General features: G+C 39.6%; 4 protein-coding genes across 6 annotated transcripts; 1 reads left to right on the top strand and 3 right to left on the bottom strand.

Annotated features, from left to right (window-relative positions):
* Nucleotides 1–15,738: 15,738 nt before the first annotated feature.
* Nucleotides 15,739–17,660, bottom strand: LOC119899354 (ecto-ADP-ribosyltransferase 5-like). Its single transcript, XM_038713887.1, has 2 exons — nucleotides 16,826–17,660; nucleotides 15,739–16,709 (listed from the first exon to the last, which is right to left on the bottom strand). Exons 1-2 carry the CDS (start codon nucleotides 17,162–17,164, stop codon nucleotides 15,984–15,986), a joined length of 1,065 nt encoding a protein of 354 aa, XP_038569815.1. The 5' UTR covers nucleotides 17,165–17,660; the 3' UTR covers nucleotides 15,739–15,983.
* An 8,902-nt stretch (nucleotides 17,661–26,562) lies between these two features.
* On the bottom strand, nucleotides 26,563–29,730 carry LOC119899353 (ecto-ADP-ribosyltransferase 4-like). The gene is made up of 4 exons (XM_038713886.1): nucleotides 29,099–29,730; nucleotides 28,580–28,619; nucleotides 28,220–28,359; nucleotides 26,563–27,612 (listed from the first exon to the last, which is right to left on the bottom strand). The coding sequence occupies exons 1-4, from the start codon at nucleotides 29,204–29,206 to the stop codon at nucleotides 26,716–26,718; spliced, it is 1,185 nt and encodes a 394-aa protein (XP_038569814.1). The 5' UTR covers nucleotides 29,207–29,730; the 3' UTR covers nucleotides 26,563–26,715.
* A 4,091-nt stretch (nucleotides 29,731–33,821) lies between these two features.
* Nucleotides 33,822–44,139, top strand: vwa10.2 (von Willebrand factor A domain containing 10, tandem duplicate 2). The gene is made up of 17 exons (XM_038713885.1): nucleotides 33,822–34,661; nucleotides 35,094–35,301; nucleotides 35,842–35,927; nucleotides 36,055–36,148; nucleotides 36,574–36,702; nucleotides 36,797–36,983; nucleotides 37,517–37,686; nucleotides 37,928–38,040; nucleotides 38,530–38,646; nucleotides 38,780–38,974; nucleotides 39,061–39,196; nucleotides 39,327–39,479; nucleotides 39,611–39,703; nucleotides 40,002–40,111; nucleotides 40,657–40,821; nucleotides 41,672–41,989; nucleotides 42,931–44,139. The coding sequence occupies exons 1-17, from the start codon at nucleotides 34,461–34,463 to the stop codon at nucleotides 43,345–43,347; spliced, it is 2,892 nt and encodes a 963-aa protein (XP_038569813.1). The 5' UTR covers nucleotides 33,822–34,460; the 3' UTR covers nucleotides 43,348–44,139.
* Nucleotides 44,140–44,200: 61 nt separating this feature from the next.
* LOC119899351 (cytoplasmic phosphatidylinositol transfer protein 1-like) lies at nucleotides 44,201–125,583 on the bottom strand. 3 transcript variants are annotated; one of them, XM_038713883.1, is made up of 10 exons: nucleotides 125,284–125,583; nucleotides 122,813–122,932; nucleotides 61,829–61,977; nucleotides 58,346–58,434; nucleotides 57,265–57,272; nucleotides 55,845–55,916; nucleotides 51,571–51,666; nucleotides 50,833–50,988; nucleotides 50,307–50,370; nucleotides 44,201–48,261 (listed from the first exon to the last, which is right to left on the bottom strand). In XM_038713883.1, exons 2-10 carry the CDS (start codon nucleotides 122,813–122,815, stop codon nucleotides 47,903–47,905), a joined length of 996 nt encoding a protein of 331 aa, XP_038569811.1. In that variant the 5' UTR covers nucleotides 122,816–122,932; nucleotides 125,284–125,583; the 3' UTR covers nucleotides 44,201–47,902. The 3 variants fall into 3 exon arrangements, with proteins under 3 accessions (XP_038569811.1, XP_038569810.1, XP_038569812.1); XM_038713884.1 differs by lacking the exon at nucleotides 122,813–122,932 and adding an exon at nucleotides 48,676–48,815 and having other exon boundaries at nucleotides 48,123–48,261; nucleotides 125,284–125,579; XM_038713882.1 differs by lacking the exon at nucleotides 122,813–122,932 and having other exon boundaries at nucleotides 125,284–125,582.
* Between the last annotated feature and the right edge of the window lie 2,354 nt (nucleotides 125,584–127,937).

Genomic DNA, 127,937 nt, shown 5'->3' with positions numbered 1-127,937 from the left:
TCTTTATTTTGTATTAACAAGCCCAAAATGATCAAAGAAACATTACATTTCAGGTTAGAACTTGTGAAGCAGTCTTCAGATACAATATGAAAATCACCTTGCAGAGAATAGTTCATCTGTTGTTGAATCTCATGATGTGGCTATAACCATCGCTTCTCAGTCAACAGCATCCTCACACTGGTTATGTAATGTGGCTGATATTGGCAGGTCTGCAAAGTTGCTTGAAGACTATGGAGTTTACCAATACCTTAACCATTTGCACAAGCTGAGCTTTAACAACTGGGTTTATACAGTCCATCCTTTATCTCCACAGGGTGGGGAAACTCATCTGGTTCGGGGAGCTCTACTTATTACTGTCAATGTACTGCACCTATTCTGTGCCACCATGTGTATTGTGAACACTTGAAACTGTGTTCAATAAAAAGCTGGTAAAATGTGAAGCAGCTGAAACAGTGAGTAACTCCCATTACTGATAATAGCCAGAATATTCAAAGCTTGATCATTGTTTTGCCTGCAATGTTTTGATAATCTGTTGATAAATGAGTGACAGGTTGCATGTATATTAACATAATTTGCATGTTTAGTTACCAGAGAGCTTAGGTTGAGCTGGTGATGCATTGCAAACATGAGGACTTCACATCTGATGTGAGCATTCGAATATCAGCATTGCCAAAACAGGACAGAAAGAGTGGTTCGTATTAATTTCTGTTAAATTGTTTAATATGTTACATTATTAATTTTAGTAATCACATCATATTAAGCTTGTAATCACATTCGGCTCAATTGTTTTCTCTGATTTTGGCAGTAGATTTGATTAAACTACGATGCTGAGCCCTTTTTTTTCTGTCTCCTCTAAGTCTGATTCAGATTGGAGTACTTTACCCTGAAAGGCTGAACTGAAATTTCAAGGAAAATGAACTCATCTAATGCATCTTTTCTCTCTGACACTGATATTTTGACAATCACCGCCTCCACAATCAATCTCGTCCTGAGTCTGCCAACCAACAGCTATATTGTGTGGCTCATAGCGACCAGAGCAAGAGGCATGTTGGTGGCAGAGTTCTTCCCGCTCAACCTGGCTGTGTTTGAGATTCTCAACAGCTTGATTTATGTCGCCGGCTGTCTCATCTTCATCTTCCCCTCAATGAAACTTATATCATCAGTTCCATTTGGTTTTCTGTGGAGCGGCCGACCCTTGCTGCAGTGCTGTATCTGCATAGAACAGTTTCTGGCTGTGGTTCACCCTGTACGCTTCCTCAGGTATAAACCACTGAGGTACAAAGCAGCCTTCTCTGGAGTAACTTGGGCAGTTATTATTGGTTTTACTATATTTTATGCACTCTTTCCCCAGGCACATGTTGTTTTTGTGGTTGAATGGATGGTCTTGATATCAGTGATGTTGTTCTGCTACTTTTCAGTTCTTTTGGCTCTAAAAAGGCCTCGGCCAGGGGAGGGGAAAATGGAAAGAGATAACAACATGAAGAGAAGAGCGGTTCTTACTATCCTGGTGACCATATTGTCATTTGTGGGAACATACATCTTGTGGTGTGTTGCTATTCTTTCCCAACTAAGCACATGGTTTACCCATGGTAGGAGAATATTAACAAGAACATCCCTTTTCATTACTTTTGCGAGTGGGTTTTTCCAGCCACTCCTTTACCTGCAAAAGACTGGAAAATGTTCTTGCAGTAAAGCTGTGTGAGGATATGCATAGGGTAAGCTTTCGGAGGCATTCATGATGGTCTGTGCATGAATGTTCATTACTGACCACTGGGAACAATACTTGTGAATGGTAAAGTGAGTCTAAGCTCAAAGGTCTTGTTTCTTTATAGTGGTATGATTACTCTAAAGATGTCTCCTAATGATAAATAGATCAATAGGTCAAACTTTCTATCATTTTTATTTGAATTAAATTACTGAATCTTCTCTGAATTATATTTTTTTCAGTTTTTGCACTTGCTCTGTACCTCTTATAATGGTTAAATAGACCTAAATAATGTGAGAATATCCTAATTATAAACATTTATTTGTATAAATGGTTGTTATTTTGTTCAAATAAAAAAAGGAATATTGCTGTTGTTTGGGTTTTTTAAAACTATATAATGAACAACTGATGATAGCCCTGCTTTTTCCAAGATGAGTCCTGAATACTCTACGAAACATGTATAAAAGGACAAAGCTACGAACTCCATCATGTACAGTTCTTTCACCTGAATGCAATGCATGCTGGGAAGTATGTACAATAAAGCTAATATTTTTTATTTTGAAATAACTAAATGTGATGAGTTGCTTAAACAATCCATTGATCATTTAGTCTTCTGAACTCATTGTAGGAGTACTCATGATGACCAGTTCTGATAATTAAATCGTTTAAACTTGAAACTGAGACAGTAATAAGAGAAAATGTATTTAATATAATTTGTAAGATTTTACAGTGCAAAGGATAAAATAAACACAGAGTGCAATCCCCAGCTAAAGAACACAAGTGAAAAAAACTTGATAATAAAGCACAGATAAAGATTCAGTGTTATCAGGACCTTTTCACATTTTTTGAAGCAAGAGACTAATTTGATTTGTTGGCACAATTTATATTTTCACTTTAAATGCTGATCATTTAAGTTTCTAGGCCCTAAGAACTTGTAATTGCTATTTAAGCCAAAAATAAATGTATCCAAAAACATTCTTTCCACACATTTTCCACAATCTGCACAGTGCAAAAGTACAAGATAACATAACTGAGCATCTCACCTTAGTGGGTGATTTTACAAATATTAAGTTATGTCATATGATGTAAATTACTGAATCTATGATTAAATACTGAAATTGACATACCTAAGAGATAAAAGAGTGGTGTTGGTGGGCCAGTTATCTTTGGGACACAGTTTGAAGTCGAACTTAATTTCCTCCTTATTGCAAACAAATACCCATATCCAACACCACACTATAGTTATAGTGTGGTGTTAAATATAGAGTGTACGTCTTCCACTAATATGGATGGTATGTTTCTTTCCACTGTAATGCCACTTTTGTTTTCATTACCTCTTATCCTTATACTAGGTGCCTCCATTCCAATGCCATGGAATGCACCAAGGACAATTACCACTGGATGGCAGTATTTCTCTTGTTAATTGGTTTTATAGTTACATTTCTTTTTTGAATTGCTAACCTGCATTGGTGAAAACTGAAGTCATATTGTCAAAATTCATCACACAGTCAGCGAAACAGAAGCGTATGTGGACCAAAGTACATTTTGTGTTTATGTCTATGTGTGTAGAGAAATCTGTACAAGTAGATTGCAAGTAGAACAAGTAGAATTTCAATTCTGATCTAAGAAACGTGACTGAGAACAACTGTATTCTCTAATGAAATACTGATTTGCATGAAAAAATCACATTTCATAGATAAAAGTTCATCAAATTCACGTAATGCTTCCTGTTGTTAGTGGTTTGTAGGTGGGTGTGTTATGAGTGACAAAGTTTGCTCTCTGAGTCAGAATTGTTGCCAGTGTTTTGGTTGAACGAGTTACTGTAATTTTGAGGCTTGTATGAAGTGTTTTGGTGGTTTTTCACATGGTGAAACAGGTGGACAATAAAGACAATATTGAATTGAATATTGAATATTTGAGATTAACTGTTTGGCCAAGATGCATGCTCGTAAAGGAGAGTTTTGAAAAAGTAGCTTCAGGTTTGACCATTGGATCTTAGCAATTGAAAAAAATTGTAATTCATTATTGAAACAGGAGGTCTCACTGCTTCTCTTTACCTTCTACAGTAGGAGAAACATGTAATCGAGAAAAGAATTTGGTCAAATGTTTAGCTGAACAGAAATGTATCAAAATCCACAAGAATCTGGTGTATCACATTTCTGTGTTATATGGACTGTGCATGAACAAATACAGCTTTATTTTTATCGTTTTGGTACCATTATCGTAAGTATATGGTAAAAGTTTACAACTCTTAGTACAAAACTCAAAGCAGATCATCAAAAAGGCTTTTCAAACATGTAATCATATGTTCAATCGACTAAGTACAAAACACAAAATTACACAGTAACTTTTTCACCACACCTAATCAGTGTGTCATCAAAGAAATACCTTTCATATGAAGTAATTGTCTTTCACAATGCAATGCTCATAAATACATTTGACATTTGAACACTTAATCCAACTGATCTTAATGGTAAATCACTGAACCGTTTGGTAAACCTATGGATTTGAAATTGGTTTGTCAGCGATATAAAATTTGTGTGAACATCTGAATTACATGTAACCTTACCTAACACATGAATACTCATTATTGCAGATTGATTTCATCTCAATCACAGTCACCCATTAAAAGATGGTGTGAAAGCCATTTGGTTCAATAGTATGTAGCTGCAGTACCGGAGGCTGCAGTTTCAGGACCCTTGCAATCCTGGGACCACAGTTCTAGGACCATAGTTCTTTTGCGACAGCACCATCTAGTGGAGTGGTGGTGGTAATGCACAGCAACACTCTGTGATGGTTGTGGTAAGGGTAATTGGCTTCGGGGGGCTGTCAAGAGTAACATAGCTAGCTAGATAACTAGCTAGCCAGCCAGCTAGCTGGCAGTATCAAAGTAAACAAGGGTCCTAGAAATGCAATTCTGGTTCCGAGATTGCGGTCCTGAAACTGCAGCCTCTGGTACTGCAGCTACATACTACCAGAGACAGTTTGGTTTAATGCTTATTATTTGTTGTTGTTAAACCTCCCGCCACTAGGGAAAGCCATGGTGCTGACAATTTGGCTGCGTCACAGTTGATTTAATCAAGGTCTAACGGGGCACAGGGGTTGCTGACCCAAGAGATGGGAGCAAACAGTCTTTTGAACGTGCAACGTGGTACGAGGAATAAAAGTGGTATTGTATTTCCTTTGATATTTATACCTATGAATGTACTTGTGTATTGGACACGGCATGAGTTTAAAGGAGACCTATTATACTGTTTTTCCAGTCCTATATTGTAATTCTGTGACTCCTGTATGGCAGCTTTGTATGATTCAAAGTTCACAAAAAAAAAAAAAATTTCTTATACTGATTCCTCATGTAGGCCTTCATTTCAGCCTCTCTCTGAACAAGCTGTAGATGCTCCTGTCACTTTAAGACCCCCCTCTTAAAGCCCACTGTCTTCTGATTGGCCAAGACCTGAAGAATGTTACCAAGCTGATGTTGTTGTTGGGCGGAACAGGCAGAGTGACTATATAGTGAACTCGCCATTTTGTAGTGCTGTCCGAATGTATAGTGATAATTAATATTCCCTATATAGTCCACTCAGTGTATCCTAGAATGCATTTTGAAAAGTAGTGTACAACCGATGGTCACTAACCAAGCCTTATATACCATCATGCATTGCACTGATAGAAAAAAATGATTGTCCAACGGCAATGACGTAATTAACGGTGCTGAATTAATGATCGGAGTAGTGTCCGAAAGTGTTGTTTTAATAATGTGAGTGAGCTCACTATATAGTGCTCTACATTCATCTCCCTACACAGGGAGTAGGGAGTAGTGAATGAGTGGAGATTTCGGACACAGCCTGAGTGTCGCTGTGCCGTCAGTGTGGGAGCACATGATCATATATGGAACACCGGCTCCCTCTGGCTCGGTATTACCTAGAACAGAGCCTTTGGTAGAAAAAGCAGTTCAAAACAGAGCGTTCAGGGGCCTGTACCACGAAGCAGGATTTGAGCTTATCCAGGTAACTTCAGGCTTAACCCTGAGTTTTCAGTACCACGAAGGTGGTTCACTTCTTACTTAGGGGTCTGAACACTTTCCGTACCCACTGTAAGTAATGGTAAGCATATCTCCACTCTGCGGAAGTCCTTAGTCTTTGCTGCATTGATAAGGTGGTTTAGATTGCACCAATCCACAAAGTCCTGATTCAGTTCTCTGTACTCATCCTGTCAGCAACCTTAGTGGACTTTTTGATAAGCAAAGAGTCCCTATTTAAGTCAAAAAACTGCTCATAGGCGAAAACTTTGAGAACATCGTTGGAATTTGCCATTGTCTGCTGTTGCTTCGCTGAGGACAACGTTGGATTGCGCTGCTCGTAGGCCATACTTATCCTCACCTGTCTTGGACCGGAGCCAGTGGAACGTTAGCAGTGGCGAGCCAGCCAATGCTATGTGTAGGGTTACAGACAAAGAATGGCCATTGTTGGAAATGTGTGCACACATAATTTTGCACTTAAAATCCAATGCATTGGTAGTGACTGTTTATGCAATCCAAATTCGATTTTTTTTTTTTACAAGAATACAAAAATGAATAATTGACTATGGCCAAAGAGCTTAAACTAGAGCTGAACTGAATTCGTATTTGAGACACAACTCGTGTGTGGTTCGGATACTATGAACTCCACTGTTACAGGTTCAGACCCTTCTGTTAAAAAGCAGAGTATTAAAATGACAGAAAAAGCACTTCTGGAAAAAATTGGTAACCTGCAACAAGAAAGGTAAGATTAAAAACAGCACGGAATATGAAAGAGACAATTATTGGTTTGATAGATGAAAGGGGCTTTGTACAAGAGGAGAAAGGTAATTTGGCAAAGATTAATGCTCTAAAACATGAAATGTTGATAGGTTTATTACCTAAAGAAGAGGTGGAAAAACATGTCATGTGGTTTAAGGTAAAAAAGCTCAGTGCCACCGATTTCATTTGAGGTAAACAAAGGGTTGGCTTACAATGAAAGGTGCCATCAAGCTGAAAGTGTTTATATTGATGGGATTAATGTGGATCCTCAGGACAGCATTTCAAATGTCCAATCCAAAACTTCCTGCAAAAGCTCTTGTCGGAAAAGTACTGTCTCAAACAGCAGCAAATCTTCAACATCTGCAAGGCTTCAAGCTGAAGCAGAAAAGGCTGCACTCTTGGCACGTGCTGCTGTGTGGCCCTCCTGATAAAAGTTCAATTAAAAGCTTTAAGTAAAAATATATTTAAAGAGGAAACGCTGACAACGCCACCTAGGGAAGAGCTCTGAGCCCTAGGATTCACACAGGTTCTTTTAAATCGGGGTTAGAGCAGAGCAGAAACCACACAGGCTAACATTACTACAATTAAAGATACTAATTAATTATCGTCTATGTGCAGAAAAACAATTGTAAACAGTCACAAGTTTTAAAGGAATGATTAGTTTGAAAATGTTGTCGACACAGCTCACATACTTAATTGTTACTGCCAATACTGAGTGCAACATTTCGGGGGAGTTGAATTATTACTTCTACAGCTGTTTAAAACAAGGTTCAACTTTTGAGTAAACAAAGACAGGAAATGGAGGGTCATTTGACATTTTAAACACATAAGACAAGATAAAGATCCATTAGATACAAATTCCTTTTGCTTTGCTAAAGAACTTTTCGTGAACACTCTGCCCATGAGAGAGAGACAGACTAAAAGAGTGGGGAACACCAGTCACTAAGGTTATCTAAATTAATGTAAAGGTCATAGATATGCTAAATGTATGACAGAAAAGTTGACCAGTGAACTTGTGTACACAGGGAAGGCCTCAGTGGAGCCTTCCTGGGAGTAAGAAACCACTCAATAATCACATTATCACAAGGTTGTTATATTAAAAGTACATGTACTAAAAGAATATCCATGTAAAGAGAACCAAAAAAAGAAAATGTTTTACCTTTGAATTCTTGTGAACCATGTTGCCAACCAAAAGTTTAGAAAGTTCATGTGCTCTGGGAGCAGAAATTTCTTCCTGGAAACCCACTCAAGGGGGATATCAGATTAATGATTGTGTGTCTCTAGTCTATTATTGAGGGAAACCTAGCCAAGGAATACAACCCCACAACTAGCCTACAAGTTTAAGGTTTAAAGGTCTAACTAATATCAATGTGCTGACACAGGTTAAAAAGAGAGCTAAACAAAAGGGGAATAAATAGTCATTCGCTAGCTCTCGGCAGCGAGGCAATAGTGAGTTCCTCAGTCCCCCGTCAGCGGTTCCACGGGTCGCGCTGCTCTCCTATGGCTCACTCCGTCAGCCCCTCGGGCACCACCTGTTGCTAATCGTTTAATTTTGTCACGTCAGTGGAGGTGTGTGGCGTTCAGGGACATACATGCCGGTTAGTAAAATAGGTTAAAACACATAAATTAAAACACAACAAGCTAAAACACCACTCTACATGCAATAAAAACACAGTACAGAAATAAAACATTCCAAAATAAAACCAGATGCACAAAAAATCGTCAGCCATTTTCTGTTACAGCTGCACTGCTTTGGAGGAGCAAGCGGAGCAACTAAGAAGGAAAAAAACGAAACTGAAATAGAATCTTAAGCGAAAACTAGCAGTGTTGAACACGTCGTGTTAAAACAGTACACATTCAGATGGACTGGATTCCTATATTAAAAGAGGAACAACACTGAATCCTCACACTGAACAACAACCCACAATAAAAAGACTGTTCTAAGCAAAAATATGCGTTATCTGCCAACACTCATGCAACAGTGGAAAGGAAAAAACTATGGAAACAGACTAATATGAAAATAAAATTGCAACTACACAGGCAAGCTTTGAGAGGAAAAGGACTGATCAAACAAAGGAGCAGCAAGAACAGTTTTCTTTATGCCTAAGGAACCAATTATAAATGTAACCAAGAAAAGTATTAATACTCAAACACAAAGTGTGTCATCTTCAACATCAAGCATTGTTTCCTGCTTGTATTCTGCACAAGGACACGCATTGGATCATCGTCCACAGTTTAAAAAGAGAATGCATGGGGAAAAGTTGGACTTTCTAAAAGAAAAGGGAGTTTGCTTTGGCTGCCTGTGCATAGGGCACATGAGCAAGGATTGTAATAACTGCATATCTTGCAAAGTTTGTAACCAAAGTCATCCCAGGATTCTTCACATCGAGAAAAAACAAAAAAGCAAAAGTGAAGGTCAGTCAAAGGAATTGTCGTAATTACAAAAGCCATCTCTACTTGTGGTCATACAGGGGCCGGGGGCAGTAACATCCTTTCAATCTTACCTGGCAATGTTAAGGGAACAAAGGTTGTTCACACATGCATTTCTGGATCCAGGAAGTACAGATACTTTCTGTTCTGAAAGTCTAATGGAACAATTAAACATCAAAGGAAAAAGGACAAAAATTCATCTAAGTATAAATGGTCACAACACCACTGTCCCAAACAACATTATCACTGGTTTGGAAATCTCTGAATTTACTGGCAAGCAATTTTTCGAGCTTCCTATGTTCACACAAAAAGAAATGCCAGTGACGACAAATAATATCATCAACAAAGAAGAGTTGTAAAAGTGGTCTTACTTAAAGGACATTCATATTCCGCGGATCACCGGTGTTGATTTGCTGATTGGCACAAACTCCTCAAAGTTAATGGAACCCTGGGAGGTGATCAACAGTGAAGGAGAGGGACCATATGCGGTGAGAACCCTATTGGGCTGGGTTATAAATGGACCTCTACATAGAAACAGTGCAGAGCAGTGAGAGAATGACTGCCCAGCTTTCACTGTTATTCGGATTGGCATTGACAAGTTGGAAAAGCTGCTGATAAGGCAGTATAATCACGACTTCAATGAGGACTTCATTAAAAATAGTGGAAAGTTCAGTGCAACTTAAAGATGGCCATTACAAGATTGAACTGCCTTTCAAGACACCACATGTAAACATCCCAAATAACCTTTCTGTCGCTAAACAGCGTGTCAGTACATTGCAAAGGAGACTTCTGAAGGATGAAACATTTCACAAAGAATATTCAGACTTCCTTACTGATGTCATCAACAAAGGATATGCTGAGCAGGTACCAGAGGGTCAGTTGGAACGCTCTGATGGAAAGATTTGGTATCCCCATCTACCATGGCGTATACCATCCACAGAAAGGAAATCTGCGTCTCGTGTTTGATTGTGGGGCAGAATTTAAAGGTGTGTTGCTGAATAATGAGCTTCTGCAAGGACCAAACCTGCCAAGCTCTTTGTTAGGAGTCTTGACAAGATTCAGGCAGGAACCCATGTCAGTCGTGGCTGACGTACAATAAATGTTCCATCAAGTCAGGGTTGATGATGAACATCTGGACATTTTGAGGTTTTTGTGGTGGCCAGAAGGAAACTTAGGAACTCACAACACATTTATTTGGAGCTGTATCTTCTCCTAGCTGTGCATGTTATGCTCTGCGAAAATCTGCTAACGACAATCAAAACAGTTTTTCAGCAGAAGTAGTTGACAATGGTCACAAGAAATTTCTATGTGGATGACCTTTTGAAGAGTTTACCTTCTAAAGAAGATGCAATGCTCATGGTCAGAAACCTTGCAGCTATCTGCACATTAGGAGGTTCACTCTCACAAACTGGAACAGTAGAAATCGTGAAGTGTTATTGGAAATTCCAGAAGGACACAGAATCAAGCACTTCCAGGAATTGGATCTGGACTGAGACAAGTTGCTAGTTGAACGAGCTCTTGGGCTACTTTGGTGCATCGAAACTGAAACCTTCAACTCCAACTTTAACATCAGAGATCAACCACATACAAGGCGTGGAATTTTATCTATGATCAGTTCTGTGTATGATCCTTTGGGTTTCTTAGCCCCATTCACAATCCCACCTAGGATGATTTTGCAAGACCTATGTCGACTGGTTGGGATGATCCAATACCCCAATCCTTGCAACAAAAGTGGAACAAGTGGTTGAAAGATCTTGAAAATGTTGGAGGATTCAAGATCAGTAGATGTTTCAAGCCACAAGACTTTGGACAGATAACTTCTGCTCAGTTACATCTCTTCTCTGATGCCAGTGAGATTGCATATGGCACAGTTACTTACCTCAGGTTGCAAAACAACAAGAACAAGGTCCTTACTACTTTCATACTTGGCAAAGCAAGGGTGTCTCCACTAAAACAAGTAACTATTCCTCGCTTAGAACTGACAGCTGCAGTTTTTGCTGTTAAAGTGGATAAGATGCTAAGGTCAGAGCTACAGCTTCCTTTGGGGAAAGTCACAGTTCTGGATGGACAGTACATCAGTATTGAAATACATAAAAAAATGAGGATAAAAGGTTGCCAATTGAATAGCAACCATCAGAGACGTCTCAGACATTGCACAGTAGAGATATGTTCCATCAGCACAAAACCCAGCAGATGACGCCTCTAGGGCACTCAAACTTGAACATTTGGTTCAAAGGAGATGGATTGAGAGTCCAAATTTTCTGTGGAAAGAAAATGAGTGGCCAGCACATACACTGGATACAGACATTGATGATGACCCAGAAGTTCAAAGGAACTTCACGGTGAATGCAGTCGTCATTGAAGATGTCTCGAGTGCCACGCATAAACTGATCACTTACTTTTTCAGTTGGAAAAGGTTGAAACTGGCTGTAGGTTAGATTCCCAAATCAAGAATGATCCTGACAGCTTTAAGTAAGGAAAGGAAGCAGCTACTTTTGGCAAATGGCGAAGGAGTCAACCGACAATTTGGTCATGCAGAAATTTAAAGCCACAATAGGAGGACAAAGGTTGTCTGCAGATGATCTCACTGAATCAGGGACCTCGATTGTTTGTTTCAGCCAATGGGAAAGGTTTCACAACGAGACTGTTGCATTAACATCTGGTAGGTCCAAGGTAAAGAGAGAGAGCCCCATCTATAAATTTGACCCAGTTAATGAAGAAGGGTTTTTAGAGTTGGAGGACAGCTAAGCAAACCATGCATGGCTGAAGATGCAAAGCACCCACTCATTCTAGGAACAACATATCTCTACTCTTATCCAACGGAGATTAAAGTCAAATGCAACTGGACTTCCAGCATCAATGAAACAAATATACCTAATGCCTTTTGATTAGGGCTGAAGCTAACGATGATTTTAGTATTCGAAGCTTCGATAGATTATTTCAATGATCCATTGATGCATCGTTTAAGAAGTAGTTGTGTTCACAGTGTAAATGCGATGTGCAACAGTAATAAATGTCCGTGCGAAACACTGTGCTGTATAGTTAAATGCATTAAATGAAGCATTGATGCAAAGAATTTGTGTCAATGCATTTTATTAATCAATTTTATCGATTTAATCAATTAATCGTTTCAGCCCTACTTTTAAGAGAAACAATGACCAAGTGAAACAACTGAGGGCTTCATATGTTCAGGTACAGCAGTATATACTGTACTACTGTTACTATTTGATGCATCGACAACTTAAAAATTTTTTTTTTAAAAATTGGTGATTGTAGAGGATGTCTTCACCTGATCACAACTTGATATGATATGATATATAAATGTTGGGTAACGAAAGTGTATTGATTAATGTAAAAACTGTGTAATCTCCCCTTTTCTACTGAATAGTACCATTTCGACTCGGCTCGACTTGACTCGCCTTTGTTTGGTTTTCCATTGTGGAAAAGTTGTACCTGCTTCCAGGTACTTTTTTTCGGATCACCTCCGTTGAGGTTCCAAGACAGCAGACGCGATACTAAAATGTGACGTGAAAACACGGCGGATTGGTCAGAGAGAATCGTCACTGTTCACTGCGTCATCATTGCGCGTGCCAGACAGGCCAGCAACAGAGAGGGCCTCCCTACCTACTTCCACTCCGTTTTCCCGTACATGCGGAGGGTCCGCTACATTGAGTGCCATCCGAAACCAATGAGGGCGGAGTGGTAGTGGATTGTTAAACCCTCAGATGCCGAGTGAGCACCGATGCTGGCTTGCTGAAGGTGTGTAACACCCTTTGCTGCATGATGGGGGACCTTTCTTTCACATGCGAGTTCCGCGTTACTCTGCGTTAACATGTAGGATTTTTTAATTACGAAACTACACTAACTTTTCATATCACCATTCACAGGTTAACAATGTAGCCCAAATGTTATGTTGAATTAAAAAAGTCTGATAGACAATAAAACTGTTGTTTTTACTGAATCATATTCATCTCATGCGAAAATCTTCAGCCAAGACACAGTGTCTCACAGTGTGGAAATTGTGTACAAGTAGCATAAACAAGTATCAGACAAGAAAGTACCGTTCTTACAGTAAATAAAAACAATGTGCGTTGTCATGTTTTTTTTTCTTCTTTCTTTTATGCTGCAACATGCTGTGTTCTTAAAGTGGTATGTAAATAAAGTTATAATTATCTGGTGAGTGAGCAAACACAGTACACTTTTATAGTAAGCAGCTGATATGATGACCAGAAGTCACACATGGGGTGTAAGATTAGACAACATAGCAGAGACAGACAATAATGAAGACATTTTTCATGATGGTAAAAGGAAAAGTCAACACTGACTGAGCTGTCAGACACATACAGTGTAGTGCAAGTCACACATGCATACATTTTGTCTCTACAAAATAATTACACATTTTTTCAATTGCTAACCTGCATCGGTCAAAACTGAAGTCACATTATCAAAACTCTTCTTCTTCACAGTCAGCGAAACAGAAGTATATGTGGACCAAACTGTGAATCATTTTGCATTGCTTTCACACAAAATGCACTCAATGACCACTGTAGTGAAGACCCTCAATTCAATTTATCTTTATTTTGTTCACTTCCTTTACCTCACTTCCTTTAGTTCATGTTCTTATTACTGATTGGCTCCCACTTCCACCTTTCATTCCTCCTAATTGAGTTGATTGAGTTCACCTGTTCACACTATTTAAGGACTGCACTCCCTTTCACTCGCTCTTTCACTTCCACATGGGCGGCAGTTCTGGTAAGAAGTTTAATTTACTCTTTAGTTGTATCCTATGTCCATGAAAACTTAGTTTAGATGTCTGTCTCCTTATTTCCGTTTGCTTTCTTTCAGATCGAACAACTCGTGTGTCTTTCTTTTCCCTCATTGTGTTGGAAGAAATAAAATGTTTTTCAGAGGATATTCATAGTTTCCTGGCTTTCTTCTGCACATTGTGACCGATGTGCCCAATGACGATAGCGAATGTACCCTTTTGAACCCCTCCTACTTTACAACCACTTTCTCCAAAATCCATGGACTCTTTTCTCATCACTACTTCACTACCTGTAAAACTCTACATATTTGCAGCACATTTCAAATGCTAACCCACTGTGTCCAAAACTGTTAACACATTCAAAACAGAATGACTGCAAATGTCCTGCATTTTTGCAGTAATCAGACTTAAATATATAGCAGAATGTTTACGAACATTTTATGTCTGTGTGTAGAGAAATGTGTTTTGAATGAGGTTTTACTGCAAGCTGAGTGCAAAGCAGGAAATGTGCTTGTATTTTAGAATTGTGGTTTAAGTGGCTGGTACGTCAGTTACAGGCTGTGGAGAGTGTATCAGTTTTACTGTGTAAACTGAGAAACTGTGTTGCAGCACTGAAATTTCAGGAACTTTTTGCACAATAACTGAATGCAGTGATATAGGAAAAAAGGATATTAAAGCAAATTTTGGCATTTCTGATTTATTCTTGTTACATATACTATAGTAGAGTCAATGAAGTGAAAATGTTGTTGTTGCAGCTTTTCTCAGTTGCTTTGGTACATTTCTAGAATCATTCCTAACACTTGCAAAACTACTTGTAAACTAAAGCAAGGTTTGGATGACAATGATTGAAAATGCACAAGGCTGCACTTTTTCTGTATGGCATCAATTTCAACAGTACAGTGTTATACTTTGCAAGAGATTGGACAGGATTCAGTTACACTTACTGTATGCACTAATTTGTTGACAGGGCATGTCATTGTGATGCAGGAAAAGACTAATTTATATACCACTATAATACATTGTGATCAACATGACATAAGCAATTGATAATGTAAAGGAAACAGAAGACAGTTGTACATAATCATTTGCATAAGTTTCAAAGAATTTGCAATTTCTCAAGACTGAGCAATGTAAAGGCTGAACAAGTAGAAATCAGTCACATTTTGAAGTTAAGTTATATTTAAGTAATGCTTTCTGTTGTGGATTTTTTGTAGGTAAATGTGTAATGATTGACAATGTTTGCATTCTGAGTGAGAATTGTTAGCAGTGTTTTGGTTAAATGAGTTTATTTTGAGACTTGTATGAAGTGTTTTGGGGGTTTGAGTGACTTTTTGGAGGTGAGATTAACTGTTTGGCCAAGATGCATATTGGTAATGCAGACTGTGTGAAGAGTTTTGAAAAGTGGCTTCAGATTTGACCATTGCATCTTAGCAAAAACACTATTTGTATAAACGGATCTTCTGCACAACTCATTTCATTTTAAGTGAGCATGTCTGATTCTGTTAATTTCTTGATTCTTAGTAATGTAAATGGGTAGTAGAAAGGATATCGGTAGGTTATAAAGGCTACTGACTACAATCTTCACCTTGATGTATTTTATTCAGTTATTTACATTACACCTTCAGGCTTTTGAAAATCAGGTTTGGAATCTGATCAAAGAAAGACAGAAAGCTACTGTCCACACTTTACACAATACACACAGTAATACTTTGGTAACCTGTGCGATATCTGTTAAGTCATTTTGCTTAGGATATAGGTTTCAGAAGTGGGGTGGGGCACAATTACAAGCTCTTCAACCTTCAAAGTATAGAAATTTAATTTTCTCAAATTGCAGCAGAAGTGGGGGGCACATTTTTGAGCCCTGAGTATTATCTGCGGTCTTCCTCACAAGCGACTTAAAGCCAAACCAGCAACTTCCACCAAAAGCGTAAGGCAGCAGTTCACAGTAATAAGTGAAGGACCTATGATCAACTCATAGCTTCTCCCATTTACATTTTGGCTGCTCTGGGGTACTTTAGTAAATAATCTAAATTAATCTAAAAAAATGATAAACATGCACAATTTGTGAACCACAAAGTGTTTAATGATTTTCTGACAGAGTTGATATAATAACATTGTAGGAAAATATGCATCCAATTTAAATGCAGATGAAATGGGCTGTACAACTTAATGCAATGATTCTTGATGTTGTCCACATTCCAGACAGCAAGCAACATGTTTTGCAGATCCTTCATGAGGGTCTTCAAAGCTGTTTCTAATGTTATTTTACATGTTTTGTTAGCTCTATTTAAAACATTCAAGAGTGCTTACTTCGTAATAAGAGTACAATTCGTGTTGGACACTGTCCGTTGTCTTTTCACTGTATATACCACCTTACATGGAAGACTCTTCTGGTCAGATCTCCTTTCAATCTTTGTAACTTTAAAGACCTCGTAAGGAGGAATCAAGACTTCATTCTCTGACTTAACGGTAGAGTGCTCCGAGATATCTGCTCCAGAGCATGTGAAAATCTTAAAGCATGACTCGTCTCCAAATCTTTCAGCGCTGGGGTACCCACCCATAGCGCTGGAGGTAAAAGAGCCAAAGCGAATCTCCTTGTTGAGAACATCTTGGGATGTAAAGGAGCTGTTGACTCTACGGTAGCCAGTGAAACATTTCGCATTTTTATTGAGTGTTTGAAGGGCGTCAGTCAAGAAAAAGTGAAGTGCGTGATACCTGAATGTGGTGTTGTACTCAAATCTTTGGGTTCGAACTGCATTATTGAAATCAAGATAGATTTTTGGTTCAACGAGGGTATACACATAAATAGCTACTTTCCACATGGCAGGAGGATTTTTTTTATTTTTAGGCTTCAATGCATTTTCAGCTTTGTCCCAGGCCTCTTTGAATTGTTTGTCTTTGTTTTTCTCATTCTGCAGGTATTCTTTTTCCACCTTCTTCATTTTGTCTTTGCAGCCATCGTACATGTCATCAACAGAATTTGGAGCCATGTCAAGTTGAAGGATTTCATTTAACCCAGGTTCAGCTGAGTCCTTTAAAGAAATAAGAGATTATAAGAATAAACTATGCTGTTATATGGCCATCTTAATAATACATCAGTGCTCAGCAATTACATTTTAAAAAAGACATCATTCAGAATATACGGTACCATTGCAATTCCTACAGAGATTCCATAGGTGATCAGCACTGCTGCCCAAACTGCCATCACTGCCACCCTCCACCAAAGTAGAAACCTGGAGACACTGTTGCTAAATAAAATAATCCCTGATGTGGTCTTGCCGAATCTAGCACATACACCCTTCAATGAGACAGCATAGTCTATCTCTGCAGTCTTCACTGACTGAGAGGATCTAATACACTTATATAGTAAACAGTTACGGAAGTTAAACATTGGGTGTAAGATGCCCAGCTCATTAATGCCATACAATAAGGAAGAGACACTTTTGCAAGATAAACATGACCATAAAAAGGGAACATAGGGGCTCATCTTCACAACTCTGCAAGCTTAGAGCAGAACTAAGCATCCACTTCAGACCACTTGACAATTCAAAGCAAATCTGCCACTGCTGAAGTAGCAACAATTTAAGCTGACGTTATGAGAGCCAACAAGTCTCCTCCTGTTTAACAGCTTCACTAAAGTATCTGTACAGTCAGACATCTTTCTGTCTGATGTTTGCAAGTTTGACTGTACATTGCCCCCAGTTTTGCATATTAACATGCAAAGTTACTCTTTCCATAAATAAGATTCTTGTAATTTTCTGTGTAAAGCATTGGATGAATGATGAAGCAGCAGGTTACTAGAGACTCATAGCGTTTTTATTTGCTTCCTTTCTTAAATTCTGTCCCCTCCCTTCCCAAATCAGAAAGCAGGTTTACGGTCTCCCACACTTTCTTTGATCAGGTTTGGAATCTGATCAAACAGTGAAGAAATAAAGGCTACCTGTATACAACAACTTAGATTTCACACACTAATAATGGTGAGTTGTTGCAACCTCCAGGGTTGGCTCATGTATACTCTGTCACAAGCTTTAGTTATTTTACTTTACATTGAAGCAACATTGTGTGACGGCCACGCAGAATTCACACTGCTGTTGGTGTGCTTTCTGTCTCCATGTTGTGCTGTAAAAACAAAGACAAGAAACCAGACAAACAAAGGAAGCCGTGAGATGAGGAGGTCCAACCCAAGACTGACTGCTGCTCTGGCTTTTATGCATGGGGCACACCGGGCCCTGGGGCCTGTACCACGAAGCGAGTTCAACAAACCCAGGATATGTTTTCGTTATCTGGTTTAACTAACCCTAACAATCGCGACCGGGATAAGCGGTACCACGAAGCTGGTTATAAACTTGGTAAATAAACCCAGGGTTTCCCAAACCAGCCGGAAGTGCGTTCACATAAAAGAGGCGGTGTTAGCAGCAGATGACCAAGTCCACTGTCAGCAGAGTGTCATGTTTTATGAACGAGGATTAAACTCTACAGAAATATGACAGTAGCACGCCTGCAGCTGACACTTGCAGGGAGACAGAAATTCGCCGACAGTGTGAATTCCTAAATTAACAGGCCTAGCAATCAATTACACGGTTAAAAGACGTCTAATAGACGTCTAAACAGAGCCCAGACATTTAGGCTAAAACAGCTCTGCATTTGGGCTGTCTGTGAAAGTTTGGTAGACGTCTAACCATAGCCCAAAAATAGTCTAGTCATCAATTAGACCACCACTGAATGGCTACATATAGACGGGTATTAGATGGTGAAAATGGGTTTAGGCTAAAACAAGTTTGAATTTGGGCTGTCAGTGAAAAGTTAATAGACGTCTAACCATAGCCCAAGAATAGACCAAACACACAGCTTTTGAATGACTACATATCTACCTCTAATAGACAACAGAATAGTGGTTCAGAATAGTGATTGTTTTTACTTAAACATAACAGGTTGTCATGAATGGTAATCCGTCCAAACAAATTAAATATAAAGTTTTTATTAAGAAAAAGGATTACAATGTAGACAACTTAAGATAATACAACATGATGAAAATATAAAGGAATTACTGATATTTTTATAAATACAAACAATTTTAACAACATGCGGTAATAAAAATGTAAATAATGAGAAAATAAATGGGTTGGCTACATCCAAATCTAGATCTTCATCTACGCTGCTACTGGATGCAGCAAGAGCATCAGATGGGTCTCTCGGTTGGCGGCAGTCTCTCGGGTAAATGGGATCCATAACTGTTGAATATGTAAGAATATGAATATAAGTAAACATATAATTGACTATGTTCACTGTTTTCCCACAAGACATGACTACTATCAACAAATTATTTCAAATGAAAACATACAGTATATTTCTAATTATCATTCTAATTAAGTTAAAAATTGCCTCGGCCTTTCTGTGTGGAGTTTGCATGTTCTCCCCATGTCTGCGTGGGTTCTCTCCGGGTACTCCAGCTTCCTCCCACCATCCAAAGACATTCAGGCTAGGTTAATTGGTGTCTCTAAATTGTCCTTAGGTGTGAATATGAGTGTGAGTGGTTGTCTGTCTATGTGTGGCCCTGCGATGGACTGGCGACCTGTCCAGAGTTGACGATGGATGGATGATGAAGGTAAAAAAAATTTAAAAAAATAAAAAAGTAAAGAAAATTTATTTTATAACGTTTTTTTCCTTTTAATTTAAAAGCCCTTATTTTTTAACTTACTGACCGATTTACCGCTATGGAAAATATAAAGATACTTGAACAGGACACATTTTAGCCATCATGTTGCATTAGAACAACCAAATAGACAATTAGGCGGTGGGCCAACGGCAGATTTCACGTATTTAGATGATCCCCATCGAGGGAGGACCCGGTTTTTAACTGACAACTTCTACAGTTTTCAACAAATGAAACTAAATTTGTTGCCACTCGTGCTTCTGGCATTTTTTGTTTATCAGTAACTTTATCCAACTTACTTTTTCTATCTCTGCAGTCTTTACTGACTGAGAGGATCTAATACACTTATATAGTAAACAGTTACGGAAGTTAAACATTGGGTGTAAGATGCCCAGCTCATTAATGCCATACAATAAGGAAGAGACACTTTTGCAAGATAAACATGACCATAAAAAGGGAACATAGGGGCTCATCTTCACAACTCTGCAAGCTTAGAGCAGAACTAAGCATCCACTTCAGACCACTTGACAATTCAAAGCAAATCTGCCACTGCTGAAGTAGCAACAATTTAAGCTGACGTTATGAGAGCCAACAAGTCTCCTCCTGTTTAACAGCTTCACTAAAGTATCTGTACAGTCAGACATCTTTCTGTCTGATGTTTGCAAGTTTGACTGTACATTGCCCCCAGTTTTGCATATTAACATGCAAAGTTACTCTTTCCATAAATAAGATTCTTGTAATTTTCTGTGTAAAGCATTGGATGAATGATGAAGCAGCAGGTTACTAGAGACTCATAGCGTTTTTATTTGCTTCCTTTCTTAAATTCTGTCCCCTCCCTTCCCAAATCAGAAAGCAGGTTTACGGTCTCCCACACTTTCTTTGATCAGGTTTGGAATCTGATCAAACAGTGAAGAAATAAAGGCTACCTGTATACAACAACTTAGATTTCACACACTAATAAAAATAAAATAAATAAATAAAAAAGTAAAGAAGTTTTTTAACTTACTGTCCGATTTACCGCTATGGAAAATATAAAGATACTTGAACAGGACACATTTTAGCCATCATGTTGCATTAGAACAACCAAATAGACAATTAGGCGGTGGGCCAACGGCAGATTTCACGTATTTAGATGATCCCCATCGAGGGAGGACCCGGTTTTTTGCTGACAACTTCTACAGTTTTCAACAAATGAAACTAAATTTGTTGCCACTCGTGCTTCTGGCATTTTTTGTTTATCAGTAACTGTATCCAACTTACTTTTTCCGGCAATAAGAGCGGACCGCTATGTCTTGGGTCCGATTTACGTGACGTATATTTTGTTATTATCCAATGGCGTGCTTGGAAAGGTGCAGGACTGCGGAAAACCCGGAAATAACGCGCCGAAGCGACTGAGACAACAGTTAATGGCTAAATACGTTGATTTAAGTTATTAAATCAATAAGTAAACTCGCGCTAAGCTTTAAATAAAGCTAAAATAAAAATATATTTACGCTGTAATCATGGAACGTAAACATTTGGTCTTCAGCCTTTTGTGTTAGCTTCATTGCATCTTGCCTGTTGTCACATCTTCAATCTGGCGATTTTACAATCAAATGTCCATTCAAACTGCAAAAACAGAGGATTTACCACAAGTTAACTGTCACTCTGCTTTGTTATTCGCCTTAAACTGTAAATGTTTGCACTTATAAATCTAATGCTCATCTAAATAACTGCCATATAAACAGTCTTTATTACATTTATATCTTGTCATTATATAGGTTTTTTTGTTTCTTATGCACCAAAGCCCCAAGGGCAAATTCCTTGTATGTATAAGCTTTACTTACACATACAACTCTACATGGCAGTATAACGTCAGCTGATTCTGATTAATAGCTCCATTGTATTGTTAAAAAACCTCACCTGTCAATGTTAATATGATGAACTACGTCACATAATCATGCCAACCACCAGACTGCTCCTGTACTCATCCACGTTTGCTAAGGTCACATGTATAAAAGAAACAGGGTGCTGTGTGCATGTAGAGAAAACTGGACCAATCATTCCTTTTACAGACGCAGGATGGGAAAGTGTTTTCATTCAGTGTTTTTACAGAAATACCTTGGGACTAGAAGGGCTTGCAGCTGAAGAGGCAGTGTGAAGATACAATTAGAAAACCTAAAAACCTCCTGCTATATCAGCTCACACTGGCTACCCCAGACACAGCTAGAGCCATTTCACTAACATCACAAAAACAAAATGAGCCCAGGAACGAAGAGAGAAGGCAGTTTAATTCAAAAAGAGATGTAAAAGAAGTTTGGTGTCAAACATGCAATGCATGAGTGTGAAGGTGGATCTTGAACTTTGAATCTGTTAAGGAAACAAAGAATGGAAATTAGGAGCACATTACAATATGTCACACATTACATTTTGAGAACCAAAGTTCACTGTGTGTAAACAAACTGTTACGACACAAGATATTAGCAATATAAAACACCATCTGTACTCTTGCACCTTTGTGCAGTGAAAGAGAATTTAAATTGCACTGATACTGATAACAGAGTACTTCATTAGATACCTTGCATAAAATACCAACTGTTGAAGCCGTAGTAGTTCATTGGTAGCCTAAAATAATTGTATGGTTGTTATGGACAAGCAAGGAGATTATTTCTTTTTTTAAATAACTGCTTTATAAACACTTTGGGAAATTGTATCAGATCGCTTCTCATCCTACTTCGGTCATTCTCAGAGGTAGGATGACAGCTTGGAAGTTTTTTTGTATTTAAATGAGAGGAGTGACCACATACATTTATTGAAAGTAAACAGAATTATTTTGTTATCTTTTGATTATTAAACTGAATTGAAAGATCTCAAAACAAGTAAGGAGTCTGCTAAACAAGTCACTAAACTATACTAAAGAGTCTAAAGAAGCAAACAGCAAAGACAGGCTGCACATCCAGCTGATCACAGTGACTACACCTGAAGCAGCTGCAGCCGGAGGCTCCGTGAGTAAAATCAGCTGATCGCTGCTGCGCCACAAGAGCTTTAATTGATGTGATCGAAAGGTGACAAGTGATAAAACCAACGGAAAACCTAGCTTGTGGTGATAAAATTGCAACAGTGACAAACATGCCTGAGACGGCAGCTGAAGGTGAGGTGACGCCTGTGAATCACACATGAACTTATAGAGTCAACTCATGGAGTTAACGTTACACTAATGTTAGGTTACACTTGCAAGCAGCATGTTAAGCTAACCACAAAGTGCCTTACTCTACACTGTTACCCGCTGAAATGTCACGGTTCTACACGTTAACAGATAACTTACATAAATAATGAAGACACAGTCAAACAAAGACACAGATACTTACAAGACCAAAGTAAATGTCTTTTCGCTTCCAGTGTTTGCAGTAAACTCTAGCCCGTTGCTCGCTGAAAGGCCGAAATCGTAACGTAACCCTCGTTTAAAAATGGCGGATGTGTTTATCGTGAGATCTGGCAACACTGATGTCTACTAACTTTCAAGTCTCGCGTTGCCAGTAGTCATGTCTCAGTCTTTTTATATACAGTCTATGGTCTCAGTAGGGCTACAGCTGCCCTCTAGCGGTTGGAAATAGTAATTGCATCTCGTTTTAAATTAAAATGAAAGTTAATGCAGTGAACGTTAAAGCGAAAATAAAGATAATTTAAATGTTTCATACGTTTACTTGCATTTGATGATATGATATCACGCACCTCAACAGCTGCATCGGGTGAAAACTACATGTAACTAATTTGGTCTGAAACAGGGCTACAGCCAAGCCGTTGATATTATACTACTAGTTGCCTCCATTTCGCCGGTAAGCAGACTACACATAGCCTGTCCAAATAAGAGCTAAATCGTAGCTACAGATAGACCATGTCAACTTAATGACACTTAATATCTTGTAGATATTATTGACATTGCAGAAATAATGGGATATCAACCATCTCACGTGCTGCCAGGGCAAAACCCCACTTTTAATCATTTTTAACTTTTTTGACTAAAAGTGGGCTACAAATAGCCGGTCTGTCTACGAGCTAAATCGTGTCCGCACAGGCTGCGCGTAAATCATGTGAAAGAAATGAAACAAAAAACCTTGTAATCACTGTAGACCTTGCTTAAATGATGGAATATCATACACCTTGCAAGTTATTTTGGCAAAAACGCCATGTAACCACATGTAAAGTTATTGTGGCTAGAAGTGGGTTAGTCGGACTAAAGGTCTATAGTAAACCCAGACGGTGAAATGACGGCTATTGCTTGCTGGGAGTCTATAATAATGCGTTGATTTGATGTGTTCTTATGAGCTGAATGAAAATATAAACCTTATTCTTTCAGCTCGGCTGTGTGTCAGCGTTTCCACATTAAAAGACACGGGCCTTTCCACCTCACTTTTAAAAACTTGTCATCACTGAAAAAATTAGATTTATTTATTTATTTAACACACTCAAAAGTTTTCCAAACATTGTTCTAAATTAACTTCATAAAGTAATGAAAGGAAAACTCCATTCATGCCAGAAAATGTGCTCAAATAGGCCTAGTGTTTGAAAGACTGAATCTCAACATTTAGGCTACTGAAAACTCACCTTATTACCTGCACCCACATCGCAAAAGGTGGGGCAGAACATGACTACAGTCTCTGTAATAGGCCTAAGAAAGCCATACTAACCTAAAATAAATACCCTACCTTCATATTAAAATTTACAAATTTTTTTTGTAACCAAACTGCTAATAATATTCAGCCTCACATAAGAAAAATAAAACCCATTTAATTTAACGGCTGTGAAAGGGACTGGGATCAAATAAAAAATATTAAAAACATTTCAAAGCAGTAAGTAGGCTCAGCCTACTGTAAAAACCTGTAGGAAACAATAGCCTAAGGCTTTTAATCAGTCTCTGTAGGATGACATCGCTTTAACCTACAAGAGTTTCTCCATATAAACGCAGCAAACATAAAGCAGCCTATAGGCTAAAACAGGCTGTGGGATTTCCTACAGGTGGTGATGTCATTTTCCAAGAGAGCTGATTGGTCAGTTGGCGACGTTTTCATAGAGTTGATCTCTTATCTGGAACATAACCTGCTCCGGAGCAGGTTAGCCATTCAGCATAAGTTACCATGGCGATCTACCCCGGTAAGAAGTGAACCACCTTTGTGGTACTGAAAACTCAGGGTTAAGCCCGAAGTTACCTGGATAAGCTCAAATCCTGCTTCGTGATACAGGCCTCAGGTGTGTCCCATGCCGCTGATTACCCTGTCAATCAGGTCTACAGTCCTGGAGACAGAAAGCACACCAACAGCAGTATGAACCCTGCAGAGGGGCCGTCACATTCACGTTTCATTCAGCCCTGAAAGCATAGGGACATTATGTGACACAGCCCCATTCAATTGGCGGCCCGCTGGGTCACATCCAGCCCAGAAGTAACCTCCATGTGGCCTACATGTAGCATACATCTGATTTGACAACATAATTAAACTAGTGGAAAAAGCTAACTAAGAGAGAGCTATTTTGTTTCCTTCTCCTCTCTCTTGAGAGTTTCACATGAGCTGTACCGATAATCGCCAGGCCAGGGCTCAACAATAAGGACTGCCTGACCTGCAGCCTCTCTGTGTCTCTGCAGAGCACCTCCACTCCACATACACACAGATCAGCTGACGTACTGAAGTTGATAACAACTACGCTTGTTAGTGTGAGTACGTGGTGCAATAAAACCTTTGCGAGTAAAAAGACAATACTTCATCAATAAACTTGTTTTTAGTATACATGCGACAAGCAAGTTAAATTCGATATTTTAATCTGCTCATCTACTGCAGCTGTGTTTTGGTTTTACACAAGTACAGTGTTAGGTCGGCCAACAGCTAATTGTTACAATCAAGCTCAAGTGAAAGCCAGGTACATTAAAATATGGCACCAGCTCCTCTCTACCAGCAGCAGCAGAGGGAGGTGGAGGAGGACTGATAGGGGCTAAGTTCATCATTCTTTCTAAACTTCACTCAGTATTTTGATGTCAGGAATATGATTTATTTATTATATAGAAAATGTGCAGCCCATCTCCATGTCCTTTTAAAATCTGTCCCGATTAAATTTGTAATTGAATAGCCCTGATGTAAAACATTCTTGGATGGGACATAAAGTGGACTTAATACTTAAATAGACTTAATCTTTGAAGATCAAACACTGAAGACATGAAGATTTTTATTCACTTACCACTGTTAAGTTCTAACATGGTGTACTTGCAGGTCAACTGTTAAGCTGAGCTCCTGCTTGTCTTTCATTAGCTGCGGGCAGTTCCAATCAGGGTTGGGGCCTTAATGAGGAGTATACAGGCAAGTCATTCCTCTTAGATTGCGATGAATTATATGGGTCTGTGTACCTGGAAATTGCGCAGTTGTACCTAAGACCATAGTCAACACCTTAGTGTTTCAATTCTACATGTAACTGTCAAATTACTATGGCAGGAACAGGTTATTATGAAATATATGACTCACAGACATTCAAGTCTTAACTAACTTGCCTGATTAAATAAAGGTTAAAAAATGTAATAGAAATGACCAGTTTACATGCAGGGTAATGTGTTTAGACACACAGTGACCTTTGACCAAATTACTTATCAGTGTCCTTTAAATTTTTAACATTTGAAAATGTTGCACATGTATTTTATTTTAAGTAAAATCAGATTAAAATTTTATTTGTAGTACAATTTGTGGTAAGGGACAAGAGGCAATGTACATTTAAACTTCAAACAGAAAGGTATCTGACTGCACAGATCCTTTCATCAAGCTGTAAAACAGGAGGAGACTTTTTGGCTCTCAGCTTAAATTGTTGCTACTCCAATGCTGACAGATATTATTTGAATTGTCACATGTCACATGCTTAGTTCTGCTCTAAGCTTGCAGAGTTGTGAAGATAAGCCCCTATGTTCCCTTTTATGGTTATGTTTATCTTGCAAAACTGTCTCTTCCTTATTATATGGCATTAATGAGCTGTGCATCTTACACCCAATGTTTAACTTCCTTAACTGTTTACTATGTAAGTGTATTGGATCCTCTCAGTCAGTGAAGTCTGCAGAGATAGACTATGCTGTTTCACCGAAGGGTGTATCAGCTGGATTAGGCAAGACCGATAAATTACAGAGGGGTAGCTGGGGTAGTGTTTTTTATACCATATAGCATATATTCAGTATTCACTAAATGTCATTTTGATGTCAATAATCAACAAAATAACAATTTGTGAGTTGTTGCTATGTTTATTGTGCACCATATAGTCTCTGGAAACGGAGCTCAGGTAATATTTTTATTCCCTTATTATATTCAAAAACATAATTTGTGAATTCTCAGTGGCATTAACAAGATTAAGCGTCCCAGTAACACACCCTTAACCCTCTTTGATTAGTGGCGCACTCTCAATATCACCAGAATAATCATCAGCACCAGCAAAGCACTCAGCACTGCAGCCACAAAACACTTCTGCCTGCGTTTTACAAGGACTAAAGATATTATAATCAACAGCATTATGTATATTGACATCATCCCAGCACTGCTTGCTAGCCAGTGTGTTATAATGACTGTAAAATATGATTTTATTTGCCTTTGATTCAGTTTACAATTTAAATCTCCTCTTGGTATTTTGGTGCTCTGCAGCTTGTAGACCACACTGCACCATGGGTCTTTTGTCAGGACATCAGTGATTTTGAAGACCTCATAGGGAGGAATAAGCTCCTGTCCCATTTGTTTTGTAGCAGAGTAATATGTTATATCGGCACCAAAGCACGAGTGGATCTCAAAACAAGACACGTTGCCATTAAAATCAAATGACTGCTTGCTTGAAGCTGCCCAGGTGAAAGCACCAAAACGCATGTTTCTGTTGATGACGTTGCGGTTAAACTCCTTCCACGTCCTGTGATAGGTGGTTCTGCATGGTGCCTGATTGTGCCGCAGAACTTGAATGGCGTCGGTCAGGTGGAAGTAAAGATAGTGGAACTTAAATCCCTGCGTGCTGTACTTGTGTTTGCCTGTTTTCACTGCTTTGTTGAACTCTTGTTGGATTTTTTTCATTTTTGTGTACATGTACATAACTATCGCATGTTCTTCTTTCAGGTGCTCATGCACAGGTGGCTTTGCATGTCTTTCAGCTAAAGCCCAGGCAAAACTGAAGTATGTGTTGTGGTGCCACTCGAACACGCCAAACAAGTCAATCACAGAGGCTGCTTCAGTTCGGCATCCATCATACATGTCATCAATGGAGTCTGTGGCCATATCCAGAGGTAAACTACCAGTCTTAGTGTTCTGCAGTGACATAAGAAGCAGCTACAGTGAGCAAAATCAACAAATACAGAAGGTTGATAATATTCAGTAAATTGACTTGGAAAATCTTTAATTGTGATGACTGACTAAATCATTTTTCTGCTCTTCTTGACACAAATAACAAGTTAACTGTACATGTTTCTGTTGCATGTAGTAGACAGAACTTTCAGGAAGGCTGAATGCAACGGCAGGGAAACAGAGGCGTGGACCCAAAATGCAGACCTTAACAAGGCTAGATCAGTTTGCAGGTTCATTTTAATGATAACAGTCACTTACAGAAAGGTCCAAACACACCACACCACCAAGCAGGTAGGGTAATTAGTCACAGGTTAAACAAATAAGCAATCAAGGCAAACAGGAAACAAAGCCACCCAACACCAATGATTACAAAATAAAATAGCTACTGACAATACATAAGGATGTAAGTAACTAAATACAACAGAGAACAAGGGAGCAATGATCAACAAACAAAACCTAAACAAGAACACAGAGGCAATGGGTAAAACAGAAATGGGTATTTAACAAAATAACAAACAACAAACAAAACCACCACACTCAAATCCAAGGTTGTGAAGAATTGTCATCTCACCTCAGCAGGTTTCATAGGCCACCAGAGTAGTAGAAATGGGTCATGATACAATAAGAGCGCCACTGCCAAAAACAAACAAAGGGCTGTCCAGTTTTTCAGTAACTTCAGCTCACACACTGGTCGTTTGCCAAACTTCATATCTGATTGAAAAGAAAAATACATCTTATGACTAAAAATGACTCTTAAAACTCTTTCAACATCATCAATGTGCATCAGACTTTGCATTGCCAGCCTAGTGGCTGAAATGTAAGAATTAAACAATAAACCAGTAGTCACACAATATTTCCATGTGGTCGGATCTATCAATAAACATCTGCATGTCCTCCACCAACACTATGAAATTTGATGTTTTCGGCTTACCTTTCACCTGCCAAGTGCTTTCATCAGCAGCATGATAATCCTTTGAAGAAAAAATGAAATGTGGAGAGTGTGGATGCAGTGTTGTTTCACACAGCACAGAGATTCTTCACTACCTTTTACCAAAAGCATCAGCATATGTAGCCTGTCTGACATGTGATGTTTAAACAGTGTTTGATGAGAAACCACTTAACAAAAGAAACAGTTTTTCTAACCTCATTGTGTTTTTCTTTTCTGAGTTAGCAGCATATTCTCATGCTATGTGTGTGCATCTATCCATCAAGTGTAAATTGAACCTTTTCTCAACTCTGGCTTTTCATTTCCGTGTTTGCATTGGGGGTGTTCTACATGTTTTACATCAACACTAGTAAATCTGGTTTGGTAGCTTGCTCAGGTAAAACAAACAAAGGTAAGTCATCGGGTTGCAAAACACAGAGGGCGCGGACTAAAGCAAACATTTTTCACTCTGAAAAAAGGTTGTATAATTACAGCTCATCTTCTCAGATCAAATACAAAACTTACCACAGCCGCAGTGTTTACAGGGAGAGTCATGAGTCCCATTCCCTTTAAGTCGATTAAACTGTAAAAAGGCTGAAGAAAATAATTTAAGCTAACTCTCGTACAATACATGAAATGTGCTACCGCGACCGTGCTCAGTTCCAGTAGTTAAGAGGCATTGCAGGTTTTTCTTCATCTCTGATAGTTAACGAGTCACACCTCAGCCATTACCTCAAACGCCTCACTAACAGGAGCTCTGCAATCTGACCAGTCTCTGACATTACACCAAAATTTTCCATAGACGTAGGCTACATGTGGAATAGACAATGTGTGTGTGAATGACACCTGTGTAACGTGTTAATATTAATATGAGCCACCCCTTATAACTGTGTGTGTGTGTGTGTGTGTGTGCCATCTCTCACTTGTAGCATCCGCCCTTTCCTGCCTCACATAACAGATAAATTATTGCCCTCATGTAGGAAGCTGGGAAGACATTGTTGAAGAGACCCTTATAATTTAACACTCTATAGTTGACAACAGAATCAATCTACAGGAGTTAAGATAATCTATAAGAAGTTGCTCTCATAACAAATGGCTGTGGGCTGTGCAATAGAGGTTCCAACTTAATACGGTTTATTTAGTGTAAGTTTCCATCTACTGGAAAAATACTGAACAACATGTTTCTCCTCATTCCAGCTTTCCATTCAGGATCTGACTGATGACCAGGATGACGACTGCAGATCCAAACCTTCAGTTTTGACTGAAAAAGCCATAATGCAGAAATGGGATACCCATACAAACTTCAGTCAAGCCTGGAGCAATGCAGAGCAAAAAGCTAGAGAGCCTGCAAACAAGTACATGGAGAAACATCATTCGATTGCCATTTACATGTACACAAATAATATGCTGCAACCCATCAGGCATCAACTTATCAAGACTGTGGAAAGAACTGGAAAACAACTTAAGGAGACATTTGATTCCAGCTCCCTTTATTTTTTCCAAATGAAGCCATTCAGATTCTGAAGCAGAGTCAGGTGACATGTCTTGTACAAATTACAGCGACACTTTTAAATCTGAACAGCTCCAACAAACTGATTCGGTTCAGCGCCTTCATATTAGGTTCTGATGCTTCATGTTTTGAAGTATACACATGTTTCAGTGCTGACATAACACATTACTCAGCCCTGAAACAAAACAGCCAGGTGCTAATTCCTCCCTTATGAGGTTTTCAAGGTGACTAACATTGAGACAGATAAGCAGAGGTGTAAAGTCGTTTTCCGACTGAAGAGCAACCTGAACTGCATTTATGATGGAGAGAGCAATACATTGCATCCAATTTCTACATTACCAGTAAATGTAATTTAGCTAATTTTTACCATCACTTGTGTGATTATTGTATCTGTTTTGTTACCGTTTGTCACTGTGAAGCTGTTAGAAAACCATCAGAAAATATGGGATTATTTTCCTATCTTTATTCAAGAGCATGGTCTTTCAGTTTGACAGTATGATTTGTTGATTTCACTTTCAGATTTTGCAATGCTTTCCCTCAAAACCCATCCTGCCTTTGCACTCAAACAGCCCGCGCTCGCGCTTAAATGTGCTGTTCTGCTTCTGCTCACACTGTTGCTTGCACAGACTTCCTGCACTTCAGCTTCAGCCCTTCTCTTCGCCCTCAGGCTGCTTCTATGCGCTCGTGAAACATTTGTTATTTTGTCATACTTGTGGCATGAGAATCAATTCTTAATCCCCAAATGAACAGACTCACATTCTTGGACGCAACATCTATGCATGTAAAGGCGATGATGGGAGCAATGGCTTTGTCCAAGTAAATGACACTGAGATAGTTAGCCAGCATTCATAATACCAGGACCCCGAAACTGAGGCATATAAAGGGAATTCAGCCACGATTAATTTTATTGTTTACACCTGTGCCTTTCCCACTGTACACACATGAAGAAAATGAATGCCTCCAAAAACAAAACAATAACAAAAATGACCTCCAACTTCCTATTGTAGTATCCAATATTTGTGCATTTGACTCATAACAGTTCAAAATAGCACTGTAGCAGTAGGACAGAGGGTCAGTGACCTTCTACGGGGAGAGCAGTGATTGGTGGTTATGTAGTGAACTGAACCCTTCTATAGAATTTGACCTCTAACCCCTTGTTTTGTTACTTCAAAATAGTATTGTACCCTTCTATGTGTTTGACCTTTTATTTTGCAGACTCAAACCCTTCTATGGTACCTAACAGATACCTAAACACATCCTATATAAGCTATGTTTGATGTACAGAGAGACAGAGTGGCCATCCGGCTGGGTCACTCTCCAAGCTGCTGCAGAGCTTGTAATTGATGCTGAACTCCTTGATTTAATAAACTTTTATGATCAAGAACAGTGTCAAGCGGGTTTCCTCTCAACACATCATCACAGCAGTATTGTTCAGACACCACTCTATACACACAAGCCATCGTACATACAGACAAACCGTGTTTGCAGGACAGTGCTCATCACAAAAGTGTTGAGGTGATGGCTGCACAAGTGAGCATGCCATGCCATTCAAATGAAGCTGCCTATCAACCCAGTTGGACCAGCCACTGTTAAGCACAAGCAGATACAGTACATGTAGATTGAATATCTGCTTTTTGCTTGGCTGACAGTAGGATTTGGAGGCAGCTTAAAGGCACATTAGGTCAGGGCTACAGAATGGTGTCAGACCTGTAAAACAGCTCAGTAGATTTATGAAGGCACAGCCTTCAGATCATCATCAGAACATCATTTAACATGAATACTGGGCTTCTTCAAGGAATATTCACCCAACTTTTGGCACATTTTACTGTGCATTGATAACAGAGGAATGTTACTTTACAAGATAGTCTTTGTCACAGTCATGCACACACACATTCTTCTCCAAAATTTCACAATCACTTGTTGATGTATTAGGACAGAGTTGAAAAATTCACCACTTTGAAATGTCAACAACCTCACTGAGGGAGTGAAGACGTGAAAGTATGTCAGCGACTTCAGCTCCCAGTCTATAAACAGAGGAATGTTAATCTTCTCGACCATGTTGTTTTAGTTTGCGCACAATCACTCACACATTAATATGTCAAACAAAGCCAAGACACAAAGACATACTTTTACGCAGTGTTTTGGAGGTTCACACTGTGGCACCACGCAAACAAAAGATTACCTGCAATTTGTTGAAGAAATATTTTGAGCCAGGTTCAGGTGAGAAGAAGTAGTTTCGGAGACTGTTGTGACCTGGCACAAAGGCCACAACAAAAGGGAGATGCACCATGGTAAACATTTAACAAAATATGTTTATTTAAACCAAGGTTAAGCAAACTTAAAAGGGTATTTCAAACTAATATAACCAAAGTATGAGGTATGTAATCTGTTTCAGTAGTGTCTGGGCAGAATGTTGGTTGCATGAGTGTGTATGTGTGCAGGTGTTGTAGTATACAAAAACAAGGTAAATACCACAAAGTAAGAGTCCAAAAACCAAAGAAAGCCAAACTAAAGGAGAAACCGGGGAGCCGGCTGCAGAATGAGAGAACAAGTTACAAATAGCCTACACTCAAGACACAGGGCCCAGGAGCTTTCAGTTAACATAACCAGCTCTTGAGCAACAAGGGGGAGAGAGAGAGACCACACCCACTCATGACCCCACAAGGCATCACAGAGACTGATGAACAAAAAGCATGGTGTATTGAGCCGAGGAAATACAGTGCCAGCATACAACATGTGAACACGTCAAATGCCAACACCAAATCTGAAGAATAACATGTTTTGGTCCCTTTTTTGTTTCTGTCTTCCCCCTAGTTCCTGTAAGTTTCCCTAGTAGGTCATCTTAAACTGGCCTTAACCTAGAACAACAAATCTATCAGATGTTCAGACTCCAATGTTACGTCATATTTGAATCTCTTTCAATCCATGAGTTGTACTCTAATCTGTGGAGCCAGTAAATTCTTGAAAACATTCTTGGAAAGCCTTAACTTTGTCAGATTCACCGAGAACACCGATATCTATAGCCTGATGCCTGAGCTACTGTCTTTAACTAAGGGTCAGCTAATGACTCCAAACTGGACTTTCCCTGATACATAATTAAGACCCCTAAGAATATTCTTTAACAGTTAATCCACCAGAGGCACTACTGTGCAGCTATTGATGTGCAGGGGTTTTTCAGGGTTTTTCCTCTGATTTGAGATTAGTTTTGCTCAGATGAAAATAGGACTGACATTTCAATACCATCATGAGACAGAAAGAAGAAAAGAAACTGTTACTGATACAAGTTGTTGATGAACAGCTAAGCGCATTTAGTGTACACTGTATGCAGTCCTGTCGTTGCAGTGATCTTCCCAGGTGTGTTACCATTGTGCCAGCACAGAGACATATAGTAAACCAAACCTGTGCTTAACAGCCATATCTGGCAACCTGTGCTAAGTGCTGTGGACAGCAGATCAAGAAATAGTCACAGCATGTTGACTTCCCTTCAAACACAGAGTACAGAGTATCTAAACAAGATACAACTATCTCAGGAAACACATAGGTGTACACACAATGTAATCTGAGTGTGAACATGGAATGCTGACATAGTAAGAGTGAAGCAGTGCCAACATCTGAATAAGGCTGGACTGTTGAAAAGCAGAATAAACACAGGTAAGAGTGTGTAAAATGTATTTAGATCTTCTGTATATTGTTAACTAAATTAGTATTACAGTTACACCTATTTAGTAGCATTTGTAATTCATTTGATTATATCACATTGCTATTGCCATAACAAGCTTTTTAAAGTAATATAGCATTTTATCTATAGAAAATAAGAGGTTACAGTCTCTCATATTAGATCTAACATTCCGAAAGTAGCGCTTATTTTCTTGGGGATTGTGTTGGAACTTTAGAAGTAGAGATTCTCATATTTGACTAAACAATATTCACTGGGTCTATGCCAACCCTGAAATTTCACAAGCAAGTGCACATGCATTTAAAAATCCTATAATAAAAGTATGTTCTCGCCAATGTCAATTTTAATGTCATTTAATGCTTACTAATGCTCTAATGCACTAAATCTATTTGTTTAATGTTATTACTGATTTTCTCTTTCTTCCTCAGGTGTTTTCACTTACCACAGGTTGCCTCATTACACCTGGTTCACCTCCAGATACCTCTCTGTGCTTGACCACAGTGTTTACTGTTTATGGCGACCCACTGTGGAATTACTGCACACAGTGGATGGGAAATAGACTACTAAAATTCCCCAGCCTCTGGACAACTGGTGAAGGAAAGAGTGGAAAACACTCTAACACAGAGGAGTTAGGACAGTTGAGAAAAGTTTAGAGACAGTCATCATCCAGATTTCTTCTTCCAACTTCATCATCCTTCATCATGGCTGCCAGGCAGAGAGCCATGTTCCTCGTGGTGGTGGCCTTCTTTCTGCCAGGCCTCATTCACAGCTTCAAACCACTCTTCTCATTTGATGGGAATTCCACAACTCACCGTGACATCACACAAAGGGCGGTCCTCAGAAAGGCAGCTGAAGTCTGCCGAGACATTGCTGCTTCCGAGGGACGGGACTTCAGCCTGACTGTGAGCCACACTGAAACAGTGAAACTGGGATAACTGTGATGCATTAAAATATCCAGATTCAATATTATATGTTTTGAATTCATTTCTGTTGTGTGACATTTTTCCACATTATGATTTTTGCGGTATATTACTACAATGTTTCCCCAGAAGTTGGGGCAATCAAACATGCAGTCTTACTGAAGAAAGTTAGGGTCAACTCTTTGGACAGGCTGAAATAAAAAAGAAATAAATTGATTTGTTCTTTTTATTCTTTCTTTCTTATTGGGTTCTGGCTCCCGCATTGCAGTATGTGTCCAGACCTCTAACATAGTTTTTCCTCAGAAAAGACATGGAGATGGAAATATGACTCTATTAATGACGGATACAACAACAGTGTTTTAAACAGAGTTTTTCAAACATGTAGTCAGTAATTTGTCATGTCTTTGTCTCTAGGTTGATGACAGCCTGTCAGTCGACCAAGTGCAAAGAGCCTGTTCCTCTACAAGTACCCCGACTTCTCTCCGCCCAAATGTCATGTTCCGATCTTCCATTGCCAGTATGTGCTTCAACAATGCACAAGTCGATGTGATTTTTGCGCTGAGTGAGAAGCACCATTTTGATGATGAGACATTCCAGGGAGGACGGGATCTCATCACAGCAGGTACTCCTCATACATTGCTTTCCTACACAACAAAAACAATACTTCAAATTAGCACCCACGTTAAGGTACTATTATATAAAAAGCAATCTTTTGTTTACATTTGGTGTCACACTGTTCTATAGTATAGTATACCAGATGACACAGCAATGCCCTTATCAGTTCTATAACTTTGTAAGTCATATCTTTTAGGAACAGAAAATTCAGCTCAGTAGAGGTGAATAAAAAAATCTATATAAATACCAATATTTACCAAATAAACAGTAAGAACTGCACAAGGCAATTTAGCCAGCTGGTTGTACCAAATGTCAAAAAGAAAAATTGTTCTTACTGGTTTGAACTTTGAGGCTTCAACACATAGGATTCACCTAGATTAAATTAGATCTAATCATTAGATTAAAGTCAGGATAATTTACTGCAAATCAAGAAGACAAGAACAATTTATTATTAGCTGCATGCTGTGATTCAGGTTTTGTGAATGAACATATTTTGACATCTTGCACTGTACACCTAACACTCTCTTGTCTCTGTTCTACTGTCAAGGTGTGTCTGCTGTGAAGGCCAGTGTGAAGCTGAACAACTTTGTCACAGCAAGGTGGACTCTTGGACGAGTCTGCCACACCCTACAGGTGAGATTGATGATTATTGTTACAGATTTTTGTGGGGATGGCGGAGTCCTTCTGGAGGTGAGATGCATGATCAAAACAACAAGTAATGATTTTGTGGTAAATGTGGTTTCACAATCTGTATATTAAGGACTTCTACAGCCACAGTAACTGGGTGGAGCTGGGGAAAACCACTCCTTACAGCACTCTGATTAGACCAGACCAACCTCTTGAGAACCTGGCAGGTAGGATCCTGCTGTATATGGCTACAGAGTGTGGTTTCAACAGCTTCAGCAAATGTCCACCCTGCCATGGCTCAAAAAGCTTTACAGAAACCCACACACAAAACCACACATGAAAATGGGTACATTTTTATTCAAAACCTTTAGCATATTTAATTCAACACACATGCCTGTAGGTTAGTACCCTCACCGTTTTTTTAACTAAGCTACATCTAACTGTTGACAGCCCATTCACCATGATGGCTCTGCCCATTCAAGGAAATTTCTATATTTTAACCGATTAAAATCACCAACGATTTACACAATTTATTCAGCGACAGAAATCATTAAATAATACTTATTCACATCAGTTAACATAATCTAGTATGAATACAATTATCAACAGTAATAGAGATATTGTGTGAGGTTTGTGGTTGAATTTGCTGCAGGCCCAAGTACTCCAACCTGTAGAAATTGTGCAGGAAAGAATTGTGCTAACAACCTTCTGCCCGACCTGCTGCAGCAGGGGCTTCTCACTTCAGGCTACTTCAACATATTCTCCTCAGCAAAGCCTGCAGGTAACTTTAAAGAATCATCTACATTTTTGTTGTATTAAAATATTAGTATTTTTTAAACATATGTAGGTAACATAATCGATAACTCTGCTCTGAGGTAAATGCAGCCACGGTGGATCATTCGACCGGACAAGCATACAGAACCCAGTGGGGGGCATAAACAAGGACGAGGTTGGATCCAGTCATGGGTCACTTCACCACAAAGCAGCTGATTTGGCTGTGACTGCCACTATGGAACTACTGGAGGACATCAGAGTAGCTGTCGGAGACAAGAGTTTCCTGCGGTATGGGCCACCTTCAGCTAAGCTGTTTTGTGACCCTTCTACAAATGGAATAAAAACATGGCCACTACAGGATGGATGTAGTGTAGATGGAGCTGTAACACTAGATAATAGCAAAGGTTAAGCGCATGTCTCCATGCCTCATGCTTCATTATGAAACAAATTTGCTGATAGCAAACAGCAGTTATAAATATTCTAGATGTCTGAAAAGCTCAGCTTTAACCAGTACGACTGGACTTTTTCTGTCTTTCATAATACAAAAAAGCATGCTTATTGGGCTCCCTCTCCAGACTAAAACTAAATACTTCTATGCTAGGCATGATCATTTGAAATATTTTCTCATAATGTATAATACAATGTTGATTGGGAGTGCAGTTAAGCAATGTCTAATGTTGCTAAAGTTCTCCACAACCCCTGTATTTCGATGATTTAGTAATCTTAATCATCAAGGTCACATGGTAATCACAGATCACTGACAGATGAATTGCCCACGATTAACCTGATAATTGTGTTTTGTCTCTCTCTTGTTCCCGCAGATTGATGGGCCTCTCCCAGTCCTCTGTGCTGTGTTTTGTCATTGACACCAGAGGCAGTATGAGCAATGACATAGCCGAGGCTAAGAGAGTTTCTTTCCACATCATTGACAGTAAGAAGGGAACCCAGCAGGAGCCCTCCGCCTACGTACTGGTACCTTTCAATGAACCAGGTACAGACCTATTTATAGTTCATGAGCAAAGACTGTTGTTGATTATTAGAATTTACTGGCTGCCTCTGACAGCTTCCAAATAAAGTTTGCCTATTTCTACATTAAGAAAAAGTAAGCAAAAGTACTTTAAAACTGCACATTTAGATACCATTGTAAACTCTGTGTTCTTTTCTCCCAGCTGTCAAAGTAAAATGTATGAGTGACGGTAGGTGGTGGTAACAGTTATGTATTATATATCCAGGTTTTGGACCTTTGATTACAACAACAAATGCAGACGTCTTCAAAGATGGTATCAACAAGCTGTCTGCACGTGGAGGAGAAGACCTCCTAGAGTCGTGCTTGTCTGGACTGCAGGTGTTGACAAAAGTGTTTTCATTTAATTTAGACACCAAAGGTAAAGCAACAAAAGGATATAATCAGGACATGAGACAATTCTACTTAAAGTCACTAACTTTGCTTGCTAATATCATATATATTAGGGATAAAATGGAATTCTAAACCAGCCATACTTACTACTGAATAAATCAAAATGTAAATCACTTTTCATTTAAATCAAAGTTTAAACCTGACAAACTTTGATTTGAATGAAAAGTGATTTACATTTTGATTTCATTTCAGGTCATTTTTAAAATAACTATAATAAAAATAACAATAATAATAATAATACATTGTATTTGTTTTTCATGGTACTCTTAGACACTTCACAGGAGTCAAATACAGAACTACAGAGGTTAAAAAGATCATAGAAACACTCCATACACACACACACACATACTGTATATATATATAAATTCTAGACCATTTTTGATAAATAATCTTTCTTGTCCCATATACAAATGACAGCTTGCACTGACTGCTGCTCCATGCTCATCTGAGATCTTTGTCTTCACTGACGCTCCAGCTAAAGATGCTCATCTGAAAAGCACCATCACTGCCCTTATAGAGAGCACCAAGTGTGTGGTAAGAATAAGGTTTTTATTTTATTATCAATACATTCCATACAGATTTAATAAAGTTGTATTTAAACAACATGTATCCAGTTCTAATATGACCTTTACATGTATTATTTTCTTTTTCTTTCTTATACTTTTAGGTAACTTTCATATTGACAGACATCCTGGCCAGTCGGTGGCCATGGGGCCGCAGAGGTCCACGTACCATGAGCCAATCAGATGCCCAGTTGTACCATGACCTAGCTCGAGTCTCTGGTGGTCAGGCCATAGAGGTCACCAAGTCAGACCTCTCTTTGGCTACAAGTGTCATAGAGGATTCATCTGCCAGTGCTGTGGTAAGATGTCAAACAAGAAAATAATACCTGACTGAAGACGGTACTGTACAGTTTAAATGTGCAGGTTATGTTCATTCTTCTTTCAGGTGACAGTTTTTCAGGTAGTGAGGAATCCTGGAAGGCCTGATACTTTTACATTTACTGTTGATGGCTCTTTAAGGAACATGACTGCCTACATCACAGGAGCCTCATCTCTCACCTTCAATCTCACCAGCTCCACAGGTATGGTTACTGCTTTTTACTCTCAAGTTAAGACTAGTTTTGATTGATTAAATATATTTAGCAATATATTTAACTTTGTTTGTGCTTGTAGAGAACAGTGCTGTTTTAATATGTTTCTCTTTTTTTACAGGTGTGTCTCAGAGTTCTAGTCAGTCCAGCGGTCCTCTGGCATCTTTTAATACAGCAGGAAACCTACGTCGTTTGAGCATCAACATTGAGAATCAAACAGGATTGTGGGAAATCAGTGTTTATTCCAATAACGCCTACTCTGTTAAGGTCACCGGTAAGTAATATTATATAGATTGTATTATAAGATTTTATTTTGTGGGTCTTTGGCAGTTGTATTTGCCTTTGTAACTGGTAGCCCTACCAGTCTGGTTTGTGTTTGTTTGTTTGTTTGTGTGTATACATCAGGTCAAAGTTCAGTGAATTTTATTTATAACCTTGTGGAAGCTCATAAAAGAAACCACACAGACTTCAGTCTAAAGGAGGGACGTCCTCTTTCAGGTTAGACCATTTTTGTTATTATTCTTGCCTTCATATTTTCAGTTTGTCCATCTCTAGTGTGGCATATATTGTAAGACTGAAGCTTTTCTCCTTATGGTCCTCAACATCTTCTTTTCAAGAATCATAATCTGCTTCCTTTGAAAATCCACTCTTACAGTCACCAGAATGGTTATGATTGCAGTCCATCAACCCTAAGCTACTCCGTCTACTCCAGAGCTTTAGTTGTGTACATTATGTCAAAGGACCTGTCACAGTGAAACTCATCTAGTTGTCTTTTCTCTCTTGCCACATCTTTGAGGTGGAAATGCCAGCCTCTTGGTCTCTGTGACAGGAAGTGACACAGTAAAGGTCACAGAGGTCGCTCTGTTTGACAGCTCCGGGGCAACAGAGGTCATTGGATCATTGCAGGCATGTCACATGTTACTCTTAGGACCTCTCACATCTTTAATACTAGAATTAAATTAGAATTAGATTATGATTTTCATATTGTGTTATATTGATTTGGAACCACCGACTGTCTGGAACGTAGGAAATCAAAACTTTGGTAAGCTTTGAATGGTGTCAGTGATACAAATATATACAGTTCATATACATATGAGTTGAATTTAATGGGCACACAGAACCTTAAGTCTAGTTATTTAATCTATCATTGATTTCAAGAAAAAGCATGAAAGTCTACATAATTTGTGGCATAGACCAGGCAAGTGTTTTGATGAAAGATACACGTTTTGTTGGTCCAAATTACAGAGAAAGAGAGAAATGGGACTTGTCCCCACTCCCTGACCTGACACACTGACTTTTAAAATACTGTATACAAAGCGAGATTGCAGGAAGATAATAATACAAAATGGCACTAGTACTCAATAGTAATCAAACTCTTGCTAATCTGATCATTTCGTGTTACTGGCATACCATTGTGACAACATTTGCCCTTCTCTTTCTGTCCTCCACAGTCAGTGGGAAGTGGTAACTTCCTGGTCACATTCACTGGAGTCCCAGCAGGTGACTTTGTGGTTCGGCTGAGAGGGGAGGACAGCAGCTCCACCTCCAGGTCAAAACGGAGCAGCTTCCAGAGACAGGCCTCGACACACATCAAGACCTCCAGCATCTCTGTTACTGTGAGCTCAATCATCCTCAGGTTTTCTGTCTCAGTAATATTGCTTCAGTGTTTATAAAGGTAATGATATTAACAGGTTTTCATGGCTGCTGGCCTAGCTGTTGTTAAGTGTCATCCAATAAAATTATCAGTTGTATTCTCCTCATACTTAAATTAATAGTAGCAATATTATTATAGTTAAGCAAAGACTAAAAGCAAGAGTCTATTTGTGTCTCTGTGAGGCTGTGTTTAGGCACAGTGGTAACTGCTAACATCAGCATGCTAAACATGGTCACAATAATAATAATAACCAGAGTGGTGCTCAAGGAAAAGTCAGGGGATAGCCACTAGGCTTTATCCTGTGGAGACCATGAATGTCTTTACAAAACTGAATGGCAATTCAATAGTTTCTGAGGTATTTTATATTAGATATATTTGGACCAAAGTGATGGACTTACCGACATTGCCATCTCTAGATATATACATAGAATATATAATATCACATTTACAATACAAAAAGGTTGATCACTTTTGTCTTCTCCTTTCTTCTTCCCCCTTCCAAGACTTCAGCCATTGGCAATTATATGTAATAATGAGATAGTTTTATACTATTGTTGGTTGACTGGAAATATAAAGACAAATTTACATTATCCTAACCTTCTCAAACTTGTTTTAGTCTGCCACAGTGTCTCTGTGCTCACTATACTAAGACCCAACAAAGGAAAATAATTATGTTTTTTGTATTTAAGACCCTTTCCTCTGTACTTCTTTCCACTCAACAATACTATTAAACAAGCGGACACCCACTAACATAAAATGACATACAATACAAAAAAGATGTAAAACTACAATATTTTCACATCACTTTTCAGGCCCAAGCCAGCCACACCAACATAGAACCAGGCTCCACCATCTCCATCCCTTTCACAGTCGCCACAACCACCAATGGAGTTGTTAACGACTCTGCAACTAGGACATTTGCAGTGCGAGCCAACAGTGACCGCGGCTATACTTTAACTTCACCCAGCATGGTCATCATAGCAGCGGGCAGTGGTGGCAATGGCAGTGTGACCTTAACAGCACCAGTCAGCGCTGTATCAGGAACAGACGTGACCCTTACCATTGAGGCAGAAAATGCAGCTGCCACTGACAGCAACTACACTGTCCTCAGGTTTTCTGTGGCTGCCAAGGTAAGAGAAACACTCCTGTACTGTAGTTGGATGTGGAATAAAAGGAAGCAGGTGAAAATGAATGGTGGTTAGGTGAAAATCAAGAGCCAGAGAAGCCAGTAGTACTGTATGTGCAACATTTTTCGCTATCAAATCAGTTATAATGAATTATGATCAAATATAATAATAATAATAAAAAACTTAAATAATAATAAAACTTAAATTAATAGCCCGGGTTTTCATTTACATAAATCTGAACTCACCCTGCCTTTTTCTGGGACAGGTATCTGTATGGGACAGGCCTTTAATTTCTTTACCATATTGGTAAATCTGAATGAATAATACTTTGGTGTTCTGTAAAATTAACTGAATGATTGAACTGTGGAAAATCTAACCTATCTACCAATGTGTAGTGTGTCCAAACTGACAAAAAGTTTAAACATTTATATAAGTATGTATGATCTAAGCAGCTTAGAACTAGCTCAAGCATATAACCCGGTGGGCATAAGAGGTTTTATACATCCAAAGAACTTTTTAGAAAATCCAGACCAGGCCTCAAATTAAGAACAGTTGTGTTTATTTGTCAAAATGTGTAGCCAGGCCAGGCCAGTAAAAGGGACCAACATCTAACTGGGACTAGGCTTTTAGTTAAAGTTTTACGGTACATAATAAATTCTGACTGCTCACAAATAAGACGAAAGGAGATATGCTCGGTAGCCATTTCCCATTGGTGTGTTTTATTATGGCGTGTTCTTTTTTGCCCGTTTACTTTCTTTGATGGTAGCCTTTTAGTGGTGCTTTTTGGTTAAGTATGCTAATGTGTAAAAGTTTGTCATAACAAATACTGGTGTTACATTGCCATTCGTAACTGATCAAATGAATTGCCCAGTTTTGTGTACTTTTTCTTTGTGTGATGCCCCATTCCTGTCTTATTTTTTCATTTTTTTCCCCTTTGTCTCCAGGTGACAGATGTTACCCGTCCAGTGTGCCAGGTAGTCAGTATATCAACTTGCTGTCTGTCCTCTTCATCGCTCTGTGCTTCCTCCCAGTGGGCATTCATCGCTAATCTCACTGATGGCATCAATGGAACTGGCATTGAGAGCATCACCATCCATCAAGGGAACGGTACCCTGAATAGCTCAACGGCAGGAGGACATGGTGAGAACATTACAGTGGCTACTTACAGCGCCTCCTGCAGTTCACAGAATGTAGTGCTGGCAGCTGTGGACAGAGTAGGTAATGTGGGGACCTGTGTGGTACAAGCCAGAGTGTCTGCCACAGCTTCACCTGTGACTGCAGTTAGCATGACTTCCACTGGAGGTCACACTTTGAGCATATCGCACTGTCTCTGGATCAGTGTTGTGGTTTCTCTCCTTTGAATGGAAAAATCATCATGTGTATCTCTTAATGTCTAATCAAATGTAGATGGGCCTGGGGGGGGGGAGGAATCAATCATCTCTCTTACAAATCAATAGTAAAAATGTAAAAAGTAACAAGTGTACCTAGTTGTTGACAGGTTGTCTTGTCTACTAAAAATTAAAGAGTGATTTCTTTCAACATCCACCTACAAAAAGTAGTTAGAAAGCAACAGAGCTGTAGTTATTTCATGTTAGAACAAGTGGGCCAAGTCATAGTCTGCTCAATCATTTTGAACTTGTACTAGTATTTCCATTTTATGCAACTTTATACTTCCACTACATTTAAGAGAAAAATATTGTACTTTTTACTCCACTACAGTTAAGCAGTTACTTTGCAGATTCAGATTTTACATACAGAGCACACGATCAGCTTATAAAATATGATGCCTTGTTAAATATCAAGCTACCAAACAACATGTAAGTACATGTTGCTGCTAATCATTTTCAACATCTACTAAAGTAAAATTTTGAATGCAGGACTTTTACTTGGAATTGGAAAGGATCTTACTTCTTCATACTTCTTCCTTTATTGTAGGTATGACTTTACACTTCAGTTATCCACAGAAATAAGAATAAACACACCTGAAAACAAAAATAGGTCCAGAAATGCATCACTAGTGATTGTTAAATAGTGTTAGTGTTTAGGGTGGATTTTTCCTTTAAATGGTTTAAATGGACCAGATGCATGGCGAATGCACATCATCACCAGCTGGTGGTAATTTGCAAGCTGCACAGTATGGTTTTCATGGGCAAAACATACCTGAGGGGTTATGTGGAGCATGCACTGTGAACAGAATGAATAATAACACTGCTGTAATAGCTAGTAAAGTTTATTTGTCTACTTCAGAAAAAGTTAAACAATAATTACAACAAAGAACCAAATTAACCTCAAAGGGCAGTAAAAATATGACAAATACAATAATAGTTAAAGTGGAAGAACTAAGAGTGACTTCCAGCAGCCGAACACGAATGGCACTTCTGGGGCCTGTTTCACAAAGCAGGATTAATGTAGAACGGTGGATAAGTCAGAACCACACCTGATCTCCAACACAAAGTGAAGTACACTGAGCTGCTCATGGCTTTACTCAGTTCTGCAGCTAACTCAGTGATCCTGGTTGGTGAGACAGGTACCAATTATCAAGAGACAGCACAACAGCCTGATCAAATGCAAACTGCATCAGGAGGAGGGCAAGTAGGTGAAAAGCTTGGTCCTTTTAACCAAAGAAATAACGATAAACTACTACTTGATTTTGCTTTCAAACAATACAGCAACCACAAAATCAAAGTACAGCCGGTTTACTACAAAAAAAGAAAGAAACAGAAAAAGCAAATCACCTCTCAATTAACATGGCAAGAAAGCGTCAAAGCAGCCACTCGACTAAAAAGAAAAGCTTTTTTTTGTTTCACAACTTGTAAAAATATTTGTGCCCCGCAGGGTCACCAAAAGCAACTGGAGAATCAAAAGTGCACCACTACAATGAGGAATCTTGATACTCGATTGAGAAGAGTTAACTTAACTGAATTCAGTATCCTCAAGAGATAACAATGACCTCATAGATACAGACACATTACTCCTAGCAACAAACCTTTAATTCATGTCTGTTTAGCACAAATGCTAAAGAATATCCTCTGTATTTGAAATCTTTGAGAACATTCATGTCACATCAGTAATGCAACTTGGAGCAGATTCAATGTAAGAAACCTACTATATTAGTCATCAACAACAGTATTTACAATACCTAATAGTTTACTCTTTTAAACAGAGCAGAGTTTAATGTTACACAATTGGATATTTTGCATTACTTTTAATAACCCATGGTAGATCAAATATAACCCTGGATCTCTGTGTTCCTGACAAGAGAGATGGTCAATCCCAGAGTTGTATGTATGTATAATCTATACATAATAGATCAATACGGAGGGCCAATAACTGGTATATAACATTTTTATCCTCCAAAAGGCAAAGACAAAAGCTACAGTTACAGATAAATAGCTACAGTTGTTTTTTTGTTTTTTTTAACAAAAGCAAGTGAGAAACTGTACATAATATTAACAGTACTTTATGGCAAGACCACTGAGGACTCTCTCCTCGACATCACTATGCTGTATTATAGGACTTTGGTCCAGCAAACTTACCAAGACTGTAATGTAACACATTTCTTCATTGTCAGATAAGATGTAAAAGACTGGAAAGTGCAAAATGCATTTGCGCTGTAAAGTTAGAAGTAATTGGTATGAATGGGGGAACAAAAATTTAATAATTTTCAAAAATATAATAACAAGTTAGCCCTGTTACTTGAGAGTCTGATGACGTCATTTGATATGATTGATTTGATCCGATTATGTTTTAGTTCTGCTACTGTATTAAGGGCTGGAGCCCATTTTTATTATTGGTTAAATGCAACATTTGACATAGAAAACAAGCAAAGAAATGTGATGACATTTTGTTTCTATAGAAGAAATATAAGAGATTCTGGTTTACACACACATAGGAGATGATATAATTGTTGCATGCAGAGGCACTGAGTTGAAAGATCGAAGGCCTATATTCTCTGGGCATGCTTATGTTTCACTCAAAATCTGCTTTTTCTATTATACAAAATTAGTATAGAGCTTCCAAAGTTGGCATTAATTTTTCTTTCACCAAATATACTCTGCCAAACCATTCATTTACAGTATATACATATATACTTACATAATATGTATATATGTTGTGAACATTCCATGCAGCATATAAAACCCTCTTTGAATATCATTGTGTGGAAAAAGGGGGTTTAAATAGTAACTTGCTGTAATTATGTGTTTGTTTCTCCTTCAGGGTTTTAGTTGGTAACCAGCAGTACAAGCCCACCACAAATAATGGGTCACTGCAAACTATGTTCCCATTTCAAAATAATTTTTCAAGCCCACCAAAGCACTGGCTCAGTATTACAACCAGCACTGATAAAGCACTGTCAGCATTTCTGCAAATGCAATGCAGCTAACAAAGCACATACTCAAGTCAGCTTGATACACGTGCCCCTCTCCTCAAATCAAGTTTTGAGTTTCTATTACCTCCACTGTGCACAAAGGTCAGTCAATGTGTAAAAACTCCTCAAAATGGCCTTGTTCCTACATATGACATTAAAGTGATTTACTGATTTGATAAAATTGGATCATGTTTACGTCACATGAGATTTCCAGCATTAGTTTCAGGCAACATTTTACTCTTTTGTTGTACTGAATTCTCAGTCAACTTGAGTAAGATATGTGCAGTAATAAACTTTAACAGATTACATTTTTAGAATCATTAAACTGTCATGCTTAAACCGCAAGTGCAGATATAACAACAGCTTAATCTACAACGTTACCACTAATATGCAAATGCTCTAAAGCTGATGAAACACTGGGCAACTTTTTGAGCTATGTTGCTGAGCAATCTTGCTGGTGGCAAGTCTGACTATGTTTTGAGTGGAGAACAGCAGGGCGGGGTGGCGGACGGGGGAGGGGGAGGGGTGTTATTACAGTAGTAAACTGTACTCATTACCACTGACGGCAACATTGCCCAGCACCATTTCTCTAAAAGCTGCTCCGTGTATCATCAACTTAAGGTTTCTGATGTGTAAACATTCCAAGGGATAAGTAGACTGGTATAGTACATACAATAGTTGTGTACTGTTTGGCAATAAGCAGGGAGAGAAAGGTTTAGTATTATCCCTGCCTTTGGAGTATGAGCCAGGTAGAGTCCGGGAGACCTGAGGTGTAAACTCTATGATTGTACTGATCTTGCATCTTTTGTATAATTGGAGTTTGGGATGGAAAGGATGGGTGTAATCTGGTCCGCAGGCCAGTTTGGATGGCTCAGGAAACTGTTGCTAACCAGTTCGGTTATGAGGGTACTGGGATGTCTTTTTGTGTGTTACACTAACATATTAGATCTACTGTGCTACTCTAGTTTGTGTCATTGATTTCACTTCTAATTTAATACATAGTCATTTTACAGACTGAAAAAAGGACAGTATTCGTCAATTATCCATTTGCGCACATTGTCAAAACTAATAAACACCACTGACTCTGTGGTGCTAAGGCAACTACTGTACTTCATTAGTTCAAAAGCTTGAAAGCAATCAGCTCCTCTGATTGAAGAAAACATAACTAAGGAAATAATTTATTCGTATAACGTAACCGCCGCTCAACAACAAATTATTATGGATGCTCTGATGTTTTGATTAGACATCAAGGGTGGTTGTTATAATAGATGTGACATGTGGCTGGCTATGCTCACAGGAAGAGGAAGTCAGTCACATAAGGGTGGCTGAGCCTACAGCTGCCGTGATGGTATTAGTGACAGTGATGAAGTCTTCTGGAGTGATTGTTGTGTGTCCAGGATAATGGCAAATCATTGGATATGGCTAGAAAACTTGAAACTTCTGGGCACTGGTGTTTGGAGGTTAGGCTAGTCTCATTGGGCTACTAAGATAGTGGGGTTGAGGGAATAAGTAAAGCAAGCGGTGGAGGAAGACATCCCAAGGTTTCTCTACTGCTCATCCATCTCAGCAAGATCAGAGTTGGGGGAGGGCGGTGTGGATGATTGGAGGTGGTTTGAAACGGGTAGTGGACTCAGGGTAGAGCCCTGGGGGACACCACTGGGGACAGGGTCAGGAAGGGTCAAGGTTTCCGGAGCTGATTTTTTGCGGGGTCGGTCCTTGGGGACAGAGAGGGACTCAGGCGCATCAGTGCACATGGGGGTGGTGGGGGCGCTGGCAGGGCCGGTGAGGGCACAGGAGGACAGGGGCATATTGCTGATGGATATCGACGGAGGGAAAATCCCGATCTTCTGGTTGGTGGCCTCCTGGATGGTGCGCTCAAACTCTCTCACCTCATCCATTGTCATGTCTGGGTTAGGAAAAGATCAATTGAGAAAAATGAGTTGAATAATTGGGAAAGTACTTTTTAAAACTGTAATGTTCCTTAACGTCATATCATTGTTAAAGGCACAGGCATACCCCAAAAAGCACACAAAGTCAATACGAGGCTGAAAAAAAAAAAAAAGATTCAAAAACCAGAAACAAGTAATGTTATACCGTTCATTATGTTTCTAGATACCTTTTCAGACCTTCAGGGAATTTTGGCAGACTTTAATTATTATAGTCTTTACATTATTCAACAGTTCATGTATTTGACACAATCAGTGGATGTATGTGGACAGGTTTAGGTAAACTGTAACAACTTAATTTACAGTCACCAATGGTTCAAATAGGAGACAGAGGAGGAGAAACGGAGTAAAGAAACAATGAAAAAGACACATACACTTGCTTTGTCATGGATCTCTATGTCATCCAGTGAAGATGGGTTTGTTGTGGAAAGCTCTTGCTGCTCATGGCAAACTTTAATGTTGGTTTGCACATGCATTTGTCTCTCGTAATCCCGCACATCATCCAAAGTCATATCTGGAAGAAGGGGGGAGGGGTGGAACGAGGTTTGAAATGTTGATAACTCCTCTATAATGGCACTCCAGTTGACGAACAGGTGGGAAAGGAGAGGGTTGGGCAGCAAAGGCGCATTCCATGGGTGAGTATAGCAATTTTAACCAATGATTACAGCTTCAAAGCTTTAGAGGTCAAAGTGCTAGCTTCCTATGACCCAGAGAGTTTACAGGAGACAGCTAGACAGATCCGAGCCACACCAGGAAGAAGGGAGGAAAGGAAGTATGAGGTCAAGGACATTTCAAGAACATTTCAAGAACAAGGAAAAGCATGAACAATCCACACCCTAAGAAGAGGCTGGATCATGGAAGCACAAGAAAGCAACACGTCAGGGGTTCACTTATTCTCTGGGGAAAATCATTCCACATGTGAAAAGATTTAGAGAGTATTTGAAGCATCCAGGTTGAGGGAGTTGTGATATAAAGGCTAGTGGTTTTAGAGGGGAGAGGAGAGTAATATGTTTCATGACAGAGATAATGGGCTTGTTATCTATACACCCTTCAGCTATGGAAAAGTGCAACAGCTGAGAGTGAGTAAATGTGTTGCAGCCACTTATGGCTGCAAACAGGCCTGCCTCTTGTGCAACCAGACTCTCAGAGAAACAGGGCGAGCCAGCTTTCATGTTTCAGTAAGTGCATCATTCTTCACCGATGTAAATTTCTAATTATTCCTTCATGTAACTGCAGCCAATTTGTTGGCAAGGTTTATACCCATACACACAGGTTTGGTAAGCATAAATAGGCATTTTTTCTTGCTACTACTATATTAGATATTAATATGAAAAACAGTGCCAAATAGAGTTGAAATTAGTGTCACAGTTTTACAAATCTTACACTAGTTCTGTATCTAATCTTGACTTGAAATAAATTTTACATATATATATGAATTTCTCTAACATGAAACATGAAAGTGTTAGACATATTTTTGTCGTGCAGGTTTCATTTGAAACAAACACTGACCGTGCCTGGACACAACAGTACACTGTTTGTCATTAGTGGGTTAGGGGTGATACCAAGAGGAAGATCCATGCTGTAGGAGAATTAGCACGACTGACAGTGACAGGGTTAGATGCAGGTGGAGTGATTTTTCATGCATGCTGACTGGTTAATAAAAACTAATCACACAGTAGGAATTTATATAATCAGAGTAGATATGAAAACACATAACATTGTAAGAACAAGAACAATCAGCTGTCGTAACATAACACTTAAAGAAGGCTTGTAACTTTTAGTACCTTCAAACACACGGGGAATTTAAAAAAATTACAAACAACTTATCTATGGATTTATCTTTCATCTATGAATTAATACAATTAAGATTTACACATGTTCCAAACTTAATTATATGAAAAGGGAATGCTATTGTATAGTCAGTGCATTCACTTTAACTTGTGAGTAGAGATTTGAAAGGGAGTGTATAGACAGCGGGAGTGTAAAAAAGGGCTGATAGACCTACCAATCCACTCATCCACCCAGGCAAATGCCTGTCTATGTCCTAGCAGCAGCACATCCCGAACCACCTGTAACACAACACAGTGCTCAATGATGAAATAGTTAGTCAGGCAATGTATTTTTGACTTTTTATCATTCAATGTTATGGTGTTTAAAAGCAAAATATTCAAGACTTAGTCTCCATGACTGTACTCCTACAGCCTAAGGCACCTAACCCTCTAGTCTAGTAGGATTTTAAATTAGAATTCAAGCTCAGTGGCAAAAATACTTTATCCAGCTACCTCAGTGCAACATAGAGAGGCACATTGCCTAACTACATAGAATTAAATGTGACATGATGTGAACAAACCACTCATTTTCATGTTTATATTTTAACAATGACCAAATTGTTTGTGGGACTGGACCAAAATAAATTAACTTGGCCATGCAAAGAAGGATGGATGTAAAGAGTTAATACTGCAACTTAAAGCCAACAATCAACTATGACTAAAATAAAAGATCTAACATTCATCCCACGGATGACCCCTCACCTTGTGTACGAACTGCTCCACGCGCGTCTGCAGACCCCACACCTCAAACTTGACTGTGACCAGTTTGTAAGAGCACATGATAGGGTCCTGGGTGTCCCTCCAGCCCTCCTGAAGAATCCCCCGTGACGTCTTCTCGGACTTGAAATATCGCAAGTCCTGCAATAACAGGGGAGATGCACGAATTCTGGTATTAAATACTATTCACATTAACCCCTCTGGTCCTCAGAGGATCTCTATCCCTGCTCATTAGAGCTGAGGCAATCTGTTATCAAACAGCTCTGAAGACAATTACCAGCTCTCACACTTCATGGACTCTGCAGTATGAAAGGCTTTCAGACGAATGCTGTGTGTGTTGGGAGAGGCATACAAAACAGCAAGTGCAGCTGTTAGACAAGTGGGAATAAGGTCCCCACAGTTTATATTAGAGTGTTTGGGCTTAATTAGCAAATTGAACAGATTAATAATAATTTTCTTATTTTCATTGTGAAGAACCTTATAGAGATAGAATTTTTCACTGAGAAAATATTGGATTTTAAACATTTTTGACTCAAAGAAAAAATGTGAGTAAGATCAAAACATGACTGAAACTGAAGTCATTCAGTTTTTAACTAAAACACATTGTTTAACGCCTGCATTTCCACCCTCAACATTATACTTACACCCTTCCAGTGGTGTTAGCACCCAATAGCCCTGAGCATTTACACACACACACACACACACACACACGCGCGCGCTCACCTCAGACTCTTTATAGTAGCGCTCAGGAATCTCATCGTAGGCGATGTCAATGAAACACACCTCCCTCTCCTGCTCCTTCAGCTCGGTGTCAAAGATCTGAAAACAGAATAGATCAGTTTGCCAACGCTCACTGCAGCCTCTGCCTGCCAATCACAGTCCTCACAAACAAAAATACACCTCAGAAATGTTTCTTTTCCAGCTTACATCACCAGCTATGTGGCTGGCAAACCTGCTCAAAAGGTTGGAAATTATTCATTCTGTTACGAACCATTAGGTGGTGCTCTATGCCCATGGCCTTGTTACTGTGCCAAATGACACACTGTAATGTGTAATATCAATGTGACAGACAATCAGCTACAAAAAGTGAGTACAACCTTTTATTCCCTTCTTAGCTTTTCTCTTCATTAGTTCTTGCTGTTGATTATATGGAAAGTCCTACTTCATTAAATCAAATATAAATGTATTTCTAGTACCTTTACATTAATGCATATATGTATTTATAAATGCGTTATCCCAACTGAGCTTAAACTTGTTCTCTTCGGAGATACATACACCCCCTCCTCCCCCTTTCTCCCTCCCGTTCTTGCTCTCTTTCCCTTCATTTCTCCTCCTCCTCTCCAAGGGTGCATTCTGTCATCTACACTGTGGATGAGCACTGCTGGCACAATAAGGGTGATATGTCAGCATGTATGAGTGCAGCCAAGCAACAGGAATGGAGACTGGGATGTGGAGGAGAGGGAGAGAGGCAGAGGTGGATGAAAGAAGACATGGAGGAGGTAAACAACAAAAATGAGATGGGGTGGTGGAGGGGATGGCAAGAGGAAGTACTAAGAAAAGAGGGATGGTCATAGGAAGGGAGAGGAAAATAGGGTAGAGGAACAGAGGGGGAAATGATGGACATGTATGCAGAGACTGGCAAGGACTCCTTGGTAGTCTGTTTATTGAAGCATTTTCAAACTAAGCAAAATTGTTTTTTCCAATGGTTATGTAGGCACACGAATGTGATGCCATACTGTATCAAGACAGAAGGAGATGAGAGAGAAACATAAAGAAAGTGGTTGGCAGAGTGAGATGGTGAAAAATAAGAGATAAGGAGAAAAAAGAGAAGGAAAAAAAGAAGAGAAGAGAAGAAAGACAATATGACTGAATGATAACAGCGTTCCCCAGTGCTAATCAGCAACATGTCACCTTGTTTTGACCGGTACATGTAGCACCTCTTAAGGACATTAAGAGCAAATTTGAAAATGCCAGATTGACAAGACCTCGAAAAAGACACTCCTACATTTACCTTTACACTAACTATAGCTCGGTTCCCACTGTTCCCAATATGAAAAATCTCATAGCATCACTGCTTAAGTATCAGTTTGAGCAATCCCAAAGTCTATAAACCCTGAGCTGCATCCAATTTAATGCAATATGCTAATATTATGCACTTTCCCGGTGTATATGCCAGCATTTCATTTTGTCAGTTTTCCAGTGTGAATACACTACAAAGTCTACTAGGCGTCAACATGGAGAGACAGTATGGTAATTTCATTACAAAGTATTACATTTGTCTGAGCATTTCTTGTATGAAGTGTGCAATATAAATAAAGTTTATTACTTGCCCTAAAATGCTCTGCAGCTAGGGCCTCTGGAGGCTGATAGTAATCACTGACTAAACAATACATTGGATTGGACTGCAGACCAATCTAATTTGTGGCACGAAAAAGAGAATAATTTCAACAAATGGCTCTTTTGGAGGTCATGTTCTAAAGCGGCCTTGTGGAAAATCCAAGATAATGTTTTCTTTGCAGGCAATTCCAAAGATGGTCATAGTGGATCCCTGTGTACTTTTAAATTCACTGGTTCCACAGATAAGTCGCCCGTGTAGATGTAGGGCTTGGATATGACCACCTTTTGTAATAACAGTTCATAACTGTGTCTAAAGTGGGCGTGTCTTTGAATATGCATGACTTTTCAGGAGTCTGAAAGCTGAAGATATAATGTACATATAGATGCAACATACAACGTAAACTTTTTATCTGTCACCTATACATACATGTAGCGAAATTCATCCTCTGCATTTAACCTATCCCTGAAGGGAGCAATGGGCAGCCACTGTATAGTGCCCGGGGACCAACTCCAGATTGAAATGTCAGGTCAAACTGCACTGACTGGAGAACCTACCTACCGAACATGTTTTTGATGACAGGGGAAACCGGAGAACCCGGAGAAAACCCACGCAGACATGGGGAGAACATGCAAACTCCACACAAAATGCCAGGACAGTGTCCGAACCAGGGACCTTCTTGCTGTGAGGCCCCAGTTCTATCCACTAGGCCACCGTGCAATGCATCAGTTCACTAATCAATACCGTGCATCTAAAACTGACCGGCTATGTCTTATTACACGTGTCCAAAGTATGGTGGAAAGGAGAGGGAAAGATTAAAACAGATGTGTTTTCTCATTCTGCCTGCTGGGTAGTTCAGGAGTCCTTGGAGAGCTTACAAGAGCAACTTGTGCCTCAGGACACATGCTAATGCTTAATGTGAGAGTGTGTGTGTGAGCACATGTGTGTGTGTGTGTGTGTTATCTGACATTGGATGTGGAATACTGCATGTCATGTACTGTTACAGCAGCCTCCATTCAAATGGTGCATGATGTCCACTCACACACCCACTCATTTCCTGTACACACATCCACAATTTTCCGCCCTTACTTGTGCCATTCCTTCCTTCCTTCCTTCCTTTCCTGAATCCTTTCCACTCAGTAAGTCCTTCTTTTTCCAGCTGTTCTTTCTTATTGGCTCACACACAGCGTTAAGACACCCCGAGCAGACAGATGTATGTTATGCCATCAGAATCCGCACAAGGGAAACACTTGTCCAGAGAGAATGTTGTTATACAAAATGTTCAAAACAAAGCAGCACACAGCTGCATTCATATTATTTCACGGCATCTTTACAGCAAATACACTTCATATGCTCATGAACGGGTTATACAATGTCATAAAACATGCAGAGCTTCTTGTTTGTTTGCCCTGAAGATGACAAAGTGCAGCTGTATCACTGAATCATGGACTTGAATGTGTGTGTTTACCTATGAAGTACATTTGCTCCAGGCGATTTCTGTTAGATTTAACAAAAAAGTCGCCTTGTCAAACCTGACACACATCAATCTAAAGCATCACTACATGTTTAATGCACACTGACAGTCCGTCCATTTATGTCTCCCTCTTTGCTTTATGAGCACATGTATAAACTTCTCTGAGACACATCAACAAGACTACCTCCCTTACGCAATCGCTCAATCACTGACAATTTTGAAGCAAAATATGAAGACGCAGCGTAACCTGCTGGCAGCCCACCATGATATATTTCAGGCAATTTGTCTGTTGCACACTACCCTATTCTTCTTCCTCACTTTCCAGGCAATGGTAGAATTTAATTTGATGACTAATGCCCCTATAAACTGGAGAGTGGAGGAAAATATAGAGAGAAAGAAAGTGAGGAGGCCAACAGCCCAAATTAAATTAGCTGTCCAACAAGTGGAGCAGTTGTTGGCAGACTTTCAAAGCGCATAGTATACTTGGCATTGCGAGACGACAGGATTGCACAGTAGGGTCTGTGAGATGACAAATCTGCCCGGATGGTTTTACTCACGTAGCCTACGCAGAGGTCTCGTTTTCAACCATATGTCTGCTATGAGATAGTTTTAAATTGGCTTAATCTGCTGTACAGATTTCTACATAAGAAGGATGGAAGACAGGCAACAGATTTATATTAAGCTGAAAGATTTGTATGGGAGTTGGGGACTGACTGATTAAATGACTGGGCCTGTGAGGCTGATATTAGCTTATTGCAGAAATATCAGTATCTGTGTATATGTGAACTAACAAGAAAGTATAGAAAAGAAATGGCAAAAATATGTGTAATTCCATTTTTCAACTTTAAAATGTCCCACTCGGCATGTATCATGGTCACAGTTCTTTAAAAATCTAAGGGACTGTTACCATTAATAATTGCATATGTTATGTCTTTGTATAAAAAAATGATATTAGCTTGTATATTGTTATTTATTAAATCAGCCACCAAAATCCAGTATTGGTCAGGTTAGTCAAGTCAGGTCAAGTCATTTGCATAGCCCTAAATCACTAATCTGGCTCAGAGGGCTTCAACTTGTGACACCATCTATTGGATAAAGCCTCAGGAAGAGGAGCATAGCAGGGATCCATCCTTCCTCCTGGATGGACAGACATGCGATACACATTGTATGTACACACAGTATACTCACATTGTCATTGCATCCTTTGTTGTCCTCGTATTTTGTCTCTATGTGGATAGAAAACTTGGGGAGGAATGAGCACTGTGGATAAAGAAAGAATGAAAAAGAATAAGATAGTGGTTGTTTTACTTAAGTTTAAAGCATTAAAAGAGTAAATATACAGTAGAAGTGGTAAACACTTATTCTACTTCTGATAATGATAATGCAGATAGGGTTATTTGGTTTGGTCCTACGTATGTCTTAACTATAGTTTATGACAAGTAGCTGTCAAAAAGGAGCCACTTAGTAATAAGCTCTGCTGTATCGCTCAATGGTGGCATGTAAAAGTAGACTTTCAAAGTACTTTTACTGTGTGATAGTTTTTAATTTCTATCTCCCTGTCAAAACTGACAAAGTCCAAGACAATTCTTATTTCTTTTGTGAGTCTTGCCTAAAAAAGTAATCTTGGCCTGGATGTATTTACACTGACTCATCTACATAAACACAAAACGCCACCACACATAAATGCAGACAATATCAAGCATTCTATCGTCGTTGTTGTCTTTCCCTTCTTTTCCCCACATCCTAAAGCAGCGTGACTCATGCTGTCGAAATTTCTCACTCTGCACAAAAGAAGCACTATAGTTACACCTAATCATGTGCATGAGTGTCATAAAATTGTGCCACCTTATTTTGCCATTGCTTCGTGTGTTTCCAAGGGTTAATCACAGGCCACATAGGTAGTTCCGCTCGTTAGCAAAGACATGCCCACTGGTATGTGTAGGTGCTTGTGTGTGTTAGAGGGGTAAACTAAGTTTTGCAAATCACTGCAGACATGGAAGATGCAGGTGTTGCAACTAACAAAGCTAATCCCTTTGTGAAAGATTTCTTTGACAGCAAGATACTGGGGCTACACTTCAAACAACAGCAGACTGCATAATTTACTTCAGTAAAGAGACATTATAGTCTAGCTTTTAAAAAAAGTGAACCACAAATGTTTTAAATATGTAAATGTTAGCATGTTTGCATCATTTGACAGGTTACGAGCTGTCAAATCCTTCAAACTAATCCCTTATGTTGAAACACTTGTTCATGCTTCAGGCTTTAACAATGACAGCTCTCGCTCTCTCACATGAACACAAACATGGTGTATATACACTGTGCTGTACTATCAAGCAGACTTCTGTGCTGAAAAATATAGCTGCTTATCTTTTGGTAATATCATAGCTCAGTTTAATCCGGTCAACAAGCTAACTCTGATGACAATTTTGGTTCTTAAAGCTGCACATAAATGTTTTATATTAGCAATTGTTATGTGTAATAGTACAAGCCTAATACAAGCCTACAGAGAATTATCACCCAACTCTGCACTATTGTACATGAAATGTATTGTCTTAAAAAAATAAATAAATAAAAATCTTTTTTAAAAAGAAGCAAAAAGTATACTTACGGTGTATTCTACAGACCATGGGGTGACACAAACATCAGGTCAGAGCAGAGACAGAACACAAGAGAAATACAGTTACTCACATACCCTGTTAAAATTTTCAACAGCATGAAAGGAAGTGAGAAAGCCACAATGTAGAAAAAAGGTGCGAGGCAGAGTGTCACACCTGATACCTCACATCATCCCCTCCTCAGTGACTTTCTCCACTACTTTTTGCAATTTACACTCATCAAAAAGAAATTCCCTTTTATGTATACTCTCCTGCTTGTAACACTTCTCCCTTAGATCAGGATCATTAAAGCATCACAGAAATCTGTTCTGGGCACTGCGGCTCTAATCGCTGCACTCCTGTCTGCTGGTTGCTTGTAATGTCTGTGATTTACGAAGCAAAGCTTATTCCACTGCTGCGCTCATTGTTAAGTCAGCGTGGATAAAACGCATTTGCTTCATGGCAAAACTGTCAACATGTCAGCTTCAACGTGTTTATATGTCAATAACATGTACACTCTTTCTCTCACCATGTCTTCCTGGCAGACTGACGCAGTGACAGAAAGCTGCAATGGTGTAAGTGGCAGTGAGTTCAGTGTGTCATCATCCCATTTGAACAGAGTTATCTTTAAATGTTGCAAGTCAGCGATGGGTATTTTTCAACCTTACTTTCCTATGGTTTTGTGTCTATGTAACTAACTGGGACAACTTTTTTTTTTAAAACTGGTCCAGTATTGAACAAGTGCACTGCAGTTGGCAACAGCAAAACAGGCCTGTAAAGTAATCTTTGCAGGCAATTGCGCCCCGTCAAAGTATGTCCACTAAAGTGCTTTTCTTTGCCATTGACAGGCTCAGATTGTTAAGTGTCTGACAACATTGTGGAAAGGATCCCTACAGAGATAGACCATTTTTTAATGTAAGATGCTTTTTGTTTAACCAGAAACAGTCGTTTCATCACTCTTGTCAAAGACACCAGACTCCCTTGACAAAAAAGTTAAAGTAAAAAATTAAGAACTTCATTTATTGCAAGTGGTGAGCATGTTAAGAAATTAAGAAAAAAAATTAGCTGGACGGTCCAGCAAACCCATTTGCTCACCTGTTATGGTGTAAGGGTAGTAGTTCCATGCTTTCTCTGTCACGTAGAAGATTTTTGGAACCACTGCTCGAGCCCAGCTGGGTAATTTACTGCAGAGAGACATTGAGACAGACAGAGATATTTGAGGAGAGACTTGGAGCATGTAGCAGCAAAGCAGGAATGACGGTGAAATTGCTTCCATTTTCGCAGCAATCATCAAAAACTTGTTCCACTTGTGAAAGGAAAAGCATAGAACACTGAAACTGAGGGATGATGTGAAAAGAACGCTTCCAGAAGCTTTAATTCAGGCGGAGACTATGCAGGAGACCAAAACACACATTTTCAATTTGTGAATTTTAAGGGCTTTTTGAACGTACTTGGAACTAAAGACCAAAAACCAACAGGACGCAAACCTGACAATTCCATGTATTAGATGTCTCAGTATTAGATATAATTCATCCAGGAAATTCTAGCTGAAAATGCTCTCTTTTCAGAACACCCTGTTCAAAGTTACACACAGTCACGCCTGGAAACTGCTCAGTACAGGCCACAGCCTGGTCACTGAGCAGCCATACTGGAGAAGGTCAGGGTTAAGGGCGTTGCTCAAGGGTATCCTAGTGGCACTAACAAGGGAGGTGCAAGTGCTAATCTTTCACTTTCTCCACACATTAGCCGTGTTGTTTGTACTATCAGTTTAGTAGTAACAGCATATGATAGGATAATTTTATTGTGCAAAAAAGATCTCTGAGAACTTTCATTGCATATAAGTCGCTCTCTTTCCAAGAATCAGATGGTAAGATCAATGCCACAAGTTATTTATGCTTAGCACAAAAAAACGCGTATTTCCCAAAATGTCGAACTATTCCTTTAGTTAGACTGGAGAATTCTCTGAGCTCTCTCTGAGCTCCTTCTGGCACCCTGAACCTCTCTGTATTAACTACCATGTGTTCACTGCTGAGGGAGATACAATACACTGCCAATATGTGACCCAGGGGACTTTGTGTGTGAGTGTGCATGCTTGACATTCTCTGATCTTGAACCCTGAACTCTGCTAAGACTATAATTGAGGCCGCACTGAGAACTTCTTTACGAGGCCTGTCAAACGCACAAGTGCACAGGCTTTCGTGGAGCCTGCCTTCATCTCCACTTCCTTTGATTGACATGGAAAACAATTTCTTAAGGAGGACAAAAATGGCGCCCACTGCATCGTGACGGCTGTGAATAAAAACAGCCTTCGACGATCACATTGTGTGAATGTTGGCAGGCTCGTTCACCCTCGATCTCCCTCCCAACAAAAGAGGCTGACACTCCTCCTACACCCCCATCTGTTGATTTCTCCCATTCCGTCCTTCTTCTTTCATTGCCAATAGCTGCTGCGACGGGGCCCATGTTGCCAAGTGTGCGAGCGTGGTGGGCGGCTGCTTGGAGTTTTCACGCCAAAGCTAGTGTTTGTATTTAGAAAAGAAAAAAAAAACAGCCAAGGAAAGGCAACATTTTATTCACTCATAAAATCAAGCATCCCTTCTCCGCTCTTAATGAAGGTTATTGACAGAACAAGTATGGAATCAATGTTAAGGTCGGATGGGATCGGGCCAAACAGTGAGAGGGAGATTATGAGGTCCTAAATGGGGTGGTTGAAGAGTGACAGAATGAGTCCAGATTGACTTCTCTGCTGGTGAATCAGAGCTAAATGTTTAGTTGTTGCAGAACCAGATGGATGGCCAGTTGAATGGGGTAGAATAGTGGTTAGTTATGGTAAAATCATTGATGTAATATTATCTAACTTACATTATTGAGGTAATGTCAAAGATATTAATTTGCTGTATTTCATTAACCCAGAAATTACAAATTTTTCTGTTCTTTTGGATTCTTTGGATGTATAGCACATACGCACGCTCACACGCATAGTATGGGGCTGTATTAAAGCATTAAAGTCTTCTATTTGGCATTCTGTCAGGTAAGTAAAAAAAAAAAAATAAATCACCCTTTCACTTTGACAGAACTGAAACGTTAATGGAAAACAGCAGCTCTCGCACACCTTTTCAAAGTGAATGCTATTTATGCATCATCTATTGTTCATTTTGTCTATCAAAATGTCAGCTACCGTGGAAAGCTCTGCATATTGTCTTTTTCCCTCTAGCTGCAGATGTAAATAGTCTTGCAAGCTGAGAGTTTGGATTCTTTATTTTATGTTTCTGTTCTGTCTTCCTTTCCTCCTCTCTTGCTTTCTTTCCCTCTGTAGGTAAAAGTTGTAAGACGTTGAAATCTCTTTTTTTCTTCAAAGAATTCATTGTGAAATAAATGAACTGACTTAAAACACAATTGAGACTTAAACATAGAGGATTAAAACATCTAAAGCTAATTTTGAATAAGTTCACAGTCCACACAAAAACTTCCATTCCTTTGCTTTTCAAACCGTTATTTCTTTCCAAACAAAGCCTTGAGCAACTGTAAGAATATTTGTTTGTGAAATTGTGGAACTTGTTAATATAGTGTTGCAAGTTGTATGAAAATACCTGAATGGAAGCCCAACTTATCTCTGTTTGTTCCCTCTGCCTTCTTCCTCTCCTCTGAAGAGCAGAGCTATGCTGAATCAACATAATTAGTTCCCCAGCATAGCGAATGCTGACACAAGTATTTGTGCTCAAACAAATGGCCTACAGCATCTCTGTCCCCCCTCCCTATCCTCCCTCTCTTGCTCTTATTTTGTCTTTTTTCTCTCCCACTTCATTTTCTGTTCTTCTTTCCTTTCTTCATATATTTTGCATCCTATTCTCAGTCATCTCTCTTTGATTCATGTGGGTCTAACAAAAGTGTTTGTGCATGGAAAGGTCGTAAATGATTCTGCATGCGCACATCACACACATCAGTCCACAAAGAGGCTGACGGGATGCAGTGACATGCATCAGTATGGGGTGATATATAACTGTGATGGCTAAGTAAGTCAGAGAAATCTGCAAATTACAACATGCAGTTGCCAGCATGTGTGCATCTGTGTGTGCGTGTGTGCGCGTGTGTGTGCGTGTGCGTGTGCGTGTGTGTGTATATAAACCTTTACAGCCACGTCAAATGGTTGAATGTAACCTTAGTCAGCTGATATGCAGATATACACTTTACTTTGTACTTCAGGAAAACTCATGGCTAAGGATCAAGTTTGAGCTAAGCTATTCTATGAATATGGGAGCTCAGAAACAGGAGATCTAGTCCCAGGTGGTAGCAGAGCCTTTAAGACCATGAGCCAAACAGATATAAAAAAAAAAATTCTCATTTCTCAAAAAAATCTCATCATCTTCAATAAAAATCATCTAAAGTACCAACTGTTCCTAAGCTTGTTGCTTAGGATACTGCCCAAGAAAGACATAAAATATAGAAGCTTTAATGAACTGGCTACAGGCTTAACTAAAAATGTGTTAAATGAACTGCCAGTTGAGCAAAAGAGTACTTCACACACACTAAATGATCACAGGTCCGACACTAAAACAAGAAAAAACACATTCCACTCACCTGTTGAGGTAGACTCGTTTCTCTGTGAACTGCCCTTGGCCGTGCGCCGGGTCTTCATACGGTTCATTCTGGACGACCTCCACCCCTTCCCCTCGATCGCTCTGCTCGTGGCTGTGTTTACTGATCATGTACAGCTGCCCAATCCGGTACTGGAAAAATAAAGCGCACGGACAGGTTGCGTCAGAAACGCATTAAAGTACCTAATGTAACAGGCTTGGTACTTACTGCAGTTAAAAGATTAACAGAGTTGTTGACAGCAAAAATGCTCATAGATCAAGTCAAGTGTCAAGTTGAGAAAACAAACTCATTTAGCAGCTTTCCTGGAGCTTTAGATCATGTCACATAATCACATGATGGAATAGTAGATGTTCAAATTTCCAATGTGTTTTTTCAGAGCACATAGAGTACTTATCCAGATGATCACCATCTGCTGGTGAAGATCATGTGATGTGGTCAAAAGCTCCAGCACAGCCTGTGAAAAATATTTTACAAATATCTTTCATCTTGTATTTTTCACAAGTGAGATCAAGAGGACAGGACAGGAATAACAATACACTGGTAATTATAAAAGACTCGCAGTCACAGAGTGTGTAAGTCTTGCTACCGGTTACGACCTTCAAACACCAACTCACCATGGAATCAAATCCAAAGCTAATGTAATGGGAAGTGTGATGGTATTCGCATCTTAATCAAGTCTTTTTCAACGTGTGTGTTTTTTTTTTACCCCCTGTAAAAGCAGAATATAAGTATATTTCGGATTCCAAATTAATAACTAAGAACAATAAATTCTAAAAAATGCCTCAGGTTCCTTAATAATCCATGAGATACCTTCCCTATTTGAGAATATAAATACTGTCAGAGAGTCTTTAATTGTAAATTCAGGGTTCAGGCCCAACTTGAAATTAGTTCAATTGTGCTTCTTTTTTTATTCCTGCCCTGAGGCCTACAGAAAGTGGGAAACTACTCCTAGACAGGGGTAAAAAACAGATGTTTGGGTGAGTTTGACCTGTCTGCTTGGCTCTGAGTCAACACTCATTCGTTATTTATTGCCTTATTTTCCAGACTTAGTTGAGGAAAAGGTCAGAACACAAAGCAAAGTCATGTCATCTTCTGCAGCAATAATGCTTCTTCAATAAAAGGCCAGACTCACAGTTGGTTTCTGGCTAAGCTACTTCTGTTTTAATGAACACGACTCGGTGGAATTTGTACACATTGCACAGTGTTCAGTTAATTAAATACTCTGGCCATGCAGAAATAGCTTTTAGTTTCAGATGCCCTGCAGCGTGTTCTCTTTATTCAAGCAATAAACGGTGGATTGACTGAGTTGAAGGTAGCACTTCTGTCTCAGTTTGATCTTTAATCTTCATATTCTAAATCCAAAGCTTCTGTTGGTGACAAAAGACCCAGAAAGGAGAGGGTACGATATGGAAATGAATGAATGATTTCAAAGGAGGAGAAAAGGAGCTGCCTGAGAGTGAGATTGAGGAGCATCAAAGGAGGGAAACTTGAGCAGTTTTAATGAGAAAGAGGGGCCAAAATTAAATCAAAGACAGAGAAAAGGGACACAACTGGAAATTTCTGACAACATATAATAAGTAAGAGTAAGAACATGAGAAAAATTAGGTGTTAACAGCAAGGGAAAGATGGTTTGATGATGGCCATTGATGCTTACAATCCCTTTATCTGTTACAGCCTGTGAACAAGTGAAGCTGCACTCTGTTTCCTGCTCAGTCACCATATGCTGTCTTTTCCCCCCGTGTTATTATAGTTATAGTAAGAAAACTCATGTGAGAGTAGGGTACTGGTAGTGAAGAAGAGCTAAAATCAATAGATTCCACACGTCCTCTTTCCCTGACCTTTACCTGCCACGGCTGTTGGCTGAGCTGTGAAATGCTGTCAGGGGAAAATGTAAGGTGCTCACTGAAAATAGCTCAAAATGGTGTCAGCACCTTGCTGCTGTTGCAAACCGTACATTTGGACACACATATTTTACAAGTATATGCTAAAATAAATGAAACAACAATTAATAAGCCCCGCAGATCATTAGACCAGGCCTTGTGGAAGGATGCAAAACCAAGCAGCTATTACAGATACTGTCATGGGGGATTTGCATAGTTAGTGCATCTGCTGCTTCCAGAAAGCCAATTTTAACACTCGCATGCATGACAATGTTTAATCCTTCATGAAATTCAAAATAGACAAACTCAAAAAAAGCTTACTTACAGTTTAATTTAGTTGAATAATAAAAATGACACTATGTCCAGCTACAGTAACTAAGCAATGCTGAAAAAAATCAACATATTTAGTGGCTGCATGAGTGTGCGGACAGAAACAACATGTCCAGTCATCTTTCCTGAATATTTACCATACAAGTCTTAATGTTATGTTGAGGTGAGGCAATCGTCATTGGTATGCTCAACAGAGCTTTCAGTGGGCAATTCTGCCCCAGTGACAAGAGTGTAATCATCTGAAAAACAGACACTCCCACCAGAGGAAAGAGGCTTTAACATGCTGTAGAATGAGGGTGATGAATTAGAATAGCTTTGCATTCATTCTGATTAATTCAAGTATGGTGCAGGAAATGAAAATCATCCTTTCTGCATTTCTTTTCCTGGTGGTTTAAGGCATCGCCACTTAATAAAAGGCAGATTCCACAGCTTGCAGTTTTGTTGGAATCTAAAAATATCCGTTAATCGTGGGCATGTGTTTACATTCAAACCTTGGTCTTATAGTATTTCAAAATACTTTCCCTGGAGTGTCTTGATACAGTGAACCACAGCCACTCAGTAGTCCATTTTGGATAAACACCAGGAATTATTTCACCCAGATGTGACAAACCCATGCATGTATTCAAACACTTAAAATTGCAAGCCTACAGTGTGTAAACACAGTAAATTATGCACATTTATCTCTCTCACAGCATTGTAACTTATCAGTAAAATGCTCCTGGATACTTAAATAAACAGTCAATGAATGTTACATAAAATACCACCTCCAACTTGATAAAAAAAATTAAATAAAATTCTGACACACACATTTCTCAGCTATACGTGCCCCAACTTCTACCACATTATGTACACAATCTATGCATTAAAAGGTCACAAAGACAGCTGCAGCGTCTTGGCTCTGTTTCCTCTGTGGGGCTGTAGACTACTTTAACTGTGAAACTTTGAAAGGGCAGCGACACAATGACTCATTTCCTCTGTATCTCTCTAGACAACAATACACGTGTTAAGAAAAAGGACACACACTTAAGCAGAAAAAAAACACAAACACAGAGAGAATACCAGGCTTAAAGACGGTTGTCTGAGCACAATATTCCCCAACTACAGAGCGCACACAGCTGTGGGTTAACACCAGAGACGAACAGTTGTTAAGACACGTAGCATTGGGCTGACCCCTGCCACGCCAAGGAATGTGTTCTAGATAAATGCTTTGCTTTTCTTTTTTGCCATTTCTTTCCACTGTGTGACATGTCGTGAAGGTGCAAAATGTTCCACTTGGTTCATGCAGTTTATCCCGGGCACCAAACGGCAGAGGCGCCTTTTCCCTGAAAACAGTATACAAACCACACAATGAGCTGAACAATGTTATGAGACAGGGAACAGCAGAGTCGGGGGATAACTCTCTCTGGGTTCATTCATCATTACAACCCCTTACATACACAAATAGTCATGTCATCCATTGCTAATATGAAACTATTAATTATAGATGCTTTTACAGCCACTTGCGCTGATTATTTTCATGAGCAGCAGGGGAGCAGAACTAACCAGCCACTAAAAAGTTCAGTAAGTGCAGCGTAGCGGAGGGCTGTCATGTTGCAAGATTACGAAAGGCATCAAGCAAAAGGACATTTTCGGCACTCACAGGACACCCTAAAGGACACTTCAAGTTTTGGCAAGCTCAGGCCTTAAATGACCTGCACACATTGGAGGGCTCTGAACAGGGCAGCTGTTCTGAAATTAACAATCAATCTTCATGCATTTCATTTAATACCAATTCAGAGGGGAAGCAAGTAAATATATTTAATAAAAATTAGGTCTGTTTGTATTTAACAACAAGTCTGATCACTAAAACACAGTCTGCCAGCGATGGGTTTTTGAGACCGTCACAATAAAATAATTATAGGGAACGTCAAGAAGATTAGCAGTGAAAATGTACACGCTTTCAAATATGTAAGAATCCAAACATGACAGAGCTTTATTAGAAAAGCTCATGTAATTCAGTGTTTAAAAAAAGCCCTCTGCCCATTTGTCTGTTCATTTATTAATGCAGCACACATGACCTGAAGTTATGACATTACCTCTCTTATCCCTTACAGAGTGTACAGTAACAGCTAGAACCTATTGGCTAACATGTTCTTTTTGCATCACCTTCTGTTGATTTAGTCTCAGGCATTAATGAAAAGTTTTTTCCCCCTTTTTCAATGAAGTCTCGAAAGCGAAGGCAGCGTTTCTAAAAACAGCTCCAGGCTGTGATGGGTGCGAGCATTCCAGGTTAAGAGCTACTGTAAATAATGCAGACACTCTCCATTCCTCATCTTCACGGCCACATACAAAGTGAGGGAGGTGAGCGGTGTGGATTGAAGGACGCTGAGGCAGAGGACACGCTGGGGGTGGGATTAAAAGGAGAACAACCAAGCAGAGGAGAGTGAACACAAAGTTGCAGAAAATGAGAGAGAAGTACAGATATTAAGGCAGAATAAAAGCATGAGACACCGGGTCACACAGGCAATAGAGTGTGACATCAGCCTAATTTACAGTCCTTTTATACAAGAGATGTCCTTTACCATTCACTTTGTCATTGATGAGCTGTAGTGGTCATCAACTTCTAAAAATATCAAGGATGCACACACATTGCCTAGACCTCTTACGAGGGGCAGTGCAATCATCTAAAATGTCTGAGGACACAATAATAAATGTGCTCGACCATCAACAGGTCACACAGACCACTCCATATTATGGAAGGTTTGCATACCGACAAATTAAAGCTTGTACTGACTGGTTGAAAAGCCCTGTTATTTTTCCCCCGGCTGAAAGCAAAACAGGCAATCACTTCGGAGAACGCAGCAGCGCTGGAGTACTCTTCGCTCTGGCTCTCTTGTCTGGACTCTTCACAGCGTGATCGATCATTTAGCTACATGACAGAGCCAGCACAAAGAGGCCAGTACCTGCCTCGCCTTTATTCAATTTGTCTGATGACAAGGCACTGTGGTTTGTTGTTGCTCATTAATCAATGCCAATAAACTAGAGTGTGTTGTCATCATCACCCCCTATTACAGAGTTCTGGTCTAGGTCTTGAAACCCAAATTGACACACTGAGCTTGCGGTGTTCTGACGGGTGTGAATTTACAACCTCACAACTGTATCTTGCTGGAATGTCTCTACGGAAAATAAGATATAATGATGTGTGAACCAGTGATCTTCATGCATGCTTCATTTTATTTGAAGGTAACCAGAGTTTAAAATATTGTTTTGCTGCATATTTACACTGCACAAATGCAACTGCAGATTTATAAACAGATGGCACAGAGACTCACTTGTTGCTGTTTCGACAGCCTGTTAGCCTGCCAGGTGAGAGATTTTTAGATGCAGGTAGAGTCAACTCAAACTGGATTTCAGTTTCTTTAAATAAATATATTCACCTGGGATCTTTGCGAAGTTTAAACACTAGTTAAGTACACACCAAAACAAATATGATGGTTCGCCTGTTCGTCAGATGTTAAATTTTTTCCTCTTATAAAGGCACTTGCAGAAAGTAGTACAAAAATATACCTGACAGCTTGGGTCTGAGCTCAGATGGTATTTGCAAATGGCACTGGGCCCCATGAAACAAAAGAACATTGTTCCTTTCTCAAACCTCTGTTACTTTTTTCCATGGCTTGCTCATTGAGTGTTCTAAATTAAGATCCACCAACTCTCTTGAGTGCACAAACATGTCGTAAGTTTCTCGTTTCAACCTGATGATACAGTTGGATACTAAAAAACTTCTTTAAAGAACAAAGCGGTCTCTGACTTGGATGAGACGCAGACAAGGAGACATGACAGTTACGAAGATGTACAATAGAATTTTACACTGTCAGCTGTTAAAACAGAAGATGATCCTGGACAGAGACCTGCATAAAGTGCCGCAGCTCTAGCAGTGAAAGAAAGTTGCCATGTCAAAATATAAAATCTTAAAATCTAATAAACCATTGCCGAACCTCTCAGTAAATTTGCATGCTATGATGATGATTCAGTGAACAGAAAAATTTTTTTGCAGGTTTATTTATTTGTGAAGAAAGGCGGACTATCTTAACATAACTCATACTGGTCTGGACCTTTCTGTATTTAGTTTATACTGCAGAGAAGTTCCTAGAAAACTGGTGAACTGGCAACATATCATTCTTAAATCCCTCCTACATGCCAGAAAATGGGTTTGTGCAAGTGCTTCCTGCATGACGCCCAATGTTCTGAGCTCCCCAGATGAATAAAGAAATTTTACAAATTTCAAATAAGCAACCACAGAAAAATATGACTATAGTGTAATTCTTAGTGATTGACCTCCCAAATTTGCATCACCATCTTCTGATAGTTTTCTATAAAATAAATAAATAATTATCAAAAATCATTGATGCAACATTTTTAAACCATAAAAACAGTGGGAGACTGTTGTTTTCTAAAACCTTCTAACACTTATTTGCACACAGCATGTCTGGGACTCCCTCTTGGAAAATAATAATACACTCAGTTGTGTCTGATATAATTTAAATTATTCACACTTGATTCACTTTTCAGTCCAGTTGATTTTCATCTCATTTATTTCTGCCCACCTGAAGTGTCTCTGTATAATAGCATAGTCCTCTCCCCAACCAGTGAGAGAGACACACATTTAGTTCCATTCATTATCAAAACAAAGAAAGAAAAGACTATACTTTTGCTCACATTTCTAAGTGCTTAAAAAGGTCTAGAGTGGTTGTCAGACAGCCAGAATTACTGCTGGACTTAGAGAAACACAATATGAATAAACAACTTTGCAGCATTAAGCTGCATCAATCAATATGTGGTCTCTCTGGACTCCCTCAGCATTTCTGTGCAGTCGATATGCTACAGCACCATCATCAAGAAAGTGGAGGAAGAGGGCAAAGGAGGAGAAGAAAAAGTGTAGTTAGCATCATTGTGTGGTCAGTATAACTACAGTACTGTTGTTGAGGGGGGTGTGAATGAAGAAACAAGAAGGAAAGAAGAACAGAGAGCAAGAAATAAGTGGATAAAACAGTAGAAAAAGGTAAAGAAATGGAAAGTCGGCAGATAGAGAAGAGAGTATAAGTGGAAGACAGGAGGAAGGAAAGAAACAGTAGAAAAGGAGAGGGGGAGTTATGATAAGCAGGCACATTGCAGTGTATCACTACATTTCCAGGCCTCAGTGCACATAAGGAGAGAGAGGGAACTCGAATGAGAGCAATAAACCAAGACAGGCAGACAGAGAATGGAATAGAGGAAAGACTCCAATAATTTTCTGTCCATTGAGAGATGATCTCCCTCATTATTCTGAGACAACATCGCTAATCAAAAATATGGAGGCCTCAAGTACTCTGGCTTCACTGGCTCAGACAAACAACAAAACAAAAAAAGTGATGGAAGCTTTTCAGTTTTACTTTTTAAGAATGTGGAAGTGGGACCTCAGATGGGAGCCAAGCACTTTGCCCCATTTGCAGCCACTGAATCACTGCAGCAAGAAAAAAGTTCAGTATTTTGTTGCTGAGGATGAGTTGCAATACAGTAGTAGAACTAAAAACGGGTATGTGTAAGTAAATGTAAAATATTTTTTATACAACCTAAATATATATTTTACCCAGCATTGTACACATTGTAATTTCTGTTATTTCGCTTTAATTTAACATTTTGTTCAGTATAAACCAGCATTGTGTCGTTTTGTTTTTGGACATCTGCAAAGAATTATTCCACTGGATATTAAAATGATGGTACTTTCACAAATTAATGATTTTAAGAGACCAAATGTTCCATAAGGAGAGAACACCTCTGTTGCCAAGCAAACAAAGCTGAATGCCAACTTAAAGACATTTTAAAATATGGTTGTTTATTCTTCATAATAAGAGCTCCTTTTATTATGGGAAAATATTCCCAGATTTACTTAGCCTTACTATGTGATCAATTCTGGTTTACTATATTACCTATTAAGCGTAACCTTGGTAGATGAGCTAGAATAAAAAAACCCTCTGCATACAGAAGTCCTCGACATCAGGGAAAGACTCTTCTGAACAACAAAAGTACCAGGGAGGACATAATTAACCTACAGTAAAACACCTTCTCAGCAGTCAGGTCAGTACACCTCTCTATTTGAATGTCAACGTGACGTAATAGCTACACTAATAGCTCGGCTAATCACTGGGTTCCACTTGTACAGGGCCGCATTCATGCCCTCTGGAAGTACCATGAAAGCCCAACAGAGAGACCATTGTATGCTTGGCAGGTACTGAAACACTGAAATTATGGGAGCAACAAATTATTGGAGCGGAAAAAAAGACACCTTTCTTGCCCCAGAGCTCATGTGACTTTAATTGCTCTATTTCAGCCTAAAAGAGTGAAATGGCTAGGGAGATGACAGCGAAAGCATAAAAATAATCCCCACTCATGGCTTGCATAAATGAGCCCAGTGTGCTTTCCTTGGTTACCGCATGAATGAGTCTGTGTGGGAAGAATGTATGTACATAGTGCTATTATGATCACATCCTGAGGACCTGCAGAGAGGTGGGCTATTTTATTAATCGCAATTTCGCCTAAGCAGATTTTTTTGGTAACACTTTATTTTAAGGTGCTTTGAATAAGCAGTAATTAACACTTAATAAGCAGTAATTAAAAAATTAAAAAAACACTTAAGACCTTATAAGATGCTTATAAACACAAATAAGGACAATTAACAAATTTATAATTGCTTATAAGACACTAATAGGCTCTTATTAGAAACTTGTTGATGGTTTATATACCTGTCATTAACATTAATAATATATTTTTTAACATTAATTAGACTTTATAAGGGTTGGTTATTGAGAATGTAACAGTTGTTATTTCCTTGACACTTATAGTGAACTTATTGTAATCTTAATGTTAATAGGGAGCTTATAAAATACATATTTATTAACATTGATAAGACTTTGTAAGTATTTTCTCAAAATATGAATGAACACATTTCTTATTAGCATCGGTATGAGCACTTACTAGAAACATATATAGGCCTACCTTAAGAACCTTAATAAGATGCTTATTAACATTAATGACTGTTAGTAATGTCCCAAAATACGTTAAATATTGACTTGTAAGATATTTATGAGCTCCATCCAAACAGAAGAGGTAGCAGGGATCCCTCTTTATTAAAAAACTTATTTAAGACTGCACCAAATTCCAAGTAGGAGTAAATGTTGTAATGTAATTAAATCTGTGATATTAACAATAAAATGTTAAGCTTGTATCTTTACATGAATGTACCTAGTTTTGAATTAATATGCATTTGTGACATTGTGTATTTACAAAATGTATGAAGTAAGCACAGCCAATCTTCTTATACACACACACACACACACACACCAAACCTACTGTATATACTCAGTATAAAAAATTATTGTGCGGGAGGAGCCTGGAGGAGCCTCGTTGACTCCAACTTCCCTTCCTGTTCTTTTGGTCTGGAAACCTCTTGCATTTCAAACGAGGAATATGTGGATCAAATTAAAGGTAAGAAAACAGTTTGCAAAGTGGTTAGCTACGTGTAATTTGGAGATAATGTTGTTACAGTGGATTTATACTGGAAGCCCGAGTAATGTACTGTTACTTCTGTGCCATGCAAAGCTTAAGCTGGTAGGTGGCTTTAGTTGCTTCATGTGTAATTGAAACTCTGCCAGTGCCGATAGTTGGTTCTGGTGTAAAGTTAATTTGAAGCTAATGTTAGCATGCAGCTATAAAATAAGGCATGTAGTGTAAGCCAACATAGGCACTTTGATTTTTAGAGCAGCTTGAAGAATGTCTTAGAGTAATTTAACTTTGTTTTCTTTCAACCTGGACATTTGAAATTGGTCCACGAGACCGCTGCAGTGGCAAAAAGAAGGCGAAAGAAGCTACAATGTAACATTAAGAGGCAGCTACACGCCTTCAATTTACATCCACAACATGTGCTTGTTTTGCCACTGACATGCTCAGATAATTATTCTTAGTGTCTGACAACATTATGGAAAGAATCCCTGCTGAGGTCGACCTTTTGTTAAAGAGTAAGATCCTTTTTGTTTTAACATGGAACATCCCTGAAATCGCCAAACCCACCAGACTCTATTCAAATTAGCCGTAATTTTATCATTATAAAACACACCTCATTTAAAGTCAATAGAAACAAGATAAAAACTTCACAAAACATCTTAGTTGTCTTTCCGTTGTTCCAACAACCACCACTCTGGTTTAGTTGAAATAAACCCTAAATTCAGCCATTTACATGTAACAATTATGCTGGCTCTATATATGCTAAAAGTATTTATTATTAAATGGAATCTGGTGTGATTGGTGATGACGATTTTGGAGTCGTTTCTGGTTAAACAAAAATCATTTTAATCTTTCCAAAAATGTCTCTCTCTGTAAGGACCCTTTCTATATTGTTGTCAGACACTTATAATAACAATCTGAACCCGTTATTGGCAAAACCAGCACTTTTAGTGGATGGTAAATAATATACACACACACATACACACACCCCTATATAAAAAAAACAAACCAACTACTGTATAAAAATAAATAAAATGAGACATGTACAGAAGTATATAGGGTAGCTGTATAACGAATGCAAATTACAATGTGATGTGCAATCTGTGCATATTGAGTGTGTGAATGTACAATTTACAGTTATATTAACTAGCTCATGGGCCAGGCAAAAAGTTGTTTTCATTTCAGATGGCAGAGTTCTACTTGTCCTGTTTGTTTGTTTTTTGCATTTCACAGAGCAAATTGATAGATCTATCAAAAACTAAGTAAAAAATATATAATTTTTTTTTTTTATTATTATTCAGTCTTTTTTTTTTACTAAGAACAGCAAGACTTAATTTCTACTGTGTATGCACCAGATGTTGCTTGCTGTGCATTAGTTCCCATTACCTTGGTAATCTATTTTTATTGATCCCATGGTGGTCGTTTCTAGGGTTACTTTTTCTTGGTATTCTGTTTCTCTTTCCCTGTGTCTCAAATTCTTTTCTCTCAGTATCTCATGATGTTTCTCTTTCTCTCTCTCAGTCTCTTTCTCAGATCAAGGAAGAATTCTGGAGGATCAGACTGAAGCCACTACATTCCACATTCCCAGGGAAGTTGGACAGACACACGTAGATTGGAGCTGTTGGGAAGGAATTTGATGAGACCCTTGACATCATAAACGAGGCATGTACTTTTAATATTGTAGCTGTTAGTTTAATGTTGTAGCATTTTGATATCTGTACTGTAAGATAATCTCGTATTCCATATATTTGTAGGACAGCAGCACTGAGTCCTGAAGAGAAGCTGTGATCAGAGGCCTCATTCTCTACCTTTTTTTCTGACCTCTCACCCTTTTTATTAATGCGCACTGCAGGAATCGCAAATTTATTTCTTGATTTATATATACACATGACTCTCTCCACAAATATTTTTCAATTCACAGAAGATAGTTATTGTTTATAAATGTTGGCAAATCCATGTGAGAAAAACATTAAGGTTCACAAATGTATTTCTGAAGCGCACACACATATCTTGACTTAAATCCCAACAACGCTCAAAATTACCACAGCAACTACATAATCCCACCCAGATTTCTGTTCAGAGGGAGAGCAAAGAGCTATATGTGTTCTTAACATTATCAAAAAATAGTAGGATTTTGTGCTTGACAACTATAACACTAACTATTTAAATATTTTTCCACATCCTTCTTGTATTAGTTATTTTTCTAAACATTTACTCATCTTAATAAGACACTGTTCCCACTTTAGTTTAGGTAGCTGCAAAGGAGCATTGTTAATTGTTAATAAGTGCATAAATAAGCATATATTAGCCTTTATAAAGGCAGTAATACAAACTTCTTACAGTCTGATTACTATCATTAAAAATCCTATTAACATTGATAAGTGGTCTATAAACTGTTAACAAGTTTCTAATAAGTGCTCATAAATATCTTAAAGGCAATAATAAATGTGTTATAGGACATTATTAACACTAAATTTCACTAATGTTAATAAACATCTTAAGATTCATGAGGTATATATAACTTATAAGCAATAATAAATGTGTTAATTATGCTTTATTTAACACTTATATTGACTTATTTATGTTTATAAGCATCGTATAAGGTCTTATAAGTGTCTTATTAACTATTAATTACTGTCTATTACAAGCACCTTAAAATAAAGTGTTACCGATTTTTTTCATAGAAGACAGCATACCTACTGGCAGAGTGGAAGAGTGTCGGACCCTAAATAAAAACACCAGACCCCTTCTTGTGGAACAAGCCCAGTAAAAGACACTCACGGTCATTCTGTTTCTGACACTTCGTACGTCTCTTGCTTGTGGTGCCCCTCATTATAAATGTTTGTCCCACTGTCTCTTTAAAAAAAGTTGTAAATAAATAATGTAAATAATGTAAATAAATGGCCAAAGTCTAGAGCAATGTAAAAGTTATTTATCTGCAATAGCAATAGTAGCTATAGCTCATATACCTCCTATAGCAACTAGTTTAACTACCATATAGCTATACCTAGGGGTATAAGTACGGTGTCCACCCCTAGTTGGTATCTGTCACCTAAAAATAACTTTGAATGTGCACCTCCTTCCCTTTTTCTACCTAGACAAGTAAATAAAATTCTGGGGAAATCTTGAAAATCAAATAATGAAAAACCTGGCGCTTTATTATTTATTATTGCGCTTCTCTCAACTAATAAGCTCTTCACCCCCTTCGCCCTTCATACTGATGGATGGCTGCATTAACCGGGGCAATAGTGGCTTGAGAAACAGTGGCCGATATGTAGAGCTGCAACAATTAATCAATTAGTTGTCAACTACTAAATCAATCTCTCTCTCGCTCTCTGTCACTGAATATATTTGGGTTGTGGACACAACAAGATATTTGATCACAGTTGCTTACCGAATGATGGGAAAAGGCCGATTACTGCCCGAGTACTGTATTAAAATTAAAAATATATTTTATTAAAAGTTTTATTTTTTCCTGCCATCAGAATTCTGTGACCTGCAGTTTTAAACCACATTTGCTGTTACCACCAGTAACTAGGACTGAAACCTCAAGGGATGCCACTTTAATAAAACCAGGTCTGTTTTTGGCTTCATGCACTTTGCATGTTTCAGAAAATCAAATGGATGTTTAAATCGCTTATTTAGCTTAAGTAGTAAGAGAATACTGTCAACCCATAAAAAAAAAAAAACAACTAGATCCTTCAGGCTATCTGAAATATTCAAAACAATATAGAAGACAATATACACCCTGAAAAAGCACATTTGAAAAACTAAAACTCTCACCTCACCTCTGCTCTGTAAAAGTATGTAGCTAGGATTACACTGATTCACACCTTTTCCTACATCCATCTATTACACACACACTTGAACGCGCTATATTATATATATATATATGTATATATATATATATATATATATATATATATATAACCCCATACTTCTGGCACAGCTATGGGTCCATCCCTTTGCAGTTTCATTACCTATGATGGCAAATGCACACACACAATCTTCTTTCCCTGTACTGTGCACATTTAATCATCTGGGTGGCAGTGTGCAGTGCACTGGGCTGCTCTTTCCAGATAAGATTATCCTTGAGCTGTAGTCAATAGGTAGACCAGGAGTGTAATTAGTGTGAGTGAGTGAGTGAGTGAGTGAGTGAGTGAGTGAGTGAGTGTGTGTGTATAAAGGCAAGACACAGTAAACAGAAAGGGCAAATGACAAGACCACAAAAAGATGATAGTGATTGAATTAGTGAGAGAGAGAAAAAGCCAATCTGAGGAGCAGCATTACACAAGAAAGCAATGTACAGGACGGAGAAACATCTGCTGTACATCTCTGTCCTATCCTCTGCACACAGAAAGATCAATGCTACAGGGAGATCAAGCCTCACCTCCCCTGCTGCCTTTCCTGTGTGTACAACAAGAGTGGGGTATGGGGGAATTTCAAATTTGTATAACAAAAAGAGACTATTGTACGCATCTGTCAGTGAAAGAAGATGTTGGATGTGCATGTCTGTGGCTGCTTATAAAAAAAAGTGCACAAGAGGTTTAACTGAGAGGGTGATAAAAATGTCTGTAGCACTTCACATCTCTGTCTTGCCCATCAAATCAAGTTTGCTGTGCAGGATTTGATCTTTTTTCAGGTTTTTTTGTCAAAGCCCACCTGTTATTTTGGGTAGTCGACGGATGTGCTCTGTTTATGCAGAAGTCAAAACTTTGGTGCTTTTATTGTGGTGACTAATCTCATACACAGGAAGCCAACTGTGCATTTTCACACTACAATACTCAACATACGTTCAAGACACATACCCAGTTCATTATGGTGTGGACTGTTGCACAACGGAGAACTTGTTCACTACATGGCGATGACATAACAAAAGCATGCAAGGCACTTTGTTTGGCCGTACTAAATGCTGTCATTAGTTTTCTAGGTATTTTGTATAAACTAAATACTGAAGTAGTATTGAAATTGTGACGTGATGATGGTGCTAGATTAAAAGTTGAGGGATCAAGTTTCCACACATAATCTATAGTGGTGGATATAATATAACTTTAAAAATAGAAAATACCAAATCCAGTTTAATCCCACAGATTGTTGTCAGTCTCAATACAAACACACAAAACATGATTTTAAGGTCAATCAACCACTGAAAAAGCACATTGAAATGGGAAGTTTATTCCAAAAACCGATTTCAATTGTTGTACATTGATCTTGCGGATTGCTCCCTTGACCTTTAAGTGAAACAAACTGTGCTGAGGTGACCACCTGTGTGTCTCAACCTGATACCTGTCAGCATCAACTTCCTGCTAATGCGGGATAAAGTGCTAGCCAGCTGAGGCAGACACCCGTGACGCGTGCCTCCCCTTGGACATACCTATTAATCACCCAAATGATTATTATTCATCATATCATCACACATGCGGACAGCAGGCGTGTGCACACATAGATGATGATGAGTACACATTTATACATACAAATCCAACGCCAGAGACAGTTAGACAGGTACGCACACTAACTTAGATGGGTGTTTTCCTGTGGCTAAGATGTTAGTCATGACAACACAAGGAAAAGAAAGTGATGGAAAGAAAAAAGTTGAATCCTTGACTTAGATAAGTGTGTATTTCCTTAAGGATTTTACCAAGACTCAAAAATTGCGACTCAGATTATTGTACCATTACACCGTGGTCATGGAAAATACTTGATTCTGATTGGCCAGGAGTGTGGATTATTTTCAGGTAACTGCATTGCTCTGACGTAGCATCCAGATCATCACTCTAAATTGGTATGCACAGGCATGTGGATGCAGGTTGGCACGTCTACATGGAGCACAAAAGGTAATCTATTACTGGAAAGCTGCTTTCCCCAGAGCAAAAGATGAAGCAGTATAGACATGACAGACTACTTGGCTGCCATGTCCACATTAAAATTTTCCTCAACACCCAATTCAAATGCTGGCTTGTCAGGATAATGTTACACCTGTCTGGACAGAAAAATGCTCAAAACAGCAGAGGAAGTGGAGTCAAATCCCAGGCCAGTATGAAGCTGGGCTGAAACCCAGTTAGCTGTTGGCATTGAGGTGAAGGTCATGGTATTGAGCTATGAATTGCAGATCGCCACAGCCAGCTGCTGCAGCCTGTGTATGTCACAAGAGAGTGGTGTGAAGAGCACTCTGTAACATGCCACCGTGTTGTGTGTCCATCTGTCTGTGTGTCGTGTTTGGAGCAGAGTGTGTGTGTGTGGGGGGGGGGTAGTTATATGTATGATATCCTCTATTCTATTGTTCTCTCTCTCTCTCTCTCTCTCTCTCTCTCTCACTCTCTCTCTCTCTCACTCTCTCACTCTCTCTCTCTCTCACACACACACACCCACCCACACACCACCTATATCCTCACCCACCTCCATTTAAAAGCAGCAGCACTAAAACAAATCTCCCGTGCGCTTCCTCTACACCACCTTGTTGTTTTTTCTTCACCAGTGCTCAGTAACACAGAATTTGGCGTCATTTTCCCAGTGTGAGTGATTATTTAATTGACTATAATTATTAACCAATCAATGACACTGCATTCAGAACAATAAATTCATGCCAATCCACATTTGCTAAACACAGATGAATATGGAAGATCTTTGGGAGAAACATGAATTGAGGTAAGTGGGAGATCAAAGCACCCTAATTAATAAGGATTTTTACTTTGCTTCTTAACACATGATTCACACACACACACACACACACACACACACACGTCAAACCCAGACTATTATTATTGTTATTATTAATAACTTTGTTTAAACTTCAAAAATCATTGAGCAATGGCCCTCATTTACAATGATGTCGAGTAACAGTTTAAATGATTTAAAAAGATACAAAATAAGACTCTCTGACTTGTTATTGCAACAAGCCTATTCAGTGAAATTTCGGTGATTTTGGTGGAATTGGAATTGTAAAGGTGAATTATTTTTATTATGACTATGGATTGATGATGACATCTGAGTAAAAAGACTATAATTATAAAAACACATCCATAAACACAATATACTCACACGTGAGTCCCCTACTGTCTTTTAAAACTTAAAAACTGTCTTTTAAAGGTTTCGCAAAATATTCAGTCCAAAATCAATTTTATTCATAAAGGCCAATATCACAAATCACAATTTTCCTCAAGGGTCAAAATGATTGACAGGAGAAGGAAGCTAAAAAAACAAACAATGGTATGTTAATCTTTTCAAGCTTTTGTCTAATCTGTGGATTACTGGATCATTTTACATTTTATGAACTGTGCAAACACAAGGGGGCAAAAAATCTGTCTTAATTTGAACTGGTCAAACCTGGTAGACCTACACAGCTGGTGACGAGGCGTCGCAAGAAACACTGCTTTGATCTCACTGGCCACAAGCCAAAAAAAACACTGCTATAAATTTTACAGAACATAAATATTCATACAGTAATGCATTAAAGAACAGCTTTATACGAAAAAAAAAATATTGGGCAAAGACAATGAGACAACAACATTTTCTAATATTACAATATTCTCTACAAGGGCAGCAGTCACTGTGGAATAGTTTATTACTGGAAATCATTTCATGATGAGAGCACTCAAATGGACTCATTTCATGAAAACATTTTTAATTGAAATCTAACTGAGGGGCTTGGGTGTGGGTGAATTATGATTCAAGAGGAATGTGAAAATTGGGAATATGCTAAAAACTTAAGCAAGGCTCCGATATAACCAATCTGGGATGGCGCTTGATTTTTAATATCATAGGGAGAAGTGAAGCAAAAACATTTTTAAAAAGCAGAGGGGGAGCCCCGAGCACATTAAAAAGAAAAATGGATACGAGGACAGGGGGAGACAGGAGGTAATATGAAGAGCAAGGTAGGAGCCAGCCAAAAAAGAGAGAAGACAAGGAGAGAGGGAGATAATGGAAGAGAGAATACAGCCTAGACCGAGACAAATGACATGAGTGATGGAGCGAAAAGGATTTTGAAAGACAGACAGCAAGAAAGAAAGAGTGTCAAATGAATGTGGAGGATAATAAAAGGAGACAGCAAATGATGGAGAGTCAAGATAAAGAGTGGGAAAGAGTAAGAGAGAGACTGACTAAAGCATATCGAGGCTGTAACAAGAGAGAACTGAACCAAAAAAGGAGAAGGAAGATGCAGTGGAAAGGGGTTGGTTCCTGACTCAGTAACTCATCCCTCCTTGTCCTCGTTGGCCAACACAGGAACTGTAAATCCCCCACGAAACTTGAGAGGATGTAAACAAACCATTAGCACTGTTCTACCGGAGGAAAAACCATCCTCCACACGCAGCCCCTCACACACACACACACACACACACACACACACACACACACGTGCACTGTACACTGACACACTATGAGGTACTGGTGCACATGAATATTGATATGTTCCACCCCTCACACATCTCACTAGCACCTGACAAGACCTCTGCAATCTGACCAACCTCTGACATTACACCTAAAATTTCCATAGACTTACAATACACAGACACATGTGGCGTAGGCAATGTGTGTTTCATTTAAGTGTAATGTTAACACAACTCTCAGTTTTACCTACTCTTGTAAAAGTACTACACTACCAAGCAATGTCTGGCACTACACCGAACACTTAGAAGATAGAAAATCTCTAGTTACATGTAGAGGGACATGAGGCATTGTCACATCTAGTGTGGCGTTATTAATGCAGGGTTGAGTGAAACTGATGCCAGTAGTTGCAAAGCACTGTCACAACACCCAACACTTCCAAGGCTGTATTGTTTATTGAGAGACGAGAGAATACTGTTCATTCTGCAGCCTGTGTGTCATTACTGCAAGAACATGTTGCTTTAATGCGTAATATGTAGTTTTTCAGGTGATTTAATTATGGTAGACTGATTGGGGAATTAAAAAAAAAAATTCGGAAAATGATTTCAATAAAACTGCTATAATCATTTAATGTAGCCTATAAAAGCAACATATACTTACAATAATGACACACAGGTTGCAGAACAAACACTCTTTTTCTAACAAGGTTAGGTGGAGTTTAAGTTAGGCAGGCAGTTAGGGTCTTGATGCGCTTAAAAAACCCTCAAACCCTTCAAACACACCTGCAGGTGTGAACGTGCAGACATGCTCACCTTGGTGGTACACACAGTGTGCGTACCTGCAAGATAAAAGTACATACACAGAGGACAAAGTTAATACGAGGACACTGAATACATTCATATCTACATCTACTGATCGTCTCCTCCCTGCTACACTGCCCTTTTGTAAATGGAACAAAGACTGTTTTCTTGGACAGCCACACATTATAAAACCCTCTCATGTCTAGCCACTTCTGGAGTAAAAGACTCACAGTTTGTTCTGGAACACGGTGGGCCACCGGCTCAGAACACAGAGTATACCCACCAAACAACAACATCCACACACACACACACACACACACACACACACACACACACACACACACACACCCACCCCCCGTCCTTTGACTGTCCTGAAATGTTTCCAATTGAGTTCCATTTGAGTAATTTTCTACTTGTGATTTTTTCCCTCTTTTTGCATGTTGAAGACATAAGGACTGAGGTTCTGAGCAGTGTTCAAAAGCAAAAAGTTCACTTTTTACTTTGCATTCTTTTTGCTTTTAACTTGTCGTTTCTTTACTTATGTGGCATAGAAAAGGATGCACACGTGAAGTTACTATTGTGTTCGATTAAGAGGCTGACCAATACTCAACTTTTGACGCCATTACCAATACTGATATTTGAGAGGTATATATATATATATATATATATATATATATATATATATATATATATATATATATATATATATATATATATATATATATATATATATATATATATATATATATATATATATATATATGGAATAAAGTATGGAAACGTTTTCCCAACTCAGACCAGCAAGAGCTACTGTATATTCCAGCCTAACAGATGCAACGATTAACATAGCTCGTCTAGAAATCTATGTTGAAGTGTGTATCTTGTGCACATACGTGTATATAAAATTTAAATGCCATGGAACCCACTGACCAAAAGAACTCCAAAAGCTGTGCACAATGTTACAATGAGACTGGCAGTGCATTTAAGAGCCATAAAGGCTGGTAAAGAGGAGGAGGAGGCCACCACCAACTCTGTTCAATTCTATCTGTCTACATCTCAAAGTCTACGTATACGTGGGGTCACTTAAAGCACTTCCTCTCCTCTATCTCACTGCTCGGAGGTGCTCACACATGTACACAATACACACACCCACAATGTTTGTTTCCTGTCTGCTGTGGTCACTGTGCACTGAGACAATGCAACACAGTGACAGCTTGGGGACAAAGACCAGAGACTAGACAGCTGCACATTGGCTTGCAAGTACATCTCCATTCACCTATGGCACTGTCCACACCCAGCTCTACAACTTTCTATAATGTTGTCCTTTTAAAACACCACAGTTTTAAACAACTAAATGATGTGTGTGGGGGTGTGTGTGTGTATGTGTATGTGTGTGTGTAAAGTCACGACTCCTCTCTGAAGTCATGTTTGATTTCAAACGCGTACCCGGTGAGCACTGCATGCATCCAAGCCCAGAAACAACCTTCAACATCTCTGAACACAGTTGGGGCTTGATTTACAGACTGAGAGTATGCTCACACAGGTATTAGGCCTAATTAAACAAATAAGATGTTCAATTCCAGACACTGTCAACTTCAAAAGATCTAAACACAAATTATTAAAAGTTATTATTAAAGTGAGAAACTGGGAAAATTCTATGATATAATTGATATAATTGAAAGCTCCAAAAAAAATGGATCTTGAGAAGAGACTGTTTTGTCAACTGCTGTTTATAGCGTCAATGATTAACTTTAAAGAGGTGGTATTATGCTTTTTGGCTTTTTCCCTCTCCTTTATTGAGTTATACAGGTGCTGGTCATATAATTAGAATATCATCAAAAAGTTGATTTATTTCAGTAATTCCATTCAAAAAGTGCAACTTGTATAATGTATACATTCATTCCACACAGACTGATATATTTCAAGTGTTCATTCCTTTTAATGATTGCCAATTCCTTTGATGATAACTGACAACTAATGAAAACCCCAAAATCAGTATTTCAGAAAAGGAAATTGTGAAAAGGTTCAATATTGAAGACACCTGGTGCCACACTCTAATCAGCTAATTAACTCAAAACACCTGCAAAGGCCTTTAAATGGTCTCTCAGTGTAGTTCTGTAGGCTACACAATCATGGGGAAGACTGCTGACTTGACAGCTGTCAAAAAGACGACCACTGACACCTTGCACAAGGAGGGCAAGACAAAAGGTCATTGCTAAAGAGGCTGGCTGTTCACAGAGCTCTGTGTCCAAGCACATTAATAGAGAGGCGAAGAGAAGGAAAAGATGTGGTAGGAAAAAAAGTGTATAAGCAATAGGGATAACCGCACCCTGGAGAGGATTGTGAAACAAAACCCATTCAAAAATGTGGGGGAGATTCACAAAGAGTGGACTGCAGCTGGAATCAGTGCTTCAAGAACCACCACGCACAGACGTATACAAGACATGGGTTTCAGCTGTTGCATTCCTTGTGTCAAGCCATTCTTGAACAAGACACAGCGTCAGAAGCGTCTCACCTGGGCTTAAGACAAAAAGGACTGGACTGCTGCTGAGTGGTCCAAAGTTATGTTCTCTGATGAAAGTAAATTTTGCATTTCCTTTGGAAATCAAGGTCCCAGAGTCTGGAGGAAGAGAGGAGAGGCACAGAATCCACGTTGCTTGAAGTCCAGTGTAACGTTTCCACAGTCAGTGATGGTTTGGGGTGCCATGTCATCTGCTGGTGTTGGTCCACTGTGTTTTCTGAGGTCCAAGGTCAACGCAGCCGTCTACCAGGAAGTTTTAGAGCACTTCATGCTTCCTGCTGCTGACCAACTTTATGGAGATGCAGATTTCATTTTCCAACAAGCTACCAGTACCTGGTTTAAGGACCATGGTATCCCTGTTCTTAATTGGCCAGCAAAATCGCCTGACCTTAACCTTATAGAAAATCTATGGGGTATTGTGAAGAGGAAGATGCGATACGCCAGACCCAACAATGCAGAAGAGCTGAAGGCCACTATCAGAGCAACCTGGGCTCTCATAACACCTGAGCAGTGCCACAGACTGATCGACTCCATGCCACGCCGCATTGCTGCAGTAATTCAGGCAAAAGAATCTCCAACTAAGTATTGATTGCTGTACATGCTCATACTTTTCATGTTCATGCTTTTCAGTTGGCCAACATTTCTAAAAATCTTTTTTTGTATTGGTCTGAAGTAATATTCTAATTTTCGGAGATACTGAATTTGGGATTTTCATTAGTTGTCAGTTTTAATCATCACAATTAAATGAAATAAACATTTGAAATATATCAGTCTGTGTGTAATGAATGAATATCCAAGTTTCACTTTTTGAATGGAATTACTGAAATAAATTAACTTTTTGATGATATTCTAATTATATGACCAGCACCTGTATATCTTTTTTTGTGCATGTAACAGGTTTGCAAAGTGAAAAAGCCCAAAGTCCAGCCTAAAGGGAGTTCCCATCTCCCACAGAAAGCTCTGCTCTGAACCACTTGAAAACAGTTTGTTTGTAGTTCAGCCCTTCACTTCCTTTACTTGTGACGTCACAATGAAAACCCGTCATAAAGCTTGCCAAGCAGCTAGCGGGGTCAGGCACGCACTCAAACCAAGCTAGTCTGAGCAGAGGCCCATTGGCTCAACTCGCCTTTGTTTGTGTTTCCATTGTAGAAATGTTGTACCTGTACCTGCTTCCAGGTACTTTTTTTCATATCACCTCACTTCCGTTGAGGTTCCAAGCGAGCTGAGGGATACTAAAATGTAACGTGAAAACACGACAGATTGCTGATTGGTCAGAGAGAATATTCACTATTCACTGCATCATCATTGCGTGTGCCAGACAGAGGCCAGCAACAGAAAGTTTTACAGTTTTCATATGGAATTTCATCACTAAATCCACTTCTGAGAAGTTTTGAGGTGAGAAATCAGCTGTGTAGATTTCAAATATTGGCGGAACAAAAATGCTTGAATATTTGAGGATTTGAGGAGCTCCACAAGTGGCTGCAGGGAAAGCCTGTGCCAACCCGCGGGAGAAGCATGTGAGGCCGGCCAGCCGCCCGCTCACAGGGCCCTCTGCTCCTGCCGTCACACAGACCGCTGCAGCAATAATGGCAGAGGAAAACACAGCTGGAAGGTTTTCATACCGCTTATCTGTCTTTACAGTCTGAGTAATAATGAAACGTTTTAACCGTAGATATATTTTAAGAACTTGTGTGTCGCATTGAACATTACGTCGCGGCAGTTGTTTGTGGCGTCGCTATGACGACAAGCTACGTACTATCTCTGGGTACTGTCTGCAACAGAAAACAGAGCAGGGCCGAATAGAGTCGAGTCTATCGATTTGCACTATGGTAGCATTTTTCGGCAAGGCAGCATAGATCATCAGAACACCGGCAACAGTTCAATGTTTAGTCCTGATGGTAAGATGTGGAACAATGATGTTGTGTGGTTGTAGACTGGTAATAACTTATACCGTCTGCTAGGTTACGGTCGCAGTCTGAAGTTGCTTTGATTTGGATCACACTACCTTGTTTCTTACGACCCGCCCTTCTCTGCTTCTGATTGGCTAGTAGTCCTTACCTGGGAACTGCGTATGTGCAACTCCCAACAAAGATTTTATACAAGTAAGATGCATCACTCTGTAGCTCAAGAGCGGAGCTTACAACACATAGGGTGAAAAGAGGAGCTGCAGCAATGTGCAGTATGAGAAAAATATGGTGTTTTTTGAAAATTAAACCATGTAAACCTGTTCTGGTACAACCCCTAATTAAAATTTTGAACCTGAAAATGAGCATAATACCACCTCTTTAAATCTAAACCCAAAAAATTCCTATAAAACAAACAAACATAACAGCTCCTTAATTCTTACTAAAGAACATAATTTTACACTGTGGATGTTTTGCTTTTCCTTAAGCCAAACATCGAGTTCAAGATTAATAACCGGCAAACTTTAAAATGTCAATGAACCCCGTAATGCCTGCATGTTTCTCTGTTTTTCCTTGGCCGCAGATCAAACAGTTTGGTGTGTGCTCAACAAAAAACAGCGCAACACAGTAAATTATTGTCTACTGGTATATGGACTGTGTGATCTGTACTGCATGTGTGTGGGAAAGGGAGATGAATAGAAGAGTAACAAAGACGGTGCTCAGTGTAGGAGTGCAGGTGAATGGTTTACACCACACAGGGAGGTTGTGAATGGAAGAGTGATCCAACATAACTTAAATGAAAAGGTCAGGATGGGTAAAGGCTGCTTTGATCGGAAGAATCCCCACTGAGGTTGGTTGTGTGTGTGTATGTGGGTGTGTTTGAATGTGGGTGTGTGTGTGTGTGTGTGTGTGTGTGTGTGTGTGTGTGTGTGTGTGTGTTAGCAGCAGGGCCACTACTGTGCTATTTTTAGCCATGCTGGTTGAAGTTTGACTTCATCATCAGGGAGAAAGGACAGTCAGTTTCCGTGCCTCTTCCTTTTTGTCTTCCTCTGCTCTCCATGTGTCTTCATGTCCTTGTTCTCCTTAAACACTCTCTCTTGTTTCCTTCCCTCCATCGCTTACTCTTTTGGTGACTCAAATTTTTGAAAATCACCCTCATTTGACTTGTATCAGAAGACAGCAGGCTGGATAAATTGTTTGAGCATAACAAAGCAAACATGATTGATATTACGCCTGTTATAGCTATGATTTGGAAACCATAACCTATCATATTAAGATGGTTTGAGTTTGTTCTACACTGGGCCAGTTGCTATTGACAGTAAGGAGACCACATTGATGTTCCATTCATTCTAATCATTATCAACTCAACTGACAAGATTACTTGCTTGTTATTCATGAATGGCATCAGGTCAATAAATTTCTGTATTTACATGGAGCCTTTTAAATCGGCTAATTATCAGAACAGGCCTTTTGCACAGCAGATGTGATATATGTGTTCGCAGCAGCAAAGTCAAAGGTATAATCAATAACATTAATGAGATATTGCCAATGAGGCAGCATACACAATACCGCAGCCCTGAAACTTTAAATAAAAATATTGTTCCGGGATAGTAAGCATTATTTCCTAATTGCTTATGCCTTAAAAGTATATTAGTATTATTTCCCACTTTGCTTTTGTGACCAGGGCAGTGATATTTTCAATTGACTGATTTCCAATGAGAAAACGGAAGAATGTGTGTCTTTTCTTTCACCACAAGTCAGAAAAAAACAACAACATATGTATTTACTGGCTTTGATCTTTGCCTCAGACAGCTTAGTGAAGAAGTCATGATGGAACTTGAAGGCTACCAACTCCTTATCTAGAGCTCTGACAAATTGTTTCATCAGGCCCAATTTGATGTCCTGGTCACAAAAGCAAAGTTTGTGGGGAATAATAGGCATTTTCTATACTTTTGAGGCCTAAGCTATTAGAAAACAACAATTACTACTCACGAACAAATCTTGTGTTACACAGTATTATTTCACCCATAATTCATTTTATTAGCAGCAGCTGTGTGCTCCATGCTGTGCCACCTCTGTGAAAAGGTCATGGTGAAAAGCTGTACAGTTATGTTTGTACAGTTTATGCTTGTATGTTCAACCTCTCATTTTTCATTATATTTTCATGATTAGATTTTCATGCTGTGTCACAGCTTGGAATCGCATCACAGGACTCACCAGTGTCCTAATGTTCATTAACCAAAATCCAAATTAGAGTACAGCAATTAACTGTTTACTACACCAACTGAGGAGAAGGTTTTAGACACTGTGTTCAGAACCAAATTGGACTAGCTGTGCAAACACCTGCAGGACAGTTGTTTTAGGACTTAACTGGAGACCTCTGCAATGGCTGACCGCTTTCAGCACCAGTGAAGTTGAAACAGATTGTCCATCCTTCTAGAAACAAACTATTGCATATGCAGTTACGTCCTGTTGGATAGAAGGTCATGATGGGATTTATTCGTGTCCTCAAACAACTCAGAATAGGGTTTTCCACTGTTACTGATGTAGTGTGATTAGTGCAACTTCAAGATGTGAACACAGCATTAGCTATGCAAAGTGATGGATGAACAGTATTCCCTCCATCTCTCCTGACCTTTACTTCACCTCTCCTCTGTCCCCTGTGCTTTATTATGACCATACATTCTCTCCTCCCTTAATGTCTTACCATTTTTCTTCCACCCCCTCCCAATATCTTTCGCTCTTACTTTTGTCATCCATTGACGTCTATGTCACCCTCTCATGACCTGTGCATTACTGGTGCAATGTAGCCTACTTGTAAGTGGCACGCTGGGCTATTGCATAATGCCAGTTCAGATAGTGTTACGGTCCATGGTGGTGTAATTCTACACGCACTAATGATTCTCAATGTAACACGCCAGCGCCAGACCGTCAGCTGAGGATGATTTCCTACCAGCTGTGCTCACAATCGCTGAGTAAGGACAAGACTATTCTCATGTAAATTACTATTTGATTGAGTTTGTTGTGCTTACGAACACAACTAAAAACCACGTAAAAAAACCCTGGATTGAAACACTTTGTCTGCATGGCTGAATACAAAATAGCACTGACATAATGCTATATTGATCTCGAATTAAATGTTTTTTTGATTTTTTGTTTGAGATTGTGAATCCTGGTGTGGAACAGGCCTGTTTAGAACAAAAGGTTTGTCAAATTGACAAGCTGAGAGAAATCAATAGTAGATTATTGGGATGGCAGTGGCCTAATGGATACTAATCTTGGGCAATATATAATAAAATTTATAGCCACATTTTTGTAACCCCACAAGGATTGCCAATAGACAGTTCTTGTAGTGGGGAAGAAGGGGAGGAGGAACTTCTGCCTTAAAAACTGATATAAATTTAACTGTGTGGTCGAGGTTAAAAAACAAAAATCAAAGCAGAGGTTGATTACAAGCACACAGAAAAAACGCTAAAGGAGTCTCAACAACTAATCTCTATGGACATCGGCTGATTATGCATCCTTATCGCCGTAAGCAGCAGTTGCTGCTAAGTCTGAATTATTTTAGCAGCTCACTGGTGTTTTTCCATAAATATGACATAAACAGGTTGACACAGGTGTACTTAAGCTGTAACTCACAAATGGTAAGCTGTGTGGACACATGGAGGTGACTCAGATGCAACCACAGTAACTAACATCTACTGTTAGTATTCTTGAGATCGGACTCTAATCCCCAAATGCTCCAGTGAGGCTGCTGAGTGATGAATTAGGCTATGGGCTCTATTTTAGTAGCAGTGCAAAATCTAGTGCAAGAAGGAACTGATATGTTGGTATTTTCCTGACTTGAATTGCACTTTTTCTGTTGTATTTATAAGACACATGCCACCGAGACAAGAGGTGTTAATACTCTGGTGAATACTAACACTATGACATTAGAATAGATGACAAAGGGCCAGGTAGGTATAATATTAAGTCATGTGACAAAATCAGAATTTGTTTTTGGTTAGATTTCATATCGGTGGGTTGATAAGAATAATCAAGTTTATACAATCATGGATATGGCTTAAACTTACTTCACTCAGAGTTTCAGCAACAGTTGCATTACTGCTGCACACTAATATAACCAAATTCAATTAAATATAACCTTATTAATTGCCAATGTGCCACATTTCCATTCAATGTGCTTTAAACACATGAGTGTACGTTTAATACTCACCAACCACAAACGTTCATTCACAAATCATGTGCCATTGCCAGCATATCTCATATTTGCATGTTGCCAAGTTGAACCTACCAAACAATAATAATATTTTCCTACTCTGAGAGGCTGGTCTGAAGTTTCCACTCCATTTTCTGAACCATTTTTCTCATTTATTGCTGGCACAGATGTTTAACAGGTGTGCAACTAGCAGGGTCATCTGCCACTTTGGCGGACAGGGAAAAAGTACACCAGAAAGACACATGCAGTAAAGTTAGCGAACTGTGGAGACTGGCGCACACGCCTGAGGCACAGTCCGTCTGTCCTGAGTGACAGCTAGCCCCGGCCAGAACACCGGAGGTAACTCCAGAGAATCAATAAGCTTGTGTACTAGATGCAAGAGCGTCATTGGTTTTATTTTCTTAGGACAACTTTCGTACTTAAACTGAGGAGTTTTTGTTTGCTTGCCGGGATCCAGAAGAGGTGGTTTTTGCTAAGAGATGGATTCTTAAACTATTCTTTAAACTGACATAAGGACCCATTCATTGGTAGTTGAACTGTGGGCTTTGTATTGAGCAGTGACAGTGTAATAGGCCTAAACCGTGGTGAACTTCAACTATCATCATCTGTCAGTACCTGACGATGTTATATGTTATTTCATGCCACGATTGTGAATTTATTATAATGTGATATTTCTTCTCCTCCGTCACTCATCCAGCATTTTACTTTCAAAACTACTTCCTTCTTAACATGGCTGACCTATAAAGTAATAATATATTGATCGTGCCTCTTCAATTGAAATACATAGTTGTTAAGTAAGGTGGAGTGACCGTCATGTACTGAAAGACAAGGGTTCTTTTGAGCATGCAAACATGCATTAATGTTTTTGTGTAAATATATCGAACATTATTTACATTAAATGATGCCTAAATGAGCTGAATGTTATTTCTTCATTCAGTGCATACATTTCAGAAGTGGACAATAACATTTCTGAGTGGCAGTCCAAAAACAATACTTGTGATATTTTTTCACTGGCTGGCAGCGAAAAAAGATAATTTCAGACCCTGGAGACTAGCAATGTGACAGATGACTATTAATAACCACACCCTTCCAATTTCCACTTGCACTGACCTTGCACACCTGGCACTTTGCCTCTGCTCTGCAAGTATGGGCGCAATTAAGAGAAAGAGGTCTTGAAGAGCTGAAATCCTTTAATGGAAAGTGTTTAGTCAAGCTGCCCATTTCCCCAAATACATTGTATTCAATTAAAAATATTCATTGCCTTCAAGTGTGTCAAACAGTGGAACTTCTTCCCCCCCCCCCCCCCCCCCCATTCATCTTACAATCACACTGCCTAATTAATGTAAACCTGTATCATATAAATAATGTCACATAAACTCACAAGTAGCAAATTTGGCAACCTGTCGTCCTGGTTACAGACTTTGGCATCAAAAGACTGCTGGCTGCTGCTCATGCTTCACCATTGGTTTTGTAACACCCATAAAACACTGGGTTTTTGATTGGATTAGGTTTTACTCCAAATGAATGCATTGCCGTTCTCTTGGACTGGGAGTTGCATTTTTGATGTGCCGTGTTGCCATGAAACGGCACATGAGTTTAAATGGCATCCACTATTCACACTGAACTAAAGCACTAACTGCTCCAGAATTTAAATAAACTGCTACAAAGATTACTGTCAGCTTTTCTATTAAAGATTTAGCTCTTAGAAACAACTGCTGGGAACAATTCTCTTTGGAACTATTCAATCTAATTTTGTGCTTCCTCTGTTGTGCCAATGAGCGATGTGTGCTGATCTAAGAGCAGCGCTCCATGCATTTGTTGCTTGTGTAACTTTCTCTAAATGTGTCCCCAATGTCACATCTATGCAGCTATGCAGTTGGCCGATAAGGAGAAAATGCCACTGCGCACTTGTTAAGGCAAATTCACTTGCGCACACACACACATACACACAGCCACAACTACTTTGTGGCGCTACCAAGGCAACCAAAACACAAGAGCTAATTATAGCCGTATAGCTTATAGCTGTACACTCCGGGACACAAACTCATTCCCAGGCACACTCACATGGACAAACTGAGCAGGCAGGCAGTTTATCTTTAGCAAGCTGTCAATAAATCCACATACTTGCGGGTTTTGTCTCAACGGACATCAAGTTTCATTGTCACATACACAGTGCCCGGGGACAAACTCTAGATCTAAGCCGAAGCCTTGGTCAAGGGCAGTGGTTAGGTAAAAATGAATCTTTTTTTCTTTTTTTAATACCAAGAACGCCTATGAGATGAATCCAGGTAAAAATTGTTTGCCTGTCAAATAAGAGAAGTGAATCAGAATTACAATGCATTCAGGTGGACTTTAGCAAATAACGCAGCCCCCCAAGGCTAATGCAGACTGAGGACAGTTCACTTACACAGCGAGGATACCCGCACAGATGTCTCCGGCAAAAAAATGTCACAGGCTATGTGGTGGCCAGTCACATGCATGCACATTCCTGGTAGATTACACTGAAACGCGATTGTCGCATTTATACTGTTTCACAACATGATCATCTTGATGAAAGACTGTAATTAATAACTTACCATAAAGCCCCCTATATAAAGCCCCTTACAGTCTTTTGGCATCTTATAAGCCTTCAAACTCATGTATGCTTTACTCAAACTGCAACATGCAACATGCCCTCACCAACACAGCCCTTTGCATTTTTGTAACGCAGAGCTGTTTTTGGTCTTAACGCCTGTTTGGAGAACATTTTGAACCTATTGGACAACTTAAATGTGGGTTGACAAAGTAAAGCATCTTTTAAAGTCATGGAGTCAAGTGTGTAAAACACTTTTATACAATACTACTACAAAATACTAGGCTGTGCCTTTTCTATTAAGAAGGTTGTATAAGGCTCTATGAAGGGTGAATAATGTGAACATATGTCGAGGCTTTCTGCACAGTTTAGTGTGTGAGGAAGCTGATGTCAAAATATGCTGGAGGACATACAACACACATTAAACCGCCTGACTGACAGAACAAACAGTACTCTCGGTATCTTACAACAAGCCAGAAACTATTTCAATAATCAGGCTTCTGCTGCTGAATTCACAGGAATATTTTCTTGGGTGCTCCTCCAACAAATATTTATCTGTCTCATACTGCTCTGTACATTGCAGTCTGAAGTGCCCCACAGAGAAGAGAGGACGAAAAAGAAGCTGAAAGTGACAGTTAAATATATAATTAGCAACTCTGTTATAAAAAACAAAAAACAATCCTGCATCTTTTCATCAGCCACAGATTCCTACATTTTGCCTTTGTAACGTTACGTTGCCTTTTAAAAGATTAACTGTTGCTCACATGTATTTATAGAGCTGTTATTGTGAAACTAATACATATTATGCAGTGGACCAAAGTAGCTATTACACATTTTGATTTGAGACTTGGTCGCCGCCACCCCCCTTCACACTTCAGTACCTTGGACAGCTACAGTTTCCTCACAGAGGGAAAGTGGGTGCAGTCATTAATTAATAACCTGTGTTGGCACAGACTGTATTAACTTGTAACCTGTATACCACTATTCACAAAGCACTCTTCAAACCCAATCCGTTTTGTATCTATTAAATGCATTGTATCCATTACATGCCATGTGTGCTGTGCCTGATTTACAGTAGTGACAACAACGCCTGCACATTACCAGCCATTACATATGAGTTAAATCATCAAAACATTACAGCCTATCCTTTCACGTACACACACACACACACACACACACACGCACACACACACGCACACGCACACGCACACGCACACGCACACACACACACACACACACACGCTGGCACAATAAGCCACCCACCATAAGTACAACACACATCTGCATTATCTGATGACCATCACTGGAAACCAGCAAGCAATTTGCTCTAGATTTGACATGGCAGATGCATAGTGGATTACAAAAGTGGATGGATTGATAATAATTAGAATTACAGAGCTTACCACTGTGAATGTAATCCTGTTTAAATTGGACTCAGCTAAACAGCTGCTGGGGGGAAAAGTGAAAATGTGAATCCTCTGGCTGCAGAATGATTGCACATGTGCTGGGTGAAGTACAGCTATGCAGTTTGAATAACAGATGAAATGAGTAAATGGATTGTAAACTAGAATATGAGCATGCGGATATATTATATTTCCCATTAAATGGATTGATTTTCAGAATCCTCAAGAGGCCAGAATGCATTGTGGCCGTAAGACTAATGGTGTTCTCCACTTTACTTGTAAAAAGCCCTTCCTCTTGTGTTATGCTGCTGTTATTTCTCCATGTATACCCACTGCTGATTGCAACAGGTTCAGACATGAGAACAGGATGATGAAAAGCATTCTGGTAAATGTAGAAAAACTAACTAACTGAAGGTAAGATGAGAAAAAGTTTTTACAATATTTGTGCTGAAATGATTAGTTGTTAATAGGGCTGAATGATTTTAGAAAATAATGTAATTGTGCCTTCTTCTTTTTTTTTTTTTACCAATATTGCTATTTTAAGCGATATATATTATTTTTAAGCTCATTACCTTCTGTATTATTCAAAATGGACAAGCAGTAAATCAGTGTATAGTATGACCAACACAATACACGATAGATAGAACATACACTGTTCTTTATTATGGGTCAGGCCTGTGTTATGATGAATTAGGTAGAATTATTATTATAAGCAATGGTGGAGAAGATATATCAAATTATAATAATATGAGAAAGATAATTTGAGTCAAGTCATGGCATTAAATAATATGATATAATATCATCAGGTCGGCCTACCTACAGACCACAAGAAAAACTAACTCACCACAGTGTGTTATACAGTAAGCGCTCAATACAAAATCCACAGTTCAACCACCAATTACTACGTCCTTATCTCAGTTCAAATCTCAGTTCATCTTTCTGTATCCCAGTGAGCAAACAAAAAATACTCAGTTTGAGGTTCAATTCAAAAGTTGGCCAACGAAAATAAAACCAAATGATGCCTCTCGTGTTTAATAGACAAGCTTAGTAATTCTCCGACAACACCGGAGTTCCCCGCAGCCTCCGATGCTGGTAAGCGGCACACTGGCTGTAACAAGGCTGTAACTTGGGACAGACTGCGCCTCTTTCAGACTTGTGAGTTTGGTTTGAAATACTGTTTCACAGATATATTCTGAGCCTACTGGTGGGCTGTGTGATGCAGGCACCGATAGCCACAATACACTTACCTTACTTCACTTGTCTTTCTGTTGTGCATTATTCCTGTCCGTCAAAGCCTCGGATGGCCCAACGATTTCATCCACCACCAAGTTCCCCGCGGGTGGCGGGTGCTACTTTCATTCCCTGTGTGACACTAAAGTTGATGTAGTGTCAGCTTCTGTCAAGCTTAAGGCCATTGTACAACAAGAAGGCAATATACAGCATAATGTGCGAAGTTGATTGAGGCTTCCTCTGCAGACTGGTTTAATCTCGCGTGTCATGTGACTAGAGTGTAAATCGCAGCCTTTGCGAAAAGAAAATCTTGTTTTATTACATTGCGATAAGATCGCAAATGCAATAAATCGTTCAGCCCTAGTTTAATCTAGTATGCTCTTCATAATCCTGTGAATCTTTGTGAATGTGGGCTTAAAATCTGCTTTGTGTGTATAGCGCCGGTTGTTTGGGTTTCTTTAAAAATAAGTCTGTATGTATTTTAACACAGGTCATCTTTCTTTAGGTACACACTCTTACGCTTTGATGTTCACCGTGGATTTTAACAAGGATATGTCAGCATTCATCTGCATTGAGATAGGAAAAAAACGGAAAATAAGGGACAGGTGGGGTCTCAGGGAGGCAGAGTGTTAATTGGAGGTAAAGTTCACACACACAACAACAAGCAGAAACATGGACATTAGTGTTGTGTCGTTCAAAGAACTTTTCGTTCATAAGACCTAATCGTGTGTATGACTTGGGAGGAACAGGTTGTCTCAGTGAGTGATTCGTTAATTTTCACGCATGCGTGAAGGATCTTGGACTCTTACGTTCACTCATCACACGTCAGCTGCATGGGCTTCGTCAGCACAGGAAACAGAATTGATTAGTTCACGACTCTCAACTGTGGGTCTCTAGGTCAGAGTCGTTCATTTGTCACGTGACAGCTACTGTGGAGCAGGAATGAGCGACTCGTTCACCGTTCACATGGGTCCTCCTCAGTCTTTCGTTCACTCGGCAGGCTGAGTGCTGCCAGCGCCGGAGAATGAGAGGCAGGTCGGCTGTCAGGTAACAGTCACTGGACTAACATTATATCTAATATCCATTTTGTGACATTTAATAAAGCATAACATTATTACAGCGCAGTTATGTTGTGCTAAGTTATAGTTTTAACACAGCCGCAGTAACTTTAGTCCTGCTAGTGTTTAACATTACAGCTAACAGCTGATGAGAGTTGTTCTGGGTCCGCTCCAATTCAGAGCCCTGACAGGGTTCTACCTGGAGCCGAATTACCCAGTGCAAACGCCTTTTGGTATTTAAACAGACTTTAGAAAAGTTTTTTTTTTTTTTTCAAATCAGAGCAAGCCTTCAAGCTGGGATTGATAATGCTCATAGACGGAATTAAATAATAAGAACAATGTTGCACTGTAATCCATATTTTTTTATTTTATTAACCAGGATTTTTGTGTACCGTTACACCCCTATACATTACTAATTAGGGCTGGGTACTGTGGAGATACCATGCCAATATTTATTTGGTGGTAGCTATCCCTTTAACATCTCTGGATGTGTAAGGCTATTAGCAATGCTGCACAACATGAGGAGGATTGCTTTATGTCAACACTGTTTTTTAATATGATTCTTGCATGTATGTGATGAAGAACATTGGTAAATTGCTGGATTAGCCAAAACAGACATTCGTGTTTGGTTATTTTAGCCATTAACAATTTGTCACCTGACTTTTGACAAAGTATCTCAAGATACAAAATTACATAAGTGAGCTATATTGCACAGCCCAATTACTGATGACGGTCTCTGTGACATTGGTGATGTAAGTTCATATTATGACAATCGTTATGGAAGAGTGAATTGGCCATCCAAATAATTACTAAAAACAATCCAAACATTATTACCTAAGACTCCAGCCAATGATTTCTTTATGAAATTAATAGAAAAGTAGACTAAATTGCAAATAAAACCACAGAAAACCACACAGACCCATTCTAAACTTTTGAACTACAATCCCTCAGACCCACTGCCTGGGTAACAGAGCCACAAACACATTAGCCAGCACAAACAAATCAACAAAAGAATAAGGAATGAACACGCCTGAAACCCCAGGAACAGTGGAAGTATAGAAATGAGCTCAGCTGGCACTGTATCAAAATGGGAACCAGTTCACCTCCCTTTCTTTCTTTTGGAAGACCACAGAGCTTTCAGGGAAGCAAAGAATGGACTTCATTTTCCAGGAATAGGCTTATTGGAGGTTGATGGCAATTGCCATGGTGATGGGTAAAAGGTCAGAGGCAGGGCTCCAGACTAACTTCTTGCATTGGTTGCACTGGTGCAATTATTCATGTAGGTGCACACAAATCTTTCATAGCACCTTTAGCGCCAATACAGTATATTTTAGTCTTCAGTCACATACACATTGATAGTTATGTAGATTATTGTAAAACAGGAACACCAACAGGTAAATATTTGTCTTTGTTTGAATCACAGCACAAACAAAAAATGGCCAAAACATCATTATTGTAAAAGCTGCATGTTTTGAGGCCTATTTTACTAGTGGACGAACCAGCGGCTCTAAAACGGTGGATACTTTCTTTTGAACATCATTCACAACATGACTCATTACACTTTTAGTATTTGATGGATAAAATTTGGAAGTCTAGAAGCGCCAGACAAAAAATTTTGGGTGCATCAGTGCAACAAATAATTTTTTTATCGCATTCGACAGAACCACATTGGTTGCATTCTGGAGCCCTGGTCAAAGTTTAGGAGAGATACCGTAAAGCATGTCTGTAAATCAAAGTGAGGATGCAGACAAATGTGATAAGTGACAGTATCTTTTTTTTTTATTCAACTATTACCTTGAATCAGAAGTAAAAATAACTGTGAAAAATGAAAAGTATGCACACTACTGCAGGCACAAATACACACAAAGATCTTTCACTAAGCAAATGAATGATAGTCAGCAGGGTTACAGTATGTCAGGAATGTTAAGCAACAAGCTAACTTTGTCAAGTTAACACATCCCTTGTATCCCTTCACTGTTTTCCTGATTTCTCAGTTCTGACTGGGTTCATTGTGAGTGGCTTCAACCCTTACAGGCCACTTATAGGTTAAGTGTTTGTGTTTATGGGTTTAACTACATGAATCCCACAACTGTCCAAATCCTCTAATCTAAGCTTTTTCATCTGGGATTTCCATGATAATTTCCATTAAATGTTGGACATTATGATACTGTTGAAAAACCGCAACACAGCAGGGGTCACAGCATTAATTTCGTTCATGATTCAAAGTTAATATTTTAAAGCATTGCATGAAAAATCAGCTCAAAACGCCATTGATCATTCATCAACCATTAGCACCAGAGAAACGTTTAGAGTGGCTTGTTGGCTTCCATTCCCAGTAGTAAACTACAAGTCACACAAATTGCGTCTCTATTAAACAAGTGACATTTGAAATGTCATTAAAAATTAAAAGGCTTTGTGAATGTCAAAAGCAACATTAAAAAGAAAAACTTTTAGTATTTGGCAGGTGGATATTGATCTAAATTGTGTCAGCTCACTGCAGCCAACACAGACAAAGAATTGGCAATCTTTAAACTAGTCCTTCCAACTTTGGGTCACATTGACATTATGCGGGGGGAAAAATTGCTAAAATGATTCTGTGCCAGTCTCTCATCACCTCTGAGTGTGAAGTTTAGACAACTGAGCCTTTGTAGAGTTAAATTGAATATCAGAATTTGAGGAGAAAATGAAACCTGAATAAAACCCCAAACCGGCTTGAGGATTCCTTGGAAAGTACTAACATGTTGATCTACAGTACCAGCAGATGTGTGTAATGCAGGGAGTTGAGTCAGTCAGCCACTGTGTCAGTGTCAGTCTCATGCCATGCTGTGCACCACACAGGCTGAGGGCTGCAGAGCCCGTATGGCAGGCTGACACAGAGGAAAGTGTGTTATTAAAGCAGTAATGGGCTCTCCTTTACCCCGCCACCTACAGGTAGATCAATAGAGCTCTCTTTATTGAGTGTCCATTGCAGTGGCTCACTGAGGGCAGCTGATGGTCTGGGAGTGTGAATGAGACAGAAAGACTTTGTGTGTGTGTGTGTTTTGGATGTTTTGTAACCATTTCTCTCAGCTGTCTTGGACTCAAAACTGATGCAACAAGAATCCCAGACATTTCCGTCAAAGCACAGCAAGACATTGCAGAATACAGAGCTCCTGCTGCGTAACAAAAAAATAAAATAAAATAAAAAAAAGAATCTATCCCCTAATGGCCGGTGTCTTCTTACTGAGTGACCACAGAGCCACTGAAACTACATTAAGACCATGTAACTTGGACATTCTCCAACTACAGGGTAGTCATGAAAGAAATGTGACTATTCATGATCCACAGCAAAGCCTACATACGTCAATTTGGAATTTCATCCCCTTTAGCTACAACAAAAAGGCACTCATTCACACTGGAGACATATGTACATATGAGTATAAACCAATAGACAAACTCCATAAACCTTAATCAATATTTTTGATATTAACATCAAATCAAACAACGGTGTAATGAGAAAGACATCACATAAAGTGCTTTAGTCATGGAGAATTATCACCCAACCTTTCAACTTGACAGAGCTTTTTGCCTTTTAGTTAGCTAGGGTAGGCAAGTTATCATGGAGGCATTTTTGTTACAGTTGAAACCAGAAGTTTACATAAACTATATAAAAAGACACATATGCTTTTTTCCTCACTGTCTGCCATGAAATCAGACAATCACTTTTCCTGGTTTATGTCCGTTAGGATTACCAAAATTATGTATATTTGCTAAATACCAGAATAATGAGAGAAGGATTTATTTAGACTATTTTTTTTTATTACTTTCATCAAAGTCAGAAGTTTACATACATTTCATTAGTATTTGGTACCATTGCCTTTAAACTGTATGTCTTCGGTCAAACGTTTTGGATATCCTTCCACAAGCTTCTCACAATAGTTCGCAGGAATTTTGGCCCATTCCTCCTGACAGAACTGGTGTAACTGAGCCAAGTTTGTAGGCCACCTTGCTCGCACATGCCTTTTCAGCTCTAGTTAGTCAAGCTCTTAGTTAGTCAAGTGCAACTGGAAACCAAGTCCAGTTCCCCTTGACTAAACCTTTTTTGGATAACTATGACCTGGATGACTGAATCTTCACAGACATACTTTCAAAATCTAGCCGTCCCTTGCTAGTTTCTCTAAAGTTGCCTACCCCAGATTTAATTGTTGTCATTCATCGTATAGTTTGAATGGTTCGTATAAAAAAGCTTGATACACCAACTGTATGCTATAACCCAGCACCGAACAACAGACAGAGAAAATTAAGCTAACGACTAACAAAAATAAACTTAAGCTAACGGCAAACAATGTCAATGAGAGGAGTTAAGTGATTATTGGACTTTAATTCCTCAGGTGGCCTAAAACACGACTCCATATATGTTGTTCTATATCTAATGTATGTAAAAACAGGCAAGTGTTTGCTATAACATTAGCCGTAAGAACTTTTTGCTGCCCTTTAGTAGTCAAAAATCTATTATTTCTGACAACTTTTCCTTAACACTGTAAGGGCAGATGTCTGCCTATCTACTGTAACCCACCACAAAGAGTGAAATTTCACCCATGGAAGGTATGAAGAACTAACAGTCCTGTTGAGATGGCAGGCAGGCAGACAGAGACAGAAAGAAAAGTGACACTGCCACCAAGCAGACAGCAACTGGAATATGTGGATTAAAACGGACTGCAATAGACCGCATTACAGGTTTGCAGAGGTCTGTTTTTTTCAGGAAGGAGTGTACATTGGTGTGTGTGTGTGTGTGTGTGTGTGTGTGTGTGTGTGTGTGTGTGTGTGTGTGTGTGCGCGTGTGTGTAAGAAAGAGGAAAAGAGAAAGCAGCAGAGAGATGGAGGCGCAAGGTGGAGGCAGCAAAGACATTTCAGGTCTTGTAAATCATTTGACCGGCGTTTATTACTTAATGGCTGGCTCTCTTCAAAGCCAGTGGTAGTCTGGGATCACTTCTGCAAAAGGAAAAGTTGGTTCAGCTCATCCCATGTGGAAGAAAAGCGTTTAAGTTTTTTGAAGTTCAAGTATATACAGTACTAGCACAGTAAAAAAAAAACTAAGCTAGGATCTAGCCTGGATGTCACACAGCTCCAACACTGGTGACCAAGTGTTGCATTTAAGAAGAAGTAGTAGAAGAGTAAAAAGCCTTCTGTCTGAATGACCTTCTGTCTCTCTGTGTTTCTGAGGCCAAAGGAAAACTAACTGTGTTTCCATAACAGTGTCGCTAACAGGGGCCATCTATCCAAGGCCAAACACACAGTAGAAAGGATGCAGGCCATAAGAAACAGATAGGTGAACAGTCAAAACAATATTAAAAAGAGATGGATCAGACTGAGCACATGGAATAATATGAACACACTTTGCATTAATGACTTTTCGGTCACAAAGCATAGATAATGTTTGTTTTATAAAATACACAGTAAGCTCACAATTTCAAATTAAAACACTCCACTGCGAAATATGGGCACGATATGCCGTCTCCTTTTGGGCTGAAACATAAGGCAGTGAAAGAATTATTACCACAAACACAGAGTGAGGTTTTCCCCATTTCCCTCAAATTTTTCCAAACAGACGGCAAGACTTGAGTGTCTTTAAATGTTGGACAGTTGTGATTTGAGGAAAATATAACACATGATTTAGTGGCGTCATGATTATTTGACGCCACTAAATCATTTTCCTGACTCTGGAGAGAGTTCACTGTGAAAATACAAATACAAACTAGAACTGCAAGCAGTTGTAAGTGGCTGTCCAAGCATCACTGACCCCGCGGAGGGCCTGCCCGGGCGCCCCACCGCAGCTCTGGGGGCCCGTGGAGAATAAATTACCAGAGTTATAAATCAAAGGGGCTTGTGGTTAAGGAGATCTGAAATTAATGTATGTCTATGGGAGTGTTCATATCCGATTAAAAGCGCCACCTAGAGGCCGATTGACGCCAAATTTCACCCAGACCCTTGGGAGGGCGTGCCACATAAGGTCCCCAAGTTTGGTGTAGGTCAGCCATTGGAAACAAGATCTGACATGACATCCTGTTGTAGCGTTTGTGCAAACATTTGTTAGCTTATAATTGGGACGGTTTTTGGCAGATTCCCTCAACAAAATTTTATCGGCTTGGTCCAGAGATTGTCCGTGCCAAGTTTCATGCCGATTGGACTTGCGGTTTCGGAGGAGTTAATTAAAATAGGTTTTCCAGTTTTCGCGAATTAGCGAAATGAAAACGTCATCGCACAGAAGCGTGTCCTATACCATAGGAATCAGCAGCATCCCCCAACCACGTAGACATAAGGTTTATGAATGTGTGATGTAGTGGGACGTAGTTATGAGGCAAATGTCCTTTGGTTGAAAATCCTATAGAAATGAATGGGATTGTCCGACGGTATTTGACCTTCCATTATAGCACCACCTTTTTGCGGAATTTTTCAGGTGTGATCAGGGCTCCATGGGGAACAATTGCCCCAAATTTGGTATCAATCGGAGTTGTGGTTGTGGAGATGTATGTCAATGGGATTTTTTTTGACATCTGTAATAACAGCGCCACCTATGGGCATATTTGGGTCAACTTTGGTGCCTGTAGTAAGGGGACCATGCAGAACAATTTGGCTCTGGTTTCATGTCAATGTGACTTGTGGTTATAGAGGAAATTTTTTTTCGAATTAAATAGCGCCACCTATGGGTGAGTTGCACCAAATTTTGCACAGGCCCTCAAGGGGGCGTCCCACATTAATGCTCCAAATTTGGTGTGGATTGGCCATTCCAAAGCAAAGATATGACATCAGTTTGAAGAGTTTTTGGCAAACATTTGTTAGCCTATAATTGCGACATTTTTTGTCGGATCAAAAGTTCCTCTACAAACTTTTATCGGCTTGGTCTAGAGATGGTCCGTGCCAAGTTTGGTGCCGAACGGAGTTGCTGGTTTAGAGGAGTTAATCAAAATAGGTTTTTCAGTTTTTGCGATGTAGCCGGAAAAAAGTGTAGGCGGAAATGGGCGTGGCCTATACCCTGAGATTCAGCTGGATCCCCCAACACGTAGACATTAAGTTTTTGATATGCACCTTCTTGAGCGGAAGTTCCAAGCCAAAACGCATTAACATTGCGTATAGCGCCACCTAGAGGTAGAAGTGTGCGGATTTTTGCGCCTGAGGTACTTTTGGGGCTGTGAACCTACCCTGTGAGTGTTGCGTCTGTAGCACTTACCGTGCAGGCCGCAGAATCAGTTTTATTTACGGAAGAAGAATAATATAAACGACAACGATTACAATAGGGTTCCCAGCTCCGCTGGTAATGGGGGGTTCCCAGCCCCACTCGGGCTTGGACCCCTAATTAAGAATGTTATCCTAAAATAAGTTTCTTTGTCTCGATTAAATAAGAGAAGAAGTCTGTCATGTAGGTCACATTAATAATTGATAACATCCAAATGTTTGGAGTGAATAAATAAAAACAAGATGGTGCGCCCACACACACACACACACACACACACACACACACACGCACACACCAATAAATGCAGCTACATATATATGCCCACACCCTTGTGTGCACATAACTGATTTTCCATGACGCTGAAAGCAATTTGTGGCTTCACCAATCCACTCGTAAATTTAAACAGAGCATCAAAGCCTCATGGCCACTGTTGTAGTGTTATGCTGCACGACTGCAGCCAGATGACCACGAAGAAACCACACGTAAACGGTTTCAGCTGAAAGCATGCATCTTATGTCTCCAATCTTCATTTGTTTTTGTGTAATGGACAGGAGCTACTGTTGTGGTGAACAAAACCCCTCAAGGCTTTTTGCAGACCCAAAACCTTATTATGAGTGCTGCTTAATATTATTGTTCTTTCCCAAAACCCCAGTACCTGCAAACACAAGATTGTCTCATGTGGGGTGGCAATGCAAATGTTGTGTGAAAAACGAAGCCTATCAGAAGGACATACCAACTGGCTAGATTAAGCTCTCTGAAAAAACAGACAAGACTTTAAAAAGGAGGAGGAGCAGGTACTTGTTCACAAAAATAGTAAAGCAATATATTGGATATTTTATCCATCTGCCTTTCCTGTTTTCTGTACATACAAACATTCTGGGGTAGAAACGTACTCCACATGTGCTTTGTTTGAGGCCAGCTTTCTTTTTGGCACCACCTCTGCTTTCTACAAATTACTTCCTCCCAGCTGTAAACATTGTCAGAACGGCTGTAACTAATTTCTTCTGTCCTCCAACCAAACACCCCCGTTCTATCTGTCTTCCTCCACATGTCTTCACTCAGACGGAGCAGTGAAGCCACCCAGTGAAGGAAGGACTGTGGGGGTAAACAAACAGAAAGGAATGTGGCGTTCAGCCTCAGCATACGGGTCAGCCCTCTGGACTGGTTCCCACTTCCCTGACCAGCTGCTTGCGTCATTCATCTGCAAACATGCTGCAAATGTGCTTTTCACACACACAAAATTTCAGCACAATGACAGCCAAGGTTAAGTGTTTTTAGTGTTTGTCAAGCACAGACCTATGAGCTTCAGATAGAGTGCCAAGTGTGATCAACTTCACAGTAACAGCAAAACAAGGGAATTCAAAAGGTCCTCTATTAAGGCCTCTTGAGTGAAGCTTTCAGAAATATGCACCTCCGTCCATTTTTCGCCTCCCACTGACGTCAAAGCCCTATTAAGGCCAAATCAGCCCCGCAGTGATGCCTCTCTTTCCCCTTTATTTCAAGGAAATCACTCAGCTTTTTCCAAAATATCTGCACTGTTGATTCCTGGCCAGCATGTGTGAGCGTGTGGATCGGGACGTGTGTGTGTGTGTGTGTGTGTGTGTGTGTGTGTGTGTGTGTGTGTGTGTGTGTGTGTGTGTGTGTGTGTGTGTGTGTGTGTGTGTGTGTGTGTGATGACATCACTAGGGGTGCAGAGGGGAAGGAAGCTGGAAGAAGAAAATGTTTGGAGTTAGACAGAGACAAGACAGAACCATAACTTATTAATTACCCAGCAAAACATTGCTGCCACGGAGAAAGGTTAAATGCTGGCTTGGCTCGCTTTTATTGCCGTCTCCTTCTTTCTTTCCATTTCTCTGTCAAACTGATAGAGGCACTACTGTACATGTATTACTTTACACTCAACATAACCACATACATTTCAGCTTTCAACATCAGTATCTTTACCATAAACAAAAGAGACCATCACGTTGATCAATAGCATCCTATAAAGTATGTTAAACATTTTTACATTGTGGACCAGGAGGTCAGATTCAGCAGGAAATCGACTGCATTGCTATTAGCACAACACAAGTGAATTGCTTTATAATAACAAAAACATAACAGTAAAAAGGCAGCAGTTCCTCTACTCCAAAGCAAGACAGAGCAAGGGGAACACCTTAGGAAAAATGGTTCTCTTCAGGAAAACTGTAAACACCAAGGAGAATGGATGGAAAACAAAAAATGCAATGCAAAAACTACAGTTTTTGTAACCTGTGAGCAATCTAGGTCATTAGCTAGTGAAGTACAGCAAGCTAACAAGATAGCTTGTTAGTGTCTGCTACTAGAGCTATGAAACTTTGTAACTTTAAAAAGTCAAACAGTGCAACACAAGTAGAGAACAGGCATCAAGTCAGCAAACTGACTCAGTAATGTCAGTCACACACAGTAATATTTATTTTTTGTTACTATGACTATTAATTACATTAATCATTGTTCATTTGTAATGATAAGCTGATGTTTTAAATAGCTGGGGGGGGGGGTTAATGAGGAAGCATAACACCAACCTGAAATGTGTCACTATCTCTATTTGTCCATCTCACTAAAACAATACTCAAAGAAAGCCTAATAATGTTTGTTGTGTTTCTTTCTCCCCATCTGTATTCAGCCAACGCTGCCGCCTTTCTATCTGTCAGTTATCCAACATGACGTTCGATGTGTCTTGCTTGTTAATGAGCCTTTTTGAATTTCAAATTCCAGAGTCAAAACCTGCTGCAGAAGAAGGGGGGGGCTAAGCGGCATAAGCAGTTTGCTGGTCTTTTGATGGCCTTAGCTTAACAAAAAATAAAGCAGATGCTAGTAATGATCAGTGATCTAGGCAGAACAGAAAAATGGCAAACCCAGCTTTACCAGCAACATACCAATATGTTACCCTCAAAGCCCAGCAACCATCTTAAACTTTTTTGACTCATCATCAGTCTTGCATTCTGTCTTTTTCAAGTCTTTTCTTCTGTATTATATGGCTCTTTATCAGACGGAGTCCTTCTTTCTTAATGGGAAAGCATGTGGAAACACACAGAGGAAGGCCTATGCAATTCAGAGGTCAAGCTGAAAGGAAAAGCTAATAACTGAACAGGGAGAAAATTGTACCCTTTCTTTTCTACACATCTCTGAGTATGTGTCTCTGTAAATTGATATTGTACTCATGTAGAGATATATGTCTACCTGTATTTGTGCGTGTGCATATCATAGTATGTGGGTCTCCATACAGTAGTTTCTATGCAACACTTAATAAAAGTTGCTATACACACCAGAAAAGGATTCAACACCCCCTTCCCTCCCTCTCCCCAGTGGGATTGTGGCACAGGGCTTTGAAAAGGGCCGTCCTCAGGAGAGAAGGATGTGGGATGAAAGTGATTCATACGCACACAAAAACACGCAAGCATGCACACCGAGAAAAGAAATGTGTGTGGGAAGTGATCAGCAGTGCGTTAGCACCAAAAAAACCCTACATTTTGGGTCAGAAAGTAAGCAGCAAGCGAGTAAAAAATAAGCACAGGGTGATCAATACAGATGAATCATGTCAGTGACTCCATGCAGCCTGTTGAAGCTATGGAAAAAGGAGGTTTTTTTAAGCAGAGCTGGAGCTGAAATCAGAAAGACTTCAATCACCAGAAAGAGGGATTTATTTTATTTTATTTTACTTGGCTTCCCATTAGCCACTATCAAGATAGAAACTACTCTTCCTGGGTCCGACACAAGTAAACATTACTTCATAATGTAAAACAAGCCCCAAAAACACAATAAATCAACAACAAAATTACTAATGACAATAATAACAATGACAACAAGTACCCACATTATATCTAAAAAGATCTGCATGCAGCTTTTTTTGTTGCGCTTAACTACACTGATCTTGTGAATTAATATTTGTAGATTTTAGCAGACAAATTACTGGTGTAACAGAAATAACCACAAATAAAAGGAGAACACAAACACAATATATTTCAGTAATTGTAATACTAATTGTGATTTCTGGAATTTCTGAGGGGCCGTGAGGAGCAGCCGGCCTAAGTAGAGCTTAGCAGGCTGCTTGTTAAGACCTCTTTAGGTCTATTTAAAGAGATGGCACATCTGCCTCATGTTTGCCTTTCCAGGGCTGTAAAACCTGAAAAGTGAAAGGAAGGCGGACCGTGATTAAAGAGAGGGGAGATTGTCTTTATGAGATGCACACTTAGATTGTTTGAGCCGCAGATTTCAAATGAACAGCATGGGACCTGTACAAATCAACCTTCCCAAGTGTTTCTTTTTTCCTTTCCACTGGCTTTAGGTAATTGTCAAGAAACATTACACTGTTGTTATGGAAACTGAAGCACATGCAAGCACCTTAAAGCTGTATTATGCAATTTTCACATGTCGGTGGCCCCAAATAGCTTCAGTTGGAAGTTTGAGGACTTTGATACCTAAAAATTCTTTACAGCACAACACGAGTCTACTGCATACAGCACACTCACGTTTACCAACCAAGCTGGTACTTGCCACTTTAAATGGATGCTTTAAAACTCAAAATTGACTACTTTAATTAATTTGATACCTACATACAGTATTTCTTTTTAAAAGGCAGAAAAAATATGATTTTTCACATTTTGATTCTCCACCTTTCCCAGTCATTATGACAGCAGCTCTATGGTCAGGCCTTTAATATTTAGATTAAAAAAAATATAACAATATTCTTTTCTTTACTGAAATGTATGAACAAAAAAAATCGCTAGACACAGATTTACATCATGAATCTGGTCTCCAACATGAACTGACACTGCTGAACTGAAACCACCTTCAACATGTGTGTGGTGTATTGCTGCTTTCTGGATCGATTCCGCTTCAAATCAAATCCAAGTACCGGAATTGCTTTTCAAGGTGTTTTGTGATTCTCTCTGGTTAAAAGTTGAAATAGAAACATGAATATCGTCTATTTTGGCATAAACATGTTGCATATTCTCTGTGTCTGGACTGGAGGCCGCATTATTCTTTTTAACGACGGTCAGGAAGGAACTAAGAAGAATGCAACAAGAATCCCTCTGTAGTTCACCACTGTCTCTGTGTCTGTCTGAACTTAACTAATCAAAGTTGTCAAATTAAAAATAAGCCTCATGCGTATAAAGACCTGAAATTGATGAGGGAGATGAGGAAGCGGCCCCTATGGGTCTACAACTATATCATGTGCAACCTTTGTTACATAGTGACTGAGGAGATCACAACACTGCCCTAAAGCTACCATAACTTCTTGACCCTGTAAAAAATAACCCCTATTAAAGAGGTTGTCTGTGATTTGTAATCCAACAAACACATGCACACAAATTCTAATTTAACTGAGGAGGAGATACTGGTTTCAGCAAAGCATCATCCTTAATTGTACAAAGAAATAGTGGAAAGGTGAAACAAACTGTTATAAAAGAGCAATTAGTAGTACTTAACTTCTTTTAGAACTTAATTGCATGAAAGCTCAGTGTTTCCTCTAGGATTTTTTTCAGCAGCGGGGGCAGGACAAACAGCCCCCCCGGAAGAAATAGTCACACTTCACAAAACCTTACAGTGTTGGATGGAGTTGTAGCAGCGGAGGTGAAGCAAAATTTTTGTCTGAATATAAAACCCCAACACAACATGTCTCAGCAACATTACTCGTGTCCATGAGCATGCGATGCACCTTCGATTAACTCAAAACTGCAGTGTTTTCCCAGTTTAATGTGAGGTTTAGATGAATATTTTGGTGTTGGTCGGGGGGGTTGGGGGTCCTCCCAATGAAAAATATGTAATTTCACATCATATTGGGCCATTATTTCCACCATATCGCTGAACAAAAAGTTGGAAAAGCTAGAGCAGATAATAAATAACCAACACCCAAAGATCAGTCTACTGGAGGAACTACAACCTTTAGATCTGGAGAAAGTAATTTGGTTGGTTCTGTTGCTCCACAGTGATTTTACATTGATGGCACAGCCTGTTAATATGACCTCAGAATCATTATAGATATGACTGTTCATGTTTGCCTTTTGTGTCTTCATTTTACAGCTTCTGACAATTATCTGTAGACATTAAAGGCAGGGTAGGTAAGTTTGAGAAACTAGCAAGAAACTGCTGCATTTTTGAAAGTATCCAACAGAGAAACTCCCACCCCCTCCCTTCTGTGCTCCTTTCAAAGCCACGCCCCCAAAACACGTGAACGCACGTTGCCAACTCTGCTGGAGGACGAGCACAGTGTAACGAGCGGAGAGCAGCGCGATGCAGCAGCGCGATGCAGCAGCTCATATCAGGGGTAAGAAAACATTTAACTTTATCGTTATAAAAATAAACAACTAACCCGGTTGTTAGTGCTCACTATCAAGCTAGCATATTAATAATGGATAAGTTTAAAAAGACTGACTTTGATTCAGTAACGAGCTGGCTAGCTAACTGTTAGCAACAGGTAGCTGTGCTAACAGCTGCGGTAACATTGGGCAAAGCTAAAAACAGGCTGATACACATTTTCTCGTTTCCATCATATTTTCATTATTTTTTAAATAAAACATTGAAAATGATAAATGCCTTTTCTTTACACTTGCAGCATAAACAATCAAACAACTACATTTATGTCTTATGTCTCCAATAATGACATCCAAATGTGGTATAACACTTGTTTATTGTTATTAAATACTACTAAAACTACAACCTATATCAAAAATAGATCATTTTAAACATCATTAAAAATAAGTTTATACAGGAAGAGACAAGGTTTGTCCAGAGGTGTCCTGACTGATTATGAAGACAGTTCAGACTTTGCATGTAGCATCATATCGCTGCTGTGGAGATAATTAAATACATCACAGTCACCTCTCTGATGTGATTACCACATTTCATAACCAACCATATTACTTTTTTGATTTATATTTTGCTGTATCTAGCAACACAGTTGGGGCAGGGACACCTCACTGAACCCATATTGACGGGGATCATCAGTTCTCCTGGTTCTGCTTCTAGGCATCTCCTCAGTAGTAGACAACCGTTGGAGGAGGAGGATGGCACTCTGGCCACCTTCAATGAGTACAAGCTCCACTTCCTGGACTTTTTGTTGTATACCTTGCTGTACCTGATAATACAGAAAGGAAGATCAGTTCTCCTTTCAGCTAGCTGAAACAGCTCACCTACAGCTAGATATAATTCATCGTCTCTACTCTGGCTCCTACACCAGCCTGCACTCGTAGCAACAGTTAGCTGAATGCTAAGTAGGTAGCTACGTTTGCTAGCGATGAAAGTAACAAATTACCATCAAAATGATAAAAGCCAGATTACCTGTCCAGCAGAAATAAAGCCACCACGGTGTAACTTTTCAGCCCCTTAGAGTTCCTTAGTTGTCAGTCACTATCGTTGAAAAGCCATGCAGATATTTCCTCCGGTCTGACCACTTGGCTCGTCAGGTCTGAGCGAGCTGACCGGGTGCGCGCACGGGGCAGCTCCTGTAGCAGCAGGGGTGGTAGCCATGGCAGCGAGGGAGAGTGACAGTCAGCCAGCCAATCAATGCATTCGGGCCGAATGGAACGAGTGGTTGTGTTTACTGCAGCGCTGAGAGGAACGATTTTATACCCTCTTTTTCAGTGCACCTAACTTTTTAATATGCATTGGTGTATATAGACAGTTTCAAATATGACAAAAAGTGTTTTAGAAGCAATTTGCCTACCCTGCCTTTAATATAAAAAATAGGCAACATGAGAAACCGCTTCCCTTCTGAGGTGCATTTTATTTGCACATTAAAATCCAAAAAAAACGTCTCCTCATTAGCTTAAAAGGACTAGTTTGCATCACTAATTAGTTTTACTAACCTCAGCTCCTCTAGTCACCTCCATCCTTTCTTTTCCAAAACCATTTTTTCAGACTGAAAAATAATTGAATCAGTCTGTACAGGACAGAGCTGCAGGCTACTCAGTTTAGTTAAGTTTGTACCTGATGTTCTCAACATTGGACAAGTAGGCAGTAATGAAATACAGCTTCCAGTTACTTTCTATAAATTGAGCTAATGTTAAGTTACATAGCAGCTATGTAGCTGCTGGAGAAGCTTTCCTGCTCAGCTGCGCAGTCTGTAGGGGAGGGGAGATGTTAGCTAACTTAGCGCTAACCGGCTTCACTTTTCCAGCAGGGGGGAAAACAACAGCCTTTTCTTGGTCTTGAGAAGGTGACACACCGTAACAGACACTGTACATTTGCCAGAATATTTTCCTCCGCTCGCGTTCACCGTCACTTTCTGCCGCTCGGACAATCAAACACTCGCTACGCACCGCCTGATTCAGAGTTACGCTGCTCTTATAACACCATCTGTTACATATGTTCTGCATAGAACGAGGAGAGGAAGCGAGCCGAGTGCTGCACAGTGTGCAAGTGAAAACATTTGCAGCGCATAGTTTAATGATTGTTGGAAATTTTAGTAGCGGCGGTCGTGATTGGAACACTGAAGCTCATGGCTCACAATATTAGGTCATTATTAGTATAATTTTTTTGTCAACAAAAATTGCACGAAGAGGCAATGTGTTTATTGTCTGATTAAAAAAAACATGGATTTTTTTCCCTTAGTCCTTTCACATAAACTGACAGCCTGGAACCTTCAATGTGATTAACACCGCTATTATCTAAATTAATAGATAAGAACATCTCCTTGTTTCACACACACACTTCCGCCAGTCAATACATCTTAGCAGGCATTTTCGCTCCCTAATCCTCTAAATCACACTACAAATCAGTCATGGCCAGGGCTGACTCAGTTGAAGAGGACACTAAAATAGGGGAAAATTCTCCCTCTCCCCCCCCCCCTCACTTTCTCTCTCACACACACACACACACACACACACACGCTCTCTCGTCCTATTGCTCTCCTGCCAACAGGCTGAGACCAACTGAACATTAACCTTCACCGTGAAGCCATTAAGATAAGACGTGGAGTTTATTAGCTTCATTTCAGCCGGCATTCAGTGAGTTGATGATCTCGGTGCTCCTCCATCACAATTCCCTCGTGTGGAAGTGACAGAGGAAATATTGACCTTACATCTTTCCCAGGCTGGTAGAACACCGCTGTCCCTAGAAAACCGTGTACCTACGGAGAACTCGGCCTACTGGGAACTGAGACAAACTGGCTCATTTTCCATCCGACACCAGGGCAGTTCTGGATCTGTGCAATTGGCCCATGAATGGCCATCGTGAGATTTACGTGGTATTTGTATGGTAGATAAAATTCTACCTGAAAAAAGCACTCCAGCTGCTACTTTTAGCAAACACAGCAGGATGCAGAGATGATGATACACCATGCTAAATATCAAACTTGTCATCATAATCACTTGAAGGCGATGTGGTTTTTCATGTCAAATCCAGATGAAAGCTCTTAACATCTGAGGGAGAACAGCAGAACAATAACTAAAAAAAAAAAACAACTCATTCACCGCATTCACTTTGTGATGTAATACCTTTTATGCTTGCTTATGATAAAGCCACAAATACACAACAATAAAAGTGTAAAGACCAAGTGTAAAGTAATGGTTTTGAGGTCTACCCGCTGAAATTTTTCAAATTAAAATAAGCGACCTGTGGAGATCTTTGTTCTCCTGACTTACATTACATTTTCAGCTGTTGAGAGCCTAATTGCTACACAGAGTAGTGAGGGCCATCAAGGGATAATAAAAAAAGAAAAAAGAAAACATAATTTCTCCTAGCTTCTTAATAGGAATCTTGGGAGAAAAACATACAGTGCTACCTTATTTGACAATTAATGGACACAGCTACAGAGTTCTTTTATCAGTGGATAATTTTTAAAAAGTCTCATACATGGATTAGTCATTAAGGACATTTTTAGCCATGCAAGTGGCATAGCTGTAAAAGGCGTCAGTGTCCGTCGGTCTATCCACCACTCAATTTTGTACAGACTGACCATACCGACTTTGTTGATATCCAGGCTGTAATCTTCCAAGTCTTCAGGACCTGTACACCTACAGGACTCTGAGGCTTGCAGGAAAGATTGCAGCTGACCCCTCCCATCCCAGTCACAAACTGTTTCAGTCACTCCCCTCTGGCAGGAGGCTGTGGTCCATCAGGACCAAAACCTCTCGCCACAAAAACAGCTTCTACCCTTCTGCAGCTAGCCTCATTAACATGGCCAGGATCCCTCACTGACACTCTCCCCTTCCCTCTCAAATACTGTTTATCTTTGCACATGTAAATATTATTTAATTTCACATCATTGTACATACCCGGAATATTGAAGATATTTGTTGTTTGTCGTCAAGTGTTAAACGTTATTCTTCTATATTTTGTCAATCTATCCCATACTTATATATTTTTGTTTGTCTTGTTTGTCTACGTGTAGCACCTTATCTCCAAAACAAATTCCTTCTACGTGTAAAAACTACTTGGCAATAAAAGCTTTTCTGATTCAGCCTCACAGAGCCGCTTGTCCTAGTCTTGTCTAGATAATTAAAACTTCACAAAACATAATCCTTTTGCAGAAACATAAAGGGAATGCTAACGTTGTGCTGCATTGGGGCACCATAATACCTATAATGTCTATTAAGGGCAACATGCGATATACATTCGACCACCTACGAGCAACAAATTAGTAACATTGTTTACCTGGAATAACAGCACAGCCTATTTGCCCTGACATTATTATTGTGTCCAAACTCAAAACACATTGCAAGGAAGTGTTTTATGCTAAATCCCAGGAAAGACTCCATCATCTGCGTCATTATTTGACAGTTATCCTAGGGACGGTCTTACACTATAATCACTATAATCCATTCCGCTATGGGGGTAATGGTAGGGATGGATGGTACTGGTTACCATAGAAACCGTAGTTGATAATGAAGTGTGTCAGCATATAGCTATCTATAGCCTGTCTAATTTGTGTGTGTGTGTGTGTGTGTGTGTGTGTGTGTGTGTGTGTGTGTGTGTGTGTGTGTGTGTGTGTGTGTGTGTGTGTGTGTGTGGGCTGAGCTGATAGCTCTTCCAAAGATGCATTGCACCTGTGCGTGGGCTGGAGGCATAGCAGAACAGCATGATGACCAGTGTGCGCCAGTGTATTCTTATCCTGGGTGTAAAAGTATCCTCCTTAACACACAGTGCAGAGCAAACCTTTCGAAACTTTCTAATGGCAGGTACAAGATAAGGTGCATTTATGAATTACAATCACCAACTGCATTTTTTTTGCAAACATGGGCATTGACAAAGCTGAGGACTTAAGCCTGACCTGCTTAAATTTAAGAGTCTAAGCAATTAAAAGAGCTTTGGAAAACAAACACCCACACATATACATTTATTCTCAAATGATCTTTTAAAGCTGTTCATCATTTTAATGCATCTGTAAACAAGCCACAGCCTCCCTAACACAATAATAAAGAGCTACTCAGAAACTGCTGGCTGCATCAAACCATAGATGACTTCCTTCTCAACTCTTCAACCCTTCTTCATATTTCAAGTTTCAGACTGCTCAAGCTTCTCTCCTCCTCTGTCTACGGCTTTTCTTTCTCTCCCTCTTTCCATTTGCATGTATTTTACAGAAAGTGCCTCGCATGAAAGCATCTGCCGAATCTCCTCTCACCATCTCCATCTGTCTATCCTCATCCTGCTTTGGTAAGTATCTGGTAAATCTTGCCTTCTCATCCCTCTACGGACTAATCTGAAAGAAAAGAAGCAGGAAAAAGTGAGACAGCATTTTCTATTTCTCCGCTCTGCCTCCACTTCTGCCGCACTTGTACCATCGGAGTCTCTCTACAGTGTTAAAGCAGGGTCTAGCAGCTACTGTGCCAAGTACAGGTTGTTGCTCTGTGCTTGTGAACACGTACGCATACACAAATTCACAAGCACTGCGCAAATGAAACTACAGCGGGTGCGAAAGGGGTCGCCAGAACATTAAATTAAATTTGATCAGATGACAACTCACGCTTCATAGCCTGCAGTGGTAAACGCTAGTCGGAAATACAAGGCAAACAGTTAACAATACAGCCAAAGCCCTAATCAGCTTCAGAATACACATTACATGGCTAGCAGCTGACAATGTAGTCAAATAAACACAACGCCACTTTAAAGCCATTTTCACACTATAGCCCTATCAATGCAACATTTGCTGAAGTAATGGAGATCTTACAAGCCTAAATCACGCTTTGAGCACCACAATGTGTTTTATGTAGACCTTGTGATAATGTTTCTCACATTAAGGGTTTGATAAAAGAGAAAAGGGGACACCTCATGCTATGTGTGCTTTATTTTGATTAAAACTTTATTTGTTGTTGAATGCCAGTGTCTGCTGTGTTTGGCTACTTTTAAGACATTGAAGCAACAGGAAGGGGGAAAGTCTATCTTCAGTGTAGGTAGGCTTTTTATTCACATGTTCACAGTAAAATTACAAAGCCTATTTTTGTGTTGGTGGAGTGTGTTTTATATTCAGATGACCTTGAACAAATTAAAAGCCACAAGTGGAGGCCAAAAATCGCGGTCATCCTTCCCAGTCACAAAGGCAGCCTATAGCGTAAGATAGGTATGTGGCCCACTATGTGGCTCTGAAAGACTGTATTCACTCAGCCAGCAGCAGTTGGAGGAGACATTTAGTTCTCTGCTCTCAGTGTATTGCTAAATCAGCAATCTGATATTGATACAGGGCTTTATAGCACCATGTCAATGGTGTTTAGTGTCACGCAGCGCTAAAAATACATTCAGGGACTACCTACAGAGGAAAACAAAACACCTTACAAATTATAATAGTGTTCACAATCCCCCTTGCGAAACCATTTGTCTGCATCACAGTCAGATTCCAAATTCACTTACTGCTATGTGGTTACACTTTATTTTGAGAGCAAGTGTTTAGTTCACACAACGATATGCCTCCAGTGCAAATAAAACCATGTGTTTACTCTGTTTATCCAGTTAAACCCCCCTCTGCTTTTGGAAGGGATCTGTTCAATAATTCATAAAACACAAAAAGGGGTTGGATGGTGCAAGAGGCTCCAAATGATAAACTGTGGAAGCATGTGGGTGTAGCACATGAGCCCACACATACACACAGCTTTCTTGAGGGTCGTTCTGCAGTCTGGATTTGGGTTAAGTGTTTTGTCACCATCTTTTAGGGCAAATTAGGGCAAAAGAAATGAAAAGAAAAACTATGTTCGCACTAGTCATCTCCTATGTGTGAATCTATACTATCACTGTGTGTATGCACACCTGGGCATAGCTCCAACAGACAGTGAGTCTCCTCTGGGGATAACCTCACAATTACAATATACATATAATATCCCATATGACTAGATCTTTTTTTCCCCCCAAACCTCCACACTGTATTATTAATATAAAACTTGATTATCATAAGTCATCGTCAACGTACCCATTATAACTGCTGACACTGTATTTCTTCCATGGGAGTACAGGTACAACCTTGCTGCCATTGGCATTGACTGATCATTCCACACATCACTACATAATAGTGATAGAACAATTAATCAGTCGGTCAATTGATTGGCCCGATATCTGGCATTTTGAGATAATCGGAAGCAGCCGATTTATCAGTCAAAATGACAAATCTAATCTATCTCTCCCTCTCTTTCTCGCTATCTATCTAAAACAATACATTACTGGCTAAGATAACCGTATATAAGGTCGTACTCTGCATGGTATAACAGAATTATACATTACTTTTCTTAGTTTTGATATCGGCATTATATATCGGCCATCGTGTGCCCTGCTCTCTGAACGGTCGACCACAACTACGTAAACCATATAATTCCTGTCATCTTTCCTGTCAGATAGCCTGCAAAATGTCCTCTGACAAACAACAAAGAAGAATATTCAAATCCACTTGTAGGTGCTTGTCTAAGTGCAGCAAATGAATGTCTGTAATGTCAGGTAGTGTAAAAGAGGCTGTGAAGCTTCATCTCCCATCATTCCATTATCTCGCACTCATCTCTAATCCAACCTCTCAGCCTTTTACCATATTTGTACATATTTGCATGACATTGCTTTTATACAAAAAGGTCCAGCCATGGTTACACTAAATACCAAATACACGACCAGTCCTTCAAATTCCTCATCATGTGTTGATGCACAACAAACAGTCAAGTTAAAAGTAAACATGGTCTATTCTCAGCCATTCCTAAGGTACAGTGTAAGCAAGTGAACCCACAGTAGCAACAGTAAGACGTTTTGGTGAAGATGACCACATTAAACACATCAAGAAAAGTGGCTTTGGACTAAAGAATCAGCTGCTTTGTCTCTATTTTCAGACACATGTTACAGATTTAGCAGCTGCCTTAGTTCACTGACTGTGGCTGATGTTAGAAAACGGCTCTTATTCCTCCTGTGATTTGTCGTTGTGCAGCTGAGAGATGTTGGAAGTAATCTTCAGTTTCATACAAAAACTTGAACAAAACCAGGCTGCAGCAAATACAGTTCAAATAATAATAACTATTACGATTAACATTCAAAAACAGTGCTATTATCCACAATATGGGTAAACCCAGGTAAAGTGGTTGTCAAGGTGGGGGATATTTTACAAGTAGGCCAATGCCACTGAGCAATTACTGTTGCAAATTAGGTCATACCTGCTGTAGTTGTTAGAATTCATGTATTATTTAAGTGATAGGCTAAATAGGAAGAAATCAAACAACACTCCCATTGGAATCAGATGCCAAGTGATTTTCAAAAAATCATCATCAGGTTTTTACTCTCTTTTAGTTACACTTCACCACCACACTGAGCTCATCACTGGCCTCATCTGAGCATCTCAGGATTGGATAGGTGGAACAGCTTACGAGGCAGAGACAATGTGATGTGTGTGCATGTGTTGCTGTTAAATAACAACAACAACAACAATAGAAACAAACACACTTCTACTTAAAAAGAGTGGGTGTGTACAAGAGAGAGACAACCCAAATGTGATACAGATAAGTGAGAAAGCCCCTCTCCAGAGTGTGACCGTCAGAAAGGCGTGACAATCATGAAACAGCCTTTCTAGTGATACGATACACACACACACACACACACACACACACACACACACAGGAAATGAGAAAGAGCCTCATCCATGGATAATGGTCCATCACAACCCATGATGGTTTCCTCTAGAAGAGTAAATGGCAGTAAATGGGATGTTGATTGAATCACAACATTGTCATGTATACCAGATGGCAAAAGGGCTTGCACCTTACCAAAGCCAAAAAAAACAAACAAATAAAACCACAGCCTCTAAAAGGCCCTATTTTCTAAACAAACCCTGGAGTGGATTGGGGTGGGGGTGTGGGGGGTGTCTAACCATAAAGACACAAAACAATATTCTGAATGAATGGGTGCTTGTGAAAAATAATATGGACACGGTGTGCCTTGGTTGATGTAGCCTACTATAGAAGTATGCAAGACAGCGTAAAAGGAGGGAGCCCCCACGCTAGCAAACATCCACTTAATTGGCCATTATCCCTGACCTCCCTCTGTGGTCAGGATCAATAAAGTCTCACACAACTTTATATTACATTTGATTACATCATCCATTCTAAATGCAGGAACACCCAGCCCTCCAAGGACACGGTCTTCTTTAATTACCTTGCCTAAAAAAAAACATTTTGATTTGTCTAGAAAGAAGCCTCCCTGAGCTACAGCACATTTGTTCTCACTGCTTTTCAGTTCTCCCAGCCTGTGGATACATGAAATTAACTGCTGACGTCATGGAAACATGCTCCGGGATTGAACAATGCCAACCAATCTTGTTAAAGAGCCCTTATTAAAAGGGGGTTTTAACAAACCAGCCAACACTGAGAAGTTGTTTTTTTTTCACTCTAACATGAATGAAGTAACCAGAGGCAAAGAGCCGCTTTTTCCCAACACTGATGAAACCCTCCACTGCCTTTTGTGAACATCTTTCACAAATAAAAATGTTTTCATTCACTTGCCTCAAGCCACAGAAACTACTGTTGGTGAAGTGGTTGAAATTGTCAATGTCACGCTTGGCTGATAAAATGTGTGTGTACAACATGAAAACTGTAACTGTACGTCTATGACGATTTATCTCTTGTGGGCGAAAGCACAATATGACATAGCAGTTCTAATCCTATTACAGCACTTCATGGGTCCGTTACAACACAATACCACCACATCAGGTGTTTACTGCACTTCTCAGTGCCAGCTGCTTTTAGACAAACATTTTATGTGATGTGCGCCTGTACGCCTGTATGTGTGTTTTCATAGCTCAACACCGCCAGCTGTGCAGATGCAGGTGCGCAACTTGAACCACACAGTGTGAGCCCAAATGAGGCTTTAGTAAGGTGAATAAACGGTATGGGGCTATTGGCAAATTTGGGGCGCACTGCATTATAAGATATTCATTCTCTTTAATTAATTCTGGCAAGATCGTTATTTGAGACGCTTATGGCTTGAAAAATGCCGGTGTGAGCCAGCAACCCAGGTGTCCTTCCAGCCATTCATTCAAGCAGCCAGCCCAACATCCTCCCATTTATCAAGTCATGCATCCCCAGAGTCAAAACATCTATTTTCTCAGCCTGCCAACAGCACACACACAAACAAGCAACTTCCCTTTGCAAAAGTCATTACAGGATCTCAAAGGCAATTTAACACACCCACGTGCTACCTGTTCAGCATTCATTCAAAAACTACACATACACTCATAAATATGCAAAGTGGAAACAGAGGAGTAATGTTTAACCAACAGAAACCAACTGTTCTGAGTCTGCGAAAAATGGCCACATTGTGAGAAAGTACTTCATTGATTTCAATAGTAAGCATGGTGGCCAAAAATGGTTGCACCTTTGGGATTAACATGCATATGACAGCCTATGCACAGAAAAGACGTTTCCCCCAGCACGGGTCTCAGAGCAGATTACAGTGTTATACAATCAGATGATGATGCCATAATCCTTCAGTTATTCCCAGAGCTAACACCGCATCACACAGCCATTTTTTTTTTAATTTTTTTTTTTAATTTAACCTTTATTTTACCAGGAAAGAAATCCATTGAGATTTTTAATCTCTTTTACAAGGATGTCCTGGCCAAGATGTGAAACATCACACAGTGCAAGGTGCAAAGCCAAACGGTACAATCATCTATCGACTACATCATATGAACTCTAATCACATGAATGTTCAGTTTATTCAGCTTTGAATAATAAATAAATATTGGCCTTCGCTGAATGTCATTATGCTCTGAGTCACGGTTAATGCAGATAAAAAATAAAAAGAGGCTGGCCTGCAATGAAGACCCGCTGCAGTTTTGTTTTCCGCTAAAAGTATCCATGCTCCTGTGAAAACCTTATTCAGCTGATACGTTCTGGGTCTTTGTAAGTCTGAGCACAATTCACAAGCACTCACCGGTGCTCTTTTCCCTGCGCCGATGAAGCTATTAGAGTGTGAGGCCAAAGCAGAGATACAAACTTCCGATTCATCTACCAAGGCCACGTTAAGGGTGAATACAGATTCTGAAAGCAGCCGTGCTTGCACAGTGACTCCGGTCAGCCCATGGGTGGGGGGATGTCAGCAGTATTCTTGTGATCTTGGAAAAGGGCATGTCAGCCATAGACAGGGAGCTGCAAGTGAGAGCGGCTGCAGCAGAGAAACACATAATGGCAGACAGACATACAGAGCAGGAGAAGGAACACATCTATCTGTGTCTCCTGTGATGCATCACCTCTCTGTCCTTTCCAGGACTAAATGGGCGCGGAGGCTGATGAATGGCCGCGCTTTCAGTAGAGGAACAGAGCAGAGTTATCCCAGAAGGGCTGAAAATGGAAAATGATTATTTCTTGGCTAAGTGGTTATGGTTAGAGTTACATCTAAATCGTGTCTGAGATGGAACTTCAAAACAGCACTCAAACACAGAAGCCACACCGTGACTGATCAAAGTTACAGACTTTTATCTAGACCATAATTTCTTGATTCTGTTATACTAAGTCATCATGTTCAATTGTTTTTTCCCAGTGGTTGCCTTTTTTCCCGTATTTCACAATAGAGGACAATACTCTTTTGGTAAGATGTGAACATTTGTTTATTTCAAAAAAAGTACCAAAAACCTTTGCAACCTTACCAGAAACAATCAGTGATGTACAGTCTGTACCTTGAAAGTCATGGATAATTTCCCCACCCTGCATTTGAATGCATGGGGTTTAAAGGGTCAGTTCATCCCAATCACACATAGGGATGCAGCGATTACCGGATTTCACTAGTGGCCGCGCTTTAAAACATCACGGTTAATTAATCGTAAAGGCTCTGCTACACGGAACAAAACTGTGGCAACTTAAACAAAAACAAAGTTACAGGAGCGGTGCATCAGCTTAAAGTGTCTGCTTATCAGAGGCTACTGCACACTGGCTAAACTCTGGCAGAGGGACCAGACTGTGAAGCTTTATTTCCACCAAAGAAACGGCTGAAGTCGTCAGTGTGGGAGCATTTCGGGTACAACAAGTCTGACCGAGATCACCTGTTTAAAAAACTTGCCGTTAAAAGGTTCATGCTAAAGGTAAGAGCTAATACCTAAATTAAACCTGATGCAGAACCTGCGGGATCACCACCCAGCGTGACACGCCCAAGTAAAGGTCGGCCTAATACATTATATTAAATAATGTGGCAGGTTGGTAGGGAATTAAATATAAACGTGTCACTTACAATCGATGCCGTAGCGGTGACACTCGATTTTTCAGTGCAATGTAAACAAACAAAGCAGGTGTAACCTTTCAGACCAACCACAACTTTAACTGATTGCCAATAACTATTCTGATTATTGATAAATCACTTAACTGTTTTTGAAGCCATGTGTTTCAAATGTGAAGATTTGCTGGTTTCCCAGATGTTAAATGAATACCTCTTGACTTTGGACAGTTGATCAGAGAAAACAATATTAACCTAGGTTTTGGGAAATTGTGATGTGCATTTGTCATTATTGTCTGACATTTCATACGTTTAAAAAATAAATAAAAAAATATCAATCAGCAGCCTAATCAATACTCTGAAATAATTGTTTGTTGTAGCCCTATTCTATTTGCCTGATACCAATAGTGCTAAGTGGAAAATAAATATTTTGGAAATTTGGGTGAACTGACCTTTTAAATTCCCACAAGTGCTCAGCAGTCACGTCCCTCGATTTTTTGATCTTTAGCATTTTCTTGGTTTCCAAAGTGATCAGAATGAACTCAGAATTTTAAAGAATAGTGCGTCATTTTGGAAAATACACTTATTCACTTTCTTTCCAAGAGTTAAATGCCAAGATCCATACCACTGTCAAAAGTGTCAATTAAATTTGAAGCTACAGCCCGCAGCCGGTGAGCTTAGTACATAAAATTTTGTTTTTAAAATGGGGCTTTTCTAGAGGATTAACAAGATATAATGTGTTAATTAGTGAGTTTAAGAGGTGCTGGTACATAGATTCCATCCCGCAAATCTAATCAAAATGTCAAACTATTCCTTTAACATAAAGACATTTTTAAGGATTCACTCAAAGGCTAAAAAAAAGAGAGAAGGAAAGTGAGTAGTTGGAAATCTTTGTGGGACATATTTGAACAAAGAAAAAGGAAAATAAAGGGGAAACGGCAGGCGCAACATGCCAGGAACACACCCAGACCAGCAGGAACTGGCAACTCATACGCTGTGGCATCGCTAAATGATTTCTTCAGCGTGTACGTCATTTGTTCAACTTGTGTAAACATTGTACAGACAACCGGTCCAACATCTGCAGTAGTAAGTCTGTGGTGACGCAACACAGCCAAGCAGCAGACAGTAATGTCTTCCCAGAGACAATACGCTGAAAGGCGTGACCTTGCATATCCCCGTGACTCCAAATCTAAGTGCACACACACAGTGTATTATTGCATGACCCTGGGGAGCTTCAAAGAAAACAAATCTCCCAGAACTTCCCGCATTACCCCCACTCCCCCTCCTTCTCTTTCCGTGCTCTCTGCCATCCTTTTACTCCATCTGTCCCTTGCCCTAAACCCCCTCAGCAGTTGGCACAGAGTAGTTTATCCTCACTCACCATCCATCCCTTCCACCCGTCCTTCCTTCAAGCCATTCTTCCTCTCCCTTTGGACAGACAGGAAACTTTGACGCAACTTCAAGGAGGCAAGGGATGACGCTCTGGTCAATGTGTGCAGCCCTGATAAGAACAGACAGAACAAACCACCACGTCCTTTACCCCCAGAACATTAAGGAGACTTCTCTCTAAGTTAGGACTGTCAGTAAACAATGACGCCCTGCCTCCTGGGATTCATCTAAATAGCTTTATCTCTGTAAAAATACAAATGGTAGCAAAATGCAGCGCCTTCCTGAGCAGTAATGGATGGCCACTCTCCTTCTTGTTTGCTAAAATGTGTAAGACTAATGCACCATCCCCTTTTTAACTGTTACAATCTGAGTACAGTGTAAAAGCTTGTGGCTGTATTTGAACCGTGGTCTGCTGCGCCCATTTTTTTTCTCTAAGCCCACGGATTTACAGTACGCACCTGGACGCACTTCTAATTCTAATATCGTATTTCACCAGGAGTATCCTGTTTTGCTTCATTATACGAATCCTTGTGAGCCCTCATCATGGCGTTACAGCTTGATAACAACCAGTAGAAAAACTGATAAACAGACGTATTAGCAGTTTGAACTGGTTTCTAAGCCTACTAATAAATTAAACGTGCACATCACTGTTTAGGTTTGGCCGACACTGAGAGGGAAGTGTTCTTACTCTGTAGAAAGTTATAACAAGAGGAAGTTGCGGACATACAGCAGGTGGTGGTGAGGCAAGCCTTAATGTTGGTGCAATCCACTCATTTCTGGCCAGACAAATCTGAAGTGTATTTAGATTAGTATAATTGAAGAGATTGTTTACTTCAGTAATGTGTGGAAGTTAAACTTTTATCATAATCAGAAAATATAACAACTTAGAGTGTTAATCCATGTATTAGCAGCAGACCTGTCACTTTTGGAATAACAGAAATATTCAATCCTGTATTTTGGGTTCTGGTGGTGGGATAACCATTTTGTTTGATCACACACTGAGCCTTGAATTCCGCTGTTCTCACTTCTCATAACAATCATCTATCTGTTCACAAGTTCAATGGACATGACAAGAAAGAATAGCAAAGGTATTTAAGAACATGTGCAAGAAGACCTACATACACATTATACCCCTAACAGCTTTGTATTAGAAGATGATGTTTCCCTTTTGACCACAGGGTTTCTGCACAAGTCCTCGCTGTAACACCTTTGTTTTTTCATTCTTGCACTTCGCAAGAGTTTCATGGAAGTGTGCAGCCATTCAGTCATCCTATAACACAGAACAGCAATGCATCTCATACCACATGTTTTCAGAGTGCTCTCCTCAATTCCTAGAATACCTCCTCAACAGCCCAGGGCATAAACCTTAAGCAGATAGCTGCAGGTTACACATGTTGGTGGAGAACAACAGTCAGAGCGTCATAAGAGCAAGAGATTAAGGGGAAGCAAATGTGAAAAGATGTATAAAAGATCTGAAAGCAAGTTGCAGCCTTCAATCTGTCTTCATCCCTCCCATTTCTCCCCTTAAAATAACAATATTTAAATGAAAAGTGCCCTAATTATTTGGCCAGGGCTCTGCTTAAGCTTTGTGGTGTGTCTTTAGAGATGATTAAATCTCATCTGCGTTTTCATCTCAGCATCTGAGCTGACGAGATGTCAGTGGAGACGGGGCGCTGCGGCCAGACCATGATTCCACCTGACCATCAGCTCTCGGCTATAAGCAAAGCAACAAACAACACCCACGCATCACAACAGCGCAAGCGGTGGAGACAAGTACGAAAACAATTACACGGGTGTTAATTGAAAAGGGTGCTGCCGGGCTGTAAAGCAAGCATGCCATGACAAGAGAGCAATCATCTCCGCCTTCTAATCTTAGACTTGAGTCGTGAGACCAAATAGACAAATAGGCTGAGTAAAGACAATGGCCCTTTCTTTCTGATATCAGATCAGGGGAGATTTTGTGTCTGGAATAGGAACAGTGCTGAAACATTGCTGGGGTCTTATAGTGTGACTTCTATAGTGCTCATCAGTGAGAGCATGATAGTATATTCTACCAATAGATCAGTCAAACTGTCAAATCTGTAATAGATGTATAGAGATGATGTGTTTATACATACATACATACATACATACACACACATTTTTATTTATTTTTTTATGATTACTTTAGTTCCTAATTCAGTATGTGTGCTGAAACACAAAGTCAGTTCAGGCTTAGCAGAATGGTTTAAAAGGCACCTCATTGAGGAGTGACAGGAAGAGAGAGGCAGAAACGAGGGAACGGTCTAGAGTCTTAAATTAAGTGCTTCAAGTTCATGTGAATTGTGTGAATAACATTTCTCGCACTTCATGTGGCCTCCTGCCACACGTGTCTGGACCAACAAACCCAGCGGTTTAGTTGCCAGAGTTAGTCTGAACAGTCACACACGCAAACGAGTGTTAAGAAACGAGTAGAAAACTCACCTCCTCCACCGTGAGGGGCATGCATATCCTGTACTCCTTCAGCAACATCTTCCCCCTCTGCGCCTCTCTTGTCTGTTACTCGCAATGTCTCAAGCTCAGCCAAGTAAATGTTCCCACCGTCGCCCGACGGGATGTGTGTAATATCTGGAGAGGTGTCAGCGCATGTGGAATGATGGTTAGCCTTGGTTATGAAATACACCCCGAGTTGCAGCTGAGTACATCGGAACCAGCCAGCACTTACTCCGGCAGGGAACGTGATAGCAGCAATGAGCTCGGTTGAGGGGTTGTACCCTCCTATCACACTGACAAGTCAAGCTGAGAGCAAACAGCGCCGAGCGGGACCGGAACACATAGGATTTTAGGCTTCAAAATAAGAGTATGACTTTTGTCACGTTTGTTACAGTCTTTAAAATTCTTTTTTTAAAAGCACATATGTCAGAGGGATAGATTATTTCAGCTGAAGCCAGCCTGTATCTAAGGCTGGATTACCAGCCGAAGCGGACGTTTTTGGTATTTTAATTGATTGCAAGTTTGGTCAAGAATTTGCACCCCTCATAAACAATATGAACAAAGGCAGCTCCTGCATCATTAGCTATGTTTTGTCTTGTAGAGGATTCCTGTGTCAAAATCTAACTTCAGGAGCTTTATTATGTTGGTTTATATCATGTCACGTGGTGTATGTTCCTAAATAAAGTCGGGTTTAATCCATAGACTGTGGTTTAGTCACATTACCACACATTCATTTGGAAAATTGAATATTATTCCAGCACATGAGTACTGTAGCTGGCACTGGACTTTCCTGGAATTTGGAGGTAACAGGGTAAAGAGGTCAGTATGTGTGGGGTCAGGAGGGGCTCAACAGCAAATCTTTGACCCAAGCCATCCAGCAGGTTAATCCAGCCATTGCTGTGTCCAAGTGTCATCTTTCATAATGATACTGCCCCTATTTAGTCTTGTTTCAAGATACAGTACTGACACTCTACTAAATGATTTCAATTTGAAACAAATCATCTCACCCCACAGTTTTCCTTGTATAGTTTTTCAGGACTGAACAAAGGTGTCATTTACACTGGGGACATGTCCCCACCACATTTTGATATGGCCCATTTCTTTTTGAAAGCATTTGTTAATATTGTTCTGAAAATTTGTTTGCATATTGTGTCCAGAATGCAGGGAATTACAAGTTCAATGCTCAAAATCTTCTTGGGGACAACCCCTAGACCCTCACCCCATATATTTTGGCCATAAATATTTCTTCAAAATAGTGCTACAAATGTTCTCATCCTGTTCTCGTGCATCGTCACGTCTTGTGACCCAAATACATCATCACACTCCTAATCTGAGCCATTATGTCGCCACCACTTTTAATCACAAAGTGACACTCTTGGGACTGAAGAACAGACAAAGGAAATCTCTTCATCAAGAGTTTTTGTATAAAAGATGGTGAAAATATATTTAATTCTTTGCCGTAGTTGAGTGCCTCAGTGAATTTCTCATAAACGTATAAGTGGTGTCTGCTCAGGCATGATGAACTAACCAAGCATACAGTACATAGCATTTTAATAAGATCTCATTATGATATGGTTCAGATAACATTAGTCAAAACACTAGTCTAACTGTTAAAGTGCATTTCCACTATCTTAGTCCTTGTATATTTCCTGACTGACTTTTTCAGTTATTCTCTGTAAGACCAACAGTTTGAAAATATTTGACCGGATGTAACAACGCCTTATGCCGGCTGGCTACACACGGGTCTATTCTGGATACCGCTATGAGTAAATATCTGAATTACTGTTAGAAAAATGTGCTTTTTACAGTGGTGTTCCGTGAAACCGTCGTCCTTTAGAGATTCACTTTTTATTGTTGTTGTCTTTAAACTTATACGGACGAAACCTCCGCCCTTGAGTCGGAGGGAAAGGAGTCTCTCTGCTCTCTCAGGTTCTGCTTCTACTTGTGAAAGCAGCTTGCAGAGGCATCGGAAAATTTAAGCGGTTAACAGCAGCCGCCAGCCCCCCTTTCCTCCCTCCTCGAGGCCCGCTGTAATATGACGTGGTTCTACATCGGCTGTCTCAACCGCAGCTCAGGAAACATCAGCTCACTGCTGCAAACTCCCCCTATATCTGTCTCACCCCTCATTCTTTCGGTCTCATATTCACACACGCACACAGTTGATGTCAGGGCTGTAGATGTGAAGTTAGGAGCAACGCTTTCCTGACTTTAGCAGTCCATAGTGTAGGCAGTAGGCCTGTGTAGGATCAGTTAGGTGGTGACACATGTTTTGTTCTTTTGGCTCTACGCCAGCACATTGGACTTGAAATGAAAACTGATAAAGTGCTGACTTTCAACTTTAAAGGTGTTTGAAGGTGTTCATTTGTATGAACAGTGTTCTTTAGACAGATAGCCTACTGTGATCCTACCCAGTTTTGAAACAATGCAACATCACTGGCTAGGCTACAGGCTACATGAAAAAAAGCTCTGACGAAGGCTACAAGGTCGATTCAGCTTCATCCTTCTTACCTTCATCGCTGGAAACATTAATTAAACGACTTTGGTTTAGCACCACAAACAAAATACTGGGAAGGCACACCCTTTCAAAGATCTATAGGCCTACATGAAGACGTGTTTGTTTTTTTAAGGCCAAACTGTGAAATGTT

Source organism: Micropterus salmoides, unplaced genomic scaffold, assembly GCF_014851395.1.
Source record: "Micropterus salmoides isolate LMB-PRFRI ecotype aquatic unplaced genomic scaffold, ASM1485139v1 Ms_hic_scaffold_12, whole genome shotgun sequence".
In the NCBI taxonomy this organism is placed as follows: domain Eukaryota; kingdom Metazoa; phylum Chordata; class Actinopteri; order Centrarchiformes; family Centrarchidae; genus Micropterus; species Micropterus salmoides.
Note: the sequence above shows the minus strand (reverse complement) of the source record. Positions and strands in the feature narration are given on the sequence as shown.

What these genes read in the sequence shown, in the direction of transcription:
- LOC119899353 (XM_038713886.1), bottom strand. Translation starts at nt 29,206, where the DNA reads ATGTATTGTACGAGAGTTAGCTTAAATTATTTTCTTCAGCCTTTTTAC. An exon ending in AAGCACTTGGCAGGTGAAAG is followed by an intron (nt 28,360 to 28,579) that starts GTAAGCCGAAAA and finishes CTTTTCAATCAG; the next exon opens with ATATGAAGTTTGGCAAACGA. An exon ending in GGCCTATGAAACCTGCTGAG is followed by an intron (nt 27,613 to 28,219) that starts GTGAGATGACAA and finishes ATGTCACTGCAG; the next exon opens with AACACTAAGACTGGTAGTTT.
- LOC119899354 (XM_038713887.1), bottom strand. Translation starts at nt 17,164, where the DNA reads ATGAGCCCCTATGTTCCCTTTTTATGGTCATGTTTATCTTGCAAAAGT. An exon ending in TCTCTGTAGGAATTGCAATG is followed by an intron (nt 16,710 to 16,825) that starts GTACCGTATATT and finishes ATTTCTTTAAAG; the next exon opens with GACTCAGCTGAACCTGGGTT.
- LOC119899351 (XM_038713882.1), bottom strand. Translation starts at nt 125,331, where the DNA reads ATGTTGCTGAAGGAGTACAGGATATGCATGCCCCTCACGGTGGAGGAG. An exon ending in TGCCCCTCACGGTGGAGGAG is followed by an intron (nt 61,978 to 125,283) that starts GTGAGTTTTCTA and finishes TTATTTTTCCAG; the next exon opens with TACCGGATTGGGCAGCTGTA. An exon ending in ACAAAGGATGCAATGACAAT is followed by an intron (nt 51,667 to 55,844) that starts GTGAGTATACTG and finishes TTCTGTTTTCAG; the next exon opens with ATCTTTGACACCGAGCTGAA.
- vwa10.2 (XM_038713885.1), top strand. Translation starts at nt 34,461, where the DNA reads ATGGCTGCCAGGCAGAGAGCCATGTTCCTCGTGGTGGTGGCCTTCTTT. An exon ending in CTACTCTGTTAAGGTCACCG is followed by an intron (nt 39,480 to 39,610) that starts GTAAGTAATATT and finishes TGTATACATCAG; the next exon opens with GTCAAAGTTCAGTGAATTTT. An exon ending in AGGTCATTGGATCATTGCAG is followed by an intron (nt 40,112 to 40,656) that starts GCATGTCACATG and finishes TGTCCTCCACAG; the next exon opens with TCAGTGGGAAGTGGTAACTT.